Genomic DNA, 127,644 nt, shown 5'->3' on the forward strand with positions numbered 1-127,644 from the left:
AATCTGATGGACTAGGGCATATAAAGGTGAATAAGGCAATTGCCAAACACCACTCACATTACTTAGTTTCTATTTTCTAACATTCTTTATTGTGTGTATGTGCATGCATACACCCACGCATGATATAGCACGCATGTGGAGGTCAGAAGACAACTTTGCAGAGTCAGTTCTTTCCATCCTGCACGTTGGTCCTGGGGATTGAACTCAACTCAAGCTTAGTGGCAAATGCCCTAACCCACTAAAGCCATTAAGGCCCACTCCCCAATTTAATCCTGTAGTTTATCCATATATATACATGGTCCTATCTCCCGAGCATGCACCCAAGAAAGAGTCCACAGTTCAGCATGTGCTAAACAGCCTCTGCCAAGGCCCAGGCTTGAAAACACAGTGTATCCCATGGTTCCTAGTTCTTTCTGCCCCATGTTCCACACCTACAAATGTCAGTGCAATGCACTGAATTCACAAGACAGACATCCTGCCCAGCACCTAGGAGATGCCAAATGCAGGCTTCGTACAGAGCAGCCACAAAGACACAAAGACCTGCGCCTTGTCAAAGGGCCTAAAGTTAATCATTGTTGCTATGTTCCCTTGAGAAAGTATTCATGCCCAAGATACCCCTTCATGTGGTAAATCGTTGACTCACATGTTTCTTACCCATAAGACCCGATGAATATAGGATTGTCTAATGACTAGGAAGGCATAATTACTCTTCATTAGGTTGCATGTGTGCAAAAGAATGCTATGTTAAATGTCTGTATCTCTGCCTTGTCATCATTAATATGGCTCCTTCTACCTGGGAGAGACCTAGGGATGTATCCAGTCTGGAGTTGAAGGGGTCCTGGATCAAAGGCAACTGTCAGGTCCCCTGCTTCCTCTGGAGACCTAGCTCAGAGCTTGGTGACTTGCATATTCACCCACTCTTGACTAATTGTAGAACCCGGTATACTGTGGCAAACAAACAAACAAACAAAAAAGCCTTATTCAGGACTATATATATATATATATATATATATATATATATATATACATACATACACACACACACACACACACACACACACACACACATATATATATATATATATATATATATATATATTCTCTGACAGGATGTCAGAGAAAACAAACAGGCCTTGGGGACCAGATAGGAAGGACAGCAGGAATTCAGGCATTCTAACTTTCTCCAGACCATCTGGCTCTCTGTCTCTGTGTGTGTGTAGCTCACTGGCTTTCAAAAGCAGCTTTGGATTCCCTCTCTACCTGGGGAACCCACAGGGCTCTAAACACATGAAGACAGAGAGAGTTAGGTCCTCCCTGGGCTTGCATATAGTAGTAACCCCAAAGCCTCCGTGAACTCTGCAAGTTACACTCCCTTATAAGGCTCACACTTTGGCCTGGTGACGGCTTAGTGTTGGTTTCAAAGCACTTTTCTAGGACTGACATATGTCCAAGAGGCACACAGCCAACTCTGTGTTGACTGTCACAGTCACAGCTCATGGTCACTACCCAAGAAAGAGAATTCACAAAGTGCCTGCTTCCACTCCAATCCCCCACCCTCATCTAAATGAACTACTCCATTAATTCCACTGAGCAAGTTTTTCAGAGAGAAAAACTGAGCCTCACGGCCATGAAAAATTGTCGATTTAGAAATTAGCTGTAACCAAAAACATGGGTGTGTGTGTTCGCATAGGGAGGTCCTGTCACCACCTGACGATTTAGTATGACTAGAGAATATCGGTTTCATGCCAAGCTTTCCCTTTCCGGGGCTTCTGAGCACCGAAGGGCGTCATTATCAAGTCCTTTCCCATTGAACTGGACATTCTAGCGCAGGGGAGACACACCTCTGTTCCAGTACCAAGCACAGGGCTCCGTCCATCCATCTGCGAGGTGCACCAGCTATTTCCAGCATGCTGGAGCCGGCAGTACCTTCCACTTCCTCATCTGGTAGCGCCCAGAATCACCTTCAGCAAGGCAAACTCGTGCCCACCCTCCTTGCTAATATGAAAGGATTAAAAAAAAAAAAATCGGAGGCAACAGGACCCAAACCGATAGTAGGGGGGCGGTTAGACAGCTAAAAACGCGTTGCTTTTCCTAAAACAGCAATCCTGAATTCAAGTCTCCCCTCAATCTTGACCACGACTCACCCGTGGCGTTGCTTCTAGATTCACCTATCCCAGGTTCCGGAGAAGCACCCGGGACACTCCGTGCCACCCCGAGGTACAGCCTCCTGGATCCTTTCCCAGCTCCGAGTTGCCAGGGGGTTGCAGTCAGTGTTTTGCTTTCAAAGGTCGAGACTTGATTTGTCAGCCTGTCTGCCAGTCCCAAATGGCGGAGCCTCTGCGCAGGCGAGTGGCTGTCGGAGAGGATGGGCGGGATATCCTGAGAAAATTGGCTGCGCCGCCAAGCTCGCTTGAAGCGTAGGGGCGAGACCTGACGCTCACCTGGAGTAGTCCCCTCTAGCGGCCAAAACAAGAAGTCCAGACTGCTTTGATTCCCAGGCTATGGCAGCTCACCTCCATGTGCCCAACGGGTGGGCTGGGCTTGAGCAGTCCGCTAGGTGTGCCCACAACTTGTGCAAACAACCACAATCTCGGGAGCTGCCCCTGCTGCTCCCACCAGGTAGTTGAGTCCTTCAATATCCACACCCAACAGAGCCCTGACGTGTCTGGGGACCATGCGTACCCCTTCTTCCCAGCGCCCGCGTCCCACCTGTTGGCTGTGTAGCACCCTTAATCTCACAGCACGTCTGCAGCTCAGCAGCCTCGGAGGGCTGTCAATCATCCTAGTCCCCTGCTGCTGTTTCCCAGGGGTTCAGCTGTGACTATGAACCCACGCGTGGAGCTTGCAGAGCGCATGTTTTCCTCACGTTCAGAGCCTCACAGCAACCTCTGGGGGAGATGTTGAGACCACGAAGGCTTTACGTGGAAATGACATTGGGGCGACCTCGGCGATGGGAAGGGGTTCAGGTATGGGGCTGGTAGAACCGAGAGGGAGCACTTTAGAGAGGATGGAGCTGCCATATTGTGTTATAGGAGATGCCAAAAGACCAGCTGGGTTGGTGCGAGATTTTTTTCTTGAGGCGTGGGTGGCAGGAGCTGAGATCAGGGGAACGCGCCGGAGACAGTTTATAATAAAAGGCATATCACATAATTTTAAAGGAGCCATTGGTGGGTTCAAGCCGGGATGAGAAGGGGCACTGTGGCTGCGGTGAAACGGTAAGGGGCTCTTGGAAAACTGCAAGGGTTGCCCTTGTGGAGTTGTGTCTTTTCTCACACTCTGGGCGGGGATGGACACAGATACTCAGGTTTATTCCTCGGGTATGATTTTCTGAGTGAGCAAAATCCCTAGGCCGTTGGTTCTAAAAATTTTAAGGAGTCACCAAAACATCAACAACAAAACCCCAAACTCAAAAACAAAACCCCCAATACGGTCCCTGTCACAGGTCCTGGCATAATCAGCCTGAACCCTAAAATTCTGGTAGCTTCTCTGTTGGTTTTGAAACGGCTCTAACGATTGGCCAACCGCTTTTCACGTTAGAGAAACAGAGGACACCATTGGCTAGAATTAGCCAGCTGCCTGCCTCCGGACTCTGGAATGTTAGGCCAGTGGTTGCCATAGCTACTGGGTGGCGAGAGGCTAGATTGACTAGGTAGGAGCCAGCTCCTGTTGAAGGACGGTCCTTGAGGTTTTGAGGAGGAATTGGCGCACTCCATGGGACACCCACCGAGACCTCCGGACTCCGGGTACGTGCGTGCTGAACCTCTGCACAACTAGGTGGTGCCGTGAGGGTACCACTTGGGGTGGGGCTGGGGGGGCTCAATGTATGCCTCAGTGTACCCATCTGAAAAGTGCTAACGATGGTTCACCTTCCCCTTGGACCCTATGAGTGATCTGGACATCCGACTCCCCCTATTTAAGACTTTGTGGGGCACCCGTACTGGGCTACACAGGTGGACCACCTAGAGCCCAGCTCTAACAGAACTCCTCAGGTACTTTGGACTTCCTCAGCAAGTCTCCCTTATTGTGGGGCTCATTTTATCCATCTGTAGAATGAAAGGGTGAGATTGGAATCTTGGGGCCACTAATGAGCTGCTACAGTTTCATTTAGGCCCCCGACACACATTCTCTCACCAAGCAAAATACAGGCTTCAAAAAGTCCTTTGAGTCTTATGTGCCTCCTATTCTCCTCCAGGAAGGATGTTTTAAGTTGGAGGAAATCAGTGTAGATTCTAGACCATGATCAGCGGTCGAGTGCAGGAGGCTCACCTGGGCAGCATCCGGTGCAGTTAGGCTACCAACTGCATTGGCATTCCATTGAAAACTGGAAAGCAAGATTGACAGTGTTACCTTTTGGTGGTAGGATAAGGTATTGTTTGACATTTTTATAATTTCTTAAATTTTCCAAAAAGTTGATAATTTGCATGAGAAGCATAACTTTTAAAAGTCTTGCATTTTCTTTTTTAACGACAGGTCTCACAATGTAGTCCTGACTAGCCTGAGATGCTCTATAGAGGGCTGGCCTCAGACTCAAGAGTTCCAGCCACCTCTGCCTCCTGAGTGCTGGTATTAAATGACTAAATCACCACAGTAGGCTTCCACAATTCCTTTTGTCAGTTTCAAACCATTTATGTCTATGGATATTTCATCTGTATGTGTAAAACTCTGCACCATGTACATGCCTGGTGCCAGAAAAGGGCATTGGATCTCCTAGGACTGGAGTTACATGTGGTTGTGAGCCTCCATATGAATGCTTGGAATTGAACCCAGGTCCTCTGGGTGGGGGGAGCCCCCCAAGACAGCTAGTGCTCTTTAACTACTGGGCCATTTATTCAGCACTTTCATTTTGGTTTTTGAGATAGGGCCTTGATATAACCCAAGCTGGCCTAGAACTCAGTGTGTAGACCAGGCTAGCCTTGAACTTCTGATCCTCTTGCCTCTACTTCTTGAGTGCTTGGAATACAATATGTACTGCTGTTATCAACCCAGGGTGGTGTGCTTGTTAGGTGATGCCCTAGCAAAGGAGCCACATTCCCAGCATTCTCAAACTGCAACTTCATTAAACTGCTAACGGTTCTTACTAAAACTGCAGTGCCCCAAGTGAATACCGACTGCTCTCAGAGACAAAGACATCGTTCTATGGTCATTATTGATTGTTGTCTTGAAATACCTTAATGTTTTATAGCTGTTGTTTCCCATGATCCTATAAAATGTTTAAAATCCTAGATCACCCAAAAAGGCTACAAATTGCTGCTGTGAAGATGAATTCAGCAAGGAACACACACAGAAGAGCAAAGGTCTGCCTTTGTTTACTCGGTGCTCCATTCATTAGCATTTGGAGATGGGAAAGGGGAGAATGAATCCTGAATCTGTTCATGAAAAATTAATTGCTCTGGAGATGAAACCGTGCCTATGCTGTTGACAACAAGAAAAACAAAAAAATGGCCCCAGCTATGGAGATTAGAAAACTCTTTGGCTAACAGGCAGCAGGTGGCACAATAATGCAGGCCCTGAGGGATGTTCCCTTCACTTAGTGATTTCCAGACCAAACGCCGCTGGAGGAGGGGAACGGAAACAGACTCCGGCTTTTGGAGTTGAAGCCCATTGGAGATTGCATCTTGGATGGCCCCCAAAGCCTGTGTGTTGAGAACTTAGTCCCTGGTCTCTGGTGTTTTTGGGGGTGGGGGCGTTGTGGAACCTTTATGTGGTGGTATTGGGAGGGGTTGTAAAACCTTTATTTGGTGGTATTGGAGGCTTGTGGAATCTTTATTTTATGGTATTGGGGGATTGTGGAACCTTTAGAAGGTGGGGCCTACTGGAAGGAAGTTGTGTCACTGGGCGTGTGATCTTGAAGGAGACTGGGACCTGGCTCTTTCCTGTTTCTCTTTGCCTCCCGGGCGCTGTGAAGTGAGGACACCCCTTCCATTGTGTTGTGCCCCTGTTGTCTAGTACAGTGCTGACACAGGCCCTGCGCAGCAGGACCACTGACTGGAGACTGAAACCCTTGAAGCCGTGAGCCAATACAAGTCTTTGGTATTTTGTTTCAGTGATAGAAGGCCACCTACCATAAGGACATGGAGGTCAGAGTTCATGAAAGCCAAAGAACCAAGAATATGATCTAAAATGCCAGAGGAGAGTTGCACGGAAAAATGTTGGCAACCTGAAGAGATCCATTTGAGTCTTGGCTGAAGAACATCCTGCCCAAACTTGAGAAGAATCCAAGGAAGCAGGAGGAAGGACATCTGTGGTCACATATTTCATGTTCCCATAAACCAGAATGGAGGGACATTGTAGGATAAGGGACAGGTAGGCTGTACAGAAGTGTCATGCCTAGTGACTGAGGGTGTGGCTCAGTTGGCAGAGTACTTGCCTAGCATGCTGGGAATTTGTGTTCCAGCACCCCATGCAGCAGGGTGCATGGATGTTGGTACAGGCATGCCTGCAATCCATCAGCCAGGAGGGAGAGGAAAGAGGATCAGAAGTTCAAGGTCATCCTTTGATGCATAGTGAGGTTGCCAGTTGGGCCACAAGAGACCCTGTTAAAAGAAAAAAAACAAAAAAATGAAAAGCATGCCTTACTAGTGAAGATGAACGTCTTCCAGAATAAAAGCTGTTCTGAACCTTTCAAAGTTTGAAAGCTTGGAGGGGTCAAATGAATCTGCAAGTTACTAAGAACAAGACAGGAAAAAAAAAAATGCAAATGCACAAGAGTGGAACTTTCATACTATCTAGACTCAGTAAAAGATCCAGGAAAATATGTCCCCAGTGCCGTCTGTGATGACAAAGATGACAGAGCCAGCAGAAAGGCCCCAAGGGCAACCAGCAGAAAGGCCCTGAGGGCAGCCATTGTAAACCCAACAGAATCGCTCCAGGAGCGGAAGGAGAACATGGACAGGAAGGTCATTTTAAAAACAAAGAGAAGATGCTGCCTATGGGTGCCGGAACAGGTTAGTTTTCTCTGCTGAGGAAGAATTAAGAGGCAGTGGAGAAATGTAACCAGGAATCTTGGGGAATCAGGGTCCTTTCTTGGGGTTTTCAGTTTCATTAATAAAAGAAAACAAATTTAAGAATGAACTCAAAGGGAAGCTCAAGGACAAAGAATTAACTCAAACAGAAGCTCGGGACTATGTGTTAGAGTTTGAAAGGAGAAAGAAGCCCAGGGTGGGGAGCTATAAACCTCACAGCTGCCTGGAAGGGAGGAGCAGGATGGAGAAGCTGGGATGGAGGTCAGCGGCATGGCAAGAACAAGATCTTTAGAAAAAGATTAAGTAAGATCAAAGCATTAGGGAGTTTAAAAGCATCCTTGAGCTCTGGCCAGCATCTGAAAGAAAAAGAAGAAATCCTCTGGGTGGACAGATCCAGCAGAACCGCATGGCAGCTGGCAGAGACTGCACTAGGGGGAAAGTACTCTATCTTAACCCCCCTTTTCCCAGGGCTGTCCTCCAGACAGACCCCAGACCTGCCCCACTTGACTAACCCTCAAGGGAGGACACAAAGGCCTGTCTCCACCAAAGGGTAGAGTCCTCCTTTACAGCTCCCACGGCTGTCCACAAATTGTGAATCCCTGATCTGGGGAGGTAATACAAGGGGCCTTGGGGCTCCCAGGACAGCAAGTCAAATGGTCAGCTCCAGGTTCAGCATGAGACTCTGTCTCAAAAAATAAAGTGAGCTATAACACAAATAATAAAAACCTAGAGACATATTGGGGTTCAAGCTGAAGACCAGAAAAGCAAAGCAGTCAAGCCATCAGAGAGTTCTTACCTCTACCAAGGCTGGGGAGATCCTGTCCTCAATGTGGCTGGAGACTAATTGCCTGGGACTGAATGCTGAATACTGAATGCTAGCTTTGATACCCTGATCCTGTCTTATATACCTCTCTAGTGCTGGGATTAAAGGCATGAGCTCTGCTTCTTTTTTAGACTGATTCACTCTCATGTAGCCCTGGGTGGCCTTGAATTAACAAAGCTCCATCTGCCTCTGTCTCCTGAGTCCTGGGATTAAAGGTGTGTGCCACCACTGCCTGGCCTTTGTGACTGTGGCTAGCTTTGCGTTCTGATCTCCAGGCAAGCTTTATTAGATCAGATAGCAACAGATAGCAATTGAGGAAGATATCCGGTGTGGAATTTCACATTCATACATACATATGTATACATATAAGCACACATAGGACATAAGGTAGCATCCAGAAATGAAAAAAAAAATACAATTAAAATGAAACAATTGGTGAGATTCACAGATAAGACTAGATCAGAGAGTCTGAAGGTGGAACAATTCAGGTTGTCTGAACGGAACACAAGATTAAACAAGGCTGAGCTTCAAAGACAAAGGGACTCTCAGCTACTTTTAGGAAAAAACACCAAGTGGTCTAATGCATGTATGACTGTCACCTTGGAAAAGGAGGGAGCAGAAAAAAACTGTATGAAGGAGGAATGCAAAATGTTTACAGAATCTGATAGAAACCATAAACCTCCAGATTCAGGAAATGCAGTGAATCCCAAATGTCAAAAACCCTGTAGTAAATCACGCCATGACATAAAAATCATATCAATGAGCAGCAGAGGGGTCAGAGCTGCAGAAGACAGAACAACACTGGTAGTATCCGGGACCTATGGGGGACATGCCCTTGTTTTGATCTACTTTCTACTCCTGTGACAAATGTCATGTCCAAAAGCAACTTGGGGAGGAAAGGGCTTACATTCTGATCACAGACCATCATGAAGGGAAGTCAAGGCAGAAATTCAAGGCAGGAACCTAGGTGCTAGATGGGGTGTGGTAGTGAACACCTTTAATCCCAGTACTGGGGAGGCAGGGGCTGGTAGATCTGAGTTTGAGGCTAGCCTGGCCTACATAAGTGAGTTCTAGGATGGCCAGAGCATAGTGAGAACTTGTCAAAAGAAAAAGGTAAAATAGGTGAAGGCTGTTGTGTCATAGTGACACATTCTTATAATCCCAGCACTGGAGAGAGTGAGGCAAGAGGAACACTGCAAGTTCAAAGCCAGCCTGGCCTACATAGTAAGATATCATCTCTAAAACAGAACAAAACAACAAAAGAAATTAGGTGGATTTGGGGGGAAAATTCATAAAATAGATCGCTGTGAGTTCAAGGTCGACTTGGTCTACATAAGTAGTTCTAGGCTAGCCAGGACTATACAGACACCCCTGTCTCAAACAAAACAAAATGGCTCCTCAAACAAGAAAAAGGCACAGTGCTCACAGAGGAGGGAAGGTCAGAATTACAGGGAACCTCTTCCCTGCCATCATGTGGGTCTGGAGATGGGGATGTAGCTCTGAGGCAAAGCATGTATGTGGCATACTAAAAGTTCTGAGTTCACTGTTTAGCACCAAAACAACAAGAAAACACATTTAGGGCTGGGCTTATATAGCCCAGTGCAAAGTCTTGTAAATCTCTGGTGAAAAAGAGAAAAGGAACCACTATTCAATAGGAAGGCACAGTTGGTTCAAGCCAAAATACTGGGGAAAGGTATAGATATTAATAGTAATCAAAAGACAGCTGGAGGGGTTATATTACTAAGAAATGGTCAGAACAGGATGTTACTGGGGGTAAAAAGAGGCATTTCAAAGGTACGTTTAGATCACATGTATACAGATAGCCGTTAACAGTGTTTCTACATACGTGGAATACAAGTGAGAATTGACAGTGATGTGGCACATCCCTCTGTCCTGACCGAATAAACAGGAAATAGGGACATTAAAAAGCTTGAACACCAGTGTTGAGTAGTTTGATCCAGTTGACACTTGTGCAATATAGGAAAAAGAGAGGGGTCAACAGTAAGACATCTGGGAGGTCTCTAACTGCTTGGAAATTAAAAAGCAGACCTCCACATTTCAAAAACAAACGGCTGGTTGTGGTGGTGCACGCCAGTAGGATTTGCTGAAGGAGGCAGAGGCATGAGATCCTGGGTTCAAGGCCAGCCTGGGCTACACATTTACCAGGTGGTGATGGTGCATGCCTTTAATCCCAGCCTCAGGAGTTCAAGGCCAGCCTGGCCTAAGAGCTAGATCCAGGACAGCTAGGGCTGTTACTCAGAGAAATCATCTCAAAAAACAACAACAAAACTGTAAGGGAAATTAAAATATATGAGATGCCATTAAGACTGTACCTATGGATATATTTAAGATAGTAAATATTGTTATTTTACTAAGTGGCAAGAGAGGTCTGAGTTTAGTGACCCAGGTTTTCTTCTAAGAGTTAAAAAAAGGATATGTGAAACCCAGAGAAAGGTAGGTCATGGAAAAGCTGTTTGCTTTTGAAAAGATGGTTGATCATGCTTGTCAATGAATGTCTATAAAATGTAAGTCATTACTGTGAGCAATAAAGGAGGGGCATTTCCACAGATATTAAAAGGACAATTCAGCCAGGTATAGGAGTGCACACCTTTAAACCTAGCACTTGGGCACAGGCAGGCTGGTCTACAAAGCAAAGACAGAGTTAGACCCTGTCTCAAAAACACAGAAGGACAATCAAAGACCTTACCTACAACTTTATGCTAATGAATCTCTTAAAGAGGAAATGGAAGAATTTCTCTAGCTCCCTCAAGAAGAAACAGACTATCTAGGTGGTGGTGGCGCATGCCTTTTATCTCAGCACTCAGGAGGTAGAGGCAGGTGGATCTCTGAGTTCGAGACCAGCCTAGTCTACAGAGCTAACTACACAGAAAAACCCTGCCTCAAAAAAACAAAATAAACAAACAAAACCAAACAGGCAGCATGAAGAGCCCTGTGTATGTTGAGCAAAAGGACTTGGTCATTGAAAACCTTCCCTCAAGGAAACATCAGGCCTTGGCTCCATTTGTGAATGGAGAGAAGAAATAATATCAATCTGAGAAACATTTGAGGAAGAAATAATGCCAGTGTCAGGAAATAAAAAGAGAAATAGGGTGGGCAATGGCAGGTAAAGGTGCTTCCTGCCAAACCTGATGACCTGAGTTCCATCCCAGGGATCCATGTGGAAAAAGAGAATGGTCTTTGTCACATTGTCCTTTGTAATGTTAAAAAGAAAAGGAAGAAATAAACACTTTTAAATTCATTTTGTGAAGCAAACATCAAAGACATTTTAAAAATAGAAGAAAACTGCCCTCTAATAGTCACATACATAGATGTGGAAGTCTACATCATCCCCAAGTAGCTAATTGTAGAAATTCTAGCCCAGTGTGGTGGTGCTAACCTTTAATCCCAGTACTTTCGAATCAGAGACAGGTGAACTGAGTTCACAGCCAGCCTGGTCTGAGTGAGTTCCAGGACAGCTACTTAGAGAGAACCTACCTCGAAAAAGCAACCAATCAAACAACAACAAAAAAAAAAACTTCCTAGAGTCAAATGTGTTGGGTTACATCTTCATTCTTGGCACTCAGGAGGCTGAGGCAAGGGAAATCACAATTCTAGGCCTATTAATATATAAAGAGACCTTGTCTCAAAAATCAGCCAAATAATTGAAAAACCAAAAACAAACAAAAGTCTAAGTAACATCCTGATTAATGTAGAAAGATTGTGTGCAAACCTACTCAAACTTGTACTAAGGCAAATACCCATTATCATCAACTCCATTCAGGGTGGCTTCAGGTGCCCTGTGGATTGCATGTTATAAGGGGGAAAGGTAACAGCTATTCAGATAGAAAGGGAGGAAATAAAACCCCTTCTTTACATACAAATGGCTGTACATGTTACAATTTGTAATCTGCAAAGAATCTTTTAGAACTGGAAAAAGAAATTGAGACTAAGTTGAGGACACAAGATCAATATATAAAAATAACCAGAAATGGAGAATTGGAAATGAACATTTTGGGGTGCTGGGGAGGCAGCTCAGTGGCATCATGTGGGCCCTAAGCTTCGATCTCCAGCATCATAAAACAAAAAGGTAGTGTCGTTCTTGTGTTTTTGAAACAGTTTTGTGTCAAGACTTTTGCAAAATTCCGTTTTTGTGACATAGAAATGTGAGTGGCAGGCAGAGCTCTGAGTTTGAGGCCAGCCTGGTCTACAGAGCCAGTTCCAGGACAGCCAGGGTACGCAGAAATCCTGTCTCGAAAAACAAACAACCACACACACACACACACACACACACACACACACACACACACACACACACGGAAGGAAAGAAGGGAGGGAAGGAGGGAGAAAGGAAGGAAGGGAGGAAGGAAAGAATATGAAACCCCTAGCGTTCCATTTAAGAAAACCTGTGTCGGGATGGGGAGATGGGCTCATGAGGCAAAGCACCAGTGGGGGCCTGAGTTTGGATCCCCAGGACCCATGGAAAGCAGGACACAGTTACCAAGTAGACGGTGAGGACCAATGCCCAAAGTTATTCTCTGACCTTTACACATACACCATGGTACATGTATGTCCTCTCTCACAGAGAGTCACAAATATGTAGTATCTATGCACTTACTTCCAAGTACAAAATACTGCTGAGAACTATAAATTTATCAAAATAAACAGGAAGATACACCATATTAATGGATCATAATACCCAGGGAAGTTAAGATATTCTCAGTGAATTTTTGATGAAATGCCAATTAAAATCTTGGAGGATTTTTTTTTAATGAGTAACAATTTTAGTTGTATGTGTTCACACGTGTAAAATGCAGGTGCCCATGGAGGCCAGAAAAAGGCATCTTTTGTGTTTTCTTTTTTAATTGTTGCTGCCTTTTAAGCTATGGCTATCCTAGCGAGCAACTGCAAGTCTACTGCCACTCACACCAACTATTTTAAAGCTACTAAGGAAACGTATTTAAATCTCTGTCCCACTAAAGAACTCACGATCCAAAGGTTGAGGTAGAATCCTGCTTCCCAGAGAGGCCGAATAGCAAGCAGCTTTCCTAGCTCACCTCTTTGTGTCCCCGAGAAATACTTGTGCTTTTTCTTGCCTCTCCTTATAAACCCTTCTCTACCTGGCTCCTTCCTACAACTTCCCGTCAGCTAGTTGCTGACCCAGCATCCTGACTACAGGGGAATTTTATCTAATCAAACACATCTTTGCATCATTAAGCAAATGTTCCAGAGCATAAACAAAAGTAGCACACCTTAAAAAATAATATTCTGCATCAGGCACCTGATTCCTTGAAGCTGGAGTTCCAGGTAGTTTGAGCTGCTCAATGTGTGGGTTGTTGGGAAGTGAATCTGCTCTAACCACTGAGCTGTCTCATCAGCCCTAGGAAGACCGTGTTGGTAGCAGTTGATCTGCTGCTGAGTGTAGTATTTGTGTGACATTGTAGAAAGGGAGCTGTTGTGACAGGAAGCTCAGGAATTGGCAGATGCCTGATCCAGAGGGGAATGACCCCCAAAGCACATGGGACCTTTGCAGGCTTTGGAGAGCATTGATGTCTTTATTGTGGTGGTCTAGAGCACAGCCTCCCACATTGTCAGAACTTGAACACTGTAGAATTTTATTGCATGTAAACTATATCTTGGCCAAGCTAGGTTAATAATCAAAGTAATATCTAAAGCCTCAGTGGCTGTGTGCACCAGTGAGGGTGAATTTGCATGCCCCCCCCAAATTCTGTCAGCACTGTGTGCTTGGACTTTGGGATGACAAAGCACTTGGTGGGTGACAGTTTCTACCCCACAAGATCTCTCAACACCATTAGCACAGAGCTGACCACAGTGTGAAAGCCCCTGCAAATGCTGTATCTTCTTTCAGGTGTCTAGAAGAATGCAGGGCTGAAGTTTTCCTCAAACAGACGGAACATGCCCCTGAGCTTTGCTAACACGGATAACATTTCCCTGAAAGATGAAGACCTTGGCAAACCTAACAAGCATGGCGACAAAATACAGAAAGGTCTAGTGAATTTAAATCTCAGCATATCCGCCCTCATATGTAAGAGCACAGTTGGAAGGATTAGTAGATGCTGGGTGTTATCCACAAGGCCATCCTTTGAGAGTGTATCAGATGGATTGCCTTTGGCCCTGCTGTCCCTAGAGTGTAGGTGGTAAGAAACTGTAAGAAAGAACGAATGGGAAGATGGCTGTCCCTTCAACAACAAAAAGATAACAAGCTATTTCCGTATTCCAACAAGAGTCACGTTCTTTCATTTTAAATGTGTAACAGGTCTTGCTTGCTTTATTTCTGACAACTAAATTCTTATTGCAAGTCCTCATTCTTTTTGCTTTTTTTTCTAGGTTTAGAGTTGAAATGTGTTTCTTGTAAGCAGCATGTAGTTGGGTCTTTCTTTCTTGTCCTGTCTGACAGTCCCTATCTTTTAACTGGAATGTGTAGACTACTTAATGTTTAATATGGTTATGAACGTGTAAGTGTAAGTCTGTTGGTTTATGATTTGCTTTTTGTCCCATCTGTTCATAATTTGTTCACTCTTCTGTATTGGATATTTTAATTTTAAAACATTATTTTATGTCTGGTTCTGCATACCATGTGCATGTAGTGTTTGAAGAGGCCAGAAGAGGGTATTGGATCCCCTGGAACTTTAGTTATAGATGGTTGTGAGCTGCCATATGGGTGCTAAGAATTGAACCTGGGTCATCTGGGAGAGCAGCCAGTGCTCTTAATCTTGGAGCCATCTCTTCAGTCCCTATTTTAATTTTTTTTAAAAAAAAATTACACTTCTTTATTTTGTATGTGCATGCCACGGAGCACATGTGGAGGTGGCAGGACAATTTTGGGGAGTTGGTTCTCTCCTTCCGCCATGGGATTCTTGGGGATTGAACTCAGGCAGTCAGGCTTGGCAATAAGAGCCTTTGCTCACCAAGCCATTCTCTGACCCTTTATTGAACTTTTGTTTTTAATTCAAATAGGTCAGTTTTACTGGTGCTTAAAAGAAAAACAAGAGCAGACAAGCAGACAAGATGTAACTAACTCTTAGCAGTTGCCAGGAAGGAGAAGAGAGAAGAGTAGGAGAAAATACCACACTGGCTGTGGAGCTTAGCTGCATGTTATCAGGCTCTGTGTGTGTGTGTGTGTGTGTGTGTGTGTGTGTGTGTGTGTGTGTGTGTGTGTGTGTGAGTGTGTGCTGTAGAGAAACAGTGAGGAAGTCTAAACTACCAATATAAGTTACTTTTGTTCTGGCCAGAATCCAAGAGGAAAAGATAGAAAAAGGACAAGTTGTATCTTTCTGTGTCACAAAGGCAAGCAGACCCCCTGAACCTGGTGGCCCCTAATAAGAATAGCCTATATTGAGTTCTTTTTTTTTTTTTTTTTTTTTTTTGCTAGCTCACTAGGATAACTATATGTTTGTTTATTTTTTTTGAGACAGTGTCTCATATATTCCAGGCTGGCCTTGTACTCTAAATGTAGCCAAGGGGTGACCTTGGATTTCTAATCCTCCAGCCTCCAGTTCTTGAGTGTTGCAAGTATGGGTGTGGGCCACCACACTTGGTATTATGTGGTGATGGGGATGGAATCCAGGGCTTTTGTACATGCCAGGGAAATATTCTACCAATTGAGCTACATACATCCCAGCCTAGGATGACTACTTATAGCGTTTTCTAGCAATTGCACTGAGCAAACACTAGCTAGCATCACACACTGATGGATGGTTGTCTTATATTTGTTATTCAGGTTTTACTGCTGCATATCCAACTCAGGCCTCCATTCCTTATAGATACAGAACGTCAATAATCCCAGAATCAGAAAAAAAGGGATTTAACAGCCAAACCAGGAGATTCTATCACAAAAAGGTAAATGACATTGCCTTCAAAATTCTCTGCTTGGATTTTAGCTGTTGTGTTTCTCTAATGAACAGCAGGGGGCAGTATCACCCAAGGAGCTGTACCATTCTCCAAGGAGACACTGTCAGTTTGGTAAGGAACAGCCTGAAATTGATTGATTGATTGACTGATCGATTGACCTAACTATTTACTGTGTTGGGGATTCACCCCAGGACTTTGCATATATTATCTGCTTGGAAAACATTACCAGGGGTCTTGCTATGTAGCCCAGCCTGGCTTTGAACTTAGGTTCCTCCTTCTTTGGCTTCCTGTGTATTTGAATTGAAGGCATGCGCAACCACCCCCTGCAGCCAAAATTATCTTTAATTTGAAAAGAATAAAAACACAAGTTCTTCTAAGTCCTGTGTGTATGTAGTAGAAGATAAAAACCACCCCATTCTGATCTATCAAAGGGAATTATATAATCCTAGATAACACATAGGTAAACAAGTTTCTAACAATTTTATAGTTGTGTTTGTGATGAATTCCCCCATTAAAAATTTCCTTAAACAAAAATAAAAATAAAATAAATTTCCTTACACAATGTCTTATCATTATTATGGGGGTTGATAAGACAGCTTGAGACCTGGAACCCCCAATGGTAGAGAGCAGCTAATATTTTTTAAAATTTCCCTCTGATGTGTTTGCTATGATATGTGCACACATACAAGTAAATAAATAAATGCAACTAAAATAATGCTATACTGTGCTCTCCCTATCCCCTTTTATCTAGGTCTCCAAGTCTGGAAAGTTCTGGTTGTCTCCCTGGCCAGCCTTTATTTAACTTATTCCTGGGGGGTTGACCTTCTCCTTTCTCACCAGCAGGGGGCTGTAGCAACTCACAGGCATGCCTGCAGCATCTCCACCACTTGACATCCCTCCTTTTAAGCAGGACCCTGAGAGTAGCATTTCTTTGGAGACGGACTGTTCCAGTTACCTTCTGCTGCATTCTGCAAATGCCTGCCACCCTCCCACCTTCCCAGGTGGTAGAGAAGGAGTGGGAGGACCCCGGTTCTGAACACCCCTTGCAGGGCCCTCACGGCAAGCCCGGCTCTTCCTTTGTGAGCTGGAATAAGGAACTAGAGAGTGAATTAAGTTCTTTTAACCTCTCATTACCTCGGGGTTCTAAGAAGCCCACAATAAGTAATACAGCATACACATATTTTAGAATCACTCGTAGCTTTCCCCAGGGTGATAAATATTTGCTCAGGCATTTTTCTCTTTTCTCTAGTTTCTCTGTATCTTAGTTGTCAGCTTCTTCCCCATTTGCTGTGTGGGTTCTCATTGATCAACTTGAATGACAGTGTGTTAGTTGTCCATGTCCAGGGTGTTCACAGCTCAGTTGCCAATAAAAAGAATAGTAGCTGTCACTGACCAATCCCTACTATGTGTTAAAACATTTTTAGATCGTATCTCTGCTCCCCAGAACAATGCTAAAAGGAAGGGTTTGCTGTCTTCATTGAACATAAGAGGAAACCGAGGCTTAGGGAGGTTAAGTGACCCACCCTCCATCACACAGCCCAGGGTTTGCTACATAAGAGGCTCTAAATAAATATCTGCTGAATCAACATTGAAAGAATTAGACCTCAACCCAGGCAGAGCTCACTCCAAAGCCCTCGCTCTTTCCACACTGACCACGCCTGCCTTTGTGGCCTTCGAGGCTGTAAATTTGGTTGATGAAAGTTAGCATGCTTCTGGAACGGCCTTGGCAAAACAGACAGATCTCCAGGAAGAGAGGGCAATAAAATGTTCCTTGCCGGGGCTCCATCCTACAGGCAAGTTCTTGGGACTCTGATCCAGGAGCTCAAAGTACTGTGTGAAATACTATCATGTCTCCTGTCCAGGGAGCCCTCGTGGCCACCAGAACTGCAAGCTGCATCAATAAAGGCAGAAACCACTCAAGTTCAGTTCTAAAATCTCCGATGTGGTTGCATCCATTTGATGGGAAAGCCTTCATCCGAGCCTTTGAAAGACTGTGTAATTACTGAGGAGTTATATAATTCCCCACGTCCTAAGCACAGAGAATCCACTCCTTCCATGCTCTGTGCCATCAGTCTCATTTTCCCCGAGGGAAATGAGCATGGAGAAGTAATGCACTTGCGCGGCATCACCCAGTAATTTAGTGAGACAATGCAAGTTAACAACAGATTCGAAACCTCCCCTGCCACCCTTCTTAAGACAAGAGGCACACACGCCCTGTGCTGAGCCCACACCCGGTCATCTGCTCGCCTTGGAGCCGTGACCCACTTAGCCCAGCTTTACCATGGTGGCTCAGAGGCAGGCACTCACCAGTGCGGCTGGGCCGCTGAGCCTCAGGGCCAGTTTATATTCCTTGCAAGGATCTCACCCCTGGGGTGCCGGGGAGATGGCTCAGGGGGCCAAGGTATCCCCTGACAAACTTAGTGATCAGAGTTCAGTCTCTGGGATCAACGTCGAAGGAGAACAGAAGAGACTACCTCGGGTTGTCCTCTGAACTCTACTCTCACGCCATGGCACACGTACATCCCTGGTCACACACTTATTTTAAGTAAAGGAATCTCACCACTGGGGCTGTGAGGGTCCTGCACAGATTTGTGCCTAAATTGGCAATTTAGGTTGCTAGGAATAAACTTTGTAATTATTTACAAATGTGCAGCTAACTTTAGAGGAGACGCGCCTCTAGGTGACAAAGCTGTCCAGCACCCCACTGGACATTTTCTTCCCCATCTCCCAACTTCTGCTCCATCTCACCCAGATTCCCAAGCTATGGCTGTAAAGGCCCCACCTAGTGTCTCTGCATTTGCTTCCTCCTCTTAAAAATTAGAATGTTACACTAGACTCCTTTCCTGGGAGTGACGGACGATTGCATGATACCAAACCTGTTGCCTTCCATTTGAATAGCACAGGCTGGTGGGACAGGGACAGTGTGTCTTCTGAGTGGGCATCATTTAAGTTGCCTGATGAAGGGGCTGGAGAGATGGCTCATTGGTTTAGAGTATTTGTTGCCCTGGGAGAAGACCTGCGTTAAATCCCCATCACTAATATGGTGGCTCATAAAATCACAAGGAGACTGAGTGTGCTGGCCCATGCCTGCAATTCTATCACTCGGGAGACAGGAGAATCAGCAAGGTCATCCTTGGTTGTATAGTGAGTTGAGTCCAGCCTGGCACAGAGAAAACCACCTCAAAAACAAACTAACTTGGTAGTTCTACACAGGGTATGACAGGAGATCTGCCCTCCCAAACAGTCAGGGCCAGAGTTTAAGTTGCAATGAAATCATGCAAGGTTATGTTTACAGATTAACTCAGAATTTATGACAGCAAGTGAAAAGCCCAGTGTAGGATGCCATGCCTGGCCCTAGGTTCTGCAGTAGGACCCCCCTCAAAAGCTGGGGAGCTACTGTGGCCCAGGAGCCAAATGCCAGCTCCCTCGTGACCCCTGCAGGCCCATCCCAAACTCAGGTGGATAGGGATCATCTCCCACTCCTAGTACCTGTGGAGACTGCCAGCTCAACGAGCCCTCCATGTGCTGCTCAGACAAGTGTCACCCAAGCTGTGTGCTGGGTGAAAGGAGGGCAACACGTCTACCAACCATTGCTTACTCAGCCCCATGCCCGCAAGGTGGCCCTGGCACTGAGGAGACTGGTGGACAATTACTTCTATTCTGATTATTTGGAAGTGTCTCATATAAGAGATCAAGGGGGTGTTTGAGTCCACAGCTGGTTTTATCCTGCTCACCCTGAGAGTCCTGCCCCGCATCCAGCAGCCTCACAGGGACCTGCATCTGGCTTCTCTGCACCTGTGGTGTTATGTAATCCAGTGCTTCCCTCCCTTGAAGCTTTGGGTGATTTCTCCAGTGTAAACATGCCTCCAGTGACCCATTTCAGTGACACCGTGGGGATTTTAACGGTTCCCTTTACAGGCCAGCTCCAGCATGCTTATCCCATGAGATTTGCTTTGGACCTTCATCAAGAGTAAATTTCATCCCCCCCCAGGCTAAACAGCCCCATTCCCATTTGCCATGGACTTTAGCCATTTTGCAGTCTGACCCAGCTGATGGATGTCCAGTAGAGTTGTCAGATTCAGCAAAGGAAAGCAGGGATGCTTGGATACATTAGAATTGCAGATAGGTAACCATTTTAGCATAAGTATGTCCCAAATACCTTATGGGCTATACTTAAGCAAAAACAGCTATTTGCTGTTTGCCATTCTAATTTGACTGGGTAGGTTGGGTCAGAACAGTGGGCATGTGCAGATGGACTAGGAGCTAGAGATATATCTTCCCTGCCCACTGTTCATACCTGTAAGAGTCACATAGCAGAGGCTGGAGAGCTGGCTTAGCAGATAGAACACTGGCTGCTCTTCCAGGGGACCTGGGTTCAATTCCCAGTACCCAAATGGCTACTCAATTGTCTGTAATTCCAGTTGTAGGGGATCCCATACCCTCTTCTGGCCTCTGCACAGGCACATATATACATGCAGGCAAGACACTTGCATCATTATCATCATGATTAGTCAGTCACATGTCACGCGGTGATTCCTGCTGCAGCTTTCCCTAGTGACAGGGACCCTGGAATCTCACTAGGATCCCAGCACCTTGAAGCCCAATGAGGTAAAAGTTACTCAAGATCATGTAGCTGACCAGCCCAGAGGACAGACTTCCCAATTCACAACCCTGGGAGAGGATTTTCTTTTATCCCATGTAGTCTCATCTAAGAGGCAGTTGGTGTCCGCGGTTAGGAGACTCTCATCAGACTGTAGAGAGACTGGAGCAACTCTACTGCTCCAATTCTGACTCTGATTTCTGCTGGTTAGGCAGCATTAGGTCATCTCTCTTTTGACCCCATCTTCTCAGTTTCCCAGGGAAGACTCAGTGAGCTAGCCATTGGGAAATCTCAGTGTGCTGCGGGGCAGAGCGGCCTCTCCCTCCTGTGGTCCTTCCCTCCTGCACCTGCAGTATCCTGCTTCTGACTCTTGGCCTGGAAGGCTGTGTCCTCTGTTCTTCCTCTGCTTGTCTCACGAGCACGCGTGCACGCGCGCGCACACACACACAGTACCTATGCCTCTATTCTTTTTTTTTTAATTTAAAAAACTTACTTTTCATTTTATATACCAACCCCAATTCCCCTCCTCCCTTCCATCCCCCCATTCACTACTCAGAGGGGTAAGACCTTCCTTGGGGAGTCAACAAAGTCTGGCCTGCCAAATTGAGGCGGGACCAAGCCTTTCCCCCCTGTATCAAGCTCAGCAAGATATCCCACCCTAGGGAATGGGATCCAATAAGTCTTTATAATGAGCTTCAATCACTCTGTCCCCACTCTCTAGACTGGAAAGTTCTGGAAGACATGAGTTGTGCCTCAAACTCTACCTAGGTAAAGCAGCAGGGACAGAACAGTTAGGGTGTATCTGTGTCTGAGTGGAGATAGCAAACTGGAATCTGGGTCCATGGGCTCAAATCTGGGGTTCACCGCTTACTGGCTGTGGCTCTACAGGCCCAGGTTCTGCTTCCTTGGGTGGCTCTGGTGACATACCTACTTCCACGGACACATTCCATGTGGTCAGCATTTGGACTTGGGACAAATTCATCTGCATGTGCCCATTTGTGAAATGGGGACAGTAATCCCTTCCTCATTGGGTGACAGCAAAAATGAGGATGAGCTTTAAGAAGCTCCCAGCACCGGGCAGCACCCAGGAAGCTGCCCCAGCAATGAAGCATCACCTCATTTCATGCCACTTGCTCCTCCAGCTTAGTAACTAGCGCCAGAAACAAGCTGAAAGCTTCTGGAAGCTCAGGCAGCCTGTAGCAGTAGCTCTGAACACAGCTTCTGCTGCCTCTGCTCCCTGTACCCTAGTCACAAGTTGCCCTTGGGCCCCATGGGCTCACCTTATTTTGTCTTCAAGTTCAAGATGGCCTCATTTGGAATGAAGGTTGTTTTTGTTTCATTTTGCTTTATAAACATACACACTCCCCAGTTTCCCTTCTCTGAGGCCTCAGGAGGAAGCTGAGTCAGGTGGGTGTGGCTACCATGAAATCGGTCACCCTCCCTTTACCTCGGGCTTGGCTGACCCAGTCCTTGCAGGCTGACATGCGCACTGGCACATTTCCATAATGACATGAAACCCCCCCACACACACACAAAACAGTGTTCCTTTAGAATGGGGATGGGGACTTAGTGGAAAGAGATCAAGGGCTGTGGGAGACCTGACCAGAATTAGGATTCCTGCCCCTCCCACTGGTAACTGGGATACAGATTGGGCAAGTCAGAGAAATGGTGGAGTGAGCCTGTCACCCCTGAAAATGATGGAGCCTGTTCTGTAGGATTAGAGGAAGGCTTAGCATTAATGGATGGAAGCTGGCGGAAAAGCGTGCTGAAGCTGCCGTGCCCAATGACACTGCATTCTTGTTCTTTTCAGAATGACAACCCAGGCCCTGGGTTCTACAATGTCATCCACCAGTCTCCAGTGTTCAACAGTGTCTCTTTTTCCAAGAGAGGAACCTGCACTTTCCCCTCCTCGGTGAGAGCCCTTGGGTGTTAGATGCTCAGTAATTCCCTCTGTCCGGTGTGCGATGACATGGTGGATGGCTGATCCTTTTTCTCCAAAGGTCCCCGTTCTGATTAAGACAGCAACCACTTCCTGTGAATTCACAAAGATGAATCTGAGCCTGTGTCATTAGGCCATTTGTCCCCACGGATGTATATGGATGAGGCTGGGTGAAAGCTAGAAGTTGGTTGTTGAGCACAAGAGGCAGTTGCCTTCCTGGGGCTTTTGGGTATGTCAGGGAAATTGCTGTGTCCTGCCCCAAAGTGATTTTTAACACTTGCTTCAAAATCACTGGGAAATTGGAAAGACCAAAAAAGAAACTAGGGGACAGTTTGATGGCATGGAGAATAGGAGGTGCTGCCGCCAATGCTGATGGCCTGAAATGGGTTGCTGGGACCCACGTGGGACGAGAGAGCAGACCTCTGATACTAAAGAGAACTAAAGAGGAACACACACACACACACACACACACACACACACACACACGGAGGGGGGGGAGAGAGAGAGAGAGAGAGAGAGTACCCTGGGCCTGAAATTCAGGAATCTTCACGGTACCACAGGGGACTTGATCTTGCAGTCAAATACATAAAGGAAGTACCAGAGAGGCCGAGCAGACTCTGGTGAAGGCAGCTTTCTTTTGTTTTATTTTGGTGTGTGTGTGTGTGTGTGTGTGTGTGTGTGTGTGTGTGTGTGCTCAGAATGGCGCCCAAGGCTGTACCGCTAAGCTATGGCCTCATCCTTAAGGGAATCAAGCAAGGGAGAGCCAAGCCAGAGCAAGGTCGCCTGAGGTAGAACAGGGAAGGACAAACCAGAGCCAGAGTCCACCCTCAATAGAACACATGCACCTGCTTGTCCCTTTAAAAGTTATGGCAGTCTCTTGCATGGACTTACATGATGCCTCACACTGGGGCTAATTTTCCTATTACTCTCACACAAAGGGACCATTTAAGGCCCAGTGAATACAGCCACCTCTTGTTGAGAGTTGGAATATTCATGAGCAGACTGACTTTTGAGTGTAGGCTCACAGTCTGTGAGCCCTCAGCAAAGTCATAGGATAGCCAAGCCTTTAGCTCCCAGTCAGGAAAAAGACCCCAGAGCTACTGTCAACGAAGTGCCACATCTCATGCCGCGGCAGGAGCCATGGGAAGACCTCATCCTGACTCAGCTGTGGGGCCTGGATGTGACCTCAAACACATCACCCTCCTAGGTCCCGGTTGCCTCAGAGACTCCCTGCAGGCTCTGGGCAAAGTGCAGTGAGAAAGATTTTGAAATTGCAGAACAGGCCATGAGCTAGCACCGTCACCCCCTGAGTCACCCTCCAGACCGCCCAAAACGCCCAGGTGCTCTCTGGGAGCTCCTTTGCCAGGCAGTGCACTACTGTTTCTTCTTGGTGCCAACAAGAGGCTGGACTGGAGACACAGTGCCACAGTGAGGGCCCCACCAGGCTTCACCAGTGGTGACTTTCAAACGATTCTGCTACCCATCCAGAAGAGAAGGCATGGACATGTCTGAAGTGTAGACTCCAACCAGGCCTTTTATTTCTTTAAAAATAATAAGTGAAGAGCCAGAAGAAAAAATAAATTTTTTAAAAAAAAGATTTATTTATTATGTATACAGTGTTCTGCCTCCATGTAAGCCTGCAGGTCAGAAGAGGGCACTAGATCTCATTTCAGTTGGTTGTGAGCCACCATGTAGTTGGTTTCTGGGAACTGAATTTAGGACCTTTGGAAAAGCAGGTAGTGCACTTAATTGCTGAGCCATCTCTCCAGTCCTCTATATTTCTTGTTTTAAAGAAGCTGGACAGTGGTGGCACATGCTTTTAATCCCAGTACTTGGGAGGCAGAGACAGGTGGGTCTATGTGAGTTCGAGGCCAGCCTGGTCTACAGAGTGAGTTCCAGGACAGCCAAGACTACACAAAGAAATCCTGTCTCAAAAACAAACAAAACAAAACAAAGGTTGGTTTTGAAGTGGTGTGTGTGTGTGTGTGTGTGTGTGTGTGTGTGTGTGTGTGTGTGTGTGTGTACATGAGTGCAGGGACCTGCACAGGCCAGCAGAGGGTGTCAGGTCCCCAGGAACTGGAGTTATAGGCAGGTCTAAGTTGCTTGATGTGGATGCTAGAAATGGAATGTCTGAGCTGCCTCTCCAGTCCTAGCTTTATATTCTTAAATACTTGCATTTCTTTATTCTTGGGAAGGGGGTCTCAAGTAATACCTGACTGTGGCCCCACATGGTCTCTAGTTTCTGTCCAAATTGAGGGACAGAGGGCCTTTCTCCCACTTCTGTGTCCTGAGACTTGAGGAATTCAAATCACCCACCTCAGAGGGAGATCACAAGGGCCCAGAGGAGTATGATTGGCCTATAAATTCTACACACTTCCTGGTGGTTGTCAGGGAAATACCCAACCCTTTGAGAAGGCTTGTCTCTCAAAATTTAAGTGATATAAAGCACCTCATTAAGGTACTCCAAGTTTTTGTTCTAGAATCTTCTACAGCTTTGACCAGGAAGCTACATGAGGCAGGGGGGTAGGGACTTTGGTGGTCTTTCTGGGTCGCACAGTGGCATGGTGGTTCTGGAGGAGTTAGTATGTGTTGGAAAGAAGTTGTCATGGGCCAGTGTGGGGTCCAACTGGAGGTGTCAGGGCTGGCAGGTAAACACAGGGCACAGAGCTGGAGAGTGAGCGATGCAGACATGAATCCTATTATGATGCCTCAGGGAACTTGGCATCACAGACGCTCTTTTTTATTTTTATTTTTTAAGAACATTCTCCCCACCCCCAAACATAAAAGCAGTAAGTCTCTGAAGGCAAAAAAAGATGCCAGGGTGGAAAACATTTGCTGTCCCTCCAGGACTGTTCCTCCTGACACATTTCTCTTTCAAATGTCGTATCTGATCTGGGTCACCAGGTGGAGGCAGACTGCCTTGCTGAAGATGGTGGTCCACACCGATTTACTAGTAGTTGAGTTTCTTCTGCTGTGAAATGGCCATAATGTCTGCTGCTCACAGTTGTACAAACCAAAGGAAACAACAAATCCTAGGTAAACAAGCGGCCAGAAAGTGAAGGCGGCTGCCAGCGGCATAGTCTTTGCTGCTGAGAACACTGAAGAGCCTTGCCGCTAGGGCTTGGATTCGAACCTTGGTCAGAATCCAGATGAGAATTGTCTGGCTTCTGGTGAAACCCACACCCCCACGCCACCATTGAGAGCCATCTCCACCTAGCCCCCCAGCAGTGGGGAGAGGGAGGTAAAGGTCACTCACAGCTTCCCCCACTTCCTGTGCCCGGGTCCCATTGACCTCTGTTGAGTGGAGAAACCCAGGGCGGTGTTCCCAAGCTTTTCACCGTAAAATTATGGGAACTCTTTTGTTTTATCAGATCCTAATACTAGCCATGCTGTCATAGGGCAAGGAGATGTTATCATCGAGTTTCTATGGCTTTTACCCCCATTCGTATGGCAAACACTGTGTTTGTTTTTTGAACTGAAAATAGTTTATCACAGTTTCCGGAAGCGGCGGAATTGGTCCTGTTGAAATGCAAGTATTTTAGGGATTTTATGCATGCTAGGATTTGTGGTTCTTGGTGGCTTCCCCCCCCCCCCCGTGGCACACTGTGTAGACCAGGCTAGCCTCAAACTTATTGTCTTCCTGTCTGCCTCCTAAATTCTGACCACAGGTGTGTGCCACCACACCTGGCGTGAAAACAGTAATCTGCTAGGGATGGGAGGCATTCGTGACTAGCCCTGCCCCTTTAAGCTATCTGAAGCAGCTCCCTGTAGACACCACTGGGACCAGTCTAACCCTGGCTATCACAGGACTCCCCACCCACCCCACAGCTGATGAGGTGGATGGAAGTGGCCTGGAACAGGGTGCAGCGAAAATGCATTGCTGGGAAAAATCACTCTCTCCAGGTCCCAAACAGATGACGAATGCTTTAAATTAGTTTACAGAAGTTGGAATGGGTCTGAACTTGCATTTCCCAAGAGCGAGGGCTCAAAGCCCGAGATCCAATTACCACTGTTACTTGCTACAGTCTCGCCTCTTAGGGGGAAAATGCTTGTAAGCGGGGCATGGTGGCTATTGCCCAGCATACCAGCCCTGGGGAGGATGATGCAGGAGGAACACTGAAAGTCTGAGGCCAGCCTGAGCTGTACAGCTTGGGCTACAGAGACCCCGACTCAACAAATAAACAATCAGGCACGCAAGCAATCAAACAGTGATGGACCGTGGGCACCGTCCTTTTCTTTTGCTCTGTCTTCACGGCACCCGGGTCACTTGGCAATGCTGACTCTTTTCCTTCTTCCTTAGTGTGCCCGGCTGGGCAACAACATTTCTAAATATCCTGCTGCCAATGCATACACCATCCGCTCAGAGTTGGTTTCCAAGAAGGACTTCAGCAATTCCTGTTCCAGCATGTTCCAGCTGCCAAGCTTCATGAAAGTGGTCAAATCTGAAACCCCTGCCCCAAACCATTACAATGTAAGGGCATCGCCTGCCTTTGTCCGGTGCCCGTGTTAAAAGGGTGTGTTGCCAGGGTTCAGGGAAGGGTGTGAGGCTTGGAGAAACAGCATTTGAACACAGAGGGTCAGCCAGTGAGCACTGTGAGCAAGCTGGGGATGGAGAGGGAGACTGAGGGTAAGGCAAAGAATCTGAAGGTTGGGCAACGGTAGAGGGCGCCAGGGAGCCGCAGAAAACCCTCTTCTTCCACTCACCTCTCTCTTTAATAAAGAGCCTGGAGTGTTTTCCTGTCTCTCATACAGATAAATACTTACCATTTCACCTGCTGACCCTATTCATTTTCTTTTTAGAATTTAATAAGGAAAACGCAGATTCTTTTGACGTCTTTGTTTTTTGAGACAGGGTCTCAGTATGTAACTCTGGCTGTCCTGGAACATACTATGTAGTAAGGGCTGGCATTGAACTAACAGAGATTCACCTGTCTGCCCCCTCAGTGCTGGGACTCAGGTGTCTGGGATCGTGTGTGTGTGTGTGTGTGTGTGTGTGTGTGTGTGTGTGTGTGTGTGTGTGTGTTAGCGGTAATGCTCTGAGCAGAATGGAATGGGTGGGAAAGGATGCCTGCAGGAAGCAGTAGTCAGACTTTCTTTGTTCCGCCAGCTCCCAAATAATGACAGACTTGTTAAGTACAAAAGCTCAGTCTCAGCTTAGACTTGTTTCCCACTAGCTCTTATAACTTAAATTAACCCGTTTATATTAACCCACATTCTACCCACTTGCTCTGTGTCTGCCTGGTGAATCCCACCTCTCTTCTTCCCAGAGTTCCTCTCTCAATCCGGAAGTCCCACCCATCCTGCCTGGCCTAGCTATTGGCCATTCAGCTCTTTATTAAACCAGTCACAAGGTGCCTAGCAAGGTAAAACAGCGACACATCTTCACAATGTACAAAAAGATTATCCCACGACAGGAAGCTCTGGCTCAGGTCTCCATTCTACCGTGCCCTGTGCCTTGCTCATGCGCCACCTAGGTTGAGGAATGAGCACCAGGCACACAGGTCTGCAGTAACCCAGGGAAGGGGGTGGGCTGTCCTTGGCTAGTCATGGGGTGTGTGGAGCCACCACTATACAATGGAATCAGGGACACCTGCTTTAGGGGCTATGTAAAAGCTGTGGAGAGCATGACCTCCCCACCCCCATGAGCACCCTGAAATCCAGGGTATGATCCACAATCCCACACAGGAAGATGTGAGCCAAAAAGGGCTGCATTTCAAAGGGCTTTGGTCTCAGATCTCATTCTTAAGTTCTTCTTTTGAAACACGATTTGTAAGTCATGTTTGTTTACAGACCTTTTGCTCACCCTATATGACCAGTAAAGTGGACCAGTGAACTGTCATGTGTTCAGAGCAGGGGTGGTGCCTGTTGGGTCAGCACTGGGCCATAGTAACTGGAGGACAGCTGTGTCATTTAGAAAATTTTAATAGTGGCATATAGAACTAAAAAGGATCAGGCGAAGGTAACTTTTATAAACATCTTGTAATTATAAATATTAAGTTTTGCAATATATTTTGTTTTGAAATCAGATACATATTGATATAAGATTATTAATGAGATATTTCAGGAGGACCCTTGTCTCCTTTGAAGTCTTTGCAGTTCAATGTGCATTTGCTATTTATGCCTGTCATAATTTTGGATCAGTCATGTTACCAGGGCTAATTGTAGCTATCTTAGCGTGTCACTGAAGACCCCAGGGGAGAGTCTGAACTTTGTTCTCTGTGTCCTGGGGAGTTCCGAGGGGGACTGGGAAGGGTGAGACATAACCTGAAGAAGTTTCTAGAACACTTCTTTCAGACTGCAGTGTGGTTCCAGATAGGCTTGCAGGGGGCAGGAATTGTATGGTCTGAGAATGATCTGCATAGATATATGCATTCAGAACCAGACCCTGGCCACCTGGGAGACAGGCACAGCTCTGACCTGTGAGTACCCTCCGTGGAGACAGGCACAGCTCAGACCTGTGAGCACCCTTCCTGAACCCTTGGTTGCAGCAGAAGGGTGATATAGCTTGAACTTTGTTTGGATGCTTCCAGTCCTCTCTGCGCTTCCGAGGCAGACAGCTGCATGCTTACACTGCTCCATTGGGCCCTGGACACAGCAACGTGTGTTAAATGTCTGTCATCAAATGAGTGACCTCTGGGCCCATACAGCTGTGTCTCTGCAAAAGACCGAGGTCCAGACCAGAATTTTTTGCTTTCTGCCAATATATACATGATGCATAGATAAGTGGTATGTGTGTACCTGTGTGTGCAGCTGTGTGCGCGTGCAGCTGTGTGCACGTGCAGCTGTGTGTGCATGCAGCTGTGTGTGTGCAGCTGTGTGTATCTCTGTGTGTGTATGTGTGTGTGTGTGTGTGCACAGCCTGTGTGTGCACCTGTGTGTGTATATGAAGTTGTGTGTGGGGGGGTGTGTGTGCAGCTGTGTGTACACCTGTGTGTGTGTACACCTGTGTGTGTGTGTGGTGTGCGCGCACCTGTGTGTGTACCTGTATGTGTGTCTGTGTACTTGTGTGTACCTGTGTATGTGTGTGTGGTGTGCGCACCTATGTATGGTCCTGTATGTGTACCCATGTGAAGCCATCAGATGTCTTTCTCTATTGATGTCTACCTTTATTATTATTAATTAATTTTTTTGAGAAAGGGTCCACACTAACTGGCTGGCCAATGAGCCCCAGGGACCCACCTGTCTCTGCCTCCCCCAGATATGTACCACTGTGCCTGACTTTTTATGCTGAGTGCTGGGGGTGTGAACTTGTTTATTCAGCAATCCTTTTAATGGCTAAACCATTCCCCCAACCCCATAGAGTGAATGGATTTTGTTCATGAATATTTCAAGGTGACTGAACATAACACATGTATATTTTGAATAATATGTAAGTTCAGCATTACATAGTAGAAATTCCTTCCTTGTAATTCTACTTCTCTTTCTCAAAAAAACCTTATTTTTTAAAATTATGTGTGTGGGGATCACAGTGTATGTGTACCTTAGTGCAGTTGCCCTTGGAGGCCAGAGGCATCAATCCCTTAGAGCTGGAGTTGTAGGCAGTAAGTAATGAGCCACTTAGTGTGGATGCTGCAGGACTGGTTCCCTTATAATGTGGGTTCCCAAGGCAAATGTCACTAAGAGCCAGGTGTAGTTCCTTCAGGGTCTACACACACACACACACACACACACACACACACACACACACACACACAAGCCTCCCAAGTTTTGGAGTCACCTGCACAGGGTCCAGGTGTATTTTCCACTTAGCTACACCTGGAGTTCCTCTCCACATTGCCTCAGTAACTCAGCTTTGGTCTGTTTTTTTTTTTTTTTTTTTTTTTTTTTTTTGTTTGTTTGTTTTGTTTTTTTTAACCTGCTGAGTATTTTCTTAGTCTAATGGTAAAATCTTCCTGTAGATCACAGGTATACAAAAATGTCCCGTTTTCCACAGGTTTTCTGTCTGGGTAAAGAACAAAGCCAGGGGAACTGTTTTGTCTGTAGGAGACTTTCCCCCCAACCTGGAGAACAATGGTGGCAGCATCAGGCAAGGAGCCCAAAGGCCATAATCCCGTTAGCCATGCTGTGCCCTGAGCAGCTTGCCCAGCCTCAGTCCGGTTTCTTTTTTGGAGTCCTTTGCTGTGGGGCTGTTATTATCTTCTCTCTGAGCCTGGTCCTCTCCTGTCCAGTAATTAGCCTGCCCATCTGGCCTTTGTGTGGGAGCACTCTGCATGCAACCTGCCGTCAGGATCCTGGGAAAGGCTACATTCCTCTGCCTCTGACAGCACAAAATCAAAATGCCACCTGCATTTCTCAAGAAACTTTTTTTTTTTTTTTTCAAACAAAGAAGTATCAGGTAGAATCAAGCCATCCCAGCCCCCACTCCCCAGCAAATAGTTTCACTCATTCAGCAAATATTGCCAGCGTTCTTGGGCACAATTTTTATTGCTTCTGTTATCTAACAAATACAGGAGACTGACTACAAATGGGCACTTCAAATATTTGTGATCGTGCATAACAGAAGAATGATCTCAGGCCCCGGAGACTCAACCTTCCCTCCCCCGCATCATTTTTAGAGTTCTGAACGTGTGGGACGCTTTCATAGGTATATTGTGTGGATCAGCCAGAATTCTTAACTTCTGGTCCATCCAGAAAAGCAGAGAGAAGAGAGTGACGGCAGATCTGATCATAATCTTGAGCGATAGGACTCAGTGCACCCCAGACGCCATGTTTAGAGAGCACTGTTTGAACAGAGAAGAGCGCAGCCAGGGACCAGGTGGGAGGCATGAGGACTTGAACTAGATAGGGTAAAAATGGCAGCAAAAGAAATGCAAACACATTGTAACAGCATCACCCCACACACTCAGTAAAAACACCTCCCCAAGGGTGCAGCTGGTCCATGGTGCATAAGAACCCAGCACTGAGAAGAAACAAACAAACAAACGCAACTTTCTCTAGATGGTTCTGTGGTTTAGAGCTCACAACGCTCTAAAACAAGTAGAGTCAGGGTCATCTGATGCATTTTACAGAGAGAGAGAGAATTCAGGCTCAGAGATTAAACCACCTGAGCAGGGCCACACAGCCTTAGCCAGGCAGAAGAGGGACCAGAAACCAGTGTTCAGGTTTCCCTCCTAGCCATTCTCCTCTGGCTTCGCCTAGGTGGGCCTGTGTATGCATGTTTGAGCCGGTGTGTGTCCATGTGTGTGTGCCCACATGCATTCATCCTCGTTACAGACCACTTGGGCTAAGTAGATGGTAAAGGCCTGTGTCACCTTTTCAGTTCACATCAGTTCCCTTCCAAGAAGGACGGGTTTTAATTTGGCTCATATTTGTCACCTGTCCAGTCAAGGTGACAAAGACAGAAAGGGGCAGATACTGAATGATGGAGTGTGTTTTCTTCTGCACAGGCCTCCATCCCCTCCTGCAAACAAAAAAGCAACATCTCTGCTCCAATTGGGTTTCTGTCAAAAACAGAAAGAGGATTCTTCCCCTTGGCCAGCTCGGGAGGGCCACCTCCAGGTAAGCAGCGGCTTGGCTCTATTTCGCTGGCTACCATCTCTCTACAGGGAGCCTGTTCAGAGGGAACTTGGATTTTGTGTGTGTATGGGGATATGTGTGTGTGTGTGATGTGTGTATGGGGGTGTGTGTGTGGGGGATGTGTGTGTGTGTGTGTGTGATGTGTGTATGGGGGGTATGTGTGGGGGATGTGTGTGTGTGTGTGTGTGTGTGTGTGATATGTGTATGGGGGTATGTGTGGGGGATGTGTGTGTGTGTGTGTGTGTGTATGGGGGGGTGTAGGGATATGTGAGGGGGATGTGTGGGGGATGTGTGTGTGTGTGTGTGTGTGATGTGTGTATGGGGGGTGTAGGGATATGTGAGGGGGATGTGTGTATAGGGGGTATGTGTGGGGGATGTGTGTGTGTGTGTGTGTGTGATGTGTGTGTGTATGTGTGGTAGGGTGGAGGCAGAGAAAGTGCTGAACACAGAGAGGCTAAGGGACCCAGTAGCTCTGCACAAGTCCCCAAAGCAGCCTTCTTAATGTGGCCTTTTGGCATCAGGCACACGAGCTCTGGACTGCTAGGTGGGGAAGTGGCATTTTCCTACTGACAGGTAGGAAGAGAGATGGTGACAAAGCCCCAGAGGTCACTCCACTGTCTTCCTAAATCACCAGGTAGGTCCTGGATGCATTTGCCAGTGTTGATTCCACAGGGCTTGTTCTGCCTGCCTGTACCCATAGTCCTGTTTTTAATGCATGGAAGAAAGATGCTTAAAGAGTTCCAGAACTTGTCCATTGCCATTGTCCATTAAATAGCATATCTAAGCCCAGAAACGCCTGACTAGACCCCTGCTTCCCTTCTGGAACCGGGATTCAGGATCACATCAGAGCTTGCCTGAGTTAGTCTTCTGTATTCCAAAAGGTGGCAATACCGATGTGCTCCCATACTTCCATCCCTGTAAGACAGCTAGGGGATCAGTTCAGAGGGGTCCAGAACAGTCCACACAGCCTGACCTCCAGCCTAACCCAGCCAAGCCTGGAGCTTTGGGCCCCAGAATCCAGAGGAGGGGCAGGAAGGCATAGGGTGTGGAGAAAATTGCAGGGCCTGTCAGATTTCAGCAAATCCAGATTAAAGCCAGAAGAGCAGGCTGAAGCCAAGTAACAAAACCATCACTAATTAGGAGGCTCAGCGCAGCCACAAGGCACCCCTCCCCCTCCCCTGCAGTCCCCACAAAGCCCCACCTTGTTTGTTTATACAGCAGAACAAAGCTGGCAACCTTGGGGTTTAGCCAGAGGCCCCACCACAGAGCCCTGGGATAGGGCATCAGTCAGCACAGAGGTTCCCCAGGCTCCCCTGTAACAAAGAACAGAATGGGGACCAAACTGTCCTCCAGCACAGGGGAGGTACCCCTCTTGTTCCCATGGGGGCATCCAGCTGTTCCCAGATGTCTTTCCTGGAGATGACTGACATCCCATAGCATCACCCAGTGTCTCTTCATCACTTTTCCAATAGAAAAGTAAATTCTGCTTAAAAAAAAAAAAAAAAAGTCACCCTCCCAGAAGGCGGAAGCAGAAAGATTGCCTTGAATTTAGGACCAGCCAGGGGTAAAGAAAGAGCGAGGCTCCATCTCTAAAAGAAAAACTCAAACAAAGCAAAGTCACATTCACAGTGCTTTAAAAATTTGAACTATCTCCCCTACAGGGCCACCGCTACTAAGATTGTTCCCACTTTCCTGGGTCCCACCAGTTCTCCTGAATCTCTTTTCTTGGCACGACTCCTCTTGACACCCCGACCCCAGCCCTGATTCATTCATGGTTGCTGTGCATGGAGTCATTATAGTATGCATAGACTTTCAGGTTCTCTGTTACTTTTCCATTCACGCATGTCCTAAAACTCATATTAGTATGTGACACCTATAATCTCAATATTTGGAAGGCTGAGGCAGGAGGAGTGTTAAAAAGAGACTGTGCTTTTTAAAGGGGTGGGGCGGGGAGATGGCTCCACGGGCGAAGATCTTGCTGAGAGTGCATTGGTGCATTGATGCATTTCTACCTGAAGGAATGGCAGCTTCCTGTAACTCCAGAGCTGGGGAGGCAGAGATAGGTGGTCCCTGGGGTTTGCTTAGCCAGCCAACCAGGCCAAAGGACTCCAGGTTCAGTGAGAGACCCTGCCTCGAAAATATAAGGAGGGCTGGCAAGATGGTAGCAGGCAAAGGTATTTGCTGTCAAGCCTGATAACTTGAGTTCAGGCCTCAGGACCAAATGGTGGAGAACCAACGCCCTCAAGTTGCCCTCTGACCTCCACGTGTATGCCTTGGCACATCTGTGAGTCCACGTACATGTGCAAGAATAAATAAATGAAAAGGGTTGTAAAAGGCAAGAGTAATCAAGGAAGACACTTGGAATTGAACTCTGGCCTCCACAGGCACCAGCACATACAAGTACACACGTGTTAACACAGGTGCAAACAAACACACATACAAATAGATGAAAGTACAAACAAACAAAAACAACCAAAAACAAACCCCAGCTATGCACAAGTGGCCTTCTGGTGTTTGAGAGTGTCATTGTGGAACTTGCTTTCCCTTGCTGGCTCAGTGTCTGTAATGCTGCCCGGTCCTGGATGCTGAGGCTACACCCAGTGTTCACCTGAGGGGCCCGGCTGCGTGTTCAGCTTTATGCCCAGAGCTTTTGCATTCATTGACCAATGCCCTAATTTCTAAGTGATGGGAAGGCTGGAGCAACATGACCAGGTGTCTGTGAGGGCCTTTTCCTGGCACTACACGTCTCTCCGCCCAAATACCTGTATCCCCTGCCTGAGCCGTGAGAACTTAGAGGGTGAGACTGCTCTCTGCTCTCCCCCCCAGCTCAGGCCATTTCCTCCTCCTTTAAACTTTGTGTACAAGTGAAGTGGATTTGAATATATTTTCTTGAGAGAGAGCACGGGGCACGGGCTTTCCACACAATAGAATCTCAGTAAGAGCCTCCTGTGTAAGGCTGGAGAGATGACGCAATGGTTAAGAGTACTTGCTGCTTTTCCAGAAGACCCAAGTTCAGTTCCCAGCACCCACTTCAGGTGGCTCACAACTGTTTGGAATTCCAACTCCAGGCAATCTGACCCCTCCAGGGGCACTTACCTCATGTGCCCACATGCAAACAAGAACACCTAAAAATAATAAAATTTAAAAAAAATTAAGAATTTATTGCTCAGGGCTGGGGAGGTGGCTCCTTGGGTAGACGGGTACTTGCTGTATAGGCATGAGGATCCGAATTCAAATCCCCATTACCTACAAAGAAGCTGGGTGTGGTCACACATGCATCTATACTTCAGTGTTATGGAGGGCAGAGGCATTGCCTCTGGTCAGTGAGAGATCTGAAATAAGGCAAAAAGTGACAGAACATGGCAGAGCATCCCTGATCTTTATGTGCACACAGGCATGCATGCCTGCATATATATGTATGTACAATGCATACACTGTTTGCTCATTTGACATTGATGTTACATTATATTTAAGATACTATTCAGCTACTGGAACCATCCTGTGCCCAGAAAATGGATTATTTACAGGGCGGAAGTTGTGTCAGTCCAGGGCTGTACCGGTGTTTGGGCGTTCCTTAGGTGCCTGCTTGGATGGTTGTCCTCTGGCTAGTTAATTCCTATCTCTAAGCTGCAGGGCCCTGGGTATAGGTTGGAAAAATAAGACCCAGGGGTTGAACTGTGTTATCCAAGTGGAAGGCCTGGCTTTCAGCCCACGGAGGCAACCTTCCCGTCGGACCCACTAGGACCCACGGAAGTGACGTCACTGTGCTGGCTGTGAGGTGCCTGGGAGAGGTGGTGGCGGGTGCTGCTTTTTATTGATCTGGAGAAAGAGCCTCTCATCCTATGTCAATATTTCTCTCCATCCAGGGCATTACAATGTCAACGAGTCTCTGGTGAAGCAGTCGCCAAAGGTCTTAATGTCCTGCTTCAAATCCAAAACTGGCCGTGGATTAAAACTGACATCAACAGGCCCAGGGCCTGGTTACTACAACCCCAACAATCAGACCAAGGTTCTGAAAAAGCCTCACATCCCGTGAGTCCTGCATTTTCTTCTGGGGTAGCTCCAGGGGATGCTCAAAGGGACAGAATGAGAATGGGCACCATTTAGGCAGGACTCAGTCCAGGGACCCCTGCTACCATGTTGCAATGCCCAGTAAGCCATTGGAGAGTGTATGATTGTAACTGAATGGCATCTGTTAGGAACACGTGTGCCCCGCCATCCCTGCCCCTGCCCCACTTCTCTCCACCATCACCATACTTGCTCCCTGGAGGAAGGAGCTAGGCTTCAGGAAGGCTGAGGAATTTGCCTCAGTGTGCACACTTACATCCTGCCAACAGGACTCTGGGCTGTTAGGAGCTTTCTGTGGCGCCCCTGAAACTGGCTTCTCCTGGGGCCATGATTGCTTTGCTTGTATAATGTGGAGATGCTCTGAACTTCAGCTCTGCTGTGTACATGCTATATGGCCGTGAACAGCATGTATTGCACTCTGTGAGCTCTCATGCCTTCGTCTGTAAAGTTAAATGGGTTTAATTCCTGCCTCTTAGGTTAATTTTCAGAATTGAAATTTTGTCAGGAAAACAGTAGGTGCAAATGGTGACTTAACATTAACACAAATTTTAAAAAGAACAGAGGCCAGAAGAGGGTGATGGATCCTCTAGAACTGTAGCTATAAATGGTTGTGAGCTGTCTTGTGGGTGCTAGGAGCCTAACCCTAGGCCCCTGCAAGAACAAGTCTTCTTTGCCCCTGAACCTCCCCTCTGGTCTCATCATCCACCATCCCTAATGTTATGGTGGATTAACCATACTCAGGGCTTAAGAATTCCTCAAACAGCTGTAGAACTTCTGGAACTAACTGCACATAAGGTTGATCTTGTCACCATCTGAGTCATCACAACTGTTGCAGCCACTCTTGCAGGTTCAACCATCAGAAGGGTGACCACCAGGGTTGGGACTGAGGGTGTGGACACCTAAGCCCCTCCAGGAAGGCAAGGCAGTTGTCAGGGCCACAGCTGCAGTGGGCTGAACATACAGGCATCTGGCAGGGGGCTGGGAACATTGGGCACCATCTGGCTGTCAGTCTGGGGCACAGGGCAGGAATTCAGGAATCTGTCAAGTCAAACAGGACCTGGAGAAGCTACCAGTAAGTTCCCTCTGTGGTCCTATTGTGAGGTCCTGCAGGATCCTTCCCAGGCCCTGGGGCAGAGGACCATCATGGCTACTCTCTCTATTTATAGGTTAGAAACCCCATTCTTCAGGCTAGCTTGAGTCCCCTCTGCCCACGAGTTTTTCCTTAGTCTGCCTGGATAGTGCTGTGGTCAGGGGCAGGGGATTATCCTCCATGGAACCTCCCTTCTTTGCCTCATTGCTGAATGGTGTTGTGGATCTTTGCTGTGGCTCTAGAGGGCTGAATGAAGCAGAACTTGGAAACAGTTCTTACTTTTTCCCAGCTGACACATAAAAGCCGTGCATATTTATGAGACCACATGATGTTTTGATGCATTACCTAATGTTCAAACTGGGAGAATCGTCTGTCTCCTCCAGCATCTGCCTCTTACTCATTACAGTTGAGATTGCTCTATATCCTACTGAAATAGAATACAGCTGCGATTTTGTATGGTGGCTCAAACCCACAGCCCAGATCTGGAAGCTTCAATGAGGAGAACCTACCCAGGAGCTTTCTGGAGTGGCAGCTGTAGGGCAGTACCATGCCAGAGGCTGGTGCTTGGGCCTCGAGAGATGTGGCTCATAGATGTGTTGTGGGTGCTTTTGGCCTTCGGCTGCCCAGCTGACTCAAAGTTAGGAGGATTTGTTGGCTTGCAGGCTGTCTTATGATGTGAAGCGAGTGTTAGCCAAGGTTTCACTTCTCCAGTTCCTCAGTACACATCCTGGGGGTGACTCAGTGAGGTAGGGCAAGGCACAGTGAAGATGAGAATGGGGTCCTCCCGGTGCCAACTGCTGCCAGGTGAAGGAACACCCAGAGACTCCTCTCCTCCACTTCCTGGAGTCGCTAAGTCATCAGCTTTGCTGGCATGCCATCCTGTCAAGGGTAGCCCGAGAATCGAGCCCTTTGGCCCAGCTCCAATCCAGTAATTAGGCTGGGCCAATTATGCTAGGCCCACCTAAAGTTCCTGGGGATTGTCGATTCACTGTGGGATGCATCTTCCCAGGCAGCTCATCTGTCACTGTCCTTACCCTGAAGAACAGATAGATACTGCATTCCACCCCAGAGGCAATCGGTTACCCTTTAATGTGGAGAGGAATTGTGAGAAATTGCCCTTTTATCCCTCCCAAACCTGGGAATCCCCGAGGCAGAGAGCCCATGCCTGGGAGTGTCTAGGGGTCCTAGATGCCTTCCACAAGTGACCTGCTGAGACCGTGAAGACATCCATTATCTCTGAGCCACTGACAAAGGGCTCCCTTGGAAGCTGGAGTGTGCTTAATCTCCTGCTGTGGCTACTGGAGGAGCTTGACAGATGTTTTCATTCATTACTAAGCCACCAAACCCAAGCTGGTCACACTGAATTGCTGGGCACACACATCCTGGGTGTGGCCACTGGACCTCTGTGGTTTCCCAATTGCACCACATCCTGGTGAGGGGGATTTTGGTGTCTGGACTCCACCACCTTCTTTGCAACCTTGTTTGTACCCCCCACACACGCACACAAAGTTTGAGACACAAGCAAAGAGATGATAGTGTCTGCCTTCAGCCCCCTGTCCCTCTGTTATTTCTAGGCTGTTCTCTCATGTCTCACAATTCTCTCCCTCACTCCCCACAGCCCCTGTAAATGTGAAGTTAAGAGGGAGCTCTGATTAGGGCCTTGTAATCACACATTCCCTCCCAGAAAGACCCAGAACAGCCCTGCTCCCAGCACCGTGCCCTTTGCCACGCTGTTCCTTCCTGCAGGAGTGTCCTTCTCTATAGCTCACCTCCACTCTTGCGCGTCCACCTACCTATTGGGGCCTTCCTGGTGAGTCTTCTTCCTGTACACGCACGCAGACATGCATGCATGCGTGCATGCGTGCACGCGCGCGCGCGCGCGTCCGCGCGCGCACACACACACACACACACACACACACACACACACACACACACAGTGTACTTTCCACTTGCCTCGCTCCTCTTTAGGGGTGGTGATCTTGCCTTGCTCATAGGCCACTATGAGGGGTTTGTGCAAAGAAGATGATGGAGCCCAGATACTGTCAAATGCCTGAGGTTGCCAATCTCTCTGCCATGTTCACCCCTGTGTGCCCACTGCTGGAGTGCCCTTCCCTATTCTCACTACCTGAAGGTTGCCCGCTGACTTCTTCCAGGGCACAGGTTTGACTCTCCTAGTGGGAATTATCTCTGCACTCCTGTTTTCATAAGAGGGCTTCACAGTATAGCCCAGGCTACCTGCCTGGGCACTCTTTATAGAGTCCATGCTAGCCCCAGATTTGTGGCAATCCTCCTGCTTCAGATACCCAGGTGCCAGTATTGCAGACATGTGCCTTTATTTGTGCTCAGGACTTTTTGTTTGATGGTTTGATTGGTTTGGTTTTTTGAAACAGGGTTTCTCTGTATAACAGTCCTGGCTGTCCTGGAACTTGCTTTGTTGACCAGGCTGGCCTCATACTCATAAAGATCTGCCTGCCTTTGCTTCCTGAGTGCTGGAATTTGTCATTTGCCTTTATTTGTGCTCAGGACTTTTAAACTCCCTTTCTAACAGACTACTTGTTAGACACAGGAGCAAAACCTAGTTACTCCTAACATACTGTTGGGGTGGTCAGATTCCCTGAAGACACATAGCCAGGGGTAGGGAAGGGAATATTCAAGCCACAGCTGCACTCTTCACTGTCACCATTCAGATGACACTAGCTGTGGACTACCCAGCCCTCAAGATCTGTGTCTTAGTCCAGAACAGCCTGGACTCCTATATGTGCTTGACTAGAGCTGCACATAAAGCTGGTGCTCACTGGAGATGCTGGCATTCTGCTCAGGAGGTGGGGCATCTCTAGAACCATGATAGGATGTAGGAAGGGGCCGCCCAATCAAATGTGCAGATATGTGATGTGAGCCCAGCCCACATCAGGCTCCAGCAGCTACCCCTGCTTGGGCAAGCAGACATTTCAGTCACAGCACTACTTGCCAAAGAATGTGGCTTGGGCTTGGGTCCCCAGACCCAAACCGATGAATGGCTTCATCTGATAGTTGGCTCATGCCAGTTGTGACTTCCAGGAGTCAGGTCTGTCTCAAAAATGTGGCCAGTCACACACATACATGAAATTTCTCAGGGTGCCTTGGGGAGGGAGTCACAGAACAGGGGTGAGGTAACATTTATTTGTAAGGAGAAAGGCCCTTGAGCACACTGTAAAGCCAGGTCCTCCATGATAAGTAGAGGGTACATTCTACCTTCTTCCTGTGGGTACCTTTGTTCTAATACAAACATCCAAGCCAGCTGTTACAAGGTTGGAGCCTCCAGCAGAGCTGGTGGCTTTTCATGGCCTCCGTAGCAGGGGGCACATCCCCACACTGCAGAGTGGCTCTCGTGTGAGCTCTGAATAGGTACTCTCTGTGGGAAATGCTTCACAGACCTTCTTGGTTGTTTCAATTTTGTTTTCATAGGTCCCCTATAATGAGTAGGGGTCCTCGCCCCCTGCTCCAGATACAAGTCAGTCAGTGGCATGACTAAAATTCATACTTCATGCAGGTGTCTCTGGATCCCAGACATCTCAGTCATGGTGTGTCTCCAAATTGTTGGTACTAAGAGACCTGTCCTACAGAGCCACACGTTTGCAACTGGGTCTGAATTTATGTATGCTACTGTCTCTCTGGACACTAGCTCCTTTAGCAAATAAGGAGGTTGACTAGACATCTCTAGGTGTCCTGGCTTTTGGGAGTTAAGAAGGTAGAGACCCAAAGTCAGCAGGGTCTGGGGAGCCAGGACTTCCCCACTGCTTTCAGGCACAGTGTCCCTTCTGGGGTCTGGGTTCTGAGAACTTCACTCCCCTTTCCATGGGAGGCCCCAGAAGAAACTTAGGTAAGACACAGCCCTTCCCTTGTGACTTGACTCCCCAGATGGCCTGGACACCTGGTAACCATCCTAACTGTCGGTTGAGGTGAGGGGACAGTTCTCAAAGGTCCTCTCATTTAACTCTCCACATTGGTAAACTGTTAAGTAGGCTTGTTCCTCCTACTTAGGCATTTCTTTAATGACTCTATGGCAAAGATGCTGTACTCCCTTTCCAGAAGGAAAGAGTGATGGCAGTCTGGGACAGTTTTAATATAAGCAGTGAGTATCCTGTAGAAGTTCTAGATTCCTTCCCAGTGCTTTTCCACCCCTGCCTCCAGCCTTAAGGGGAACCTAGCATGGTTCTGGAATGTCAGTTGTGGGTCAGCAAATCCCTGGAAGGCAGGATGTGGCTTCCTCTTCTCTGGCCATGCAGACATCACAAGTGGCTCATCAAGGCCTCTTTCATCCAGGCTGCAGTTCTCAGAGCTCCAGCCAGACTCCACCAGTTGATCACAGCCAGCACATACAATCAGTGCTACCTGCTTTTCCCAGTGAGCCTGTAATAGGCATCTGTAATCAAAATGTGTTTGTATTCTCACTGCCCTGAGGACCTTATTTTAGGTACCACACCTCATTTCAACCCTGACAAGCCTGTGAGGTATGGCTGTCATTGCACAGACAAGAAACTGAGGCCTGGAGGCCCTGGGCTCACAAGCAACTGAGCTAAGATAGATACTGACCAGGGTGAGCCTGGGGAGGGGGCCCAGGTACCGCCTGTTCTTTAGCCTCTACCATTTCCCCCATAAGGTTGCCGTGGTAACATCTTTCCATTTTGTCTTTTCCAAAGGAGAGGTACGCTCCTGAACTTTTCTGCCCAACCTCTGCCTCTGCCCCCAAAGCCACCTCTCCCTGGGCCTGGTCAGTATGAGATCGTGGACTACGAGGGACCCCCTAAGCATTTCATCTCCAGTGCATCATTTGTGTCCAATACCAGCCGGTGGCCAGTGTTGTCATCCAAACCAAGCCTGCCCGGTCCAGGTCAGAGAACTGTGACCCCAAATCTTCTACAATGGTTTCTCATTCTGAGGCCATCAAATACCTTCAGATTATGGGCTGTTTGTTAAACAGGTTACAAGGGTGAGGTGGGCTTAGCAGGTCATGGGCCCACAGTTTCAATGCGCTAAAATGTTTAGTTTGTGAATGTAAAGAGGGTTTGGATATGAAACCAAGGCTAGGAGGTCCAAGAAGCCAGAGGCTCTGGGTGGTAGTGACTGCACTGGCTGGGGTACACCTCACAGACCTCCTCCCCCCTGCCCTCCCAACCCCCCTTCTGTCTGCTCCTCTCCCCTCTCCCCTCTTTCTTTCCCTCCCCTCCATTCCTCTCCTGTCTTCTCCTCCCTCCTATCGTCCTCTCTCTCTCTCTCTCTCTCTCTCTCTCTCTCTCTCTCTCTCTCTCTCTCTCTCTCTCATTCCATGGCATGTGTGGCTACAGGAGGACAACCTGTGGGTCCTGGGGATGGAACTCAGGCTGTCAGGCCTGGCAGTAAGTGCTTTAAGCCACCGAGTCATCTCGCCACTTTTATTTTATTTTTGAAGACAAGCTCTCTCCCTGAACCTAAAGCTCATTGATTGTGCTAGGCAGCTGGCAGTGAGCCTGAGGGGTCTGTCTGTCTTGGTGCCACCAGTGTTAGGGTAACAAGCACATGCCATCACGATGGCTTTCCCCATGGTCTCTGGGGAGCTAACGTCAGGTCCTCATGCTTGTGTGACTGGCTCTTTACTGTCCCATTGTCCCAGGCCCAGGCATTGTACTAGAAGGAAAGGGCCATAGTGTTTCTAAGTCTAGACTGGCCAAGGAATTTTAAAGCTAGATCAGGTCTGAAGGGCAAGCTGTCTACTGCTTGGCATTTGTGGTAGGGCTGAGTCCCCAGGCAGTGTGCCTTCTTTGTGATGGACACCAGAGACGTCTGAGGGAGTGGTTCTTTGAAGCCACTTAGCTCCTCCCTCCCAACCTATGAGCCTTAGGAGCTTGATCAATGCATCTAGTTCTCCCTGAGAGTTAACAACCTGAGGGGCCCATTCCCCCAAGACAGGCAGTTTCTTATCCCCAGAGGCTCACTCCACAGTGGTGGGTGGTCTCTGTGCTTCTCTACCCATCTGCAGCTCTCTCGAGCTCCCCTTGCCGCACTCTGACAATGGCCAGAGCTGGTGGCATGTGGCATGTGCACAGGAACTGGAAAGCAGAACTGACAAGGTGGCCACCTTGTCATTCACACTCAGCCATTAGGCAAGCACTGTTGATACTCCCATTCTGAGCTGAGGTGACTTAGGGCTGGTGCTGGCCTCCAGAGGCACCAGTCTGGCAGGAGAGAGCCTCTCCCTTGTCTCTCACCCATAGACCAGGAAGTAGTCAGGAGACTGGGGAGGGAGGCCAGGCTCCTCCCAGCTCTGGTTTTGGAAATGTATGACAATCAGGTCAGAGAGGCTGCAGTCTTGCTCTAGAGGGTGTCTGACCAGTGCAGGAGAACAGGGTTCTAACTCAGAGCTCCAGAGGCCTGGGTATGGGCGGGGCTCTAGGTCTGGCTGTTTTGCTGGGTCCTCTGGAAATGGTGTTGGAATATGATGCACACAAGGGGTTCTTGAAGCATGGATCTCAAGGCTCCAACAGGCCATTCCTGTTACTGTGGTTGCCTCCAGCAAGATGACCCTGAGGGTGTGTTAGGAGGATGCACATGCATACATCTGTCTCGGTGCCCTCCAGCAGGTGTAAGTCTGCCTGGACCCATGGGCTCCTCTCAGCAACTTTCTGAGGGAACATGGGAGAGATCCTGGGTCTGTGGCTCCCATGACTTGTTTGCTAGAGAAATATGTCTTACATTGGCCATAGCTTTCAGTTTTCTGAAAAGTTTCGCACTAACACAAAACCCTATCAACTTAAACCCTCTCTTTTTCAAGAATACTGTTGTATTCAAAATTTTCATTTCATATTTTCTAGAAAGCAGTATTGTAAAGTTAGCTCTGTTGTAGAAGTTATAAAGAGTCAAGGAATGTCAGAAGCCACAGTTCAGAGGCAAGCCTTGGACAGTTAAGAGCCATGTAACAGGGCTGGGAAGATGGCCCAGTAGGTTAAGCACTTGCTGTGCAAGCCTGAGGACCAGGCTTGGACCCCTAGCATCTATGCAGAAGCCAGAGTCAACAGTGTGAGCCTGTGACCCAGGATGCAGGCAGGTAGAGCTGAAGGTTTGATGAGAGACCTTATCTCAAACTAAAAGTGGAGCGGGTAGAGGAAGATACCTGGAGGTGGGCCTCTTCCCCTACCTTTAACAACAACAACGAAAGAGCCGTGTAACACAAGACCAGTTGCTTCCTATCTCTGGTCTCAACACATGTAGGCTGCAGGACAGGAGCAGAGCTCCCTTACCCTTCCCAGCTCTGAGGCTAGGCCAGCCCCTGCAGCCACTGCTTTCTTTTGATGCTATGTCTTTCTTTCTCTTCAGCCACATACAAGCCAGAGATCCCTGGAAAGCAATCCTTCCTCTACAATGAGGACAACAAATGGATCCCAGTGATATAATGATGCCACAGGAACTCATGGAGAAGCTCATCTGGCCAGGCCCCCTGATCCTGCTTTCCTGGCCACCCATCAGCAGAACACACCTTTCCTCTGTCACCCAGCCTAGGGTCACACACTGTCTGGAGCTGCCTTCCGGAGACTGGCTACCCCTGGCCCTTCTATACTTTCCTGAGTAGAAAAGAGGAGTAGAGCTCTCTGGCTACCTCCATGTCAGCCTCCAAGCTGGTTTTGGTGACTCCCGTCCCCAGAGTTGAGGAATCTTGAAGCCTGGACTCTGAGGTGCAGCCCCAGCCTATTGTCAAGACAGCCTGTGGTGAATTCCTCGCTTAGATGCCAGTCAGCCAGGGCTCTGAGTCCTGGTCCATGGGCCCTGACCTCAAATTGTCCTTGACTTCTGGGAGGCAGGAGGCCCAGAGGGCTCCACAACAGAAGCACAAGGCTATCCCCTGAGCACCCCTGCTCTCAGCTAATGCTTTGTTATGACCCAGCATGAACATGGAAACCTGTCATGAATCACTCATCACCCATAGACTTGTATTCATCACCAGGCAAGGGAGGATCCAGTTGGAGCTAGAGGCCTGGAACCACGGTCCCCAGGGCAGGGAAAACCTCTGTGTACCTTGCCTTCATGATCTCACTTCCCCAACCTTGCCTCTGCCTGGCCGGGTCTCTGTCGTCTTCCTAACTTCCCACCCCAGTTCTGAGGAAGCACAGTCTCTAAGTTGGTCAGTGTCTTTAACAGATCATGGTTTGTCTGCAATGGCTAGATGGACGGACAGCTGACCAAGACATTAAAATGACCACACATCCTTTCTGTCCCCAGGTGTTGCTAATGTCTGCCACTGTTCTAGATGGGATCCTCTTGGGCTTCCTTTTCTCCTCCAGCCCCTGAGCTCCTTCCAGGATGCCTGGAAAGGAAGTTCTCTGGGAACTGTACATCTGGACTGGCTCCCTGATTGGCTTTTCTCCTGGGGGTGGGGATGGGGTGAGTAAGAGGGAAGGAAGGGATGAAGAAACATTCAATTAAATGGAAGTTTCCTTCTCATAGAAGCTGGGCTCTTTGTGAACTTGAGATTCCTACAAGCTGGGGCTTTGGAATGATGAGGTAACCTGGTATACCCAGGAAACATGGGGGCTTCTGGTCATACTGATCCTAGGGACTGGCTGGGCTGGAGTCCCCTGATCCTGGGTCACATTGGGCAGAGGCTGACAATGTACCAGAAGTTACAACAGGCCTCATCATGTTGCTCCACCGAGTAATGACTGTCTCTCCAAGTATACCAGGAAGCAGGCCACTCGGACAGAGGTGGTGAGAAGGGCAAGGTAGAGGCTGCCCAGATGACTCCAATATGCCATCGAGGTTATCATCACCCCCTTCCTCCCACTACCCCACTGCCCAGGTTTCCTCCTTGCTCTGAGCATCCAAGAAGAAGCTGTGTAGAAGCTAAGAAGGAACTCCACACACATGGAGTCCTGGCATGTGTTTGGTACTGTCAGTCACTTTGCCTTACTGCCCATCACCCTTACACATCACTTTGCTCTACTGTCTAGTGTGGTGTCCCAGCAGCAGGGAACCTAACTGGGTGGGTGGCAACTCTGAATGCTCCATGAGCAGGGCCATGCCAACCATGTCAAAGCGCCAGGCAAAGGAAGCATAACTAGTATAGATTCCGTCTTTAAAATGTTGAGATTTTTGTTCATCGTGGATCTTTGGCCTTAATTTTAAAATGATTTTAGATTGGGCATTGTTGGGTCCATCTGTAACTCTAGTGTTCTGGATAGAGAGTTTAATATTAGCCTGAACTACACAGTGAGACCCTGTCTAATAAATAACAACAAAACAAGAGTCATAACAACCAACCCCCAATGCATTAAACTACAATCTAACTGCATTGCTGGGCCCTTTGGCATCCTGTCATTGTCCTGTCTGAGGCCAGCTCCTCATCGTGTAGCCAGTATCCCAGTGCTGACTGTGGGCGGGGCTTGTGATATTTGACCATGGATTCTGTTGGAATTGGGAAATGCTCAAGGGATCTTGCTTCTTAAACTTTCAGAACAAACAAACAGAAGTACACATACGTGGTGCACAGACATACATACAGGCAAAACAGCCACTCACATAAACTTTTTAAAAGTCTTGTTCAGACATATAAGAAATCCTAATTCATAGGAAGCAGAGCTGCTAGGATTGAAGACAAGGGTGCCCACCCTTCCCTACATCCTGGATCTTTGAGACTCCCTGAAGAGCTGAGGTCCTGAGGTGACAGCTGTGACCAGTGAGGGCCGCACTGTGCTTTTATTGCTAGGGAAATGGCTGCAGAAAAAAAGAAAAGAAAGACGGGAGGGTGAGAGGAAGGCAAGAAGGAAGGCAGGCAGGAAAGCAGTCCCTCCTTTTGGTCTGCTCCCTGGAGAATATGATGCTTGGTTTGTAGTTCTCCCTTGTCCCTGAGGTCTATACATTCCCACAAGGCCACAGGGTACCAATGTGATGCACAGCTGAACCATTGAGAAGAAGTGATATGTCCTTGCCTCTGGGGCCAGTATGAGTTGGGTCCAGAGAAAATGAGTCTGGAGAGTAGGGGCAGAGTTGGCTCAGGTCTCAGTAGCACAGGTCCCAACCTTGGGCTCTGTCTATTGTCCTCTCTGTGAGGACCTCATCATTGCCACTGTGCACCTTTCCAGGTCTTGCTCTCAGCATCAAGACCCCCCCACCCTCATGACAATTAGTCTTGTGAGACCACATATGGACTCTATGGCCTGTTGGGGGTGAGTACCTCTGTTTGGAGTGCAATGTTCATTCCCAGCCTTTAAGTGCAGGACGAGATGCCACATGAAGAGAGAAAGAGGAAGGGCCTCCTCCACCCAAGCCAAGGACGGAGCACGTGAAGCCGGGGAAGTGTGCACAGATAGGCTTTTATTACTAAATCCTATGATATACAAAATGTATAATCGAATAACAGCTAAAAAAAAATAGTCCAAGAAATACGAAATACATATCTTTGAAATGTTAAAAATGTAACATGAACATACAAAATGTTGCATATATATACAATATATTTATATATATATATATCACACAATGAAAACTGTAAATAAGAAATGTGTACAACAGCAGGTGGCAAGGAGATTTGGATTTGCTTCTGTCAGCTCTGTGATGCTGGCTTACATCTTGTACTGAGGAAGTCAGTGAGGAAAGGTTTCCCCTCCAGCATCCTTAAAAAAGCATTTGTTCTGAAAAGTCAAGAGTTTTCAAGTTAATTGGCCAAAGAATGAGAATCCTTTGGTCCGAAGTTGGCAGAAGGATATAGAGTGAGAGGATCAGAATCAATCAAGGCAGTTGGTGTAGCCCTGCAGAGAGGGTGCTGTACCCCCCCCCCCCCAGGCCTCTGCCAGGAGACTTAGAGAAGGCAGGCAGGCAGGCAGGCAGCTGGGTCTGTGTTGACCTGGACTCTTGGTCTCTGGTGGATGGGTACTTTCAGCAGGCTCTGGAGTGAGTTCAAGTCTGCATGGAACACTTAGATCCTGCGGCCTCCATGGTCCCTCCCTGGCCTTGACATCACTGAGTTTGTGGCTTGAGAGACCTCTATTTGACAAAGGCATTTCAAGTAACAGTGCTGATCCAGAGGCTGCACATAGCCTGAGCAAGGCCTCGGGGATGGATTGCTTGAGGCTGGGCCCTCACAGCTCCTTCAGGGTGATCTGGATCTTGCCATCCAGCTCTCCCATGTCCAGCAGGAAGGCCACGTGGTTGCTGTAATGTTGGATGATGTTGTTGTCCATGTTGACGAGGATTCTGAAAGATCAAGGAGGGAGACATAGTTGCAGTGTGGCCAGGCCCTGTATCCCGGTCCTCTGACTAACAAGGATGATAGACAGCCACATACAGGCACCTCAGTAGCTTCCTCTGACCCTCAGAACTAGGCTGTAAGGTGGGTACTCCAAGTGACCACGCCTCTGCTCAAGCCCTAGCCTGCCAACCATACCAAGCTGGTGCCTGCTGGTGGACTGCCTCCCTTCTCATGAGCTGAGTGTGTGGGGGTGCTTTGAGTAACCGAGGTGCAACTCTGGGATCTTTAGTTACTAGACTGGGAACTTGGACTGTAAATTCAAGTTCAGGAGCTGTGAACAATCTAGGTTTTAAGAAAGGATACACTGAGCCACTCAGGTATGCTTGCCTGAGCCAGAGAGGCAGGGGCCATATAAGACCCCTCCCAGTTGACTCTTATTAAGGTGAAATCTCAAGATAATTGTAAACTAGAATGGAGGAATGCAGCCCCACCCTCCAGGCAGGGACCTGACCAGCCCAAGAAGTAGACTTTCTATGGCTATAGACTCTGAAAGGGCCAAAATCATAGTTTGTGCCAAGGGTATCCTGTAAAAGCTGACCCCCTGATAAAAAGTACCCAGAGGTGACCGGGGATTCACTTTGTCCCTTCTCTATTAATCTTCTGAGCAGGTAATAGAATTGGGTACATACACTCAACCATCCATATATCCGTCCGTCTGTCCGTCCATCCAACCATCTGTCCATGTGTCCATCTATTCACCCACCCACCAACCCACACACACATATGCATACCTACATCTATCTGCCTACCCATCCATTCATACATTCACCTACCTATCCATCCCACCCCGCCTCTTTGCTCCATCGACCCATCCATCTGCCCTCCATATACATTCATCTCTCAGCCTTTGCTGGACCCTTTCTTTTTCTTTCCTTTTTTGTTCTTTTTTCTTGTTTTGTTTTGTTTTTTAAAGACAGGGTGTCTCTGTGTAGCCCTGGCTGTCCTAGAACTCACTCTATAGACCAGGCTGGCCTCAAACTCAGAGATCTGTCTGCCTCTGCCTCCTGAGCACTGGGATTAAAGGTGTGCAGCACCACTGCTTGGCTACTGGACCCTTTCATGTGCAGGGCATTGCTCCAAAACCATCAGTTGTGTGGAGATTAGCTGGGCCTGAATTCTGTCTCCCAGGGTGTCACACAGAAAAGGAGACTGAGTTCTTATAACTCTGCCACTGTAGTTCATAGAATGGAGAAACTGGGTTCGAGGATGAAAAGTTATTCTGCGGCTGATGCTTGTGGATGAGAGTTCAGGTTTTAATCTAGACCTCTGTCTCTATATAGCATTTTTTCAGGATTAGGGGATGAACTACAGAATCCTATAAATATAAGTTAGGAAGTGGGAGCCAAACGCCATGTTTGGGAAGAGCTCACGTAGATGCCTCCTTTTGTGAGGACTCAGGGGATAGTGACCCCGAAGAGGCCTGTGGTCTATGCCCTGTCATCTCTGCCAGCACCAGGCGTGCTGCCAGAAGCATCTTTTGGGGAAAAGGTTGGAGCTGGGGCTTGCAGAGGCTGAGACTGGCTGGCAGGACCTCATACTCCAAGGTGATCCCCTCACCCTCTGTCCAAGGTGATCTTTGTCTTAGGGGCTGGAGGCTAGAGAGAAGCCAGAGAGCAGGGCTGGATGGGGAAGAGAGGATGTACTCTGGCAACTTCAGGGTTGGGTTGTCTGTTTCCCACAGTGGCATCAATCAGCTTCCACATATAAGTGTCTCCAGGGCAGTGGTATGAAGATGGACCCTCCTGTCAGAGGTTAGTGACAGCTGGGTCTCAAGCAGCAGGGGCTTGTCAAAAGCTATTGCCACTTCCTAGCTTCCAGCCTCTTCTGCCAGCATCAAGTTAAACCCTTGGCCCACTGCCAATAAAAACAGTGTACTGGTTAGTCTTTCAAGCACTCTGTGATGCTTGTAAAATTGATTTTATCTACCTTGGTCCGGAGGACTTTGGGGAGGGTTTGTGAGAGTAAACTGGATTTAGAATGTCCACCTTTCTCTGATGTGGACATAATATTTGAATGATTTCAAATTTGGAAATATGCTCTTTCAGACCTTGGGCTGAGGTTTTTCACCACTATGGGGGCCATGGAGTGATGCTCTTGTCTGTAGAGCTTGGCAAAGAAAGTAGCAAGGCTGGCCACTGACTTTATTGGCATATTCCTTGTGGTCAGAGGAACAAGGAGAGGGGGTAAGATGGGGGAGTGTACTCTAGAATGCTGAGGATCCCTTTTTGCCAGTCCCTAACTCAGGACCACTACTTTGAATGCCAGCTTCTTTGTCTGTGGGAACAGGAAAGATCCCACTGAGCCCAAAGGCCCATGAGATGCTGCCAGGTATCATTGAGTACAGCATCTGGCCTGGGGGAAGAGCTTCCACAGCGGAAGTAATTTACAATTACAGCTTGTGCAGTTGCCTTGGTTGACAGGAAGGCCTTCTAGCAAAAGAGCCAGGAGCCAGAGTGGTGCCATCCTCACAGCTCATCAGCTTCCTATCAGTCATACACAAAGGCTATCCCCGGCCCCTTAGCCTGGCCTGGAATGGGATTTGCAGGGGAGCCCTGCATAGGAGAGGCAGGGAGCAGGGCATGTGGGCGTGGCACTAAAGGAGAAGTGGGGGCAGGCTTGTCTGGGCAAGCAGACATTAAGTAGATTCTACTCCAGTGTGTGAGCCCCCGTATGAAACCGAAACTTGGTGGGAGGTGGAGAATAGGGGCGGGGTGGGGTGGGGAGACCCCACACACAGACAAACCCCTCTAGATTCTCATGCAACCCAAATCAAATGGGCCCTTTCCTACAGCCCAGCCTTCTGCATGGGAGGCTAGCTGGGGGTGGAGTAGGTTAAAGGTGAGCTGGGCTGGAGGAAGGAAACCAGGTCTGGGGATGGATGGGCTTTATTGTGCAAGGCCTTCTCAATGGGAGAATGCACAGACCTCAGTGTGGGTCATATGCAGGTGAAGCTGGAGTTAGATTGTCTAGCAGGGTCTAGCTATGCTGTAGGCAGAGCAGCTGGAGGACGGCCAGGTCCTGGAGGGTATGATCAGCTTCTCTCCTACCTCCTCCAGCCTATAAATGGAACAGGCCATGGAGCTTCTAACTCCCAATCAAATTCCCACTTTGGGTCATGGTAGCTGCCCCTTCCTGTCACACTCTGCCTGTGTGGCTTTCCTGGGCCTTTTTGCCTCGCTGTGCCTTGGCTCAGTGCTTCCCACACCTGCTTATCATCCCTGAGCCTCAGTTTCCCTGCATGTAAAATGTGGGTCACGTTACTTACCTGCCAGTGTGACTGCGAGAGTTAAATGAGATAAGCTTAGTCTGATGTCTGACATATGAGAATCAAGTGAATGGTGGTTGCTACATGAATAATAATAATAATAATAATAATAATAATAATAATAATAATAAAAGAACTTTGCTCTCCAGTGGTTTGGGGACTTGAACTTGGGTCTTGAACTTCTCTATGCCACTAGGTCGCTCCTAAGAAGACCCTTAAACTGCCCTCTCCCCACTCTCATCCTTGTTGCCTAGAAGAAGTGTCTGGTTTCTGCAAGTGGAGAGGGGACCATGGCCTTGGCCTGACTGGAGGGACTCTCCACCCCCACTGAGCACATTCTCTGCAATTCTACCAAGGGCAAGCACAACCTTGGCAGTTCTGAGTAGCCAACAGACAGGAGGGCTTAAGCGACACTCACCCTCGCTTGCATTTCTTGTAAACTTTGCAAATATTCTCCTCAGGGAGTCCATACTTCTCAGAGATCTGGAAGGAAATGGTAGGGTTTCACTGCCTATGGCCATAACATTTATACACACTTTATACCACTGCCTTTTACTTGGTGGCTGTAAAAGTAATATATATCGGCATTGTGGGAAAACTAAGAGAATTACAACAATCCTACTTCCCTGAGGTGAACCTCTGAATGTATACCTTCCCCTCAGTGGGCTGTGTACATGCCTAAGTTTATAACACACATAGGGGGGTTGATATCATTTTGTAATGTCTTATGAGAAGTTGTATTATAACAAACAAACACTTAGCAAACTGCATTCTAGTGTCTATAAAATATCTGCTGAGCAGCTACAGTTTCTTTCCTCTGGTTCTCACTTAGTGTCTGACATTTGGATCTGTGACTAATGAGCTATTTTCACCGGCTGGTGACATTATGCAAACTGTTTGTGGCAACAGCAATAATGTCCAGCCCAGAGGACTAGATGTAATACATTCAGGACAGATCCTGCTGTGTACCAAAGGCCCCATGAGCGGACTCTGTCTTGGGAGCAATGGGTATGCTCCTGGCCCTGCTGTGAGGTGGGGTAACCCATACGTTCCCCTTCTGGGGAGGAGTTAGTAATTGTAGCTGATGGTGGCAGTACACCAAGCTCCAAGTACCCAAGCCTGGCTCAGAGCCTAAAAGCCCATTATGCCACATGGGAGCTTCCTCTACAGATGAGGCAACTGTGGCTCTGAGGTTGGCTGAGGTTGGCTGCACTGGGATTGCCCAAGTTTTTGTTGTTGAGATGGGGTCTCTCTACATTGCTCCGGAGGTCCCAGAACTCGCTATGTAGATCAGGCTGGTCCTGAACTTACAGAGATCCACCTGCATCTGCTTCTGGAATGCTGGGGTTAAAGGTGTGTGCCACCACACCCTAAGAGTCGTAGAACTTTGACCAGCATTCTCACGTCTTAGTTTCGCTTTTGTGAAATGGGTGTGGTGATACAGAATGTATCTGGATGTACACAGAATGACTCTGAAAGGACTAGGTCTAGCCCACTGTCAGAGCTCAGTCAAATGCCAGTGTCGCATGGACCTAGCAGCCTGGAAGCTGCAGTCAAGCCCAGGCATGGGACGTGGGTGGCAGGTGGCCCTCTGGACATTTCAGAAAGAGGATCATGTTCCATGTATTGGGTAGACTGGCAGAGATCCCTCCAAACTAGAAATGTCCTTAGTTTTATTTCAATGTCAGTGTCGCTGGAAGCTGCCAGGGAACAGATCTCAAGTCTGTCTATGGATGACTTTGGGAACAAATTGGATAGAGGTAGAGGGCGCTGTCTGGAAAAGTGGCAAGCTCTCCACCCCACGAAATTGAGAAGTCAAGAATGGGTGCGGATGAGGCTAATCCTCTAAGTTGCTGCTTAGCCTAAAGATTTTGTTTCTATTCAAGTGACATTGACTTTTTGTGAGCCCAATTTCCTGGGTCTGATGCCAATCAGGCTGACAATATGTTACAAGAGCAGGACAGCCCAGACATAACAAAACGCCTGGCGTGTGAGCCTCCCCTAGCAGCCCATGAAGCTGGCTAAGGGTCCCTCAGCTACAGGTGCTGAGCTGTCTGTCCTAAGAGGTTCCACCTTCAAGTCCAAGGCCCTGGTGATCCTGGTGGCCAGAGATGCCGTGCACTTGTCTAGGCTGGCCTGTCTGCTTGCTCTCAGGAGGCTGGGGGTTGGGAAAGGTCTCCTGGCCCAGATATGGTCCCACCCTCAGCCACCCCCAAGTCCTGCAAGCAGGAGGGATGAGGCCCCCTGGGAGGGAAAAATGAATGTCTCTGGGCCCAGCCTTTTTGTGTGTGGGGGTTTCATTCCCATTAAAACAGAAACAGGTTTGCAAAGCCAACAAAAGCCCTGGCCTGTCAGACAGCAGCCATCAGATTAAGGAGGATTTATGGTGTGTGTGACTCTCAGGGTGGAGCGGGACTCTGACAGGGTGATAAGATCAGGAGGCACACACCCTAGCAGGGCCCTGGCCCCCTGCGGGGTTGGAAAAGTAGCCCACCAGAGCCCTCCTGTGGGAAATGAGCAGGCACCTTACCGCATTCCTCAGCCCCTTCAGGTCCGGGGTCTTCAACATGAGTGCATCAAACACCTCCTCTGTCTCCCTCCGCACATACAACAGGACTGAAAACCAAGGGGACAGAGAGGTCACTGAGTGTGGGGGCATTTCAGGGGACAGAGAGTCTTACAAGGCATGACCTTGATGTGAGTGAGAGTTAGCTAGCATCCAGCCCTTTATAGACTGCCTTGACCGTGTGTATGTGGTGCGGAGGGTTGAATCTTGGGTCTGGCTCTACTACCAGGCAGCAAGTGACCTTGACAAGGTGGTTTCAACACTGTTGAAATTGGGGTTCTTGCTTCCTACTTTAGAGTTGCTGCTGAAATCAGGGACAGTGTCCAGAAACCTCCCAAGTGCAGGGCTAAGTTTGATTCCTGGCAGCTGGTGGATCTTCCCTGGTCATCTAAGCCTCCAGGGGCTTCTGTGTCCCACGCCCAAATCACAGACTTAAGGATGTCAAAGCCAGACAGTCAGACATGGGAGCCCACCCTACTCTAATCCACTTAGAGAACTGTGGGTTTTGTTCAGCCCACCAGGCTTGTTGCCTGTGCTAGCTTCCTGAGGCGAGCCATGTCCAAACAGGGTCGAAGCCACAGATGTGCTCCAACTCTGTGGGCATCTATCCAAGCTCTGGAGTGTTCTCAGCCACCCCCAAATCTTGGCCTAAACATACTCCAAAGAGTAAATCAGGCCTTGAGTGGGGTACTTCAGGGAAAGCTTTGGGGGCATTTGGAAGGGCTCAGGCTACCTCTCTGAAGGTCATCTTCCTTGGCCTGTTTAGAGGGAAGAGGCTCAAACTCCTCGGCGAAAGGCGAGCAGGTACGCTTCAGGGGCAGCCTGTGGGGACAGCAGAGAAGGACTGGTGAGGACAGCTGGCCCTCCAGGGGCCCTTGAGAAGGCCCTGAGAAGGGATAACAAGGTATCAGGATAGAGGTGAAGTCCTAAGGCTAGGAGCAAGTCTAGCTGGGTCAGACCCCACACCTGCCACACGCCAGCGGCATGTTGGACTGGGTGCCCGTCCTTAACCTCAGGTGATATGTTTGAGAAACAGGGCATGGAGAGAGCTGTCATGCTACAGGAGGTTGCCTGCCTTGCATGGCCTTAATCAAAGTGGACATTTCTTCTAGAAGAAGCAAGCCATGGAGGAGTGGAGCCATGGGAGGATAGGTTCTATGGGGTCTGGAGGGAGACCCAGCTTTGGTTCAAGTCCTATCCCTACTGCTTAACAGCTGGGTGGATATGAGTAAGTAGCTTCATTTCTCTGAGCCCTGGTTTCCTCATTAGAGGACAGCCATGACTGCCTTTCTGACCCCTCTGCTAGGGCTAGTGTGAGGTGATGACAGAATTTGGAGTGAAAGCCCCATATGAAACATACATGTTGTTTATAGGGGGGAAATGGATTCCAGCAGATGACTTGTGTGCAAAACCAAGCTGGTTGCCGCCGCACAGTCATGCTGTCTGTCCTTCTGCCTCACCTTCCAAACATTCTGGGTCCCCAGGGCTGCTGGAGTAGAGTCTGGGACTGACAGGGAAGGGCCTGGGTGACTGTGGCCTCTGGGGGGTGATGTGTTGGGGAGAGGGGTGTCCAGCAGAGCTCTGCTTTGTGTTCCCCGAGTGAGTATCCCCATCACAGAGGCCTTTCTTTGCCTTTTATTTTTTACAAGCAGGTGTCTCGCCAGAGATTTGCCAACTTTCCATGTAAGGCAAGCCCATAAAAACCCAGATGGTTTCAGTGGGAAGGGAGGGTCTAGGCTTAGCTCCGGGCATCAGGGAAAAGACAAGAGGCAATGAGAAGGCTACAGGGATAGAAAAGGACAGGACCCCTGGCTGCGTTTTCTGTACCTGTCAGAACTGCTGTGTCCTGCTGAGGGGGCAGCCTGCAACAGAAAGAAAAGACATTTCTGGTCAGGCACAAGAAGAAGAAGTAGACAACTTGGAACATCAGGGGGATGGGTACCAAGCAAGAGCCTTCCCTGCAAGGTCTATACAGAGAAACCCCTAAGTGAGTTGGGGGTCTCAAGTCAGGAAGAACTGTCCAGCTCAGGCTGCTGAGTCAGGGACTCAGGGACACAGTGGAACTGCTATGGTGTTACTGGCAGAGTGTGAGCCAGCCTGATTCCGGCAAACCTAGAGGCAGAGGCTGCAGCTATGGGGCCTGCAGCTGGGGCCCAGTGATAACAGGAAGATGGAGTCGAAGCAATGCCCTTGAGCACACTGCATGTCTGACGATACTGCTACTGCTTCCAGTGGGCCCAGAGAGGGCAGGAGATGGCTCAGGACCACACTGTACTCTGTTCCCTTCCCCCAGGCCTATTCTTCTCCACTGTGTGCAGATACTGGTCTCCCACAGAAAATCTGCCTACCCAGCTGGGGCTGCCTCCTCATTCCTGGGGCCTCAGGCTACAGATGGGACCCATAGAGAGGGGCTGGTGTTATTGCCTAGGCAGTGGTGGCCACCAGGCCGCTTCCAGGAGAACAGAAAGAATGGGATATGCTTATGGGTGTGTCTGAGCTACTTTGTGCTGGTGGCTATATCCAGCTCTGTGATAGATAATATTCCTAAGTAGGACACTATTCATAGGTTGCACAGGGTGATACCATCTTCACATGCTTCCAAGGAGCCATGGAGCTGGGCCTTTAAGAGAAGGAAGTGACTATCTGATAGAGATGGAAACAAATGGGGATGAGGCTAGCTCCAGGCCTTGACTGGCAAAGGGAAAAGATGGCTTCCCCTAAAGGATGGCCACACAAAAGGGAGGTAACACAGCTGAGTTTGGGCCTGGTGCCTCCTGGCTACAGATGCTCAGTGATAGCAACCCAGGCTGGGCAGACAGAGCAGCCAATGGCCAAGGGCACCTAGACCCTGATCTGGGCTTCAGAGTGGGTCAAATTCTGGCTATGTGATTTTAGGAGTGTGCCTCCATCCTGACCCTTGGGCCCAGTATTGTTGACTCATATAAGAGTGCAGTAAGGGTCAGGATGGTGTAGGGTTGTGTAGTTTTCATAACGTTCATGACCAGGACCAGCTACCCAGCCCAGACATGACTCCAATTGACATCCTCCATGAGAGCTTGAGTTGAGATGAGATGGTTTGACAGACAGGTCTTCCTACATACCCACATAGTCATTGGTCATCTGAATCCCTTGCAATTCAACAGAGACAGTTTTCTTTTAGTTTATAAACTAATGGGCAATCATGGTGGTAGCAGGTAAAAGCCCCATAGACAGGCCTACCTGGGTCCAGGGCCCCCTCCTATTGCCCCTCCCACCTACCCTGCTCTTACCCCTCCTGGGCGCTGCAGGCTGGAGAAGTGCAGGTTGGGAATAAACAGCACAGGCTGGGTCTCCAGGTCAGCTTCAGGCCGCAGGTATGTGGTCTCATTGCCTCTGAAGCCTGATAGCAGGCAGCCCTTGATACCTGCTGGGAAAAAGAAGCCATTGAGCCCCAAGGCCCCTTACACACAACCCCCTGACCAGCTTCTCTGGCCTCCTTCCCTTTAGACCACCCCAGGTGGCCCTGTCCACTGTCCACTGACCATTGTTGCTGGAGTCTGGGCCCTTGACCTTCCTTCGAAACTGCTTCCGCTCATCATCTCGCATCTTCCTCTCTGCTCCCTGAAAAGACAGGCGGTGGGTGCTCACCAGGGGCCAGGGGAGGGCTGGCCATGTCCACAGCTGCTGTTTTGCATCCTGAATGTGGGTCAGGCCACAGGGAAAGTGGGAAATGGGAAGGTACCAGCATATGGCACAGCCTGCCTGAAGTCAGCTCAGGCCTTGAGAGAGAAGGAGAAGGAAGCTTATACAGACAGAGAGGCTGCCGGAGGAATAGAGAGGGTGGGGGCAGAGAACTTGTAGGAGAGATGAGCAGGGATAAGGAACCCTAATGGGGAAAAAGGAGCCAAGAAGCCAGACTTAGGACCCCTGCAGAGAGGGGACAGAAATGCAGATGTTGGAGACAGATACCGAGAGGAAAGCAAGGAACTGGCACTTGGAAAGGAAAGGACAGAGAGGGACAGGCTTCTCAGAGGAGCAGGAGGTGCTCCCTGCCCCCGCCCCCTACCTTATCACAGAAGATCTTGATCTGGCAGACAGCTCTGTGTACCAGGCGCTCCGTGCCTGCTCCACAGTCATAGGTGTCAATTTGCAAGTTCAAGGGGACGCCCTTCACCCCCTTCTGTGAGGAGAAGTCTGTGCTCAGACAGTTGACACCGATGAACACCTGGGGACAGAGTGGGGACCTGGATAAGTGGCCTATTCAGGTCTGTGTATTCAGGACTACCCTGAAGCTGTGTTGGCCTCTGCAGGCAAGTATCACCACCCCCTTCCCTTTCACAGATGGGAAGAAGTGCTGGTAGAGCCAGGCTGGTACGCCCCTTCTAGCACACTGAGGGCACTCCACCTTGGGAGGGCACTGAGGGCCATTTGAGGACTGTAGGGGTTGAAGTTTTACTTCTCCACAGCTTGAAGCAAGTTAGGAACACAGCTTTCCTGCTAAACCAGGCACATAGAAGGTGACATAGCCCCTTCACCTTAATGGCCCATTACAGGTAGCATGGCGTCCTAACACTTCCCATGCAGGTAGCCCCATACCATTTGCAGCCACTGGCCACCTGGGTTATCTCTAGTCTATAGCTGTGGAGGCCGAGCAGAGATAGGATGGCTGCTGCCCATTCCCTAGGGAGTGGGGATGTATGAGCCTGGACCTGGACCCACTGATCTGCAGTGGGAAGTGTGCCAACTTGTGGCTTGGACAGACTCTGTCTTATCTACAGATGGGGGTTGTATAAACATGTCCTGGGAGGCTGGGAGAGTTCACACTTACTCTTGTCAATCAGGGACATGGGCAATTCTGGTAAGGGGATGATGGTTCAAAGTCTACCTATAGTCTGTGTTCTCTCAAGGACAGCCTGGGGCCTGTCTCAGCACTGGCACGCTGGGGGCCAGACCCTAGGCTCCAGGCTGGGTTTGGTGTCTGGGATATTTTCCTCAGAGACAGTCCTGACCCTGAATGGTGGGGGTCGGAGGGGCATCTCCACAGACCCCCACAATCACAGGCTTTGGGGGAACTCCCTTCACCCAACCCAGCTGTGATGCAGCTTCCGCCAGCTTCCAGCTAGCACTGAGACCCAGGCCTGGGGGTATGAAGGCTGTGAGAAAAATCCCCACCGAAACCCACCTCTCCCTTCCCATGAAACTCTCCCACCTCCCTGCCTCCCTAAGAAACTCTCTCACCTCCCATGACTGGCAGGCCCCTCCTCTAGCCCCCAGCTCTGTCTGAATAACAACCCCAGCTGGGCCCTGCCTCTCTCCATATCTTCTCTGTGTCCCCCCAGGGGAAGAAGGGGTCCACAGATGCCTTTGGGATGAGTGGTCCCAGGCCCAGTGGGTGTGGTAAGCCTGCTCAGGGTGTGAAAGGACAGACTGGAGGTCACCCAGACCTCAAGGGCCAGGCTGGTGCCCTTTCCACAACACAGTTCTCTGCACAGAAAGGCCCTAAGTGGCCGGCTGGTGATGGGTTCAGGCCTGGGCCCACTACAGCCTGTCAGTTGGGGCTCTAAGCTTAACAGGGTGACGTGGCTTCTGAGGGGAAGGGCTGGGGAGCAGCCCAGCTTGGCAGCCCAGAGCCTGTGTCCCTGAGCCCTATGAATGCCACCACCTCCCTGGGTGCTCAGGACAGTGGCTACCACCACCCTGGGGCCCCTGAAGCCCTTCCCAGGCACTGTCACTCCACCCAAGCCCACACTGACCTTGGCCTCCTCGTTGACATTCCACACAAAGGACAGCGCGTTATAGGCCACCTCCTCGATGTGCTGGACCGTGTTGAAGTTTTCTTTACAGTCAGCTGAAAGTGCAGGGGACCAGAAGGTCAGTGGGAAAGAGACGAGGGTGCTGTGAGGAGCAGAGCTATGAACTGCACCTTACTCCAGGCAAGGACGTGCAGCTGGCCCCCAAGCTGTGGCTTAGAGGTTCCCCTGGGGAGTGTGACACAGAAGATCTCTTAGGTAATACATGAAGGACAGCAGGCAGGGGGCATGGAATAGGACAGCGGGGGCAGGAGTAGAGATCCTGGCAGCTGCCGTTTATGCAATACTGACACATGGCAAGCCTCAGCAAATCCTCCTAACTCTCTGAATATTTAGTTTACATAGGAGGAAAGTAGGGCTCAGGGAGGTTAGGTTCCTTGATCAAGGCCACACAGCTAATGAAAGGCAGAGCAAGGAGCCCACTATCTAGGGGCTGCTGGGTACCTGCCATTTGACAGTTGGGTTAACCGAGGAATAGGAAGGGAGGGGACATAGTCATAACGGCAGGAATAAAAGGATGGAGTCATGTGGGAGTGATCCAGGGACAAGGTGTCCCTCCTTTCTTTTTTTGACAGAGTCTTAGGTAGCCCCAGGCTGGCTTTGAACTCTGTGTAGTCAAGATGATCTTAAACGTCTGCATCTGATCTTTCTGCTTCTACCTCTCAAGGGCAAGAATTACAAGTCTGTACCACCATGCCAGCTTTATGTGATGCTGCAGATACAACCCAGGGCTTCCTGCATGCTAGGCAAGCACTGGATCAGCTGAGCTACCAGTTCAGACTCACTGCTATTCCCCATGGAGGCTAACATCACAGCCCTATTCACTGGCACAGTCAGGCCCCCATGTCCTGTCTATCCCAGAGCAAAGCAGAAGAGTGGCTGCTACTTCCATCAGAGGGTGCCATCTCTGGCACTGTGCCCTGCTGGGTTTGACCTGGGGTAGGAGAGAGATGGGGTGCAGGAAGAAAGCCATGGGGTTCACTCTTACCCACATCGATGACTCGCTGCTTGGCGGTAGGCTGCCGGGAATGCCAGTGTCTCCAGAAACGCAACTGCTCTACTGGGACCTTGTCGTTGTCGAACACAACCATCACCACGCTCTGCAAGTGTGGTAGCCATGTCACCCTGGTCTGAAGGTCCAGGCACCAGGCTCCCTCCCAGAGCATGGCTCAGCATCCTTCTTTATCCCTCCACTCAATTCACACGTGTTCCCCCCAGCAGATGCCCACCAGTACCCCCTCCCCGACTGCCCCACACACCTTGACTTTGCTGGAGGACAGAGCGAGGCCTTTACCTCCCGCTGGGGTGCGCAGGGTGACGGGGTAGAACTGACCCTTGTTGAGGTAGGCCATAGGTGATTCGCCCGCTTTGATATGAATGGCTTTGGGGGACCCCAGAGTATATTCAAAGTCACTGTGGGGAGCAAGAGGATGGTGAGGCAGGCTCCAGGCAGGGGTGTCCTGGGAGCATAGGGCAGGGGCCTGGGTCTATGGCAGGCTTGCTGTGTGATCTGTCATTTTCCTGTCCTGGGAGGGTCTTAATGGCTCTGTTGGGTCAAATTCCAGATAAAGGAGGACCAAAGGAAACCAGGGAGACCCAGAGTGGGAACAAAGCCATGGAGGACTAAGGACAACTGACCTCAGTTTCCTTTGCACTGGGAGGGTTGAGATATGGTCCTACTATCTAGCTCAAACTTGCCAGGAACTCAATATATAGTCCAGGCTAGTCTCAAACTATGAAGCCCATGTTGACTTTAAACTCATAGCAATCCTCCTGTTTCTGCCTCTCAAGGGCTGAGGTTACAGGTATGTGTCTTTCTAACAGGGCGCTGAACTTAGAGCCCCTGTCACTGCCCAGGAACAGGCCAGGGATGCCTAGAGATTCTGTGGAGCTGTCTTCAGCCTCCTGCCCAATGGCCAAGGGTCTCAGGAAACCAAGTTACCTTTTGAGGCTAGGATAATCCTCTGGACATGGGGGTTCTGGGGATGTTTTCAGGATATCAGGGAAGAGCAGCGACTATAGAGAAACATAAGCACATGGGAATAAATGATCACATCCAGGCTGTAGGGGGCTCAGCCCAGGGCTACACACACATTGGGCTGCACACACATAGGGCTGTACACACACGAGGCTACACACACACACACACACACACACACACAGACACACACAAACACACGAGGCTGCACATACATGGCCACACAGGTTGTGCAGTGCACACTTGGACAGCAGTATGTGGCAGCCCAGCCTTAGGTCTAGAACTTTCTCCCATCAGTTGCAAAGCTCTGACCTTCTCACTGTCTTCTCTCCTTATGTGCATACACATGTATCCAGGGGTGCTGTGAGGGGTTCAGGGGCAGGCCCTCACCTCCTGGGGGTCATCTTTGAAGGTACTGTCTGGCTGCCACCGCTGTGTGGGTGGAATACCATGAATGCTCTCAAAAAGTGAGTTGAGGGAGCCATTGTCATATATGTCACTGGTGGGCAAGAGGTAGTTGTCCATGGAGCCGGCTTCCAGCTTGCTTGGACCTGGGGAGAGGGTAGTGGTCTTGCCGGGGGTTGGTACAGTCCCCTCCAAGCCTAGAAGGTTGTTCTTCTTGAGGTGGTCTGTGTAGTCTGGGCTTCCAGATACGTTCTCTGTCAGAAATTTCATGAGGTGCGTGGGGCTCTCAAGAGGGGCAAGATCTGGCTCATAGTCCATGCTGTGGTAGAACCTGGGAGAAAGATGGTAAAAGTAGCATACTCCTCTGCAGGCTGGACTGATGGTAACCCCGTGTAAGGTTCAGGCTCTCCCAGCATGTGAGAAGCTAGGCTCTAAGCAGGAAATCCACAGCGGGCCAGTTGGCCACAGAGATGAGAGAAGGAAATTGTGAGGAATGATTTTCACTCAGGCCCTGGGCTGAGGGGACAACCTGCTTTCGCTATTACTACATGACTAGTTAACTTAAAACACTGTAAGTCAAACTGTTTATTTTTGAGCCAAATATTCTTGTGCCAAAATATGCCCACTTCAAAACAGCTATACTGAGACATCCAGCGGGGTGTGTCTGGGAGAGGCTGTATACCTGTGAGACAGTGGACATGTGTTTAGAAAAAGGTCAAGTAGGGTATACTCCAAACCATCAGTGTGACAGATATAGGACTATTCTATTGTGAGATATTTGATTATACTGTGTGAAGATGTGTCGGTCGCTGTGATTGGTTTAATTAAAAATCTAAATGTCCAATAAGCTAGCAGGAGATATAGTAGAGATTCCTGGACACAGAGAACTCTGGGAAGAAAAAAAAAAGGTGGAGTTGCCAGCAGACACAGAGGGAACAGACATGCAAGAAGAAAGGTAAAAGCCATGGGTCACATGGCCACACACAGATGAATAGAAATGTGTTGAGTTAAGTTATAAGAGCTGATGGGACAACCCTTAGCTATAAGCCAAGCTTTCTTAATTAATATTAAGTCTCTGTGTCATTTTGTATGTGTGTGTGAGAGATAGTAGTCTAAAGAAAAATCTGCCAAAAGTTCTTACTTTTTACTTTATATTCATCCATGGGCTTTGAATATTTTGCAAGACACAGACATTACTCTTGTGATTAGAAGTTACTGAATTACAGAATTCATCTCAGAGAGGCCTGTGCACCCAGAACCCTGATCCAGCAGGGGCGTGCCCCAAGCCAGCTTCTTGCTCACACTGGGCCCGTGGAGAACTGCAATGGCACCCCAGACATTTGGGTTTTCTGGAAGCCTCTGTGAGGTCCCCATTGACCAGGAGAGAGGAAGTGCAGGAAGGGGGACAGGATTCCACCCTCCCAAACCCAGCCCTCACCAGGCCATGCTCAGCCTAGGATTCTTTCTGTAAGAACATTGTGGTGTAAGTTAAGGATGCCAGGCAAAGCAGGCAAAGGCCAGAAGGCTGGGGTAGAATCCCAGGAGTCAGCAGATGCCTTGGAGGAGGGTTTGGAGCCTGGATAGAAAAGCTGCTGCCGAGGATGTCCTGCTGTTGTGGCTTCGAATTGTGTTTTCAGTAAATGCCAGCCCAAATGGTATGGGCATTTGGGATCTGGTGTGTGTGTGTGTGTGTGTGTGTGTGTGTGTGTGTGTGTGTGTGTGTGTTTGTGTGTGGCTTTATTATAACTTAGTAAAATTTTTCTGTTGATATCACCAGATTTTTTTTTTTAAGATGGGGGTCTCACATTGCCCAGGCTAGCTGACAATGACCTTCAACTCCCGAATCTCCAGCCTCCACCCCTCAAATGGTTAGATGATAGGTATGCTCTAGCATATCTGGTTTTATGTGGTGTCTCATGTATGGTAATTGAGCTACACTACCAGCTCTGACTAGTTGTTCTGAAATCTCCCTATTTTACCAGCATAAAGACAGGTAGACTCCAGGCTGGGTTGTACACAAAGTTTTCTTCTGATCTCAAAGGAAATTAAGATGAAGGCATCCCAAGAGGTACTGTGGGTTCCAGCACAACAGGCAGACCAGCCTGCATTCAAGGGTCCCAAAAGAGTAGAGCAGTTAAGGATCTAAAGAGTCAGAGGCAGCCTTAAGAAGCCTTACTTCTTTCCTTGGTCATTCCGGCCACCGGTGCTGGAGGACAGTATCCGCTTGTCCTTAGGACCCTGGGAGGAGAAGAAGGAAAGATTGATGGGTCGCTCTTAGCTGGGACCTGGTTATTGGAAGCCTCCCACCCCAGGGGATGAGGCCAGGCCCTGGCATGCTTGGGAGAAAATGGAGGAATTATTGAAGCTGGCCAGTGCTCTAGCCGCCACTGAGACTGAGCCCAAAGCTGCAGGATGGAAAGTACTTCTTTCTAGGTGAAAGCATGGAAATGGGAGGCAGACTAGCCTGGCTGACTTGCCTCACCTCTTAAAAGTGCTATGACTTTGGATAAATGGCTACACCTCTCTGAGACTCAGTTTCTTCAGACGTTAAATAGGGAATTACAATACCTGCTTCAAGGAGATTCTAAAGCTATAGGTTAATAGAAAAAGAACAATGGCTCTTTTAAAAGGAGCACTTTGTACAAAATGCTAATTTATCTTCTCTCACCACCTTGAGTTTCTGTCAAAACCATTGCCATGACCTAGGTGGGGAGACCAAGGACCAGAGTCTCTTCTGCAAACAGTGTAGTCCTTGATTCCCTTCATAGATAAAATAGATATACCACATGTTGGCTGTGTGTCTCTGGGCAAGACATTTGATACCTCTGGGCCTCATATCCTCATTTGTAAAAAACACAATCAGCCCTAAAGAGAACTGTAGGTGCTCAGAGCAGGGTCTAACATCAAAAGCACAGCTCTGGAAGCAGCCTCTTGCACTGGATTGTATTCTACAATCCAGCCTCACCCTGTGAACCCCAGGCTGTGATCTGAAGATGGATGGAGAATTCTGGCTTTCATCATGGCCTTGAGCTGGAGTAGCCATTCAAATTCCCTTCTGTTGGCCTGAGATAGACAGGATCCAGAAACTGCCAGTGTGGAGAGAGATGGCAGGCAGGGGAGTCGGGCTGTTCTGGGATGAGGATCAGAGACAGCCTGGGGCCTTTCCTATCAGGAACCACATACCTTGGCCTCCCCTGGGCCTCTGAAGTCATGAGGAGAATTCACCTTCCTCCCCATATTAGGATGGGTGCACATGCCCGCGTCCCGCCCCTGCACAAAGTGGCTTTGAATGTTCATCTTCAGGACCAGTTGTCTCAACAAATCCAGGCAGATTTATTGCAATAATCCTCCAGTGCAAGACAGCATTGCTGTCTGTGTCAGTTAAGATACTCAGACAGGCAGGGCTGCACAGAGCTCTTGGTTAGCAAAGACCCTGAGGCCTCATGGATGCTCTGGGAGGATGCAGGCTGCACTCTATTAGCAATGTCAGGCACAGGCATTGGAGGTGGTGGTGGGATGTTGTGAGTTCATATCTGTGACTGATGACTGGTTCAGAGGTGAAAGAGCTGATGCGTGACAACCAACAGTCTCTCCAGAGTCAAAGCCAAGGCCCAAGGGACAAGAAGAGACAGCATGGTGGTGGAGGCAGAAAGGACAGGAAGACACTTGGGAAAGGAAAGCCCTGCTGCAGGTGGTGGGGTTAGAATAGTGGGTAGGGATGGTGGGAGGCTAGGATGACCCAAGAGACCGGGTAGAAAGGATGGCCAGTGGGGATGGTTGTGATGATGTGTGATTGGGTTCAACAGCATTATGCTATACACCAGGTGGCTGCTAGGGCTTCAGCAATAGTCATGGTATGTGCTGCTCTTCAGGAGCTGTCCAGTAGGGCCATGGAAATGTGTGGGCACACAGTGTTTTGAAGGACAGAAGAAGCTGTGATATAGAATGGAGACCCAGAGCATCTCCCCACTTCCCACATTGGGGCTGAGGCCCAGATGGACAGTAGCATTTAATCAGGAAAAGGGAAATGGCATTTGAAAAGCCCAGGGCGGAGAGGCTGCTGAGCGCTGATGCCTGGCAGCAGAGACACACTTCGCAGATGGGGACATGGCTCGAGGTGGCAAGCATACCATATAGTAGTCATAGAGAAAGCTCAAGGCTGCTACACTGTCATCGTCCCCATTAACTCTCATCATGGCTTTGGTGGCAGCCGTCAAAGGGTTCTCCAGATACGTCTTCCAGGCCTCGTCCTCGTTAGTGTAGGGAAACTTCTGGAAACTCACAGGGTCATTCTTTAGCAGTCGCACAGATCTGAAACTGCAGGCAGATAAGGAGGGTCACTTGAGGATGGAGAGTTGGTAAAGTGCTTGCCACACAAGCATGAAGAGCACAAAGCCAGATGCAGTGGTGTGTGCTCTCACAATCCCAGCACTGGGGGAGCAGGGACGGGAAGGTCCCTGGGACTCACTAGCCAGGTAGTCTAGCCTAGATGGTAAGTTCCAGGTAAGTACCAGCCTCAAAAATGTGCAAGATGGGCAGTGTGTGAGGAGTGACAGACAAGGCTGCCTGCCATCTGGCCTCCACATGCATACACATACACTTGCACATATACGTGTATGCCAGCATAGGTACAAGCATGTGTACATACATGCACATGCATGTATGTGCAAACACAAATGCACAAATAAGAATTAGCTCTTATGATCCCCAGGACACCGCTCCTGTCACTGCCAGGAGGTGCCGACCCTAGGAACTGGAGACTTCTTCTGCCCCTTTAGGCAATGAGCCTCAGCTATAGATCTGGGGTGGTGAGCCCCAGATATAGAGGAATGCCAAGTTGATCTGCTACGCAGAAGATGCAGCCTGGGGTCTGATGCCCTCCTGTCTGACACAAGGACCACAGTGTTGGCCAACCTTAGCAGGCTTCTGAGAAGTTCCACAGAGTGCTGCCATGGCAAATACTGTTCACAGGAAGTCATGGCAACACTCTTCCAGAAAATGAAACTTCCAGACCCCTGAGGTTGTCCTGAGACCACAAAAGGCCTGCAGATTATCAAATCTAGAGAAAACAGTGAAGGATAGGACATCAGAGCAAGAGAGCCGGTGGGTAGAGCCTGGTCCTGGGGGGTGGCATTTTGGACTGACATGTATTGTAGGTCGCAGAGCTAGGGGCAACCTGGCATTCTGTCAACACACCCAGATAAATACAATGGCACTGTATCCCAGGGCCAAGTTGTATGCATGGGCTCAGAGAAAGGGATGGAAGAATACAGAAAACAATGATGATTACAAAATTAACCTTTAGGACATGGAAAGGGGAGGTGCAAACCTACAATCTTAGTACTCAGGAGGCTGAGGCAGGAGGATTGCAATTCCAGGCCAGCCTGCAGTGTCCCCTCAGTTAAGACAAGTTGCTGTTTCCATTGGTGGATGAAACAACTTAGAGAGTGGTGGAGCTTCCCAGGGTTCCAGTATTGGAGTTGGTAACATAGTCTCACACTGAACCAGGGAGAATGTGGCCAGTTGGTTAAAATGCAACTCCTGGGCCCTCCCCAAGAGTCTTTTGATTTGAGGAAGAGTCTCACATAGCCCAATCTGACCTCAAACTTGCACAGCCAAGGATGACCTTCAACGTCTGATCTTCCTGCCTCCACCTCCCAAACGCTGGGATTACAGCTGTGTGCCACCATGCCCAGTTCATGTGTTGTTGAAGCTAGAACCTAGGGCTTCACCACACTGAGCAAGCACTCTCTTAACTGACATACACACCCAGCCCAAGGGGTTCTGATTCCCTCCTTCTGGCATAGCTGAGAATGTGAACATCTAACAACATCCTTGCTGTTGCTGCTGCTGCTGCTGCGGGTAGCCCAGGGACCACACTTGCAGAGTAGCTGGGAGCATGCATGTGCAGTCACCTGTGAAGCTCTCGTGATTGTTTTAGGACACAGGGCATACGGAAGAAGTGGCAAAAGAGAATAGTGTCCAGCTCAAAGACAAAGTGATTCAGGTCTGCTGGTGCCCCAGAGCTTCCCTTCTGTAAGGGTCACGTGGGCCCAACTGACTCACCCTGCTAGGGTCACAGGAACAGCACCAGATGCCATGAAACACAGCATCTGGATTGCCCCTACTCAGCAGCTCTGCCTGTTACAAGATACTACATGAAGATGGCCTCGCTTCACCTAACAGATGTAGGAGCTGTGGACTTGGGGACAACAAGAAAACGCCTATTGTCAGCCAGCCAGTCAACCACCCAACCAAGCTATTATTTTTATTTAGAGAGGGTTTCATGTAGCCCAGGTTGGCCTTGAACCCACTAGGGGTTCAGCTGGGGATAGCCTTCAATTTCTAATCCTCCTTTGTTCACCTCCTAAGTGCTGGGATTATCGGCATGCACCACCACACCTGTTGCTGGAGACTGAGTATGGTGTTTCATGCATGGTAGGCAAGCACCCTCCTAAATGAGCTACATCCCCAGCCCATGCCCAGGATCTCAACTCAGGCCTCTCTAGCTCCCAAGACAGGTGCCTTCCACTAGTCACGCTGCTCTGTCCCTACCCAAGTCTTCATCAGAGCAGGAGGCTGCCCTGGAGCCGGAGTTACAGGTGCTATGCCAGACAAGTGGGTGGGTAGGGGCCTCTGGAAGCCACTTGCAGGAAGTGCACACCTTGCTGCCGGAGGCAAACCTCAGGTACAGGCTTCCACTCAAGAGAGGGATTGTCAGTCAAGCTGGGCCCAGGTAGTGGGGACTGCAGTGGCAGTTTTTCTGTGGTTCCCAGGATAGAGTCTGCCACCCCACTGGGCCCCAAAGTATAGGAGTGTGGGACTATGAGAGGGAGGCCAAAGGAGCTGTCACATAGGAAAGAGAAATGACAGAAACCTTCCCGCTGTAGGAGCACGAAGAGCAAGGCACACCCGAGTTTCTGTTGCTATAAATCAAGAGGCTTTGAGACAGAGTGGTGCGAAGTGGCCCCTCCTCACTGCCCCCAAAACTGGGGTTAGAGGAACTTACTGAACAAGCCCCCGCCCCTCCATGCCTCAGGCTACAGGGAACTCCCTAACTGAAGCGGCACAGGACAAGCAGGGGATGTCTGAGGGACCCTACCTTCCCTGATCCCCCATGGTCAGCGAGGGGGACCCGGCTCACAGTGTTTCTCATTTATGAATAAGGATCATAAATGTATGCAGACTGAGTACATTGATTCACACTTGAGAAGATGCTTAGAACCCTGCCTAGTACATAAATGCTACACACACACACACACACACACACACACACACACACACACACACGCACACACACACCCTAGCTGCACATAAGAAGCGCCTAATGTATGCAATCTGCACCAGTGCCCAAGGTTGGCCTGAAGCTAGATGCTGAGAGGCTGCTGTGTTACCGGCCTGGCCACATACAGGTCTGGCCTTCCGCTCCTGGTCTACTGACTAGGAAATGGCCAGTCTCAGTTTTGTAGGACTATTCATTTTCTGACCCTTTCTGTAAGGTAAATACATTTTAAAAAGTAATCGAGTCATAACCCAAAACAAAAGAACAGAGCTTTCCTATGGGGTCTTCCTGGGCTACAAGGGTTTCCAATGTTTGCATCTGGATCCCCCAAGTTCCGATTCCTTGATAACAAGCCTCGAGGTACCTTAAGCATTTACCATAGGCAGACACCATGCCAACTGTTTCTGGGTGGCACCTCATCTGCCTTGAGACACAGGCACCACTAGCCCCTCTGACAGAAGGAGAAACTGAGACTCGCTAAGAGCCACTCAGCCAGGAAGTGCTGGTGGCTCAACTTGAACTCTGATCTCTTGGACTCCAGGTATCAGCTCTTAGTCCCCGCTCATCTCCTCTCTAAGATGCCTTTCCTACTCTGGAAATTTCCCTCCTCTGGAATACACTGAACCAGTTCTCCTCAAGGCCCAGAGGAATTTCCTACCCACACAGGCAGGAGGCATGAGCAGGTGAGCAGCGGTAGGAAGAGTTTCTGGGCAGGAGCTAAGAGCCCTGGACTCCTGGTGTCCATGCCCACTTTTGCTACCAGTTGGCCTCACACTTTAAGGCTAAGTAAGCATTTAGCTTCCTGGAAGTCTTGGCTGTGCATAAGGTCAGCAGAGTTCTGTACCAAATCCTGAAATCAGTACCTGGGCTTTTTGCTCTCTGAAGGTCTACAAGGCTGGAGGGCCCAGTGGGAGAGGCAGAAGGAGCTGCTACAGGCTCAGTGGGAAAGGGCTTCCAAGAAGGAAGTAGCTCTTTTCACCAGTGAGAGCGCGGAACAAAGGGGAAGCCAGGCGATACCTAGCCTATGAGGTCACCTTCCCTAGGTTCTGCCTAGATTCTCAGTTGATGTCCCTGTCCAAGACAGAGAGCGGGAGAGCTAGTCAGGAAAGGACTTGTCCTTGGGCCACATTTGTGATGACCTCAGATCTTATCAGGGCACAGCCCAGAGAGCCCAGTATACCATGGAAGAAGAAATATAAGCTCATGAGTTGGGGAGTTATGGGTTCTTGAAGAAAGAAGGCACCTAGCTGATTCCCCCATCTGTTAAATGGGTCTATTGAATGTTTCCCATGTGCCAGTCAAGGGCTCTTCTAGGCCCTGGGAAATTGGCCAAGTCCAAGGCAGATAAGGCTCGGCTCCCATGGAACTTTTTGTCTAATTGGAGCAGACAGACCATCAACAGGCAGGTGAGTTAATTTTACTTCGAGATAAGTGCTGGGAAGAATATTAATGAGAACATAGCACTATCGTAGAGAGTCACCCAGGGTGGCTACTTTTGAGCAGAGTTAATCTCTCCTAGGCTGTTAGGAGAATTACATGCATCAACATAAGAAATATGCTTATGAGCCTGCCAACAATAATGGCACTGTAAATAGGCCCTCATCATCATCACCCCAGCACTCCAGAATGAGAGTAAAGGGGAGACTGCCTGAGGCCCTGGATGACCACACCCCTCCAAGCCCTGGGCTGTGAACCAGCTCTACTCAAGACAAGGGAGACTGTGTAATAACCGCTTGCCTTGCCTCTCCAAGTCCTTATCTGGCGGAGTCTCCCAACACACATGGTGGTTATTATTCCTACTTTAAAGACCCTGAAATAGACAATGGAGACAGGTGACCTGGGAACCTAGAATAGACAATGGAGACAGGAGGAGGTGACCTGGGAATCTGGCCTGGGAACTCCACAATAAGTCTCTTTTATAGCAAGGGATGGAAGAGAAAAGCAGAACCCGGGAAACTTGCGTGGTATCCCATGTCATTTTAGCAAATATTTATCATGTGACTGTCATGGTCTAGCCCCTGTCCTAGGGACAGCAAGACAGGGTTCTCCTTGTCATCATGGAGGATGAAGACAAGCAGACAGCTAATACCAGATGGATGAAGAAAGTCATGAAGAAGCTGAAGCTAGAGTCCTTACGAGCTGCCTGAACCCTGGAGAGTTAATGGTGGGTGTTTATTGAGAAAGAGGTAGAGGGTAGAGGGAGATGTTGGGTGGGGAGGACTTAAGACCTTCCAACTGAGAACCAAGGTCAAAAGTCTCAGCCTGGGCCAGGCCCTACTGTGTGCTGGGCGTGAGGCAGGTGCTTTGCATGTATGGTCTTGATTCAAGGAAGGCTAGCCGACTAGGGAGGAAACTCAAGTCCAGGATTTGATAATCCCTCTCATTTGCATAGTGTGTTGTTTTTTCGGCACGTACCCGTCATCCATCTGTCATATCTGAGGTCCTGCAATGTGCCTGTAAGGTAGGGAGGGGAGATATGACTGTCCCAATTTGATAACACGGAAAACACCCATGGTCAGGGCTACTGATCTGCGTAAGGCCACCAGGTGGTTCTGACACATCAGGCCTGAAACTGGGGTCACCAGCTGCACATCAACAGCCTTCACAAAGCTGCTATTCCATCTTCTCCACTGGAGAGAGAGCTGGAAAGATGATCAACAGGAAGGAGGTTTTCCGGCCTGGCTTCTAAGGGGCCTCTGTTAGTGGCCAGCAGCTCTGACACGAGATGGGTACAGTATCAACTGCCTCATATCCAGTTAGCCTCATGCGTTGACTCTAGCATGTTCCAACACAAAGGAAGCAGAGAGTGGAGAAGCATCACAGTGGCTGCTGTATTGGGGCTGAACCACTTCAGATCCCCAGGGAAACTAAGCATGTTGGGCCCCAGCTGCTAGTTAAGACCTTCTTGAGTCATTCCAGGCATTGGCAGACCTTAGACATGAAGTCCCAAAGAAGTGGTGAGATCTAAAAACACATAACACAGAACAGGAATCTTGAAGAACCACCCCCAACCCTTCATTCCCTTCATCCCCCCACCCCCGGCCCAGCACTGAGGTCAATTACCGTACGTGTTACAGGCATCTCAGTAATCCAGGAGGAAGACCACTGCCCCATCTATGAAAGTACCTAGTCCAGGAGAGGTTGGAGCTGGGTTCCAGTTCTCTAAGCCAAAGGAGGAAGAGTTCCAGGGGCCACCTGAACTGAGTGTTGACACCCAGATACACCCAGTTAGTGACTTGCCAAACCCAGCTGTGAGCCACCCAGCTGCATCAGCAGTAATCAATCACACTCACCAGTCACCCACAGGGACGCCCTGCCACGACGGTTCACAGAGGAATCATTTTTCAGCCAGCCCCACGCAAAGTGTTCTGAGCATGACAGGGGTGCCCCAGGCTTCTTGTGCTGGCCAATGGCCCATCTGGTTTTCTGGCTGCACGTGTTGTGAAATGTGCCTTGCCCACGTGAAACAGGGGGCTCTCTGGGTGCTCTCACTGGGGGACACGGTGGAGTACATGGCCCCAGTTTGAATGAGGCAGCATGCCAGTCTGGTGTACCCCAATGCTATTCAAGTAAGGTGCCCAGCCTTACTTTTGCTGTGTGACTTTCAGCAAATGACCTGGCATTTTTGTACCTTTGTGGGAAGATGAAGTGTGATGATATGGATCGTTCACACAGGAACCACTGAGTACCAACTTCTACTCATGGTCTTTTGTTTTTACAGAGAGCCCATGAAGTATCACTAGTGAAAGATGCGGTGAGGCAGCGTGGGTCAAGTGCCGTGATGCAAGCTATTATTCCATTACCATCACCATCCCAAATGCTCACGTTGCCCGGCCATCCCAGTCCCACTTTCTCCTTTCTCTGTCCCACGGGCCATCTCTTCCTGGCTGCTGGCTGGCTTCTAGGAGATTCCAAGTTAAGTGGCAAGAGCACAGGCCACTTCCTCATCTGGATCCAGGTGGGCAAGCTGACAGAGGCCAGGCCCCAGATAACATGGCTGGCTGCATTCGAACTAATTCAATGTCATTTCCTAATTATGCCAGAAACTCACTTTCTGCCCTTTGAAAAACTCTCTCCTGTATGGGCAATTTTCTTTTATGCTTCACTCCCTTGGCTTCTTGTCTGAATTTTTTATTTCTTTCTCTACTGTTCAATTGAGGTGTGGAAAAAAGATTGAAATGTTCTTCTCAATCAGAAAGCTGCACCTCTTTCTTCCATTTATCACTGATTCATTCAACAAACGTTCGCTGAGGGTTATTCTGTGATGGATGACATGTGCCGACTCTACCCTCCATGTGTCCCCAGTTCTCAATGGCTCCTTGAGAAGATACAAGGATGCTCTTTACATGCATGCATATGTATATGCACGCCTGTGCATAGGTATATGTGCACATGCATGCATGCACATGCCTGCTGTGCAATATCATGTGTGGTCAGAGAACAACGTGTAGGAGGCTGTTTTCTCCTTCCACCATCTGAGCCCAGGCATTGAACTCAGGCATCAGGCTTGGTGACCAGTGTCTTAACACACCAAGCCTTTGTAGGAGGCAGATGGACTAGAGAGAGGGAGAGAAGTCAGGTAAAGGGAAAGGAGCTGAATGATTGACATAACCAACCAGCCCCTGACCTTCTTGCCCACATCCTGAGAGGTGGGTGTTTTTGTTTGTTTGTTTGTTTTTTGATCTTTTTTTCCTAGTCACTGTTTAATACATGCAGAAACTGATATGAAGAGCTTGTCACCAATCCACAAGCAGCAGAGCAGGGCTTTAAACACAGGTGTGACCCAGCAGGGAGGGGGATGGGGTTGGGGGTTTGGGGTTGGGGGTGGGGTGGCTCTGGGTTTGCTGATTCAGCAGTGACACAGCAGGATGGTGGCCAACCTGGGAGCCTCCTTCCCAAAAAGTCCTCTACCTGGTCTTCTAGGCCAGTGGTTTTAAAACTTGAACACACATCAGAATTACCTGGAAGGCCTGTTAAAACAAATAATGGCCAGCCCCACCTCCAGAGTTTCTGATTCAGTACATCTAGGGCAGGGCTAAGAATTTGCATATCCAAGTTCCCATGTGAAGACAGCCAGGGACCTCTTTTATTTATTTGCTTACTTTTAGTGGTGGGGCTGGAGTTTGAGCCCAGTGCCTTGTACGTGCCAGGCAAATGCTGTAACTGAGCTACACCCCGAGTCACAGCATCTCCATTCTGAGAATGGGGTTCTGGATGAGCCAATAATTATTTCTTACAGATAATAACTCTCTCTTCCCTTGCCTCATTTCAAAAGTTACGAAGGCTTGTAAAACACAACTATATAAAATGTGAATCGGGTGTGGTGGTGCACACCTGTAATCCCAACCCTGGTGAAGCTGAGGCAGGAGGATCATGAGTTGAAAGCCAACCTAAGCTACTTACTTCCAGACAGGGTACACCGGAGCACTGTCTCTTATACATTCATACACACACACACACACACACACACACACACACACACACACACACACCAAGGAATCTACAGAAAAGCATAAAGCAGGGAATAGATGTACATCATTATACCTAATGTCTAGGTACAGAAGCTTTAGTCTCTGGTTGGGATCTAGGTGAGACCCCTGCTCTTTCAGGAGATCTTGGCTAATCACGCCCATCCCTCTTGAAGTTATATAGAAAGACCAAAGAGATGTGCTGAGCAAGCACTTGTTAGAGCATCTAATGTGCAGTTGGGGGTCTCGGGCCTCAGCCACTGTCCGTCTTTTTTCTGAACCTAGTTCAGGGCTTGGGAAGCTGGCCAGGACAGCAGCTAGTCAGTGCGCTTTGCAGACCACGCATGCTCAGCCGCTGCCGTTACCACTACCAGCACCCCTTGCCCCCGCCTCTCTCCGCCCCGTTTTACAGCCAGAGCTTAATGAGGGCTTTTAACTTTTCATTCACCAGCCCCGTAACTCCGACTTTTAATAACACACCTCGTGCACGACAAAAATTTGCTTCTGGCAATCATGGTTTCGACCACAAAACCGCAGCGGGGCGGCGCTCAGGGTTAACTCTTTCAGCACTGAGGGCCGGGGTGGCAGGGGAGGCTGGAGGTGGAGGGCGTGTTGTGAGCCCTCTAGTCTTGGGCCTACCTCTGTGGTCATTCTCCAGTCTGTGTTCCCAGTAGCAGAGGCCCCGGGCATCTGGATGCAGAGGTCAGGGTGCTGAGGCATGGTGGTGAAGCCCACCATTCCTTAGCTGGTGTCTTGGACAGCTTTGCACACAGTAGGGCACTCAGGAGAGTCCAAAGGGGCCAATAGTCACCTGACTCTCAAGAGTGGCAGCCCACTTAGCCAGGCCCATGATGGGCAGTGTGCAAGTCCAGGCTGTTTTCCCTGCCAAGCTAGAAAGCCACAGCCCCAAGAACCCTTGCCTTCTGCTCATGCCGCAGGGTATTGCTAGGCTTCGGGCTGGAAGCACCAGGGTGGCTGGCAGAGACGCCAGGCGCTGGGGCTGACCACATGAAAGGCTGGGTGCTCACCACCCACCAGCAGCCTGGAGCTGGTCTCTGCCTGGCCTTTCCAGGGCCACCTCCCACTGGAGGCCTAGGAATGGGGCTAGTGGGCCAGGTGGTCCACTGCCACAGCTCAGTGTTTCCCTGCCAGGTAGGTGTGTTCATAGTCCACATTTTATTAGCGAGGAAGCTAGAGTCACGGAGGGTAAACCCATTCAATTTGACTTGAAGCAAATTCAAACCTGACTTTTCACCATCACCCCAGGCCCAACAAGTTGTCATTCTCTAAGGGCTGGAGATGACTTGTTGGCCTAGCATGATTTTCCAGGCAAGGCCACATCAAGACCAAGGCCACAATAGCAGTAGCAGCAGTTCAGAATTTGCAAGCCAAGCATCACACACACACACACACACACACACACACACCCCACCTATAGGAACAGCCAAACCCCCAGGGTTAGCCATTATAATCACAAACAGTAGCTTCAAAGTTGGCCTGCAATTATGCACAGGTACAGGCTTCCAGGAATAAAGAAGCCTCTACTGTCAATGGATCTGACTTCAAACCCAAACCATTAAGGACAAGTAGAAAACCTTCTGTTCAAATAAGACAGCTTCAGAACACATACCCCTAAGGAGCAACCTGAATAGACTGTCCACAGCCTTGGCAGCTTTAATTAGCATGTCTAAATTGTGCTGGAGATGTATCTCAGGTGTGTGTGTGTGTTCGTGTTCAAAGTATGGGATGATAAAAAGCAAGAGGGTTCAGAAATGCCCAATTGATTATTTTTCTATAAAGTGAGAAAGGCATTATTGGCACGCTCCCTACAAGGCTTTCAAGCAACCATTGTTCTAAAATTAAATCCCAGTACTGCTACTGGTCACAGTCTATGGGTAAGGAGACTAGGGCTTGGGTAAAGTGACTTGCCCAAAGTCACTCAATAAGAGGAACCCAGGTGTCAGCATAGGGCTTCTACTTTTACTTTAGTTGGGGTCAGATTGGCAACACATTGTACCAGGAATCCATTCAGAAAGAAACATAGTGATTGAATGTAGCTGGCAGAGTAGTCAGGCACACCTAAGACCAGCCAGTGTGATAGAATTCTGTTTGCAGTTAGGATCCACCAACTCTTCTGCCCCTGTTTAGTTTTTAACCTGCTGAGGAAAAGCTCCAAAGAGAGAGCTATAGAAGGGAAGGAAACAAAATCATTCAACCCTCGCATCAGTTCACCCACCTACAAAGATAGGAGGAAAGGAAACATGGTGTTTAAGAAGCTGACCTTTCCTGCTAGCTCCTTGTCCACACCCTAACCTTATCCCATCCTCTCTAAGTCTGGACCTGAAACAGAGGCCCAGAGTGAGGTCAGCATCAGCCAGATGGGGATTCTGAATCCCAGATGTGGGCAGGAATGCACCTGCCAGGCAACACAGATGACCTCACCGAAAAATCACTCCTCAGCTTCCCCAGCTTTAGAACTACCTCTGCCCCTGGGTAAAACTGACCACATTTTATTGAACTCAGCTTCAGACCTGGCTCTTTGGTAAGCATTTTACGGCTTTCAGCACACTTAAGAATCCTACAACATCATCCCTGTTCCCATTTTTCAGATGAAGAAAACAAAGCTCAGGTAAGTCAAACAACTTGTTCAAGAACAAACAGCTTGGGAGGAATAGACCCTGGATTTGAACATAAGGAAAGCCACTACAGAGAGCATGTATTCAGCCACTACACTGTGGTAGCCTCTCTTGGAATTGTTCCAACTCGACAAACAAGTATCTTTAGAGAAACCCAATTCTTGGCTTAAGACAGCTCCAGGAACCACCTCGAAGAAGTTCCCTTTGACAAGAGGAGAGAAAGAATCCACCCGGCAGAAGGGTCTCTGATTTCCATGGCCCTTCAGAGTATCAAAACTCGATGCCAAGATTCAGAGTTTCAGCCAGCACTGTGTTTCCCTTCCTCGAAACTGCTCAGCACAGAGAGAAAGAAAAACTTTTCCCAGGGAAACAGTCAGCCCTAGATAGAGAGCTGAACGTGCCTCAACACGCTAGGGCAGGAACGTCAGCCCATTCATTCACCCTTACAAATTGCCATGTGAATCCTGGCGCCGGCCTCCCGGCTCTTCCCGCTGCAGGAAACTCCAGCCAGCCTGAGAGCGCTGGCAAGGTCGGGAGGCTAGGCATCCTCCACTGTACTCACTCAAGTTCATTCGACATCTTCCTTCTCCGAGGTCGGGTTCCAGCGATCTTTCTCTCTGCACCCAGGCGCTGCTGCCCGCTTGTCTCTAACTCTCGTATGACACGGACATTCCCTCCCTACTCAGGGAAGTGTTTGATTTATGTTGAGCTTTGGATGTTGAGATTTTGCTGACAGCGGCTCCCTGCGGCGTTGGCGCTGATTGGCTGTAAGCACAGGTGCCGACTGCAGGTACATCGCAGCAGGTGCAGCTGTTAACGCTTGGCCCACCAGCCGGGGCGGAGCTCTGGGGGACTGACCGGGTGGAGTTGGCCAATTCTTTCCTTGCTGAGGGGGTGAAGGGGTGGAGACGAGGGAGGAGGGAGGAGACAAATGTCGGGACAGAACATCGGAACTAGAGGAAAAATACAGAGACAGACAAGTACTTGGTTCAAAGAAAATCTCGGGCCATCTCCAGTTCGTATTCTGGAACAGCTCCCCACAGACATCACATCTCTTTATATTCACCTTCTTTGCCAGCAAAATCTCACAGAAGAGAGCAGGTGGCTCTCTGTACCCCTCTCTTTTCTCCAGAACTTTCCCCTTCAGGTAACATTATGGGTTCTAGTTTTGTTATCCAAGTGATTTCTTCTGATTCTCACAGTAATCAGCTAGGGTGGTATTACTGTCAACCCTTCCCCCCACCCCCGCTCCCAGTCGTACCTTGTACACGAGAGGGAGGAAAAGGTGCTTGCCTAAGGGTGAGAGCTAGTGGCAGTGTTCAGTCGCCTATGAGACTAGCTGCTCCTTGAGTGGCCTCAGTCCACAGGGGACATTTCATGAGCACCCATGTGTGCAAGGTCTTCTCACTCTGGATTCTGGGGCAACAGAGGAAAAACAAATCCTGGTTTCTGCTTGGGAGGAGTTTGCTACCCCCACTGCCTTCACATGCATGAGCCTCTGTGTGTGTGTGTGTGTGTGTGTGTGTGTGTGTGTGTGTGTGTGTGTGTGTGTGTTGGGGTGGAGATGTAGGGCAGGGCAGCCTTTCATCTTGTGTGATGCCAATCTCAATGGGATGTGGGCAGACCACATGCCTCTGGCCAGCCCAGAAAGGATGGAAAAGTTGAAGGTGGCTGCCTCAGAAGTCTTAGCTGACTGGTTGTTGTAAGTTCTTGGCTCCGGGCTGGGCACTCAGGAGAAATCAGACCTTTTAAGTGATGATGAAGGAACTGTGTGAGCAATCTGGGGTGGTAAACCCAGATTAGCCACAAGTACCGGTAGAAACAAAGAACTTCCATCAGGTTTAGTGGGAAAAGAAGTCTAAGGCACACAGCTTGGAATCGTACTTTCACCCTTTCTCACCGCTACCCTCACCCCTGCTTGGCAAATCCATTCTTTGCTCTGAGTTCCTCCCCCCCCCCCCCCCCGCCTTGGATATTCTCCTTCTCTATTGAGGAAAGTCAAGCAAGGTCTCTGACAATTGGATGGAGCTTTTCAGGGTGAAGTTGGAATCCAAGGGAGATCTTAGGATGGGGTACTAGGTTTGAAGAATGATCAGAGAGCTTTCTCACTGGAGTCTGTTTAGAGGCTACCACAGAGAGCCCTGGTAATAGCAAAAATATATGACTGCTAATACAGCCAGCTCTGTGGAGTAGCCCCTCCCCAGTCATGCTTGTGAAAGCCGACATCTGGTCCCTGGATTTCACACTGCTTTATTCTGTTCTCTGCAAAGCCCTTTGGACTTTCTCATGGTCTTCTCACCAAGTTGTCCATCTTTCTATCCACAGGGGCAGTGTCTTGACCAATTCCAGAGTTGTCTTCAGTGTCTGGCTCCCAGTAGGTGCTCTGCATGTTACACAGACCAGGTATCATGCCAAACCTTCACATGCATCATGTCATTACCAAAAGAGTCAGGCACTTCATCATCACAGGAGTTGCAGGCCCACTGCAGTCCAAAGGATGGCACACTTCTCTTTGAAGCTGTGTAATTCACCTCCTGGATGGCTGGAGAGTTTCTGTCAGCTGTGTTGCAATGGTTGTGGTGTGACTCATACTGGCTGAGCTTGGGAGGGGGGTGTGCTGGGATTTCAGTTGGCATGTCTGTGCTCGCTGGCCTTTATAAACGGGTCCTCTTTCTCTTTGGGCCCTGACTCTGTAGTTATAGCACCATCAGAGATCAGCAGAGGGTCTCTGTGCCTTCTTCCACAGGAAGCCTCCAGAAGGTGCCTTGGATGAGATGGGAAGATTGGTAGTCTGGAATAGGTACCAAGGATGCCAGGAGACAGCGTGTAGGGTCACAAGAGTCCTCACAGCCATGTGGTAAGGCCGGTACAGACCTTCACTGCCACATCTCAGAGAGGCCAAGATTTTGAAGTGGCACTACTCAAGCCTCCCTGCCTGCCTTTCCTACTCCTGGGGATATGGCATAGCCCAGGGCCAGGGAAGGCTGGCATGACTGCCCTTGCATGGACAGCTCAGTTCTTGGATGCTCTGTCTAAGGAATTACAAGCAGAGACCAGCCAATCAGATGTAACATAATAATTATATTCACTAAATAACACTAACTAACTAACAGAGTTACCTCTGTGAGGGGATAGTATTGTTAGAAGACACAGAACTGGGTTCAAGGCTCAGCCCAGGAACTTACCAGCACCATGAGTTTGTGCAAGTGACTTAAGATCTAACCTCAATTTCCTTACCTACATTTGAGTACAAAATCATGCTTCCCCCTCACGAGGTAATCGGGTTGAATCAAATGGTGTGTATGAAGTGTTTCGCACAGTTTGCACAGTACCCAGCACCTAGTACTTGGTGGTTAGAGAAGCCCATTTCCTCATCAGGCTTCACCACTGAAACTTCATTTAAATCTACAGAAGAAAATGGCAGCCCTGTTTTATAAGTGAAGAATTTAGGCTAAGGCTAAATGATTGGCTGAAAGGCAGAAGCTACTAAATGAAAGCTGGGATTGGATCCCAGGTCTTTCTGATTTTGTTCTTTTAGATCTGCATAAAGTCAGTGACTGCTCTGGGTTCAAGTTCTGCCTGTCTACTGGCCACTTGCTAAGGCTTACAGCTGAGTCAGAGTCCCTATCTGCAAGAGACCAGATGAGGGAATTGTTATGTGAACGGGATCACCTATCACTATCACCAAGAACACTTGCTTTGTTCCTTCAGCCATAGTAACATGGATGGTGGCCTGGTCCTTCATCCCTCCTCATCCTTTCCAGGATGATGACTGCTCATGGTTCACTCACTACAGAAGAGTGTGATGCACCCCCAAGGACCACAGTGCTAAGTTAGCACCAGCCCTCAGTGTTGCTCTGTATACCTGTGAAGGATGCAACCATACAACTACATTCAATGTGATGGCCTCACTGACAGACCTTTTGTCTAATATCCCTGATCTTCATAACTATCCAGAGTTCAAGAACATCTGTTGGCCTATAAGAAAATATTGAAATGGTGAATGCCAAGCAGTGGTGCTCTGTGGGGACTGAAATGAAAAAATTGTATTTATCCCTTGCTCCCAAACCCACCCACCACAGGCAGTCTGTGTCACTTTAATACTTAGAAATTATACACAGTTCTACAGTTCCACCATCATTAAACAAGGCTAAGCATGTAGCTGGGTGCCTGAGTTTGATCCCTGACACTCCCCACCCACTCCAGAAAGTGATTAAGCCTAAACTAGTGCCTACAGACTACATAGCCATTGTGTTCCTGTCCTTCCTAGGGCAAAGGTAAAGATAAAGAGACATGACCATGACCAAGGGCTCAGGAGATGATTCCATCAGTAAAGTGCTTTCCATGCAAACATAGCCTGAGTTTATCCCCAGAACTCACATAAAAAACAAAACAAGCCAGATGTGGTGGTACATGCTTATAATCCCAAAGTTGGGGGGGGGGGTTAGAGACAGACCGATCCCTACTCAGTCTCAGGCCTGTGAGAGATCCTGCCTCAAAGAATCCAAGATGGACCCAGCCTAAACATACCTGGGCACACACAAACATGCACACATATGCCCACACAAAGAGAAGACTGGGAGTCAGCTGGTATGCCAGCTCTAAGAAGTGAGCACAGACATGAGACCCGACCTTGACTTAGCAATGACGGCTGTTGTCATTTGTTAAGTAGTAACTCTGTGGTACTTACTTAGAACCTCTACCTATAAGAGTGGGGTGCAGGGTTCCCTTCCCAGAGGGGCCTGGTTACTGTAAGACCATTTCTGCTTTACTGAAGGCTTTGAGTTCTGGAGCCAACTGCCAGAGACCTTGGCCAAATCCCTTCACCGACTGCAGAGCTCAGTGTCCCCTCATTATTGATCTCCAGTGGGCCAGGCCGTGGTCTCATACTTGATGTGTTCAGCACATGACTCTTGACTTTAAGTTAGTCTCTGTGATTGAGATGACCTTGCAGAGGCCAAGAGAGGTGATGTCACATCTAAGGCTCTCTGAATGGTGCCAGGACAGAACCATACTGAGGTCTGCCTGCCCCAGAGCCTTGGAAACAGTCCTTTGAGCTTGTCGGGGCCTAGCATGGATTGACAGGTAAAGGGGTTGCAGGGCGTGGTGGGGGGAGGGCAGAATGAAAGTTGGCAAGTTCATTGGCACTTTGTGTAAAGGAGTTATGGGAACTGTAAGTGTCTACAGGACAGGAATGATACAAAGAAAAGCCTTACCTAACACTTGCCCCAGGCCTCAGCACAACAGATGGTCAATGAATAAATGGAAATATGGGTATAACTTACAAAAGGCTTTAACCCGCTAGACAAGCTGGCTGTTGCCTTGTCCCCTCACCCATGAGGGAAGACCCTTACAGTTAAAAACCATGCTCCCCTCTTTACTGTATCTCAGGGTCTTCATCCTGGGCTGGAATTTCACATCTGTAAGTTTCCCCATCATCCCTCATCTCCAAGGACTGAGTTTGATGGGCCCTTGATGGAAAGTCAGTGGCAAAAAATAAAGGAATGCTGTATATATAGGTGGGTACCGCTTAGTAAGGGGCCTGACCAACCAGCTTCTGGTTTCCAGTGTCCATGTTCAGCATGTTCACAGCATCCATACCCAGCCTCCTTTACAACAGCCAATTCTGTGTATCCAGCTCTTTCCCAGGGGTCACTGTTAGAATGTGTTACTGGCCCCATTTGGTAGGTTAGCTGAGATTCAGAGAGAGCTCCCAGGTTAGGCAAAGAACCTGGGCTCTTAGATGGAGCATCACCCTAGATATCATCATGGACCCAAGGGGCCCTGGAGGTCTGTCCTAAGCTCTACAGTTCTGGTTTACTTTATCATCACAGGACCTAGGTGGAGGCATAGAGAACATGCCCTGCCCCTTTTGTTGTTGTTTTGAGACAGGGTCTCTCTGTGTAGCTCTCACTGTTCCAGAACTCATTATGTAGGCCAGGCTGTCCTCAGAGATCCACCTGCCTCTGCCTCCCAAGGGCTAAGACTAAAGGCGTGTGCCACCACTGCCCACATGGCCCCCTTTTGAAGGCTTTGTTTGGCCTCAGAGCTGTGCCACAGGACATTGGCAGGAGTGGACCACCTTCAGCCCCTTTTTACACAGGGTACTTCAGATCCTTTTCAGTTCTGCCATGGATACCACCTACATTCCTGCCTAGTGGTTCCTGGAACGTGTAGGGTCCAAAGTCACCCTGGAGTCTTGCCTTAAAATGAGACACGGTCTCTTGACCCCTCACAAATAAGCAGTTGTTTTACCTGATCATTCTTGATAAGGATGAAGGAAGCATGGTATCAGGATGGGTAAGGGTAAGACCAGGCCCACGCGGACCTCATCTGCCTGTCCTTCAGTCTAACAATTTTACTCACAGACATTTGGTCTAGGCAAATCATCTCTGTGCCCTAAATGATGTCTGCCAGAACTCCACTTCTGATCCTGAAAAATCAGTTCATATGTGTGCCCTTCATCGAGGCTAAGAGAAGTAAAAGAAGACAAGGAATGCAGTCAGACACCAGGATGTAATCCAGGAGAGGGCCATGGACACACCCCCAGTGCCTTGGATGCCAGTCACTAGGTCTGCAGTACAGTTGTCGGCTCCTGTGAGCCCTCATTCAGCTCTCACTGCTGTGAGTAAAGTGACACAACTCTCCCAAGGTGACCCCAGCAGAGCCATGGGCATGATCTGATCCCCTGGCTTTAAGTGTTTCCCTTACACTACCTTTCGTAAGTTGGTCTGCTACTATCCACAGAGCCCATTCCCGGGAAAGCCCTAGGTAAAAGGAGCAGGTGCAATTTACATTTTGTTGTTTTTGTTCATCTGTCAACATGACTGCTTTTGTAAGTAGAAAAAGGGTATTTTACAGTTATTAAAAAGGAGCCAATCAGACAGGCTTGTGCTGAACTGAACAGGTAACAGTACAGTGCTAAAGTATTGTGTAGGGGTCCTTGTGGCCAGGAACTGGCTGGACCTGGAGGCAGCCAGAGGGAGGGGCCCTCTAGGACCCAGGTTCTGCAAGGAGCCAGCTTGCTAGAAAGGCCATCTCAGCCCCGTGGTCCCAAGAGAGCCCTGGGGCCCACTCTCCCTCTGGACGAGTACCTCAGGTCCGTCACTAGTCTAGAAAGGCTGGTTAGGACAAGATACTGCCCACTTCCAAGTATGAATAAACTCTGATAAACCTGTGAATCCTGCCATTATCAAGGCAGACAGTACTGTGGCACACCCAGCCCCCTCCGTTGGAGTCAAGCTGGGGGCTTTCTGTGAGAACCAAAGAAGGGAATTGGCCAAGAACTGGTTCCAACCAGGGATCCCAGGCCCAGGCTGTCCCATCTGCCACATGCTGGGGAGGGAAGAGAATCAGCTGTGTTCCTGCCCAACCCGGAAGCCAGCGGGAAATTTCACCAAGCTCCTTTAGGAAACCTTTGTTTCCTTCCATGAACTTCTGCCAAATCAATTTTGTTATCAAATTTTGCATAATCCTATGTGTGTTGAGAGCCCACAGTCGGTCTTGATCCTCACCCTAGGGAGTCCAGAAGTCTCTGTTATGGACCAATGGCTCCAACACACAGACAGAGCAGAGCTACTTGGGAACTTGGATTCTGAGTTCAAATCCTGAAGCTACCACATGTAACTATGTGACCATGGGCAAGCCCTTTGGTCACTCTGAAGCTCAGTTTCAGTCTGTGGAGTGGCGGGTGTGACTCCTACCCTGTGAGGCTTTGGCAGGTGAGGCAACATAAGCAAAAACCCAGTGTTGACTGCCCTTATCACCAGGGGTGGGTATACATTGTCACCCTGTAGCACAGGGAGTGTTTGTCTCTCACATCTGCCACCTAAGGCCCTCAACCCTGTGCAGATATGCCTGATGATGAGGCTTAGTCACCACATTCCCCTGCCTCTGAGGGTGTGAGCATGACTGCCATTCTGTGCCCAGGTTCCTGAGCCTCGGCAGCAGGCAACCGAATGGTGTGGAGATGGCTTTTGGCCCTGGTCCCTCCCCTTGCACAATGGGCTTCATCATTTGTATTTTTTCGGGTCACTTTTACCCACTAAAGGGCTCTCTGCAGATACCTCTGGGAAGATAAGAGTCCCGATAGGCGGGTGACAGTGATCTGACTCTCTAGTCTGTGTCTTTGGTGGTTTCACCATATTTCAACAGCCTCTGAGTGGACTGGTGACCCATTCTAGAGTCACAGGATCTCATTTGGCTGTCCTTAGTCTGGTGACAACATAGACACGGTCCAAATTGGATGGGACCAGTTTCACCCTCTTCTGTTCTCCACTCTTTGGGGGTTGCCTGAAGCTTGCAAGCTAGTTTGGAGGTATTGACAATGAAGTTGCTGAGTTAAAAATCTTCTTATGCCTTCTGTCAGCGGTAATGCTGACAGGCTCTTGACTCAGACACACGGAGGTTTGAAACCTGGCTCGGCATTTCATCAACTGTGACTCTGAGTTCAATACCATCCTCAAAGACCACAGTGTCCAGCAGCTTAAAGGGAGAAACTTCTCCACCACGGGAACTGCTTGCAAGACCCCAAAATGCTTCCTGGAGCCACAGTGAAGCCCCAGGAAAGGGAGTATCTGGGAAGGAACAAAGGGGCCTAAGGAATGAGCCAGCCCCAAGTGTTAGTTTATGACAAGGAGGGAGGTGTCCCACAAGCCTGGGGGAGGCTCTGGGTCACCATAAAAGAGGCCTCACCTGGGAAAAAAAAACACCATCTTTTGGGAGTCCTGATGACCTCTGACACTCTCCAGCCCCAGCCAGACAAGACACACCCAGGTGGGACAAATGATAGGAGTGGAAGGGAAGTTAGCTCCTAAGACAGGGAGGTCCCCACTGGGTTATTCTGATGCCCTGCTTGAACCCTGAGGGGAGGACATGGCTGGGATTTACAGAAAATAAAATATAGGCCATTTTAACTTGTTCTACCAGTTTTAACCCCCCTTCCATTAAAAAAAAAAAAGTAATTTAACTGTTTTAATGCTCCAGGTTTCCCTTTACAGAGACAATGGGCTTTAGGGGAATTGCTCTCACTAAAGAGCCTGGACCCTTTAGAAAATCCCCTTTCCTGTGCCCAACACTGTGTCCTGCACCTCTGTCAGGTGGGACAGCTGAGGCCCAGGACAGCAGGGACTGACTTCAGGGGCATGGAGCTGGGGTCTGGATGAGTCCTTGGACTCTGAAGAACTGTGGCTGCAGCCAACCATGATTTCACATACAAACCCGATGGAGTCCCTTTGGGGAGCTACCCAGACTGAGGGCCACAGGCCTTCCAATCCTTCTGTGGAAGCACTTTGTTTGCAGAAGACCTAAGTGGCCACCTTGGAGTACTCCTCCCTCACTCCCCTTCTGTCTGTGGTAAGGTGCCAGATGCAGGCAGGGAGAGAGGGAAACGCTGTCGCGGTCCCATCAGTGGCCACTGGCTTTCCTCTCCCTTTGCCACAGCCTATGTATGACACCACTTTCTGTCTCCGCAACTGCTCGGAGAATGGTCTGTCCCTGCAACTCAGGCCTTGTCCCTGCAACTCTACGTTCTTTTCCCCAACTCAGGCCTCCTGTGAAGTTTGACTTCTTTCTCCTGGCCTTGAGCTATTTCTGGGCTCTCTGAAATCTTGCCAGGGAACCCCACAAAGCACCCTGAGGTTCTGAAGCCTCGGCTGGCTCTCCAGGAAATGGACTAAGCAGTTAATCCTCCGGAGAGTCTAGCAGTAAGGATCCTGTTTTGTTTTTGAAATTTCTTTAGCCCAGGACTTGGCTTTTCTATCCTCCATGCATTTCTGTAATAACCAATAGACCCAGAATGGAGTTGACCTTGTATTTATTGATTGATAACCTGCTTCTCGGGGTTGAGTTACCAGTCTCACAAAATAAGATCAGGTCTGACCAGTCAAATCCTTAGGGAAAACAGAATACAGAAGATTTTTCTTAAGATATGGTAAGAATGTTAGCAGAAAACAAGAAGTTTCCAGAATTTCAGGATAAGGATAGAATTTGGAACGACCAGCAGCAATATTTGCCAACACTGCCTCCCCCCGACCCCCACTCTCACTGCTGGCACATGCCTTAGCCAGAGACCAAAGCTGGGGATGAAACGTAATGGACAATATAACCCACATCCAGAAACAATGAGTGAATGAACAGCAGCCAGGGAAATGGCAAACACTGTGAATGAGTGGATGGATGGATTAGCTAACTGGACAATGAGATGGCCGGCCTTCAAGCCTTCCCTGGACCCCATGCTATGCCATCTTCTGTGGCCATATGTTTCTTCTCCAGACCTCATCAATCCACTTTTCCGGCCAGCTCTGGGAAGCCTATGCCTAGACCAAAGCTGAAACTCTGCCCGTGAAGCCGAAGAGCCCCCTGTGCCCCCCCCATCCTCACTCTGAGACTTCTCCATTTTCTCCTGTACTTGAACTACTTCAGAATTTTCTCCCATCATTCCAGGGAAGCCACAAACACATTCCAAGGAATGCCCAGGCTAGTCCTGTACTCCTCACTCTGGTCACAGGTACACTTTCCATTTCTCCTCTCTTGCCTTTTTCAAATCTACCTCCTTTGCCTCAGCTCCCCTCTGCTTCTAATGCTGCTTAAACCACCCATGGTTTGCAGGCTCAGACCAAACCCCTGTGAAAGGATAGAGCCTTGGCACAAAAAGAGGACATTCAGAATGATTCAATGTACATGAAGGCTAAGAAAAGGCAAAACTGGGTAGGTATGGTAGCACACACCCATAATCTCAGCAGTCTAAAAATATAGGCATGAAGATTGCAAGTTCAAGACCAGCCTGAGCAGCAAAGGCTCTCTCAAAAACAGTGTGCTCAATTTGGCAGCACATCTATTAAAGTAGGGAGGATACACAGACAGCTAGTGTGGCCTCTGTGCCAGGAAGACATGCAAATTCATAATGCTGAAGTTTTGGGCTAGGCATAGTGTGCATACCTTTAACTCCATGTGTGGGGAAGAGTCAGGTGATCCCTGTGAATCTGAGGAACTTTGCAGTCTACATAATGAGTTCCAGGCCAGCCAGTGCTACAGAGTAAGAGCCTATCAAAAATAAAAACACAAAACCAATCCATTAGATAAAGATCAAAACTGTGGTTGCTTTTGGGATAGAACAATTAACTTAAAGGTACAAAAAGTGGACTTTGGACAGTATGAGTAAAATATCTGGATTTTGATTCTGGTAGTGATTGATGGGTAGTAATGGATGGGTTCCTCAGCCAAAGTTTATTGCTCTTGCTGGTCATTTGTGGTGCATACCTTTAATCCCAGTGCATGGGAGGCAGAGGCAGGCAGATCTTTGTGAGTTCGAGGTCAGCCTGGTCTACCGAGCTGGTTCCAGGATAGGCTCCAAAGCAATACAGAGAAACCCCGTCTCAGAAAAAAGACAGAAAAAAAAGTTTATTGCTCTCTACTTCAAAGTTCTATTCAATTATCCTAGTATGAATTTAAAAATAAAAAATCTTACTACTGAGATCTCCCCTGCAAAAATTCTTTCTTTGGTTTATTAATTCTGTCAAAATATTGTGTCTACACAGAAGTTTTCCCACAGGGTGATTAGAGAGACTATGATTCTAGTATGGGGCTTGAAATAATGTATAAAGTGACAGCAGAGGCCAGCTCTTACTACAGCAAATTCGGTTGACCAGATGACCTGGGTGCTGCCATGCTCTGGCCAGCATTTGTAACCTATGGTTTCTCCACTGGACAATGGGAAGGCCTGTACATTCCTCAATTTACCTTTTCATGTATGCACCATCACAGCCAGTATTTGGTTATTATATGCAGGGCTTTGACCACATTCACCTGTCCTATTTCTGTCTCTTAGTCTGTGTTTCCCTGCCCGGCTTCTCCCTTTCCTAAGGATGGATACTTTCTGTACATTGTATCAAAGTTCTGGTTTCCCTTCCCTGCCCTTTCCTAAGGATGGATACTTTCTGTACATTGTATCAAAGTGCTGGTTTCCCTGCCCTTTCCTAAGGATGGATACTTTCCATACATTGTATCAAAGTGCCCTGCAGAAGGAGGGACCCAGTTCCTTTCCCTGCAGCTCTGTCCCTGGGACCATCATTGCCACTGGGATTCATCATTGTTGCTCACTTTTAAGCAATTATTCTTAGCAATGGGGAGAGGTTCCAGAAATCCTGCATATCTCTTGTGCCTCAGACATTCTGCCCACAGCAGGCACCCAAGAAGTGTTTGGCCTCCATCTCAGGAGCCACACATGACTTTCTCAGTGTCCATACAGCCCATTCTCAGAAAACCTGAAACCTCCCCCAACCAAGAATTGTCCCTGGATGAAACTCAGAGAGTCTGTGCCGAGGAAGTGAAGGCTTGGCAAAGGTACCACCTTGCCAGGCAGAGGGTGAAGCCCAGGGGTCGGGTGGCTTGTCTAACCACATACAACTCAAGAAAACTCGGTGGCAGGTTGCCTGGGCTACACTGTCACCATTTTGGCTGTTGTAAAGGCTTGTTGCTTCAATCTTTGGACATGGTTTTCTCCAATTCACCAGATGTGACAGTCACAGGGCTCTGTTTCTGTCCCCCTCCCAGCATTTCAGAATGAGTCATGAAGCCCCCTGCCCATCCTGGAGAAAGGTTTGCATGGTGATCTCATTTCAAAGTTCTTGCTGTCACTATGGCATTGGTCCTGAAGTGCTAGCCACGCCATCTGGGCGAAGGGTTTAGAACCCTGCTAGGCACTCAGGGAGCCCTGGGCATCAGTGAGGGTTTTCTTTTTCACCCCTTGGAAGGTAGGGAGCAAGCAGAGATGTAAACAGCTAAGACAGAGAAAACCTGGGGCTGATCCCATGACTTCCTGACTCAGGAATATTCTCCAGGCCCTGAGATGTTAGAGCTAGGGCACAGGCTGTCTGATCTAGTTTCCTTGCCTGACCCAGACCTGGGCCTCTCGGAGCTCAGGGACTAGGCCCCAGGGCCGGGAGGCAACAAAGTCTCTCATGTAGCTGCCTTTGGGAGGGGAGCCCAGGAGCTTCTGGGTACTTTAGCCAAAGCACCCAGCCACGCAGCACGGCCCAGGCCAGGTGCCAGCTGAAAGTATTGTCATCGGTCGCTCCAATTATTCCTTTTGTCTGATAATTCCAACCATGGGTCCCCTCCCAGGGGGAAGTCATCTACCCACTCTTGCCCCAACTTGTCCTCTCTGTGGCTCTCCTAGGTGCCAGAGTGACTCTCAGAATGACTGCTCCTCCCAGACCCTGCCCCTCACCTCACTTCAGGGCCACTTCTGAGTGGGTGGGGTGAGCTGAACTAGGGCTCTAGGAGGAAGGGTCCCCACATCCTCAGCCTTTTAAAAAAGGGCATACTCTTATTTAACCTAATTCATAAAAAAGAATTGCAAAGCGTGTGAATAGAATTAATTGGGTACTTTATAATCCTTTTTGTATAAACCCAAAATCTGCAATTTACATTAAAACACACCTCATTGGAATACTGTGCTTTTAAGAGACAGAAACCAAAACATGGAAACTGCCATGGATGGTCACAAACAGATGTCTGTCTGTTGATGAATAAACGTGAACAAAATGTGATATGCTCATTCTTTTGGAATATAATACAGCCATAGATAGGAGCAAAGTTCAACAGAACCTTGGAAATATACTAATTAGGGCTGGAGGTGTGGCTCAAATGGTAGACTGCTTGCCTGTCGTTCACAAAACCTTGGGTTCAGTTCCTCAGAACTGCATAAAAATCAGGACTAATGGCACATGCTTGTAAGCCCAACACACAGGAGGCAGAGACAAGAAGATCAGAAGTTCAAGGTCATCCCCAGGTACTTAGAGTTGGAGGACAGCTTGGGCTGCATGAGACCCTGTTTCAGAAGAAGGGAAGGAAGTAAAGAAAGAAAGACAGGGGGAAAAAGGCAGACACCAGAGCGAGTTCCAGGACAGTAGGAGCTGTTATACAGAGAAACCCTGTTTCAAACAAACAAACAAACAAACAAACAAACAGAAAGAAAGAAAGAAAGAAAGTAAAAAAGTCAGACACACACCTGATTGAGTGACACTGCCACCCCACCTCCTTTTTGGTTTTGTTGTTGTTGTTTGTTATTTTTGTTTTGTTTGTTTGCTTTGATTTTTTTTTTTTTTTGAGACAAGGTTTCTCTGTGTAGCCCTGGATGTTCTATAGACTGGGTTGGCTTCAGTCACAGAGGTCTGCCTGCCTCTGTTTCCCAAGTGCTGGGATTAAAGGCATGCACCACCACCACCAGGCTATGAACCCACTTTTTTGTTTGAGGGTTCTGTCTGTTTGTTTGTTTGTTTGTTTGTTTTGGGACAGGTAGCCATGGCTATCCTGGAACTAGCTCTGTAGACCAGGCTGGCCCAGAACTCACAGTGCAAACTAGGAAAATCTGTGGAGATGGGAAGACAGGTGGCCCTAGCAGCTTGGGCAATGGGACATTTGTAATGATTATTCATAGTGGTGAGGGTTCTTTGGGTTTGGAATTAGACAGTGATGGTGGCTTTCAAACCTTGTGGCTATACTAAGACGTCAGATTTGTGCTTTAAAACAGTGAATTTTATGACATAAACAATGTCTGGAGGAAAACATAGCAGCATTAGTATTAGTACTGGCAACACAATAGAGTTGTGTTATACCTATTTGATGTCCAAATTTAAATGTAAGTTCTTTAAGGAAAATGTAAAAATTTAGGCCTGCAGATGCAGTAAGTATATGCAAGTGACAGCCAGATGCAGTAGTTTTTGCCAGAGGAGAGCTGGCAAATCTCTCCAAAGGCCCTTGTTAGCAGCAAGCTGAGGGCAGGTCCCCAATGCTGCCCAACCCTCTTCCTCATACAAGGCTTACTTGGGGGTGGAAGTGTCCTGGCTGTCACCCTCCCTCTGCAGCCCGAGGCCTCTCAACCCAAAATACAGCACACAGAAAGGAGCCAGGGCTGCTGGGCGAGAGGGAGGCACAGGGTCAAGCAGAAGGCCCAATCCAGGGGCTTCTTGGTTCCTTGCTCCTGCTGGGGGACAGGTGCTCACCCAGAAGGTCAGAAGAGAGCACGCTGATGGCATCACACTGTTCTGGGGTCGTATCTCAGCATTGATGGGCAGGCACAGGTTCAATAGCGCATTATTGCCAACAAAACCCTCTTTGAGAACTGTGAGAACTGTGAGAACTGCACAGCCGTTCTAATAGCAGGGCCTCTCAAGGACAGAGCTGAGGCGAGGGGAGGGCAAATATTTTGTGGCTGTGGAAAGGCAGCCGCTCCTTCCCTGCGTACTTCTGTGACAGCTCTCACGATGGCAAGTTGTCGGACCTAGAAAAGCAGTGGCGGGTGTCCCATTCAGGAAGGGTTCTTTCTTAGCTTTTCTCCCTGGGTTTGAGGGGACATGGCCCAGGCACACTTTTTTAGGATCTTACTCTAACAGACTGGGAATAAAGCTAGGGTTGGATTTATCAGGGTTATCCATATTCCTTCACCAATCAATGATATTACTTTAAAAATCTTACAATCTATTTTCCTACCCCTCCCCCAACACACACACACACACACACACACACACACACACACACACACACACACAAAGCTAAAACACCATCAAGTGATTGTTTGGGGTTTTTGTTTTGTTTTGTTTTGTTTTTGCTGTTAATTTTCATGACCATAGCAATAATTCTTAGGCACACCTGGTAAACCATTGATACAACCAGAAACACCCCCAGCCTCCTGGATTCTATGAGACAGTGATTTCAAGGTGGCGGCCCAGGGAGAGTTACTCCTCCGTCTTCCCTTGTTAAAAGCTGCTGTAAGTCAGGGCCTGAGATGAAAGAGTGGAGAGCTGAGTCAGCAGGTGGGTCCCACTCCCAGCCCGCCCGCCACCTGTTTTATTGAGCGTGCTCTCTAGTCATCACTGTCACTGAAAAGAAGGGAGTTTTTGGACTAGAACCATAGAACCATGTACATTCCCTTCAGGCTCTTCCTTCCCCCTCCACAGCTTGAGGTGGTGGTGGTGGTGGTAGGGGGGTACCTTCTGTGACAGCAACTCATAGATTACTTCCAAGGACAGGAAGCTACCAAAGGGAGAACATGCTTTATTCTGAGGGCTGGTATTTGCCAACTGTGAGTGAGCCCCCTCAAAATATCAAAGGAAACAAACAAACAAACAAACAAACAAAAAACCACTTGACATTGCAATCTACATTGACAACTCCTCGGAATGCTAAAGTGCACAAGTCCCCCAGCTCCTGCCCTCTAGAGACAAGAAATGGCCACTCAGGCCCTGGGCAGTCAAGGCCGAGTGGACTTCAGGGATGAAGAAGCTGGGCATCTCTGTGCCCTCATCCCTTTCTCTTTCCAGTGAGGAAACACAGCTGCTCCATCCTCTCTGACCCTTTGCTAGACAATAAATTACCTATAAAGGTCCCAAGACAGGGCACTTGAGAGAAAGAGGCTCTTATCAAGGACCCCCCCACCCCGCCCAGTCTGTTAGTTAATAAGCACTGTATACTCTGCATACTCACTGAGCCCTTCTGGGTGGGGGTGGGCCCCGTGGAGGGGAGTGGACTTCACCACCCAGGCTGGCATGGATGAGTAAGGTGAGGGAGGGGACTGTCACACAGTCACCCACACATCAGAGTCATACTTGCTCTGGGCTACAGAGGGAAGTGGGTCACAGGGTAACACGAAATTCAACACTTTGCCTAGGGAAGTGTGCCCCATAACAGCACTCCCCCCAACTTCTCTTCCTAGGGGAAGGGAAAAGAGACCCACAAAGGACTAGACTGTCATGTTTAATTACAGAGAAAGAAAGGGACAGAGAGGGTTGGTGCCACACTCCACTCATACAACAAATCGGAGCTCTGTTGCTTTTTACTGGCGATCCTATGGTTTACTGTAGATTTTGCACTATAGAGGCTTGACATAAGCAAAATGGAAATTTCAGTTTTGTGATTTAGGACTTGGATAAAATTGGAAAATGTGCCATCAGACATCAAACACAGCATGCCCAACACCTAGAAGCTTCCTAAATCAATGCAGTGACCTCCAGGCCCTTCATCAATAAAGGCTAACAACAGCAATAGAGAAGGATGCCATCTGACCTTTGCTGACCCTTTTTGCCCCAAGCACCTTTAGACACTTACACCTACTGTATCTAGCACTCACAATAGGCACAGGAAGAAATCTAAGCACAGAGAGAGGACACTATCATCAGGGTAACACAGTGCCAGACAAGACCCCATTCAAGCCCATTCATTGCATCTGTCTTTCTAACTGTGTAATTACAACCTAATTTTTGTACTTTGGGGATGTAAACTGGGCCAGAGCTTCAGGTCTCTGGTCACAGAGCCCAAAAGACCTTGTATCTGATGTCGAAGTCAGCATGAGGCATGCTGGTAAGCCTTGCTCTGCTGATCTGGAAACCGGGGAAATCAAGAGGATTAGATGAGATACTTTACACAAAGTGCCATTAGCATGTGCCATCAGTCAATGTGGGTTGACATGGGCTTCAGGACACACCTAGGTGGGAGGGGCAGGGCAAGGACCCAGCAGGAACTTCCTTGATGAAAGCTGTAATTATGGTCCCTCCTACCACACTGAGGACCCTCAGGGCATTGGGACATCTTACTGTTCAGGGGGTCAGGTCATATCTCTGCATGGATGAGCAATCACAGGGTTTGGAGGTGGGACAGATAAGGGGCAAGCTGAAAGGGTACTTACATCTGAGTTAGATAGCAGGGTGCGTCTAGAAAGGTAGAGCCCTCATCTACAGGAAGAGGTGGCTGCAGTCCCTTTCCCAGGAGATGGCAGAGTAAGATGAAGCCCTACAGTTTCTGTCCAGGTATTTATTGGTTCCCTCCCCAAAACACATATGTAATGTATTGAGTTTCAGCCAAATTCATATTAAATGACAGCTTCTCTCAACACTGCTCTTACCCATCAAACTCTGGCCACGAGCTGATGGACTCCTCCCAATGGCCCAGCAGAGCAGCACACGTCTTTGGGGTGTACACAGTGTGTCCTGGCCAGCTCATGTACTACACGCATATTATCGGCCTTATTAAGTGTTGTTTTTAACCCTCTTCTCACAGATGGGAAAACCAAGGCTCAAAGAGGACAGGTAGGCTGCTCAAGAGTCAGAGGGTAAAGGGCCCAGGTCTCCAAGTGGGGGTGGGGACATACTTGACCCCTGTGCTATGTGGCTTCTCTACCCACGAGCAACTGTTATAAACCCATTTGGCAGATGAGTAAATCAAGGCTCTGAGTCAATGCACAGATAGTATAAGAGCTGTCCTCATGCTGCTGCAGCAGTAGGCTGGTCTGTCTGTGTTTGTCTGCAGCTAGTAGTCTTTCAGTGGGTATAGATGGTGAGGTTGCAGGAAAGGGTCAGGACAACAGCTTTCCCCCACCTGGTGCCATAACCCAGGGCCCTGGCTAGAAGGACAATGATGTCCTGCTTGCTGAGGTCCCTTGGCCGGGCTGAAGCATGAACCCCCAGATCCTGGTCCAAAGCCTGGAAACACCCTATTTCTAGAGATGTCCACTGGATTCCACTCTAGGGCATTCATTCTTCTGGGTTCTGAAGGTGATTGGCTCCAGACCATGTCCCAAGTCTTGGCTGATCCACAGCCTTCTACTAGGTTCTACATTTAGTCCAATATGGTAGATTCCTGGGAGCTCCAAGGAAGGGTCTTAGGCAGGTCTGAAGTGAGTATGCAGTCGAGATCTGCCTTCCAAGCTGCAATTCCCACCTTTTAGTGACTGAAGCAGGAGGATTGTGAGTTTTAGAACAGCCCAGGCTATGTGGTAACACCCTGCCTCAACAAACAAACAAGACCCCAAGCCTGCTTTCTTTGTGTCTCTTTTATATGGAGATTAAACTGATTTTTCTTTTCTTTTTCTATGTCTATGTTCATGCCCGTATGCATGTTTGCATGTATGTGGACACACATGCATGTTTGTGTGGGTGCATACGTATGTGTACGCATGTGGAAGTCGAAGTTAATGTCAGGAACCATCCTTGATCCCTCTTCCACCTTGCTCTTGAGGCAGGGTCTCTCAATCAAACCCAGAGCTCACAGATGTGGCTAGTCTCACTGGTGAATTTGCTTAGAAATCTCCTGTCTCCACTTTCCAAGAATTACAAATGTGCCACTAGGTCCACTTGGAGTTTCCGTGGGTTCTTGGGGATCTGAACTCAGCCTCATGCTCTAACCACTGAGCAATCTCCCCAGTCCCTGATTTTTCTTTTGAATGAAGGTGCCCATCCTATAATTACTTTAAAATCAGCACAATTGATCCTGGGGACACTGAAACGATCTGACACATTCCTGCCATCAGGGGTCACCAGAGGAGAGACATACAGGCCCACATAGTACAGCTCTCTGGCAAGGAGCCAGGAGGCTTCCAGGGGCAGAAACACTGAGCTGAGTTTGAAAGGAATGGTGCTTAGAGCCACAAAGGAATGTTCTAGAATCTAGATGGAGGGGCCAGTACCCAGAAGCATGAGATGTGATGGAAGAGGATACAGAATTAGAGCATCTTCATTCCTAGTATGGGAGATGCAGAGGCAGGAGCATGCTGTCAGCCGTCTGCAGAGTGCTGGATTGGACTCATGTAGCAGGTCATCCAATACACACTTCTACTGCCAGGGATTGTGCTGGGCAGTGGGGACCAGAATTCAAACTTCATGGTCTCTGGTGCCTGGGGACCTGGGCTGGGAATTTTTTGAGTTGGGATGGTGGTAGGGGATGGAGAGCTGGTTTTTGAAGCCCAGAGGTGGTTAAGGTGGGCAGCATCCTGACAGGCCTGAGCAGGAGGGTGACATGGGCAGGGCAGCCTCCAGGATGGACTTGAGTAGGAAGAAGGAATTGCCCAGAGGCCCAAGGACAGGAACACACTCAGAACAGGGAGTTGGTAGGCTGGGCATGGCATTGGCTGCTGGAAGGAAATGAGAAGGGATGGGCTGCAAGGGTATCTGAGAACCAGGCGGCAGAGCCCTGGGAGGAGGCCAGCTGAGAACCCTGGGCCTAGGCTACAGCTCTGAGGCACACCACTTTTCGGTTGATCACATTCCAAAGAGACAGGTCAGGGAGTGATCCCCACCTCAGAGGGAAGCCTCTGGAGACAGCTATGTGGGCTTAAGCCTAGCTACCCCACTAACCCTTGGTCATGCGACCTTGGAATGTGACTTTGCTTTTTAGAGCCTCAGTTTGCACCTCTATAAAATGGGGACAATAGTAGTTGTTTTCTAGGACTGTTGTGAGAGCTGCCAGCTACTCCGTGCCAGCTTGCATTGTGTATCAGTTTCCAGCTGTGGTCAGGGAAGAATTTCTTTCCATTCATTTGCTGGTCTGGGTCTCTTCTCAGCTTAGCCATTCCCAGGTGCTGATCCGTGGCAGGCTGTGTACTGAGCTGGTAGGTGGCCACTTTCTACCCTGGGAGAGCTGCCATCCAGCCTTCCCCCACCCTGTCTGTTAGCCACACCCCAGCAAGATCCCATGGAAGAGTCCCTTGTGAGTCCCAGGGGGAGAGTGGGGACTCAGGGCCATATCAGAGATGACAGAGACCAGTGGATAGGGCTGGCCTTTCGAAAAGGAAACATTCTGATTTGGCTCAAGGTTATGAAATCATTTTGCTTTGTGTTGTTTTTGACATTAGGTTATTTGAAGAGGCAGAGTGGGATTGGATGGGCCCCATGCGGACATTAACATGAGATGTCCTTTCCCCAAACCTTGGTCAAACACCCTCACATCACACAGAACTCCGGAAAATCACCAGTGTAACAACAGCTGTTTTCTGGTGACTTCCATGATATGCACTGTACAGGCTATTTTACAGACACCCAACAACCATGCCAGGGGGAGAAAACCATGTGTAGATGCCGACATACTCAAGGTCAGCTAGCTAGTGGCTGGGCATGGACACGACCAAGGGGTCCTGGGCTGGCACTGGAGGTCAGTGGTAGAGTGCTTGCCTAGCATGCTTGGGGTATTGAGTTTGATCCCCAGCATTGAAAAAAAAAAAAAGTTAAGGTTGATTTCTGCCTTTAGTTAGGGTTTCTATTGCTGTGAAGAGACATCATGACCATGGCAACTCTTAAAAAGGAAAACAGTTAATTGAGGTGGTGGCTTACGTTTCAGGGGTTCAGTCCATTATCATCATGGTGGGGAGCACGGTGGTGTGCAGGCAGATACGCTGGCTACATCTTAATCAGAAGGCAACAGGAAGTAGACTATGTTACACAGAGCGAAGCTGGAGCAAAAGAGACCTCAAAGCCTGCCCCACAGTGACGTACTTCCTTCAGCAAGACCACACCCACTCCAACAAAGCCACACCTCCTAATAGTGCCACTCCCTTTGGGGTCATTTTCTTTCAAACCAGCACAACTTCTCACATACATACAAAGGTACATACATAGGTTTTTATTATGTTAAACCATTTTAAGCAAGAAAATGCAGACTTTTAACTTCATTCTCTAACTCTACTTTCAGATAACCACTCTGCCTCTATACTTTGATGGTTTTCTCTTCAGGCTGTGTTTACAAAATACTCACAATAATTCTTATTTTTATGGTCAAAGTGATGTCATTTTGTAATCTGCTCAGACTCACACACATTTGTACCCATAGCAACAGCCTGTGCTTTTTTGGAGGCTTTGTGTGTGTGCATGTGTGTGCATGTGTGTGCGTGTGTGTGTGTGTGTGTGTGTGTGTGTGTGTGTGTGTGTGTGCACATGCACATGCACACAGAGGCCAGGAGTCAAGACTGACTGTCTTCCTTTGTAACCCTCCGCCTTATTTTATTTTATTATTGTTTTTTGAGGCAGTGTCTCTCCCTGAACCTGGAGGCCACAGACTCAATTAAACTGGTGGCCAGAAAGTCCCACCATGCCCGTCCCTGCCTCCTAAGTGCTAGGATGACAGACATGCCACTGGCATGGCTTTACAGGGCTCTGGGGATCAAATCTGGGTCATCAAGCTTATGTGGTAAGTACTTTACTAAACGAGCCATCTCCCCAGTCGCCAGGGTTGCTTTTAAATTAACCCAAGTGGGATCCCACTGCTATGTTATTTTGTTAACTTTGGAAGTCGTACTGTTACCACCCCATCCTCTGTATAAGAAGACTGAGGCCCTTTCATTGGCCATCCAGCTTGCCCAACCAGTGAGTTCCAAGTGTTGCTTTTACAGCAAGTTGTGTGATGCTTTTGTGGTATTTGGCCCCACTCTTTCCAAACATCTGTATGTTAGAGCTGTGCATTCTATCATGCATTTAATTACCTCCCCCTTCAGTGGACATTTACCTCCTGTCCAGTTTTCAGGGTTACAGGCATCTTGTTTCATTTTCAGTGCTGAGGACTGAATGCATGCTGGGCAAGCTCTTATAGCTGAGCTATATTCCCAGTCCCTACAAATGTTTCTGCTTCATGACAGAGGTAACTGTAACGGAGTCAAGGTCCAAGGGCCCTTAGATGGCTTGGGCTTCTCTTCCTCCCCAGAGAGCTTTTATCAATAGGCTGGTGCCAAGACTTAATGAAGGCCAGTGGAGCAGAGTCCCAGAGCAACTTCAGCCATGTGTGAGAGGAGTAGGTGCCTGAGAGAACAGGACAGGCAGCCAGGGAATCCAACCCGCTTGCTGGCAGTGCGGTGCGTGTGGTCCCGTTCCCCGGGCCTTGTGCAAACACCTGGCTTTGTCACTGGCTGAATAGGAAAGTTAGCCCCAAATTAGCACTAATATGAGGGTGGCTGAACCTCTTGTGAGGCCCTTTGAGACGCACAAAAGAGCTTCAGCGGCTGGGCTGTCCAGCCCAAACAGGTCTGACGTGGAGACACATGTCCAGCAGGAACACCAAGGCCCTAGGAGACTCTATAGTAGTCCCCGAATCACCCAGAGCTCTAGGTTCCGGAGGATCCATTTTCCTAGGGCCACAGCAGGCTTTGGGGCCAGGAGCAGGGCCTTTTGGCTAGTTAAGGGTTTGAAATCAGAAAGGCCTGGGTTCAAACCTCAAAGGCAGAGATACTCTGTGCAAGTCCCTGACCTCAGTCTTCTCATCTGGACAATGGGGGTAGTAATAGTAACAACTTCAGGAGTTAAGAGGGTTAACATGAAGGGCTGTAAAGACAGCTCAATTGGTAAAGCAACTCCTGTTTGAGCAGGGGACCTAGTTTGGATCTCTAGGACCCACGGGAGTCTATAACCCCAGTTCTGAGGAGGTAGTGACAAGTAGATCCCTGGCGCCCATTGGCCAACCAGTCTGCCTGACCAGTGAGTCCCAGGTGTATCGAGAGACTCTCTCTCAAGAGAAAATAAGGTGGAGAGTATCTGAGGAAGATACCTAGCATTGATGTCTGAGGCTACACACATGAACATGTTTACACACATACACAAAAATGATTGCACACGGTGACACAGGGCCACTTTGTGGAATGGTGGGAGAGGGCCTCTTTTGATCAGACTGAGTAAAATTGCAGGGCTATGGCACCCAGCCCCATATGGCTCCCCACCCCAACCCCTGTCCTGGCACTTGTCACCTGACATGTTATAAACTGCCTCCTTCGACTCCTCTGTCTAGGGCAGAGCTTGAAGCATCCATTCAGGACTGTAACCCAAGAGTCTGACACAGGCTAACACACAGTAGGTCCTCCTTTGGGGCTGGCTGTTCGTGATGTATATAGATGGCACAGGTGTCTGGCATGTTCCAAGCTTCGGTGGAGAGCGGCCGTTGTGTGCAGTTGGCTTTCTTTTCACTTCCAGTGACATCTTCAGGAACTTGGAGACAAGGAGGTTCCAGCCTTCCCAGCTCCCCAGCCTGGTTCTCCTCAGTTAAGATGGAAGACTGGCAGGCAGGCAGTGTCCAGAGAGCAACCCGCTGCAACTGGCCAGACATGTAGTAACCTGTGAGTGCTGTGGCCTTGGCAGCCTGGGTGAGGCACAGGGTTGGCCTGCTCCAGGGGTCTAAAATGAGAACTGGCTTGTCTGAGCCTGTACACCCCTAATCTGACTGCTGAATCAGGGAACTGACTGAACCCCAACTTGTCCTAGGGGAGCTCAGAAGTCCCTTGGCTTGAATGCCAAGGCCTTGACCATTTGAGGCCTTGGCCCTTGCCAAGTCCTTATCTAGCAAAATGCCAAGTGCAAGGGTCTCATGTGTATGCTAGGGGGGCTGTAACCACTGGCCATTATCTTCTGGGTCTTGGAGAGGATTCTGCTGTTTCCCAAGGGTCCACCGGGTGTTGGGCCTGCCTGAGGAGCTGAGGTAGAAGGTGAGACACAGAGTCATGGCCATCATTCTGGAGCTCCCAATCTGGCCCCAGGGGAGGACATGAAACAAAGATTTCCCCAAATTACAACTGGCAGGAGGCCCGGGAGGAAAAGTACAAAGGACTGTGGGTGCTTTTAATTGGGCATTGAACTCGGCCGTGTTCTCTGAAGAAATGTCATTGAAGGAAGGCTTGTGGGCGTTAACCAAACTGAGGAACCAGGGTTGTGGTGGGCGAAGGGGATGGCGCCTCAGAAAGAGAGAATGGTGTGCACGGAGGCCCACAGGCAGGCCTGATGTGCAATGTGACTTGACTGAAACTCTTAGACAACACCCCAAGAGGAAACACCTCATCTTGCTGATGAGGAAACCAGTGTTCTAGAAGGTTAGCTAAGTGCCTAGGATCCACAGAGCATGCTGAGCCTGTGGGGTTTTCTTGAGGCTTCACCCTGAGTCACCCCATCTCTCCAAAGACTAGGCTAGTTCACCTGGAGAAACATTCAGGAGTCACAGTTATGAGGTTTTCCGGAAGGCAACTCAGGGGAGGGGAAGGGAAGGGAGACAGAAGAGGAGGGGAGGGAAGGGGGAGAGCAGGGAAGGGGAGAGGGGAGGAAAGAGGAGGAGGAGAGGAGAGGACTGTCTCTGAGGTAACTTCAAAGGTAATTCTGGGATCCAGACCTCCTTTCCCTGACTCCTCTTGGAGGCTGGCCCATCTGATACACCTCTCTTGAAATGAATCACCATGCAACCCTGGCCAGATGTGTAGATACGTAAATAAACAAACCAAACATGTGGCCTGGGCCCCTCCTCCTGGAGGAGAGAACCCTGAAGTGTAAACACAGGAAGCGGGCACCTCAGGATTTAGTGTGGGCCATGGCCATTGTTTCTCCCTGTGGCATTGACTAAAATAAGCCCACACAGGTAAAGCAACTCCATGGGGACTGGAGTCTGGCAAGCAGACAAAGGGGAATTCCCAGGGAAGGCTTGAGTGAGGCTCGGGTCACCTGCCAATTATTTGCAAGCCCAACTGTTGCTGTGCCCAGATGCAGAGCCTCAACTTACTTCCCATGCTGGAGAAGGTATCTGTTGGTTAGGAGGTCCTGGGATGTCACCCCCTCCCATACTTCTCAACAGGGACATGATGACTACGGCTGGTGTCTCCAGTCAATGAGTGACACCCAGACACCCACCTGTCCCCAGGTAGCCACACCTGGCTGGGTGGGTGTTAGGTAACTTGGCATGCACCATCTGCCGCATGGCTGTGCATGCATTTCCCCGCTTGCCCAAGTGAGTCGCTGTCTATAAGAGGAGAACCCTGGGGCCCAGGGTTGCCTGCTGTCCACCAGGGAGGCCACACAGCTGTACTCTGGGTTCATAGGATAAGGCTATGTCCAACCAGCCTCAGGCACAGGCCCGCATTTGAAAAACCAATTGACTGAAAGCTTTGAGACAAGATGCAGCAAGGCAAATTACCTTGCCCAAAGTCACGTGACTGGAACTGGGTGTGGGGGAGTCATAGAGCACCCCCCACATTAGTACATGTTGTTAGTGCATGTGTGGAAGCCCTCATTCTTCACTGATTGGGGGATGGTCCAGCTCCCACGTCCCAGGAAGTGCTTTGTCCCTTTTTCCCTGTCCTCACACGCATTCTTACATTCAAGGGAAATTGAAATGAGTTTTTTAACTTTGTGCTCTAATTTGCAATATTTGTCAGAGACTCTTCAAATATCCTAAGGAGTCGCTACTCACCCAGTCACTTATCTGACACAGTGTCTAGAGATACTGCTCTCAGACCCAAATACTTTGTCACCCTTCCTGAGTGTGAGCAATCCTGGGGTGTCTGCAGCCAGCATATGACACAGCCTCAAGCCTGGTGTGGTGGCACATACCTGTGCTTCCAGCACTTGAGAGGCTGGGGCAGGAGGATTGCAAATACAAGACCAGCCTGTGCTATTTAGCTAGTCTGGGGCCAACCTGTGCTACCTAGCTAGTCTGAGGCCAGCCTAGATATATAGCTCAAAAACGAAAGAATCTGTGGTGTCAAAGGCCTGTAATCTCAGCATTTAGGAGTTGAAGGCCTGCCTCTGCTCAAGGCTAGCCTGGACTATACATGACAAAACAAAAAGCTAAATAAAATAACTTGCCAGGCATAATAGTGCACCTCTTTAATCCCAGCACTCAGGAAGCAGAGGCAGGTGGATCTCTGTGAACTGCAGGCCAGCCTGGCCTAGAAGTTAGTTCTGGGCTAGCCAGGGTTACACAGTGAAATCCTGTCACAACAAATAAAGAAGTTAATTAATTAACTTTTAGTTAATTAACTAATTAAATTAGTTAATGAATTAATTTAAAGGGTATAGACTTTATAAACAAAATATAAAAACACACAATAACATGAGCAGATATCAGTGATGTAGAATTAAATATAGGAAAGAGAATATTCAATTGTATATTGAATGTGATGTCAACTACATTTTTAAAAATCTGTAGGAAGAACATACCAAGTATTAATAATAGTTCTCTGAGTGCAGGTTATAGCAACCTTATACTTTCAATCTTCAACAATAATAATAATATAGGTGTCTGGAGAGATAGCTCGGCAGTTAAGAGCCCTTGTTGCTTTTCCAGAGGACCAGAGTTTGGTGCCCAGTGCCCACATCAGGTGGCTGACAACTGTCTATAATGCCAACTCCTGGGGATCCAATGATTCTGGCATCTAAGGACACCCACGTTTATGTGTACATACATGTAGACACAGACACACCTATACACAATCTTAAAATAATGAGAAGTTAAATGTTTAAAAAACAATAGTACATAATTTTTTGAATCGGACATAAACAGGATGGCTGATGGGCAATCAAATCACAAAAGTCGGCATGGATCTGGGGACACAAAGTCATAGAAACATGGTTTATCTACTGTCAGACAGCTGGCACAGCCTGAGGCTCGGATCTGAAGTCAGATGGTCTGACGGCAAAGGCCACCTGCAAGCATGGCAAAATGTGTTTTTCTTTAGACTAAAGATGATTCTTTGAGGAGTGGCTCCTGCTACCCAACAGTCAGGGGACAGAAGCAGAGCTGCCAAATACCAAATCCTCTTGTTTTGCCAAGAGGATTGACAAGGGACCTGTATCCGTGCAGAGAAAGAGGCTCCTATCCACAGAAATGTGAACTAAAACCACAATGAGATGCCATTACACATTAGTCAGGAACTCGACAAAGACAGACAATAGTAAATGTTGACAAGGCTGTGAAGCAACTGGAACACTCATTCATAGTGATGATAAAATAATACAATGTGGTATAATAAGTCATGCAATCACTTTAGGGAAAAATGTATCAATAATTTATAAAAATGAAACATATGTCTACCTTGTGACTCAGTCATTACACTTCTAAATATTAACCAAAGGGAAATAAAAGCTTATTTTTATAAAAGCTTATGTAAGAGTGCTCATAACAGTGTCATAGTAGCCCCACACTGGGAACAGCCAGTGTCCCTTAGAGAATGGATAAGCAAAGTCTTATGTTCCCATTCCAGCAGTAAAAGGGAAGGAGGAATCACCGGGGTGCAGGCCATTGGTAGGGTGCTTGCCCAGCATATGTAAGGTCCCAGGTTTGACTGCCAGCACAGAGAGATAGAGAAGAAGAATGTCTCCATAACAACATGGACAAATCTCGAAAGCACTGTGTCATGTAAAAGAAGCTTTAAATGAGAGTACACACTGTTTCATTCCATTTACATCAAAGCTGAAGGCAGCTGAAGACAATAGATGATGTACTACATTTGAGCAACCAGCTGGGAGAGGATGGGAATTCGATCATTCTTCATCTTGAGGGAGACTGAGGCCACACAGGTACACACAGTTATCAGAACTCATAAATTTGAACTTGGTGATTCCAATACATGTAAGTTTTACATCAAAAGACAAGAACATAGAATATCTGTTCACAGTTTTTGTTCTTTTCTTGTACATTTGTGTGCAACACTATTCACACAAGGCATTGGGGGATGTGTACTGAGATTGCAGTTTCCTTTGGGGTGAAGGAAAACGGCTGCCTTGATGAAAAGGAGTGGGAGGGCTTTAAGGAAGAAAAGTCAGATGCAGTTAATACTCACAGTAGGTGGCAAAGCCATTAAGGAAGATGCCTGCCAACTCTAGAGTACCTCCCCACACTACACACACACAGAACGCACACACACACCACACAGACTATACACACACAATCACAAGTACACACCACACACACACAGAGACTACACACATACCCTGCACAGCACACACACACACACAGACTACATACACACACACCACACACACATGCACACTACACACACACACACCATACACACATACTATACACATTATACACACACATGCAAGCACACATACACTATGCACAGAGAAACTACACACATGCATACTACATACACATACTACACACACACTCACAAGTAGACACACCATACACACTACACACAGAGAGACTACACACATATGCACATTACACACTTATACTTGCAAACATATGCGTGCAGTCCTACGCAAACACACACACACACATTGTTACAGTCACAGTACTATTGCAATGGCCAGCTTGAGAACATAGAGTGTAAAATGCTTTCAACATTACACACTTGAAAGGCTGAGGCAAGAGGATTGGCTCCAGTTGCAGACTTGCCCAGGTTACATCACGAGTTCTAGCCCAGCCTTGCTAAGAAGTGAGCTACACGATGTTACACCACAGAAGACAGGTGCAGAGGAGCACACTGTGTCACAATGCTTAGTAAAAAGGCAAGCCAGAACAACGGCAGTGGTCAGGATGGGGGTCATGTCCCGGGAGAGGTGGTTGTCTGTCTGGGTTTCTGAAAAATATAAAGTGGGCATGATTTTGTGTCATGTACATTATAACTTTCTGAACGCACATATTATATATAATAAGAATAGTCTTTAAGGGACTGTGTTACTGAGTCTTGCTTCAGGCTGTTTGAGGTGGTAGCTCACCATGGATTCCATCCCTTTCTCCCTCCCCACAGCCAGGGTCAGGGCTACCAAGCCTTTGAAGCATTCTCCCAGATTCCTCCAGTGAAACTCAAGGTTGTAGAACCTGGCTTGGAAATCATAGACATTTGGGCTCAAGTTTCTGGCTTCCCTACTTACCAGCCATATGATCCAAGACAAAAAAGCCTGGGCCGCACTGGTCTTGATCAGCTACATGAGACACAGCTGTGACACCTGTCCCAGGGTTATGCTGAGTTCCCATAAATCTGAGCATGCAGAGAACCTGGCCTGGCACCTCCACACTGCTGATGCTCTCGATGCAATCCACTGGTGGCTTCTGTATTCTCAACCCTACCTGCTTCCAAGTACTGGCTGGTGGGAAGGGTGTTGAGGTCCCCTGGGTGCCCATGAACTGGTGGCTTCGGTCATTGGGGTCCTCCGGGTACCACTGGGCTGCTCACCTGTCCTCGGCTTCCTCATCTAAATGGTAGAGTAATCATTCTTGCCCATCAGGGCTGCTGTGAGGGCCAGGAGAACATAGACTCCGCTAGCCTGAAGACGGCTGAGGGGTTCTGAGGACCATCTACTTCAAGAAGCTTCCAAAGTCCACTATGTTTAGCTTCAGGCAGAGCCATGATGCCATGTTGCAGGCGGGTCTAGAACTGTGGGGAATCATCACAGCCCCCTGTCACTTATCTCTGGAGACAGGTGGAAGGGCCTGGGCAGCACAGCTTAGCACCTGCTCTTGTTATTAAGTGAATGGTCACCTCTAATGGGTAACTTGTCCCCCAGGAGGAATGATCCACCACTGCGGCTCCTCAAAATCTTTGTTATGACACAAACCCTGCTTAGGTGTCAGCAGGACCAGAGCTTTGTGAGGCCTGGACTGGGACCCAAGAGCTGTGTACCTGGCTCTGAAAGTAGGTCTCAGGTCCATCCTGAGATTCTATCCAACACTGAGGCGCTAAGATGGGCTCCCTCCTGACAGGCAAGGCAGACTGTCCTCCTGCTGTGTGCCCTGACAGGACCCTGGACAGTTTTCCTGGGATAAATGGTCATTCTGGTGTGGAGTCTATGCCTCCAAGGGGCCAGCCAGGTAGTCTAACAGCCAAGAGTCTTCAAACAGAGACTCCTGACCCCAGCCTGGCACCCCTCAGGCGGACATTCGGAGGCCAGCTCATGTCCAAGAGGGATAAGAGCAGAAAACCAAGTGGGCTCTTGTTATGTGTGCACTGGGGGAGTCAGTAGCCAGGGGCTGTTGCTGGGGAGCATGCCAGAGATCACACATATTTTCACACCGTATATTATCCTTAGTCCCTTCCTCTCTCCGATGGAGAAACTGAGAGTTGGAGAGTCACAGCTGCTCACCCTAATGCACGGCAGGAACCCAGGCCGGTTACCCCTCCACTTCCTTTCACCCATACACCACAGGATGACACCTGCGTTTATTAAGTATGCATGGCGGACATGCAGAGTACAGGAGGAATGTCATGCATTAACCCGCCAGAACCACCCATGAGTCGATAGCATAATCACCTGTTCCCTTCTAATGGAAAAGGAAACCGAACACGTTTGGTGGCTGCAATTGGCCCCCTGTGATGGTTAATGTTGTCAACCTGACAGGATGGTGAGCCTCGGGCACACCTGTGAGGGATTATCTCTATTAAGTTAGTCCAGGTAGGAAGATCCGTCCCCAGTGTGGGTCACACCAATGCTGGACTGGATAAAAAGAGGAAGGCTGTGACCACTGAGATAGCAGTAAGTAACGATGCCAGTGGCCCAACCCAACAGCCTGAGTCCTCTCCTCAGGACCCACGTGATAGGAGAGAACTGGCTCCCACAATCTCTGGCCTCTGCATACACACTGTGACATGTGAATACACACACACACACACACACACACACACACACACACACACACACGTACATTTTTGGAAGAGAAAGCTAATGAGCACGGGCATTCATCTCTTCTTTCTGATGGCAGATGGCATGCAATGTGACCAGTTGCCTCAGGTTCCCTACACCAGCGCCCCCCCACCCCCATGATGGATCCTCAGCTGTGATCTTTAAGTTGATTTGTCAAGTGTTTTGTTCTAGCAACCTGGATAGTAACTAATACACCTCTGGAGAACTGATCTTTTTTTGTTGTTTGTTTCTCATTTTTAATTTGAGACAGGCTTCACACTCTAAACCAGCCTGTATAGCTCAGGCTGGGCTTGAACACAGAAATCCTCCTGTCTCAGCCTCCCAATTGTTGTGATTGCAGGAGTGACCCCTGCAGGAGTTGAACATAAATCACCATACCCTGCAGGACATATCTTCATCTCTCAATAACGCCAGGTTTTGGGACAGCCAGCTGACACTAAAATCTCATCCACCTTCCACAACCCCTAAGATGCCAGTTCGAATCTTGCAATTCTCAACAGGCTTGGAGTATTGGGTTTCCTGCCACGCAAAAGAATGTGCTGGGGCTTGTCTCTCACCAACCCATCCTGGTGTGGGAAGCGATACAACAGTTGCTTCCAGCCTAGACTCTACTGAAAAACAGAGCTATCTGGCCTGGCTGAAACAGCAGAGGGTCCAGATCGCTATATGGGGTACAAGAGAAGTCCCTGTGAGTCTAAATGAGGGTGTAGCCTTCCCCAATTCCTGGTTCTTTTGGGCTATACCACTATCTGAGCCAGCTTGCCTGGGTTCAGATCCCAGCTTTACACTGATTAACGTATAACTCCAGCAAGTAGCTGAAGTTTCCTAATACTCATCCATCTTTAAAAAACAGGAACGGATATGATGACAGCCTACCCCAACTGTCCCTGGGTAGACAGGACCACACCGGCTGATATGTGCAAGGTGCTAAAACAGAGCCGGGCACGCTCACACTTTGTGGAAGTGCCTGCCATTCCATGCCGTGTTGGGCAATGTACCCAAGGCTCTTCATCTTGCCATAAGCACAAATATCTTTGCTGAGTTGCGATTTGATGCTGTAGCCTGGTATTATAGATGGTGGATGTGACAAACAGCCACCCAAGAATGTGTCAGTGTCACCAGTGAAGCAGAGGTATTGTTCATCACATTACACAATGCCCCTTATCTCTGGTTTCCTGGTGCCGTACTCCTGGCACAGACATCACAAAGATTATGTCTCCCTGACCGCACACATAAAATCTGGGATCTACCCAAGACTCTCGTGCCATTGGAAATAATCTGGAAGTGAAATAAAGTGAGTACTGGCCCGTGTCCATTGAGCAATCCCTTTCCTTACTGGTGGCTTTCTTCACTTAAAGCAATTATTTTAAGATGGTGTGTAATACACATTTTTAATCTCAGTAGTCAAGGAGCTGAGGCAGGAGGAGGATGAGCTTGAGGCCAGTCTAGGCTATATAAGAAATTTGAGGCCAGACTGGGCTACACAGTGATAGCCAGTCTTAAAAAAAAAAAAAACCCAAAAAACAAAAAACCTTTAAAACTATATATTTGAACTTTATTATTTTTTTTAAATGGAGATGGTTTCCCAGGGAGGGGATGGGAAAATATGATTGATGGGTACCTTGTAACAGTTAGACAGGAGCAGGAAATTCTGGGGTGCTATTGCATAGGAGAGAGACTACAGATAAGGATAGCATACTGTACATTTCATAAACCTAAGAGATTTTAAAAGTTTCGCCATAAAGAAATGATAGCTGCTGGGAGAAGGTGTGTTTAACCCAATGTAACTGTTACACAATATGTTCAGGTGTCAGTACAGGACACGATATCCTGTTCGCATGAGCAACCTTTTATTTATGAGTTCCTTTCTTTAAAAAACTTAAAAAAGAATCACTACCTGGCCTGGTATTCAGCTATTCAGGAGGCTGAGGCCAGCCAAGGCTGTAGAGTGAGTTCAAGACCAACATGAATAAAAAGTGTGACCCTACCGCAACATAAGGAAGAAAAGGAAGCTGGGATACGGCTCAGTGGGAGACAGCTTGCCTCACATCTACAAGCTCTGTGTTCAAACCCCAGTACCACCACCAAATAAGAAAGAGAAAATATTACATGGATTTGTTTTTATTTTAAAATACATGGACCTTGACCACTTAAAAAAATTAAGCACTTTGTTGTTTGCCTCTGTAGATTTAGGGATATGTATCTATGTGTATGTTCGTGCGAGTATGGGTATGTACATATACCTTTCTCTTTTTACGTTTATTGTGTGTGTGTGTGTGTGTGTGTGTGTGTGTGTGTGTGTGTGTGTGTGTGTGCATGCTTGTAGATGCATTTTCTCCACCTACTACATGGATCCCAGGGATCAAACTTAGATCATCAGACTTAGCAGCAAGTGCCTTTATCCACTGAGCCATCTTGCCAGCCCACACATGTTTTTATTAGAGCAAGACTGAGATAGGAGCTAAGGACTTCACACATGAAGAGCTTGGATGCTCCATTATGTATACCCTTTCTCATACCATTATGTGTGGGAAATAAAATCTCAGAAAACAGAATTATGGCACATTTTTTTGGTTGATGTTGAGCATATGCTATTTGCACAAAATAATGGGCTTTGATTACATTTCCATGCTTGTATATAGTGTGCTTTTGACTACAGCACAGTTATTTTTAAATTTTTTTATTATTTTATTTTTTAGTTTTTTTTTTAAGACATTTTATTTTTAATTACTTGTAGTTTGTGTACCTGTGTGAGAGTAAGTGCACCTGAGTGCAGGTGCTCACAGTGGCCAGAGGAGGGCGCCAGATCCTCTGGTGCTGGAATTACAGGTATTCGTGAGCTGCCCAACATGGATGCTAGGAACTGAACCTAGGTCCTCTGCAAAAGCAGCAAGTACTCTTAACTTCCGAGACATCTATCCAGCCCTGTTCTTTTTTTAATTAAAAAAATTTTGTTATGGCACCATTTTGAAACTCACTTTTCCTCTCAGTTACTGAAAACATTTTAATGCGATAACAGCAATAACTTCATTCAGGATATGCTTATATATTTTCTAGTTTTGTTTTTTCCTATGCATGCAGAATGCATGCGTGAACAAAATGAACAAGATCCTCTTAAGGGAACCATCAAGCTCCTTAGGCCACTAAGAGTGCACATTTCACAGCTGCCGAGAGAGCAACGCACAGGCTGAGGTGCCAATGGAGAGGGTGGTCATCGTAGGATCCTTCTATGAAGCAGAGGCTCTGAGCATTGAGACTGGGATGGCTTTGACTGGATCCGGGCAGAGAAAGCAGAAAGTGCAAAGGCCCGAGGTGGCAGAAACTTTAAGGACAGCGAACAGGGTGGAGTTGCTGAGGCCTGGCGAGAGGGCAGAGAGGTGGTTTAGCAGTTGGGTTTTAAGTGTTTGCTCTGATTTTACCATTAGGAAGGGTTCCTGTGACTGCTGAGACAGAGAGGAAGTAGAGGATGGAGGGAACAAAAAGGACATTGGCAGGAACCCAGGTGGCCTACAGGAGGGTTGCCACAGAGCCGCAGAGTGGATTCAGACTTAGTTTTGAAGTGGGATGAACCAGAACAGAGGTACATGCCTGTCGTTCCAGTCACCCAGGAGGCTGAGGCAGGAGGATCACAAATTCAGTGTTTGAGCAACAGTTTCACAAACTTAAAAAAGGTCTGGGTACAGTTCAATGGTAAAGCCATTTGCTCAGCCTAGGTGAGAGTCTGGGTTTGACCCTCAATACAACAAAGGAATGAACAAACAAAACCAGCCACACTGAGAGATGGGAAAGACAATGGTCACAGTTAGCTCTGAGGCTTTTGATAAAAGCGACAGTTAGGGATTATTACGGTAACTCTGCTTGTAAAAGCACTTGCCTCCAAGGCTGACATCCGAGAGTGAGATGATTGATTTCCATATACTTGCCGTGGTGTACATGTGTGCACATGTGCGTGTATATATATACATACATGCATGCATACACACATATATAAACACACATTAGATAAGTTAGATAAAAGCAAAGGTCATTATCTCCTGACCACCTAGTAACACCCAATGCTGACCTCCTTCACAAGTCCCCATTTCCCTAAAACAAAGTGTTCTACACCACTGAGCCTGTCAGAACAGCTTGCCAAAGTCTCTGGGATTTGAATTCAGATTATTATTATCCACCCCCCCCACACACACACCTCTGTTTTGTGGTGTGGGAAACTGAGGTTCTGGAATCATCAGCCACTTGTGTCTCCCCTGACCATGACTCTGGGCCCTCTGGCCCAGCAGCAACAAATGGCACCGCACATCCATTCAGCAGCTATGGACTCCACCAGGCGGACTACTTGGCAGCAACACTATCTCTACTTTTTATCTTTATTTTCACTGCTTTGGGGTGTGACACAGACTCGGGCTTGGAACCATGGGTCATAAATCCTTTCTAGCTATAGCCAGCAGAAGCCCAGTTCAACAGCAGCTAATTGCGTTTAATGATCATTGATAACTCTAATAATCGCAGATGCTACTTGCTGAGTGCTTCCTACAGGCTGGGCCCCATCTAAGTGCCACCCAGGTGAGCGTGGGTGGGAGCCACTCCTACCGTCTTCCCTCCCGGGGTCCCCACCCTTCCTCCCGGGGTATCTACCTGGAGACCACATGGTATCAGCCCTGCCTAGTGGTTAAGCATGGCAGGGCTTTGCTGCGTTTTCATAATGAGCCAGTGGCTTTTGACCCATTTCCTGGGCCAAATCCATCCTCAGGGCCTCGCCCTCTTGTCAGAGTTGACAGCAAAATTTGACCCATGGCCTGCCCCAGGGGGGGAGAGTGGGTGCTGGAGAGGGAAAGAGTCATGAAAGCCTTACGTGTGAATTGTCTTTGACCTCTTGCTTCATGGGGACTGAGACATGTGTCTCACCGGGATGTCATATGATGGCATGCCTGTTGCAGCCTGGATCCACTGTTGTGTCCACTTGTGATGATCCCCAAGAGAGTCTTGGTGTCACAACACTGTGTTCTCCTCTCTTTCTCAGTTGCACATCAATTCTAATCCTTAGTGACAGGAACAAAGACTATTAGAGAGAAATGTTTGGTGTGCAAAACCTTCACATGGAACTCTTCTGTTCGTGTATCCATTAAATCAATCCATCCATCCATCCTTCTATCCATCCATCCTTCCATGTGTGCATTCATTCTTTCATACACCCTTCATTCTATCTATCTATTTATCTGTCTGTCTGTCTACCTTATCTATTCATCTATCTACCCATTTACCTCTCACATCCATCCTTTCACTCAACCATCTATCTATCCATCCTCCCTTCCATTCATCCATCCATTCACCCACCAGTGCATCATTCATGAATCGATCCATTCATCGTCTAGTGCATCCACCCACCTCTCCATCCATTCATTCATGCACCCATCCATTTACCCTCTGATGCATCCATTTCTCCACCCACCCAGCCATCCATCTGTCCAGCTATCCTGCAAAGGACTATGTCAAAGGCATACACATGGATGCTTGGGAAAGAGGTTTTATGATCTCCATTTCTCAGACAAGGAAACAGAGGCCAAGGAAGCAAAGCAGCTTGCTGAGCTGCCACCTGGTCACACGGGTGTTTCTTTTGTCCCCCCCCCCACTGCCTAGCGCATGCGCAGACCCTGTGCTACAGCATGCACAGCTGTGAGGGCAAGGGGGAGATGCATCAAGATAAAGGTCCCAGAGCACTCTCTGGAAGCCCAGAAAATGAGCTGCTTTGGATTTCTTAAAGAGATGGCTGTTTAACGAAGATGGAGGAAAGAAACCTAGGATACAATCTTACAGAAACTGCAGGTACACACACAGCCCTGCAGGAGGAGAACATTCAGGAAAAAAGAGAAAAGAACGTGGTAGATCCAGAGTAAGTTCACGATCAAGCCATTTATGAAATCAGAAGATCATTTTATTCTAAACCTGTCATTTTGGAGATGGCGAGACAGAGGTTCCAAGAGAGGTTGGGACATTAGAAAAATATTTATTTATATGAGTGGTTTGCCTACATGTATGTGTGTGTACCATATGCATGCCTCATGCCCAGGGAGCCCAGAGGAGAGTCTGATCCTTTGGAACTAGAGTTATAGATGATTGTTGGCCACCATGTGAGTGTTAAGGCTCGAACCCTGGTCCACTACAGGAGCAGTCAGTTCTCCTAAGGACTGAGCCATCTCTCCAGCCCCTCTGTTTATTTCCTTTGTCCAACACCACATACCAGGTTCCATCTATGAATCAGGCAATGCAATGATTTAGTGAACAATTCAGGTGAGATCCTCACCTCTGTAGATATTATAAGAAAATAAAAAAGTAATAAACAAGCAAACATACAAACAAAAGAAGGCAGTTGTGTTGAAAACAGGATGCCTGTCTTGGGCTCATGGTTGCCTTGGGAACAAGCTGAACTAACTATTGAGGGCTCTTCATCCCTGAGCCGCTCCATGTGCTTCAAAGGTGTTGGCTTAGTGAACGTGCTAGCCATTGTCACATATTTCCTCCCAAACCACTTTCAGTTCAGGGGAGGGCTGGAGGAGATGGATCTGAAGACACTAACATCTTGTTCTGGAAACAGAAGGCCAATGGATAAACAGGCATGCATCCATCATCCCAAAGGCTTAGCCCTGCTGAACTAGACAGGAAGCTGTGCAGTTCCCAGTGCTCAGTTTGCGTTTCCCCAGATTACTAAGAAGGTGAGGCATCTTGTCATGTGTTTCCTGGCTGTTTGGGTTTGGTACCCTGTGAGGTACTTGCTCATGGCCTTCGGTTTTTTTTTTTTTTCTTTTTTCTTTTCTGTGACTTCCTCCTCCTTTCACACAGGACGAGACTGTTGTTGAAGAGAATAAAGTGATTTGCCTACAGTTAGAGAACTGATTTACATGCAAGGCAGAAAACCCTGAGTGATCGCACAGTGCTTGCCAAGACCTGCTTGTGGGATGAATTGAAATGAATAGAGAGACCTCACCTCACCTGGTGACAAATGAGCTTCGAGCCAGAGTCAGTGGCTTGGGCTGTCAAAGCAAACCTGCTCTGTCCCTTGTTCCTGGGTGACATGAGCAAATACTGGGCCTCTCCATGCCTGAATATCCTTGCAGAAGTGTATGTCTATCCCAGGTGAGGGGGACACCTAGTAGTGGGGCTTGCTCAACAGTGGTCTGGTTTCCATCTCTCCTTTTCCATGAACATGCCGGTAGGCTCCAAATCAAGTGGTTTGGGTGTTTCCTTGGCTTCAATGTGTCTCCTGCATGGTCCATATGTTGGAAAGTTGGTCCTCGATGCAAAAGTGGGGGAGGTGGGGACTCATACAAGGTGATTGGGTCATGGACTAATGAAGTTATCATGGAACTAGGTTAGTTGACACAAGGGTGGCTTGGTTTTCTCTCCTGCTTTCTAACCATGTGGCAGATGCTGCCTACTGTGTAAGCACTGAGAAGGTCTTCTCAAGATTCAGTGCCTAAGTCTTGACCTTCTCAGCCTCTGGGGCTATAAGAAATAAATTTATTCTCTTCAGTAATTACTCATATATTCAATCATTATACATGCACACGTATATATGTATACACTTACATAAATATACATATACATACATATATACATATATATTCTATCACAGCCACATGAACAGATACGGATGCTATGAGCAGCTGGATGAGGATCATCACCCAGTCCTGGCTCTTAGATGGGGAATAGTGTTAACCTTACCAGGTGAAAGAAAGGGACCTTGAAGATGTAATTAGGTTAGAGACCTTGAGGTGAGAGGTCATCGGGCAGGGTTGCCATCACAGGAAGAAGGCAAGTAAGTCAAAGACAGAAAGGTGAGGATGGTAGCATCAGGGACTCAGTGTGGATGAGGTTGGAGGGACACACCTTGACAATGGAGGAAGGGCTGTGATCCAAGGGATGCTGGCTACCTCTAGAGGCTGGAGGGTAGGGGAGAGATTTGACTCTGTGCCTTTGGAGGGTCAGTGGTGTTGCTGGAATTGTCCCTGTGGAACCTATTTCAAACTTCTGACCCCTGAACTGTAAGAAAATGGCTGTGTGGGTGTTTTTTTTTTTTGGGGGGGGAGACGGGGTATTTTATGTCTGCAGGGCTGAGGGCAGATCTCAGGGCCTCCCCATGCTGGGTAACCCTAACCTCAGGTCCTTGTATAGCTTTAGGCCACTAAACGGGCTAAGTTTCACCACAGTGGCAGGGAACCACTATGGCAGCACTTCAGAAAGGCTAAGTTTTCTAAAGGGGAGGAAAACCTTGATAGTGAAGAAATAATAACCACCTCTACTTTTAGCATTTATATCATACCAAGAAGTATTCAAAACTCTAGTTTTAAATTATCTATTTAATTGTCTAACAAGAGGTTGGAAAGACCACTCTGAGGTTAAGAGCACTTGCTGCTGTTGGAGAGAACCAGGGCTTGGTTCCCAGTACCCACATTGGGCAGCTCACAACTCTTTGTAACTCCAGCTACAGAGGCTCTGACACCCTCTTCTGGTCTCTGTGGGTACTGCACACACATGGCATGCACTTATACACAGACATGTCCTTACACTTAAATAAGTAAAAGTAATTGTCACACAGCCAAGGAAAGCACAAACCATCATTCCACTTGCCAGCTGAGAACAGCAGGGGATTGGCCAATGCAGGGAATTTAGTAATATTTTATGTCCTCAGAGGGGCTGGGCAGTGGTGACCTAGTAGTGAGCAAATCGTCATGATATTCCTGAAGTAGAAGTTGGTGGCATGGGTCTCTGCCATGTGCACTCACCAGGTATTGATCTGCATCTCACAGTTGCATCTAGTGTTGCTCTAAAGCCAGGAAGACATAAGTAATCCACGGAGAGCTAGGATGCTAAAGCAAAGTAGAGACCTGCATGGGATTACCAAGCTACAAAACACCTGTAAATAGAATGGAGATCTGGTGTTATGAGTTGGATACATGTCATCTCTCCTGAGATCCATGTTGAAATACAATCCTCACCATGAGTTGCTAAGAGGTGGAACTAAGTAGGACCTTTCAAAGGTGATTAAGATACACTGACATTCACTCATGCTATTAATGAATCAGTGGGCTAATAGGTTAGTGATTTATCTAGAGAATGATCTGTTACACGGCCAATGTGAGGAGGGCAAGAGGTACTGCTGACATCTGATACCCTGTGCCACCTGGGCACTCTGCTAGAGGGGATGCTGTCACCAGATACCCAGAGGGGAAGCCATCATTTAGATGCAGGCTCAGGCTTTGGACCAGAACTATGAGCTAAAATAAAGCTCTCTTTTTAATAGCTTTCCCACCTTTAATCTGCAGCACTTGGGAGGCAAGGGCAGGTTAGCAGATCAATGAGTCTGAGGTGAGCCTGGTCCACACAGTGAGTTCTAGGACAGTCAGGGCCACACAGTGAGAATCAGTCTCAAAACAAAACAATAAAAAAGCTTACCCAACCTATATTGTTGTGTTATTGGCAACAGAAAATGACCTAAGACACAGGGGTTAGCAGAGTGGGCTCTGGAGAGGGGTGGATCCTTAACTGGGGAGAAGAATTTACAGGAAGTGGAGAGATGGGAAACCACGCTAGAGAAGCCAAGGGCTCGAGAAGGGAAATAGTGTGTGTTTTCATCAAAGTTCCACCCTGGGAGAACTTAAACAACTCCATAAGAAAAATCCAGACACCTTCTGGACCTCAGTGGATAAAGGGTGGGAAGGGTCAGAGGTCAGGAAGAAAAAAACAACCCACAAGCTTGTGGAAATGTGTTCCTTCTCCTTTGTGAGCAAAGGAACAGGAACACATGCAGTATGAATGCCTGCTTCTCAGTGCAGCCCAAGTCTAAGAACACCCTCATATCCTGGGCTGCTGAGGGTGCTGTGGTGCAGGCATCCTTGTCCATGGCTTGTGAGAGCAGAGCCAGTACTAACTGGGACAACCATTTGGCAATGTCTTTTAAAAGCCCCGGATGTTCACATCCTTCTTTGGGAAGGTGAGCCTCGGGACTAGAGGAAGAAAACCTTCCCGTGTGAAGTACTCCCTTCATTCTTGTGTGTTCAGTAAAATAACAGCCCAAAGATCCAGAAAGGGAGTATGAACCATGGTGATCTCTACCTAGTAAAATGGCACGCAGCCATTCAAAACACTGCTGATGAAGAAAGTGGGTTTATTGCCTGACACATAACGGGCTACAGAGGGCATGAGTGGTACAGCAGCCATACAAAAGCAAAGCGTGGCATGGATATAAATGTGGTTTGAAGAAAACTGTGGCAATACAAATGAGCTATCTATCTATCCCTAGCTATCTTTAGTGCAGTGTTGTTGACTCTATCCATGGTTTTATGATGGATCTCCAGAACTAGTCATGGCTCATTCTGAAAACTCTGCTCCCACCAAAGCAGCTGGACAGCTTCCCTCAAGACTTCTGGCAGCTTCTAATCGACTTGCTTGTCAGCCATATTGGCTGCTCGACCTGCCTCATGGATGTGGGATTGTGAAGCACTGGACCATGCTATGAGACACTTGGCATTGTTGCAAAGTGTCGCAAAGTTTTGAGAAAAAAAAAAAAAAGATTCAAGAGATAAAGGGAGAAAAAAATAGGAAAATAGGATTCAAATAAAATACACCAAACTCGAGGTTATCTTCAGGCATTAAGTTCACGTGTGGTTTTCAAATTTCTGTCTACATTTCCTGTTTCCAAGTAGTTTAGACTTACATTATGCTTTTAAATAGAATAGGTGTTTCTCTTGGGGGACAAAGACAATGAACGTGAACCCCAAAGAAAGCGAACTCAAGAGTCTCAGAAGCAGTATTTCTCAGATATGTCTCCATAGGAGGCAGAAGCCTAGGCCAGATGAAACTCCAAGCACAAGAAAAGATGCCAATATCCCAGCCACCCTGGCTCTCATCTATCAGTGTGGTAATATTTTGTTTGTGATACAAACGAATAAAGCTGGCCTGATGATCAGAGTGAAAAGCTAGCCACATTAGTCAGCCATAGAGGCAAATCGCCTTTAATCCCAGCACATGGGAGACGAGGCAGACAGATCTCTGTGAGTTCAAGGCCACCCTGAGCTACATTAAATTGATCCAGTCTCAAAGAGAAACGGAGCTCACACAAAGGTGATCTTAGCACTTAGGATCCATGCGTTTAATCCCAGGAATGTAAAGTGGGAGAAGACAGGAGCTGAGGGGAGTCTGAGGTTTGGTGGAGACAGAGGCAGTCTGATTCAATCTGAGGATTCCTGCAGACAGGGCCACTCTTTCAATCTGAGGTAAGACCAGCCACTTTGCTTTTCTGATCTTTAGCTTTAACCCCAATATCTGTGCCTGGTTTTTTATTATTTGTGATACATATCAGTTTGTGCTCCCAGAAGCCAAGTACTTCCTATCTCCTCCAACACCCCAGAGTCAGAGATGTGGAAGGCTGCCCTGTTTCTCCTAGTTGGGTCACCGCTACCCAGAATGACTAGCGGCCAGCTGATATGCCCGCCCAGTGCAACGGTGAGTCATCCCTTCTCTGCCAGAAATGTTCAAGAGCATTTGTTTGGCTGGCTTTAAACCCACCCAGCCAAACAGCCCTCGAGGACTTAGAGAAGTCGGACTCCACCCACTTCGTGCAGAGTTAAAAGGAGGAACTGGGTTGGTTTAAAGAAAACACTTTGTGGGTAGGAACGGAAAATAGGTGGAGGGGACGGGAACACATCCACCCGCGGCTGCTCCCCGATCCTTGCGGGCCCAGATCTTTCTGTGTCTAGCACCTCCACCCTCCAGCCGTGGTAAGCCTTATATATGTTTCATAAATATTCATCCCTTGGTTGAACCAAGAGCCTCGTGTCATGGAGACGAGCAGCTTATTTGAGGTGTGGCACATTCACATTCATCTTGGGAAACTAGCGAGACACTGGAAAGTTACAGCAGGAGCAAGGGACTCTCGGGGCGAGACGGAGGCAGGGAGCGGACGAGGCTGCAAGGGTTATCAGAGCAGTCCTGCTTTCTGCCCTGTCATCCTGCTCCAGGACCTTTTGTGAGAAGACAGCTGCCCAGAGTAACACCCCCACCCCCACGCCCACCGAGAACACAGGCCAAGGCATCTCACTTGGGTCAGCTGGACTAGAATTCCCTCCCTCCCTAAGTATACTGTCAGTGTCATAGAGGCTCGGAGTGTCAGGCCACTTTGAGTGGCTCTGGCTCAGCCCTGCATTCATTAGGCAATAGGCTACATACGAGGCCCAAATTACTCTAAAGTGTTCCTCGTGGGGGTCCTAGAAACTTATGTCACAGTTTCCCACATCACCCCCCAAGGAAGGAACAAATCTTCATTTCACGGATGGAGGAAGCCTGGATCCAACGAGGTTGAGTCAATTTCCCAGCGTCGCCGGCTGGGAACTGAACTCAGATCTGATGACTTGGGCTTGGCTACACCCCTGGCCTGTCACTGGGCCAGACTGCCTCCCATCCACACCTACCAGCAAAGCATCGCTGTGAGGCTCAAAAATGGGGTCACATATGTGAAAGCGTGCTGAGAACTCCAACAGACCAGCCGATTGATCATGGAGATGTCACAGACCCACTGAGGGGTAGGGACTGGAAAATTTCGTGGCTACCTGCCACACCTACATCCCTGCCCCCAAGTCTCCATTCCTGTGAAGGCGGATGGCCCTCAGGCAGCCCATCCCTCCCAAGGTGGGCAGGAAGGAATTTTTCCTGCTCTGGAACCAAAGGTGGTTTCATAACAAGGGCTGTGTCCCATGGGTTCTCTGAGCCACCCACTCCCTACCTCGGTCAGCTGACAAAGTGACCAGAGTCCCTGCTGGATGTAGGCTCACAGCACAGAATTTTTCTGCCTCCCCTTGTCTGGGGCTTAAGAAGACAGGTCAAGATGGAGGAAGTGGGTTCTGGCACAGGACAGCAGCCGACCCCAGAGGTAGGAGAGTCTGGCTAGAGAAAGGCCTTTCTCTGATGCCAATGGAGGAAAGACAGGACAGGTGGCCAGCTCACAAGCATAGGTCTGCCAGCTGCCTGACTCAGCCGTACCATGCCTCACCCACTCGTCGTGGTTACTAACAATTTCTTTGAGGTGGGGCGGCACAGTGACCCTGAATCAGACAGGCAGAGGGAGGGCCTGACACCGCTGCTTTCTCACTAGGGGACTTGAACACTTCAGCTACCCTGCCCTCAGTTGCCATATCTGTCCAGACACTAATACGGTTCATTCCCAGGATGTCTGTGAGGGGTGGAGAGATGACATCTGTGAAGGTGCCAACAAGGACCTGCCACATAGCAGGGGCTCAGGAGGATAGCATGGGCATTGCTCCGAGATGGATGGATATGTAGGGTACACAGAGAAAATCCGTGCCGTCGGAATGTGCGCGCAGGAGGGTTCAGAAATGCACAGAGGGCATGAAAACACTAACCCATTTCACTCCCCCTCATCCGAGACCAGATAACAAGACTTGTGGAGTTAAGGTTTAAACTCAGGTAGATAATTGAAGTGAGTTATTGATCTGGAGGGAAAGCTGGAATCCAGAGTCTGGAAACTTGGGGATAGCCCCCTTTTAACTCAGTTTTCCAAACTGTCAAACCCCTTCCTTCCTTCCTTCCTCCCTCCCTCCTTTCCTTCCTTCCTTCCTTCTTCCTTTCTTTCTTTCCTTTCTCCCTCCCTCCCTCCCATCTCCCTTCTTTGAGTGGTAGGCTTATGTATGCAGTTGTACACATGGAGGCCAGAGGCCAACAATGGATGTCTCCCTGGGTCGCTCTCCACTTAATTTTTTATTTATTATGTTTTCTTTTTTGTTTGTTTGCTTGCTTGCTTGTGATGGGAGATGTCATTCTGTATATATGTTTCTCATACTGGTTCATGAATAAAGCACTGTTGGCCAATAGGAAAGCAAGATAGGTGGGACTAGGAGACAAGGAGAAAAGAGGAAGTAGTAAGGAGGAGTCAGGATGGAAGACGGAGGGAGCAGAACACGGGCGGCCTCTCTCTCTCTGGCAAGATAAGACCAGGTGGAGAGTAATAGAAATGGGTTAATAATAAAGACAGAGCTAACCAACAGCATTATATCAAATACAGAGTCTATGTGCGTTATTTGGGGCTGGCGAGGCGGCGGGACAAGACCAGCGGCGGGCAGAAAAACATACTCCTTACATGGTTGCTTTGTTTTTTGAGGCAGGATCTTAGTCTGTAGCTCAGGCTGGCCTTTGAGTTCCAAATCTCCCTACCTTTGGCTCCCCTTGGTACACAAAACTGGTTCAAAACTGAGCTGGGACACTAACACGTGTGTGTGTGTGTGTGTGTGTGTGTGTGTGTGTGTGTGTGAAGAAGCCAGGTCATCTGTATGGGCTATGGTGAGGAGCTACACAGTCCTGCCAACACAGTCCTTGCTTAGGTTTCGCGACACAGAAAGGGTTAAGAAACAGAAGAGGGGCACTTGTGACTCATCCAGAGTCCCCTGATCTTTACAAGGGTAGAAAGTGAGTCTCAGAGTGCTTCTACTCCAATGAGGATGACTGGAAACCAGGGTAGCCAAGTGCTGTCGCTCCCCACGCTCACAAAGACCAAGGCGTGGACGCACTATTTTTGGAATAGGATTTTGCAGTCTCATTACACCTAAGTAGTAAGTAGTCCTTGCAAGACTCTGATTGGGTCCCCTATAACTGCATGACCTAGTACCAAGTTCTCCCATTGGGCAGAGCCCACACAGACCCGCCTCTCTTTTAATACTTAAACCTAATAAACTGAGGCAGCACCATGGGTCGCCTTGGAGAGGGCTGTCCTGCCAGGTTGAAAAAGATCGTTTCCCATAACTTCCAGGATTGGGGGCAGTTAACGGTTTGACCAGACTCTGTCTTACTCTAGCTCTGCTTCTTCAGGGGCACGGTCGACTCATAGATTGACTCGGCTCCACCTTCACATCCGTGTTTAGGTGGCTGTAGCCAGCAAGGTGTCAGTCACCCAAACCCCTGGAACAGAAATCAGGTATCGGGCAGCGTGATGCACCACTGAAGCAAGGCGGGAAGAATGACTGGAAGCCTAGACAGAATTTAAGGATGGCTCCCATGACAACAGCATCAGAGCATATAGAACGCGCCTGAAGAGAAAGATCGTTGCAAGTTACAAAGTTGATAACTGTGATGCTCCTGAGCAGGTAGGACCACCCATAGCCGCCACTGAGTTGTAGTGAGGTACACGGCCCTCCCAAGAGCTTTCCCAGTAGGCTGAGGAGCATCATGGGCAGGAGCACGGGTCTTGGAGTGGACCCACATGATTTCAAATGCCCATTCTTACACTTCCAAGCTCTGGGCTTAGCCCCAGCTACTTCATGCGGCCCCTTTGCGCTTTGTACCGGCCAATGAGAGCAGCTCAGAATTCTGTGTCTAAGAAGAAAGGTTACTTTCCCTTCTCCTCTGGCTCATTCCAGACCCTCAGGTCAACCCAGGCTGAACTCTCTAGACCATTCCTGGGGTCACCTGTATTTCACTCCAAATAGTGAAGGGAGAAGATGGAGCAGATAGACCCTCCCAGGCCTTCCAGCCTCATTCGGTTCTCTGGTAGCAGCAGAGGCCAGATAACCCTGAGGCAGGCCCTCCTTCTTGCCCAGACATCTCCTGTAGTAATCATGATGCCAGTAATGTGTTCCTGGCCTGTATGCTGGCCCTGCCCTGGGCTGACCCGCTCTGCATGGGATAGACCCATTCCTTTAAGTGGTTCAGAAAAGAGAAGCTGACCATGGTCACCTGTCACTGGGAGGCAGCCAGCAGCCAACCACCACGACAGAGAGGTGTTCAGCCATTGACCTTGCGATGTTTCTCAGCTTTCGCCCTAGGGATCTCAGAAGCAAATGCCTGTATCTTCTTGGCAGCTTTGCTCCGTGTCTGCCGTACCCCTCCTAGTTTTGGGTACCGCCATCTGCTCATCCGTGAGAGTACCAGCGGGAAGAGGATCGCTCTGCCATTTCCAGTCACCTCTCATCCCAACCATACTTACCCTAGGCTGGCTCTTCCAGAACCAGATCTGTGTCTGACTCACCTCTGTGTTCCCAGAATTGAGTAACGGTTGAGTGCTGTTTCCCAGTTTCGTATCTGAAGAGTGGATGTATGGGGGCACATCTCGTTCACTGGGTCCTCGGCCCATCCTAACAGGAAACTGATCTGGCCGAGGGTATTGTCTGCTGGTCTCCCATGGGCACCCTTGCCTTCTCAGGCCAGGTTTCTTAGTGTAGTGCCTGGAAGTTCACGTGTTCTCCCCAACAGCGTCGGCAAAGTTTTCAAGAGTTTGTGGATAGTTTTCTGGCGGGGAGGGGCACCACAAGCCTGTGTCAGAATCCAACCGGGCTGTGAGAAGAGATGAAGAAAGGGAATGGGAATGGGGGTGGTTCCCAGAGGCATTTGGCAGACCTCCGGGCCTTGCATCTTCCGTTAGCACACACTTGCTGTCCTCCTTTCTGGCATGGAAGGAATACTCTCCTTCAGGGGCTTCTGTCACTTTTCCTTCCTTTGGAAAGTCCTTTACACTGGGATGTGTCCCAGCACACATACCGGGTCTTGTCTGTCCGTGAGCACTCTCGAAGGGCATTCGCAGCTTTCACACAGCTCCGGATCTTCTCAAGGCTCCTTGAAAAGCCCAGTGGAGATCCGGGCCAGGGCCTGGTGCATGCGAGGCAAGCTCTCCACCTCTTCAGACCCTGCCCTTTCATGAGTTTAACTCAACCCTATTTCTCCTCTAGCCTTCTTCTCAAGGGCTTCCTGCATGCTTCCTGGTCTTTCAGGCCTCTACTTTCTGGTCTTGAGGACTGACTTCCTGCCAGACCACAGCCTCTGCTGAGAGAGTGCTCCCTCCTGATCCATGCTGCTTCATCACATTGCTGTGCTGACCCTGATTTTCAAGGCATTTCTGTGATCCTTTAACTGATAGGCTGCAGTCTCCAGGAAAACGGGCACCACACTGTCCTCCCTCCATTCCATTCCTGTCGCCTAGCCCAGGGTGTGCACACCATAGGTGCTAAATAAACGTGCTAGGAACACCAACACGGTCTTGTTTTTACAAGACTGGAGCACCCGGAGTTGAAGCCGTTTCTTTGATGCCTTTTTCTAATGGGCATGCAGCATTTACCAGGTTGTCTTATTTGCATAGTGGTATAGCATGGCCGTTCTGAGGCTCGAAGGGAGAACTCCATCTGCTCACTCTTGAGAATAAGGATCCTGACTCCTCCTCAGACCTAGAACAGAAGTCGAGATATGTAGACCCTGAACTCAGGCAGTGTGAGTTCAAATCTCACAGTAACTCTATTGCCCTGAGCATGTTGATCTCTTTGTGCCCAAGCCTTCCTTGTCTCGAACACAGGGATAATCATATTCCCTATTTCCCAGGCCACTTAGGTGACTTTTGGGAAATCCCTGCATTTGTAATCTAGAGCAGGACATAGCCAGTGCGTAGCTGTCATTAATTGCCAAGTGATTCTATAATATATCCAAAATTTAGGGGCCTTCACTTTTTTTTTTTTTTCAGTTTCTTTGCTCTCTTATTTAAGCAGCCCAAGTAGTCACACGAGGTCCTTTCCAACCTATGGATGCTGAGTATTAGTTGGGAGAACCTGTCTGCCCCCAATCTCTGTGGGGCAAATCTTAGTTTCAGCAAAATGAGTATAGTTACATGCAGGTCTTGGAATTTTCTCATTCATTGAGCAAGCCCCAAATACCACATCGAGCCACAAGCCTACAGGGAAAATCCATGATGTCCCTCACCTGACCCTTGAGAGTAAAAGGGAAAGAACTCAGATTTGCTGAGTATCCACCATAACCCTTGGTATCCTGCGTCTATTGCCCTTCAGTGAGCCTTCATGTCAACTCCCGGTACCCAGGAACCCACAGAGAAGACTGATTTAGAGGCCATAGATCTACTCCACAGTTGTTGGCTCTTCCTGGCAATATGTGGGCTCTCTACAAATGAATGCACATTTGTTGAAGGAAGCTCGGGAATGTTCTTTGTGGTAATGGGACAGTTCTGTATCTTGACTGAGGTGATGATTATACAGTGTGATAAAATTTCACAGAAGCATGCGCCCGTGAGCACACAGACTTGTGTTGAAGAGAAACTTGGGGGCTCTAAAGAAGGTTTCTGTGTTCATGGAATTGTGCCAATGCCAACTTTCTGGTTTAGAGTACTGTGGTTGCATTAGATGTTGCTATTGGGGGAAGCTGGGGAAGGGAACCCTCCAAACTATCACTGCAAATTCTTATAAGTCTTAAACTAGAAAAAAAAATTATTAAAAAAATACAAGCATTAAGAAAGGTCTGGGGTGGGGGTGGGGTGCTGGAGAGATGGCCCTGTGATAAGAGCACATACTGCACTTCCAGAGGACCTGAGTTCCTTTCCCAACACCCAGATCAAGGAGCTTACAACTTCATGAAACTCTGGCGTTCATGGATCTGATGCCCTCTCTGGGCTCTGAGGGAACTGCACCCAGGTGCAACTCTCCCCCGACACATATGCACATAATTTCAAAAAAAAAAAAAAAAAAAAAATTAAAGGGCAACATGTGCAAGTTGAGGGTCCCAACAAACTATGGGTTTCACGGGATCTGCAGCTTCCTGGGTCTCCCTCCCTCCCCTCTCTCTGCCCCTCAGGTCACAGTCTCTCTTGAGCTCTTTGGATCAAGAGACCTAGATTCAGGAAGAGGCGGTTCTGTCCTGGTACCCACTCATACCCCAGAGGTCCAGTGAATGTGATTGACAGTCAAGATCACCACTAAGACAGACTGATTGATCTGAGCCAGTGATGTGCCAGATGTCCCAGACAAGCTAATGAGACTAGGTTATTTCAGCTCTTTGGGGCCAGTCAAAGTGTTGACTTTGAAACCATATTTCCAACAAGAGAATCAGCAGTGTTATACCTCACATTTTGACAAATAGCACAGCACTTCCCCTTTCTTATCACATCAGAAAGAAGGTTGGATGCTTCCCAAGGGGCCATGGACCACCTATTA

The 127,644-nt window shown here is 48.5% G+C and overlaps 2 protein-coding genes across 4 annotated transcripts; one reads left to right on the plus strand and one right to left on the minus strand.

Annotated features, from left to right (window-relative positions):
* The first annotated feature begins 13,664 nt into the window (after window positions 1-13,664).
* On the plus strand, window positions 13,665-45,240 carry Stpg1 (sperm tail PG-rich repeat containing 1). 2 transcript variants are annotated; one of them, XM_051173701.1, is made up of 8 exons: window positions 13,665-13,789; window positions 15,524-15,642; window positions 22,065-22,166; window positions 26,494-26,664; window positions 31,580-31,691; window positions 35,576-35,741; window positions 41,547-41,737; window positions 44,197-45,240. In XM_051173701.1, exons 1-8 carry the CDS (start codon window positions 13,699-13,701, stop codon window positions 44,271-44,273), a joined length of 1,029 nt encoding a protein of 342 aa, XP_051029658.1. In that variant the 5' UTR covers window positions 13,665-13,698; the 3' UTR covers window positions 44,274-45,240. The 2 variants fall into 2 exon arrangements, with proteins under 2 accessions (XP_051029658.1, XP_051029659.1); XM_051173702.1 differs by lacking the exon at window positions 26,494-26,664.
* A 2,525-nt stretch (window positions 45,241-47,765) lies between these two features.
* Grhl3 (grainyhead like transcription factor 3) lies at window positions 47,766-78,367 on the minus strand. 2 transcript variants are annotated; one of them, XM_051173629.1, is made up of 16 exons: window positions 78,073-78,367; window positions 66,255-66,441; window positions 64,301-64,362; window positions 62,110-62,455; window positions 61,684-61,757; window positions 61,001-61,154; window positions 60,730-60,841; window positions 59,685-59,779; window positions 57,998-58,156; window positions 57,474-57,552; window positions 57,222-57,358; window positions 55,780-55,814; window positions 54,686-54,774; window positions 53,917-54,002; window positions 51,805-51,869; window positions 47,766-48,066 (listed from the first exon to the last, which is right to left on the minus strand). In XM_051173629.1, the coding sequence occupies exons 1-16, from the start codon at window positions 78,087-78,089 to the stop codon at window positions 47,952-47,954; spliced, it is 1,812 nt and encodes a 603-aa protein (XP_051029586.1). In that variant the 5' UTR covers window positions 78,090-78,367; the 3' UTR covers window positions 47,766-47,951. The 2 variants fall into 2 exon arrangements, with proteins under 2 accessions (XP_051029586.1, XP_051029587.1); XM_051173630.1 differs by having other exon boundaries at window positions 47,767-48,066; window positions 57,222-57,355; window positions 78,073-78,365.
* Window positions 78,368-127,644: the final 49,277 nt, after the last annotated feature.

The sequence above is a fragment of the Phodopus roborovskii genome, unplaced genomic scaffold (genome assembly GCF_943737965.1).
Source record: "Phodopus roborovskii unplaced genomic scaffold, PHOROB, whole genome shotgun sequence".
In the NCBI taxonomy this organism is placed as follows: Eukaryota; Metazoa; Chordata; class Mammalia; order Rodentia; family Cricetidae; genus Phodopus; species Phodopus roborovskii.

Bases quoted from the DNA above. Each gene is read 5' to 3' on its own strand.
- Grhl3 (XM_051173629.1), bottom strand. The intron at 64,363-66,254 runs GTATGCTTGCCA...TTCTCCTCCCAG, and splicing joins TTCTCTATGACTACTATATG to GGTCCTAAGGACAAGCGGAT. The intron at 57,553-57,997 runs GTAGGGGGCGGG...CTGTCTTTTCAG, and splicing joins TCAAGATCTTCTGTGATAAG to GGAGCAGAGAGGAAGATGCG.
- Stpg1 (XM_051173701.1), top strand. From the start codon at position 13,699: ATGCCCCTGAGCTTTGCTAACACGGATAACATTTCCCTGAAAGATGAA. The intron at 13,790-15,523 runs GTCTAGTGAATT...TTTGTTATTCAG, and splicing joins TGGCGACAAAATACAGAAAG to GTTTTACTGCTGCATATCCA. The intron at 22,167-26,493 runs GTGAGAGCCCTT...CTTCTTCCTTAG, and splicing joins CCTGCACTTTCCCCTCCTCG to TGTGCCCGGCTGGGCAACAA.